Source organism: Anopheles gambiae, chromosome 2 (genome assembly GCF_943734735.2).
Source record: "Anopheles gambiae chromosome 2, idAnoGambNW_F1_1, whole genome shotgun sequence".
Lineage (NCBI taxonomy): Eukaryota > Metazoa > Arthropoda > Insecta > Diptera > Culicidae > Anopheles > Anopheles gambiae.
The window spans coordinates 98326313-98470491 of record NC_064601.1 but is presented as its reverse complement, the minus strand read 5'-3'; the positions used below and the strand labels follow the sequence as shown (position 1 = coordinate 98470491).

At 44.0% G+C, this 144179-nt stretch overlaps 3 protein-coding genes and 15 non-coding genes across 20 annotated transcripts; 17 read left to right on the top strand and 1 right to left on the bottom strand.

Annotated features, from left to right (window-relative positions):
* The first annotated feature begins 39 nt into the window (after positions 1-39).
* Positions 40-112, top strand: Trnav-cac (transfer RNA valine (anticodon CAC)). The gene has a single exon. It is a non-coding gene; the product is annotated as a tRNA-Val (tRNA).
* Positions 113-273: 161 nt separating this feature from the next.
* Trnav-cac (transfer RNA valine (anticodon CAC)) lies at positions 274-346 on the top strand. The gene has a single exon. It is a non-coding gene; the product is annotated as a tRNA-Val (tRNA).
* Positions 347-503: 157 nt separating this feature from the next.
* Trnav-uac (transfer RNA valine (anticodon UAC)) lies at positions 504-576 on the top strand. The gene has a single exon. It is a non-coding gene; the product is annotated as a tRNA-Val (tRNA).
* A 395-nt stretch (positions 577-971) lies between these two features.
* On the top strand, positions 972-1044 carry Trnav-cac (transfer RNA valine (anticodon CAC)). Its single transcript has one exon. It is a non-coding gene; the product is annotated as a tRNA-Val (tRNA).
* A 395-nt stretch (positions 1045-1439) lies between these two features.
* Trnav-aac (transfer RNA valine (anticodon AAC)) lies at positions 1440-1512 on the top strand. Its single transcript has one exon. It is a non-coding gene; the product is annotated as a tRNA-Val (tRNA).
* Positions 1513-1673: 161 nt separating this feature from the next.
* On the top strand, positions 1674-1746 carry Trnav-cac (transfer RNA valine (anticodon CAC)). The gene has a single exon. It is a non-coding gene; the product is annotated as a tRNA-Val (tRNA).
* Positions 1747-1907: 161 nt separating this feature from the next.
* Positions 1908-1980, top strand: Trnav-cac (transfer RNA valine (anticodon CAC)). The gene has a single exon. It is a non-coding gene; the product is annotated as a tRNA-Val (tRNA).
* Positions 1981-2137: 157 nt separating this feature from the next.
* Positions 2138-2210, top strand: Trnav-aac (transfer RNA valine (anticodon AAC)). Its single transcript has one exon. It is a non-coding gene; the product is annotated as a tRNA-Val (tRNA).
* Positions 2211-3073: 863 nt separating this feature from the next.
* Trnav-cac (transfer RNA valine (anticodon CAC)) lies at positions 3074-3146 on the top strand. The gene has a single exon. It is a non-coding gene; the product is annotated as a tRNA-Val (tRNA).
* Positions 3147-3307: 161 nt separating this feature from the next.
* On the top strand, positions 3308-3380 carry Trnav-cac (transfer RNA valine (anticodon CAC)). Its single transcript has one exon. It is a non-coding gene; the product is annotated as a tRNA-Val (tRNA).
* A 157-nt stretch (positions 3381-3537) lies between these two features.
* Trnav-aac (transfer RNA valine (anticodon AAC)) lies at positions 3538-3610 on the top strand. The gene has a single exon. It is a non-coding gene; the product is annotated as a tRNA-Val (tRNA).
* A 395-nt stretch (positions 3611-4005) lies between these two features.
* Positions 4006-4078, top strand: Trnav-cac (transfer RNA valine (anticodon CAC)). The gene has a single exon. It is a non-coding gene; the product is annotated as a tRNA-Val (tRNA).
* Positions 4079-4239: 161 nt separating this feature from the next.
* On the top strand, positions 4240-4312 carry Trnav-cac (transfer RNA valine (anticodon CAC)). Its single transcript has one exon. It is a non-coding gene; the product is annotated as a tRNA-Val (tRNA).
* A 391-nt stretch (positions 4313-4703) lies between these two features.
* Positions 4704-4776, top strand: Trnav-aac (transfer RNA valine (anticodon AAC)). The gene has a single exon. It is a non-coding gene; the product is annotated as a tRNA-Val (tRNA).
* Positions 4777-4937: 161 nt separating this feature from the next.
* Trnav-cac (transfer RNA valine (anticodon CAC)) lies at positions 4938-5010 on the top strand. Its single transcript has one exon. It is a non-coding gene; the product is annotated as a tRNA-Val (tRNA).
* Positions 5011-34237: 29227 nt separating this feature from the next.
* On the top strand, positions 34238-36256 carry LOC1276938 (cuticle protein 8). The gene is made up of 3 exons (XM_316348.5): positions 34238-34377; positions 34648-34788; positions 34899-36256. The coding sequence occupies exons 1-3, from the start codon at positions 34372-34374 to the stop codon at positions 35169-35171; spliced, it is 420 nt and encodes a 139-aa protein (XP_316348.4). The 5' UTR covers positions 34238-34371; the 3' UTR covers positions 35172-36256.
* Positions 36257-39137: 2881 nt separating this feature from the next.
* Positions 39138-43568, top strand: LOC11175635 (uncharacterized). Its single transcript, XM_003435683.2, has 3 exons — positions 39138-39394; positions 41873-42041; positions 42110-43568. Exons 1-3 carry the CDS (start codon positions 39374-39376, stop codon positions 43318-43320), a joined length of 1401 nt encoding a protein of 466 aa, XP_003435731.2. The 5' UTR covers positions 39138-39373; the 3' UTR covers positions 43321-43568.
* Positions 43569-44713: 1145 nt separating this feature from the next.
* On the bottom strand, positions 44714-116801 carry LOC1276936 (uncharacterized). 3 transcript variants are annotated; one of them, XM_061643557.1, is made up of 9 exons: positions 115824-116800; positions 104923-105353; positions 72827-73021; positions 71393-72462; positions 71156-71288; positions 67339-67566; positions 48599-48720; positions 46183-46355; positions 44714-46076 (listed from the first exon to the last, which is right to left on the bottom strand). In XM_061643557.1, the coding sequence occupies exons 2-9, from the start codon at positions 105158-105160 to the stop codon at positions 46073-46075; spliced, it is 2163 nt and encodes a 720-aa protein (XP_061499541.1). In that variant the 5' UTR covers positions 105161-105353; positions 115824-116800; the 3' UTR covers positions 44714-46072. The 3 variants fall into 3 exon arrangements, with proteins under 3 accessions (XP_061499541.1, XP_061499539.1, XP_061499540.1); XM_061643555.1 differs by having other exon boundaries at positions 115889-116800; XM_061643556.1 differs by lacking the exon at positions 44714-46076 and having other exon boundaries at positions 46118-46355; positions 115889-116801.
* Between the last annotated feature and the right edge of the window lie 27378 nt (positions 116802-144179).

Sequence of the window (144179 nt, the reverse complement as noted above, 5' to 3'; positions counted from 1 at the left end):
CATTGGCCCAGAGGTGAAGCTGACGAGGAAACAATAGAGGTTTCCGTGGTGTAGCGGTTATCACGTCTGCTTCACACGCAGAAGGCCCCCGGTTCGATCCCGGGCGGAAACAGCAATGACAGTCATGATCAGCATTCGACAAGAAAGTCGATGACTATTTTATCGCAGTCGATATAGAAGATCACAAGCGATTGTGATGGTTGTGTGACATTATTTTTGCGGTTGGTGTTGATCCATTGGCCCAGAGGTGAAGCTGACGAGGAAACAAAAGAGGTTTCCGTGGTGTAGCGGTTATCACGTCTGCTTCACACGCAGAAGGCCCCCGGTTCGATCCCGGGCGGAAACAGCAATGTCATGATCAGCATTAGACAAGAAAGTCGATGACTATTTTATCGCAGTTGCCATAGAAGATCACAAGCGGTTGTGATGGTTGTGAGATATTTTTGTTGCGGTTGGTGTTGATCCATTGGCCCAGAGGTGAAGCTGACGAGGAAACAATAGAGGTTTCCGTGGTGTAGCGGTTATCACATCTGCCTTACACGCAGAAGGCCCCCGGTTCGATCCCGGGCGGAAACAGCAATGTCATGATCAGCATTCGACAAGAAAGTCGATGACTATTTTATCGCAGTCGATATAGAAGATCACAAGCGGTTGTGATGGTTGTGAGATATTTTTGTTGCGGTTGGTGTTGATCCATTGGCCCAGAGGTGAAGCTGACGAGGAAACAATAGAGGTTTCCGTGGTGTAGCGGTTATCACATCTGCCTAACACGCAGAAGGCCCCCGGTTCGATCCCGGGCGGAAACAGCAATGACAGTCATGATCAGCATTCGACAAGAAAGTCGATGACTGTTTTATCGCAGTCGATATAGAAGATCACAAGCGATTGTGGTGGTTGTGTGATTGATATTATTGCTGTGGTTGGTGTTGATCCATTGGCCCAGAGGTGAAGCTGACGAGGAAACAATAGAGGTTTCCGTGGTGTAGCGGTTATCACGTCTGCTTCACACGCAGAAGGCCCCCGGTTCGATCCCGGGCGGAAACAGCAATGACAGTCATGATCAGCATTCGACAAGAAAGTCGATGACTATTTTATCGCAGTCGATATAGAAGATCACAAGCGATTGTGATGGTTGTGTGACATTATTTTTGCGGTTGGTGTTGATCCATTGGCCCAGAGGTGAAGCTGACGAGGAAACAATAGAGGTTTCCGTGGTGTAGCGGTTATCACATCTGCCTAACACGCAGAAGGCCCCCGGTTCGATCCCGGGCGGAAACAGCAAAGACAGCCATGATCGGCATTCGACAAGAAAGTCGATGACTATTTTATCGCAGCTGATATAGAAGATCACAAGTTATTGTGGAGGTTGTGTGACATTTTTGTTGCGGTTGGTGTTGATGCATTGGCCCAGAGGTAAAACTGACCAGGAAACAATAGAGGTTTCCGTGGTGTAGCGGTTATCACATCTGCCTAACACGCAGAAGGCCCCCGGTTCGATCCCGGGCGGAAACAGCAATTACAGTCATGATCAGCATTCGACAAGAAAGTCGATGACTATTTTATCGCAGTTGACATAGAAGATCACAAGCGATTGTGATGGTTGTGTGACATTATTGTTGCGGTTGGTGTTGATGCATTGGCCCAGAGGTGAAGCTGACGAGGAAACAATAGAGGTTTCCGTGGTGTAGCGGTTATCACGTCTGCTTCACACGCAGAAGGCCCCCGGTTCGATCCCGGGCGGAAACAGCAATGACAGTCATGATCAGCATTCGACAAGAAAGTCGATGACTATTTTATCGCAGTCGATATAGAAGATCACAAGCGATTGTGATGGTTGTGTGACATTATTTTTGCGGTTGGTGTTGATCCATTGGCCCAGAGGTGAAGCTGACTAGGAAACAATAGAGGTGTCCGTGGTGTAGCGGTTATCACGTCTGCTTCACACGCAGAAGGCCCCCGGTTCGATCCCGGGCGGAAACAGCAATGTCATGATCAGCATTAGACAAGAAAGTCGATGACTATTTTATCGCAGTTGCCATAGAAGATCACAAGCGGTTGTGATGGTTGTGAGATATTTTTGTTGCGGTTGGTGTTGATCCATTGGCCCAGAGGTGAAACTGACGAGGAAACAATAGAGGTTTCCGTGGTGTAGCGGTTATCACATCTGCCTAACACGCAGAAGGCCCCCGGTTCGATCCCGGGCGGAAACAGCAATGACAGTCATGATCAGCATTCGACAAGAAAGTCGATGACTATTTTATCGCAGTCGATATAGAAGATCACAAGCGGTTGTGATGGTTGTGAGATATTTTTGTTGCGGTTGGTGTTGATCCATTGGCCCAGAGGTGAAGCTGACGAGGAAACAATAGAGGTTTCCGTGGTGTAGCAGTTATCACATCTGCCTAACACGCAGAAGGCCCCCGGTTCGATCCCGGGCGGAAACAGCAATGACAGTCATGATCAGCATTCGACAAGAAAGTCGATGACTATTTTATCGCAGTTGCTATAGAAGATCACAAGCGGTTGTGATGGTTGTGAGATATTTTTGTTGCGGTTGGTGTTGATCCATTGGCCCAGAGGTGAAGTTGACGAGGAAACAATAGAGGTTTCCGTGGTGTAGCGGTTATCACGTCTGCTTCACACGCAGAAGGCCCCCGATTCGATCCCGGGCGGAAACAGCAATGACAGTCATGATCAGCATTCGACAAGAAAGTCGATGACTGTTTTATCGCAGTCGATATAGAAGATCACAAGCGATTGTGGAGATTGTGTGACGTTATTGTTGTGGTTGGTGTTGATCCATTGGCCCAGAGGTGAAGCTGACGAGGAAACAATAGAGGTTTCCGTGGTGTAGCAGTTATCACATCTGCCTAACACGCAGAAGGCCCCCGGTTCGATCCCGGGCGGAAACAGCAATGACAGTCATGATCAGCATTCGACAAGAAAGTCGATGACTATTTTATCGCAGTTGCCATAGAAGATCACAAGCGGTTGTGATGGTTGTGAGATATTTTTGTTGCGGTTGGTGTTGATCCATTGGCCCAGAGGTGAAGTTGACGAGGAAACAATAGAGGTTTCCGTGGTGTAGCGGTTATCACGTCTGCTTCACACGCAGAAGGCCCCCGATTCGATCCCGGGCGGAAACAGCAATGACAGTCATGATCAGCATTCGACAAGAAAGTCGATGACTGTTTTATCGCAGTCGATATAGAAGATCACAAGCGATTGTGGAGATTGTGTGACGTTATTGTTGTGGTTGGTGTTGATCCATTGGCCCAGAGGTGAAGCTGACGAGGAAACAATAGAGGTTTCCGTGGTGTAGCGGTTATCACGTCTGCTTCACACGCAGAAGGCCCCCGGTTCGATCCCGGGCGGAAACAGCAATGTCATGATCAGCATTAGACAAGAAAGTCGATGACTATTTTATCGCAGTTGCCATAGAAGATCACAAGCGGTTGTGATGGTTGTGAGATATTTTTGTTGCGGTTGGTGTTGATCCATTGGCCCAGAGGTGAAACTGACGAGGAAACAATAGAGGTTTCCGTGGTGTAGCGGTTATCACATCTGCCTAACACGCAGAAGGCCCCCGGTTCGATCCCGGGCGGAAACAGCAATGACAGTCATGATCAGCATTCGACAAGAAAGTCGATGACTATTTTATCGCAGTCGATATAGAAGATCACAAGCGGTTGTGATGGTTGTGAGATATTTTTGTTGCGGTTGGTGTTGATCCATTGGCCCAGAGGTGAAGCTGACGAGGAAACAATAGAGGTTTCCGTGGTGTAGCAGTTATCACATCTGCCTAACACGCAGAAGGCCCCCGGTTCGATCCCGGGCGGAAACAGCAATGACAGTCATGATCAGCATTCGACAAGAAAGTCGATGACTATTTTATCGCAGTTGCCATAGAAGATCACAAGCGGTTGTGATGGTTGTGAGATATTTTTGTTGCGGTTGGTGTTGATCCATTGGCCCAGAGGTGAAGTTGACGAGGAAACAATAGAGGTTTCCGTGGTGTAGCGGTTATCACGTCTGCTTCACACGCAGAAGGCCCCCGATTCGATCCCGGGCGGAAACAGCAATGACAGTCATGATCAGCATTCGACAAGAAAGTCGATGACTGTTTTATCGCAGTCGATATAGAAGATCACAAGCGATTGTGGAGATTGTGTGACGTTATTGTTGTGGTTGGTGTTGATCCATTGGCCCAGAGGTGAAGCTGACGAGGAAACAATAGAGGTTTCCGTGGTGTAGCGGTTATCACGTCTGCTTCACACGCAGAAGGCCCCCGATTCGATCCCGGGCGGAAACAGCAATGACAGTCATGATCAGCATTCGACAAGAAAGTCGATGACTGTTTTATCGCAGTCGATATAGAAGATCACAAGCGATTGTGGAGATTGTGTGACGTTATTGTTGTGGTTGGTGTTGATCCCTTGGCCCAGAGGTGAAGCTGACTAGGAAACAATAGAGGATTCCGTGGTGTAGCGTTTATCACATCTGCCTAACACGCAGAAGGCCCCTGGTTCGATCCCGGGCGGAAACAGCAATGTCATGATCAGCATTCGACAAGAAAGTCGATGACTATTTTATCGCAGTTGCCATAGAAGATCACAAGCGGTTGTGATGGTTGTGAGATATTTTTGTTGCGGTTGGTGTTGATCCATTGGCCCAGAGGTGAAGTTGACGTGGAAACAATAGAGGTTTCCGTGGTGTAGCGGTTATCACATCTGCCTAACACGCAGAAGGCCCCCGGTTCGATCCCGGGCGGAAACAGCAATGACAGTCATGATCAGCATTCGACAAGAAAGTCGATGACTGTTTTATCACAGTCGATATAGAAGATCACAAGCGATTGTGATGGTTGTGTGACATTATTTTTGCGGTTGGTGTTGATCCATTGGCCCAGAGGTGAAGCTGACGAGGAAACAATAGAGGTTTCCGTGGTGTAGCGGTTATCACGTCTGCTTCACACGCAGAAGGCCCCCGGTTCGATCCCGGGCGGAAACAGCAATGACAGTCATGATCAGCATTCGACAAGAAAGTCGATGACTGTTTTATTGCAGTCGATATAGAAGATCAGAAGCTGTTGTTGTTATTGTTACGTTCGGTATTGTTTATGATGTTTTGTGTGAACTTGTTTTGTTTATCGAATGCGACCTGAATCGTAGAGAAAAATGGGTTATCTTATAATTTGCTGATTTAAGTTATTAAGTGTGTTATTAATTTAATGCTATTACTGTTGCTCTCTTATTTAGTTGTTTCTATTAGGGTTAAAGCTTATGATTTTATTCACCATCACCTTGGAAAGCCTAAATTTATGCAATTCGATTTGAGCTTTGTGTTCGCCATGAAAATCGACTAGCTCACTATGAAAGTTCAATTACGACTAGTATCAAAAGCTTTGCCTCTGTCTTGCTAAACCCCCTTTCACAGATCACCTAGAAGTTTCACATCGTTTTTCTCGATCATTGCGCAGAGATTTGCATTCCATTTGGGGAGAGCTGTTGGGTAAAATTGCGTTCATTTAAGTCACGATGCAATGAGCACCAGTCAGCCGTTCTAGCCAAAAATGGTCCCAAGCGTCGGATACGATACCGTGCAGCACCTATCGGATGTCCATCTTTGATTAGCTAAATGCCGGTGACGGTACAGGCGCTAATTAACGGCTCCAAAGGCGGAAGATTTTGTGTTGAACTGAGCAAGCATTTTAATCGCTATTTCCATCGGTATCCTATCTTCATTGGGTCGTTAATTAATTTAAATGATCTGATTAACCGCACACAGCAACCCCGGGCAGGGTTTCGCCAAGCATTGGACCAAACGGGTAGTTTCGTTTTCGACGAAAAGAATTGCGTTAAATCAACGTATCAACAGTTGCGCTGGTCAGAAGCAAAAAGTGAATCACTTATCGCGCTTTTCCCTGTTACTGCAATCGTCCATGGTGGATCGCCGCGGGGGGACCGCTAGTAATGCGATGCGAGCGGAGATAGCTACCGGTTGATCAAGATACCGGCTGGATACGACCGTTTTTGTACATTACAATTTACCGTCCCGCAGCCGCAGGAGAATCGCAATTCGGCAGCATTCATTCTGGGTGGCAACGGTCGCCTTTACGGGAAGGAGCACCACCGCCGCCCAAGCAAATCAAGCTGATCGCGCCAGCAAACGATCGGGCGCACGAATAAGGCAGTAATTAGTGTTTGACTGGCTGGTTATTATTATTTCGCAAGCCGTCGCAGTACGTTCGGCGAGCAGGTCGCAATTTTGCACATCGCACCTTTGCGTGCATATGGGCGAACAAATAAATAAAGGGAAAAAGGTGCATACGCGAGAGCAGGCACAACAATAATTGGCACGTAGTGAATTGATTTATAATTTTAAAAGTACACGGTAGAGAGCTAGCCACTCGGTAGGCACGACACGTCTCTAACGCTTTGGGTTAGCGCGTAGAGTAAGATTATGTTTTACCTATGCGTTTAATGACACACAAATGTATTAGTGTAAGCAATATTAATACTGTTGTAAAGGTTATTTTATACTTAAAAGTATAATAAAACAAATCTATCAATGCATTGGAGAGATATCTTTTTGATCGATGCAGGTGGCTATAAATAGAAAAAAAAACGTTTGACTATTTTAGATTGACCTACATTTAGACAGTTGTTAATTTGTATGGAAGAACATATCGCTGATCATGCCCCACGGTCAGTAGTAATTGATAGGTTAGAAAATGTTTGAGATATGTACAGCAACATCGTCATTAGAAGGTAACTTAATACTGTAACACGTAAAGTGTTGGATTTTGCATATGTGTAGTTCACATTGATGAAAATCGTTTGGTTTGGTGAAGTCTAATGTCAACCACATTCCATAGAGCTTAGGTTGAAAACAAAACTAATATACATAAAATATTGCACTGATATAATGCGTTGGCACGCATCGGGCACTGATTTATTATGACTTAATTAGAGCAAGATCTCCTCCCTCCACCTCTGCCAGCATTAGTTGACTGGTCGAACCGGCAGCAGCAGCAGCAGCAACAGCATCAACAAAACCAGCAGCAGAGAAAGGATGTTGCACGCAATTGCGATTTTATTCGCATTAATATAATTAGTAAAAGCTGTCACTCTCAAGCTCGAGTCGCAATGCCAAAGACACTGACAGGGCAGGCGGAGAGGATAAACAGTGTTTTTTTTGTGTGTGAGTGCAGCACTGCAAACACCAGGAAAGCAGAACTCACTGTCGTGAGTATGGATAGAGGCTAGTGAAAAACTCTTCGAACGGGACCAAAACTTCCCTCCCTTAGGCCCAACATTGCCCACACACGTTTGGCACAAGGAGCACACTTAGAATTCGGGGTGAGGTCGCGGGGCGTACAGAGTTCGTTATGTAATGTGGTCGCGGGTGACCGGTTCCCGGTGGTCGACAGCAAACGAAGCAGCGACGGCCGACGATCGACCACGATCGACACCACGTGGAATGCTAGCTATGGGCGCCCTGGCACGCCTGGCGTGGATGGGGTGGATCGGAATTATTGATCGTGTGGACGTGGTGTGTGGAGAAGGAAAACATTCTCGAAACATTTTCGCGGCGCATAACAGTGTTTACTAATTGCATGTTGGTATATTTAGTTAAAGAGAATGGAAATTCATTTCTGTCGGTGCATTTGGGAGCAAATATTCTGTGAATATTCTGTTATTTTGGTCAACTGAGGTAAAGGTTTTGGAGAATTCAGGTATATGGCAATCGTTATCTTAAATCGATAATGTAAAACAGAACTTTTGAGAAATAGAATAAGAGTTTTGAGATCATTAGTTTAGAAAGCTGTAACATTGGACATTTTTATTTTGAAGTTTTGAAGGTAGTTCTCGAGCATAATATAGAATGTTTATTTTCTGAGAAGTTAACGTATTACATCCTTGTGTGAAGCTTGTGATAATTGAATAGATTCAACAGCAACGAACATCCTACACTTATCCCTGGATTCTAATAACTTCTAATAACATCTGGCGTAGACATTTAAATCGTTAGTCTAACCTTCAACGAAGTTCTAAACCTGATTTTTGACCATTTGAATAACAAGCGGCTCACCGCTCAGCTGCTCTTCCGTCAGTACATAATTAATATATTTGACGTTAATGTTTTCCTTCACCAAGAAAGATGAATTCTTTCGTAGCAAAAAAAAGAAAGAAACATCTCTTCCAACCTTACTGCATAGCACCATCACCAGCAGCTCTATGGGAACGGCATCAGTTGATTTATGATGCTCAATGCGCTACATGATTAACTCAGCAGCCTCATCGCAAGTATCAATCATCACTGCATCAAGCGGTCCGGTTAGGGTTCGCTCACTTAATGTTTGCAATTTTGTAGCACAAAAACTTGCCCCTACAGCATGTCTCTCACTCTGTGTGTGAGTTTGTATTTTTTATCGAATACTTTTTTTTTCTCTCTCGCAGACTACATTGCAGAAGAAGTGTTCAAATGCATTGGGAATAGAAAAACAAAGTTAAGCTGCTCAACCACATTGGGAAGAAAAATCCTCATTACAAAAATTCTGTCACTGGCACTGAATACTAAGAGCCGTGGCAGCGGTGGCCACAGTGTCGCGATCCAAATTGGAAGGCCAACCGGGTCGAACCCGCTCGTTTGTGACCAACCACGGGCAATGGAATCCGTGGGCGGTGCGTTTGTGATGATGCTGACGATGATGCTGCTGCCGCTGCTGCCGTTGATGACGATGATGATGAAGTTAACAACCGATCAGCCGATGTGATGTATAGGGTTTGAGCTTTTTTTGCTCTTCTCCGGTTTTGTGTATCAGTTTTTTTTCTAGCATTACCTGATGCAGTTTCGATATTGGTCATTAGCAGGACCCTTTTATGTGTATTTGCTTCGGAAGCAACTTTGCAGCCGGCAGTGCACTTTGGAGAGCAGCACACTGCATCGCGAAAAATTCCTTTTTTTGGGTACGCGTGTCCATTTTGCTGATCAGTGAATCTGCGAATGCCAGCGGATTCGCTGCCTTCGCTCCAGCTATTTCCATTTACCGATTCATTAGCCTGGTTTCTCGAAGCGGTACAATGTCATGGTAGCGAGTGTAGGGGGTTGAGGCATAGTTTTTGCACTTTCGTTCGCCAGCAAACTTCCCTTTGCTGTGCAAAGAGCAGCGCTTAAAACCGGTGCAATCGCGCTGCTTAAGGGCTTTACGCGCAGCAATATTCTATCCTAACTCTGCGATCGTTCGCCGATCGGTCGTTCGAGGAAACGTCTCACACATGCGGTAGGTCTAGCTCACTCTCTATTTCTTTGTCCCTTTCGCTCTTGGTGATGGTGGCCCACTGCCCGACTGCACGAGTAACCTGACCCATTTTTGTGCCACCCGTCCAGTACACCCCATGTGCAACCCCAAAAGTGTGGGCTGGTGGGCGCAAGAGCGAAGAAAACTTGAGCCCCCCATGCACGAGATCGAGCAGACACACGGATACGGCTTATGCAATGTCCGCCCGCGTGACACTGTCACCGCATGCGTTTGTCTGTGTATGTGTGTGTGTGTGTGAGTCGCCTGCAGGCCCTTTTGCAGTGTCGGTCCGCGCGCTCGAGCGGCAGACAGCAAGGGGTCAGTTCGATTCGTTCGTTGATGGATTTTTGAAGCGGAAAGCTCCCCGGCGCGGGCTCGTAGGTCTTCCCAATCGGTTTGAGTGTTCTTTTATTTAGTTGACTGTTTAAAGCTCCCCTCCGCCCGTTGCTACCGATCAGCTGTTTTACCGACAGAGACTCAAGACGTAAACTCGTGTGTGAGTGTGTGTGTGTGAGTGTTCGAATTGTCATAAAATCGAAAATTATAGATCATCTTACATGCGGAGGGGAAACCGCGCGTTCGTTTGATGGAGGGGCCCCACGGTTTGGGGTTTGGACAGTGACGCACGGCGCCCGGTCGTCCGTTTGGCATGGCGGAGCGTGATGATTGCAACACCCGTCAGTCTTGGGAGCGATGCTGCACCTAGGCCGCTGTCGTGCCGGCGATGTGTTTTGGGATAAGCGTCATTATTTTTCGATCATTTGCAATAATTAGGCTGGAAGATTGGAAGCAGTGAAGAAGTTGGCAAAGTACTGGTGAAGATGTGGTAGATGAAGAGCATAGTAAGTGGTGAGGAATATTCATAAGAAGTATTTGTAATAAACAGCATACTAAAGGAATATTATTATAAAAATAAAAAAGAGCTCAAATCTCTTAATTATTGCTTAGAGATTAACTGGAAATATATATTATTCGAAAAATAGAATAAAATTTAACCGAAATAATAGAAACATTATTCTACAATTTTGTAAGGTTGTTTTTATGGATAGCGGTTGTTGATGATTGAACCCATTGATTCAATGTAATTTTGCTATACCAACAAAAAATATCAATACGATATCAAATCAATGAAATAGAAGACTCCTTCGAACCTCTAAATTTTGTATAAAAAATCGTATAATATGAACTACTGTTAATTAATTTTATAATTGTACGAGTTGAATTCACGAAGCGCACACAAACCACAAAAATCACATAAAAAAAAACAAAAAAAAAAAAACTAAAAACGGCTTGCGTCAAGACAAACAGCGAGCCAAAATTGATGCCTTAGCAGCAAGAATTGAGACATGTTGCCAAAAATTGGAACCTTCAACCCAAAAATTAGGGACGAACTTTAACGGCAACGGCTGTATTATTATTGTCACGCAACCGGATGGTTAAACCTCTGTTATGCGGGCTTGGGATTTGATCTCGTCTGGTATTCTAATAATGATGATCCTGAACGGTATAAATCATGACATTTTAAATCCAATTTCTACTTCAAAAAGCCTAGCCAGTCAAAAAGTGGTTTGTTGTTTACACATTAAATGCAGCTCCGTAGAACTTGACCTTCATTTCAAATTATGAACTAATGGACTTCTCATGATTTAGTTCTTAAGGCACTTCTTAACATATAATTAAAATCTTCAGCTCATATGCTTCTTAGCTGTTCATACTCTCGTTTTGCAGAACTTCTGTAATTATTAATGCAATAAATTTTCCATAACACCTGCTTTTGGCCAACACAACACAATCAATATCACTTTTATACATTTGCTAATAGTAAGCACAGTAACCTTATGCCCTTAAACCAACGAAGACCCGTTCCACTTGTACAGCCAACTGATTGCCCCTAGGAGCGCGCATGATTGATATGATCCCTGTAATACAAGCGTACCTTTTTAATGAAGCACCTTTAAGGGAGGGGTTATTCTGCTTAACACCAATCCGAGCCGTATAACATACTGCTGACCGATTAGTGACAAGCGAACGCCGTCCTAGAGCATCATATTTCTACCAACATGCGGCTAACATGAGTCACGATTTTCATGTACCGCTCCTGCTCTCACCCACTCTCTCCTACTCCCCACGGTGTACCACGAGTTCGATCGTGCATAAAAAAACATTACTTGCAGCACTAGCAAACGGTTGGTGCCGTTTTGTTGCAGCCGGCCTGCAGTGGTGCAATGGACGGTTGCCGATAAAGTTTAACCGACAGCGAGCGAAGTAATTACCGGTGCTTTATACGGCCGATGGTGCAGTGTAAATGTGCATCCTGGGGACGGTTGTATCATGTGTCAGGTGGTTTATTTTTTTTTATGACTACGTGAAGAAGATTGCATTCGTTTCGGGTTAGGGTGTTGATGAAGTGATAAGTTGTAGTGATAGTTGTGGGGAGTTTTGTGGTGTGAAAAAGGAGAAAAAGCTGTGATGCAAACCAGAAATGAACAACACATTTTTTGCGCTGTACCATTTTTGCAACGTCTTTTATAAATGATAACTGCCAAATGGTACACAGGAAGAGCGGATTTTAAAGCCCTGCAATATGACAGCGAGCAGTGTTGCGCTACAATGCAGAAGGTCAAATAGAAACTAAACCTTCTGCAAGGCAGCAAAAACGCAACACATTACATCTAATCACGCACGTTCAAGTGCGCGCACCACCGACTGCTATGGGAGGCTGCTGGTCAAGGTTAGTCGCTCATGGGCAGGGGAGATCCCCATCAAGAGACCCCATCGAGAGGCCCACATTCTGTGGCGGGCTGCTAAACTGCTTCCCCTCCCTTCGCTCGCTCCAGATGATTACAGAATCGTCCGCGCCGGCGAGTGTCGTTGCGTTCGTGTTGTTTTTTTTTTCGTCTTCACCCTGCAGAGCTAGCAATTTTTCCCACCGCCAGCCGTGATGCTGGTCTAATATTTATTTGTCGTGCCGTTGCGCAAAGGGACCTTGTTAACGTCGCGCGATCGACCGTTTTATTGCGTAAACCGAGGCTTCCTTTTGGGCGCTTCGAAGGATGCGTGCGTTGCGGTGGGAAACGTGACCGATCGCCTGGCCGGACCCGCAAAGGCACGCAAAGGAGGAGTGAAAGAAAAACTTACTGCGAAAAGAAAAAAATATCGAAACCCTCGATCTCATAATAAACATCAATCAACCCGGACCGGGGTGACGTTCTAGCGACGATGGCCACGCAATGCAATGGCCGGTAAAGTGTCGATGTCGATGCCGCGAGGGAATTTCGATGCAAAGCGTTTGCATCGTAGTGGCATTTTTGCGAGCGAGTGGCAGGCGAGTGGGTCGTTAAGTACACCCGGAGGCTCGTTGCGATGAGGTTGGCTTTGTGTGTAGCTCTAGCATAAAGTAGAATGTATATAAAAAATCATACAGGAGGTTTAAGGAACATTTAACAAAAATATCATAAAACAAAACTTTGTCTTACACTTGATGAGAAAGAAAGTTGTTTTATATTATAAATAGCCATCCATTTTAGAGGTTTTTTTCGCTCTTCAATTTCTACAATTTTGTGCATAAAATTGGCAGTCAAAACCGGTGAAAAAAATCAAGCGTAATGTAGCTGCTAACAAACCACGCTCCCACCACCACGCTCGCGCTAATAAACTCTACTCTTTAATGCTAATTTATGTTTCGATTATTCTACCCCGTATTTCATTCCGGATCGCTCACTCAGGACTGTGCCAATCTCTGTGTACCACCACAGCTGGTAATGGATCGATTGTTTTCTGTTGCACCTGAGCGCAGGGCAGATCGGTTTGTCGTTAGTCGCGCGACGAGATGCAAATGATGCTGCAGCTGCACGGACGGACCAGCGGCCGTCGGGAGTTGTTTGCCCGAGGTTTTCGAGGTTCGCCGGTTCGTCGCCTGGTATGAATAAATCGATAAATTTTCTATGGTCCCGTACACCCGTCCCGTCCATCTCCTAAATGACTTCATTCTTGCTGCTTTGGCGCTGCACTGGAGTGGTTGTGCATAGTATTGGCAGTTGGGGGAATAGTGTCAGGTGAATGTGTGTGTGTGTGTGTGTGTATGCGGTGGCGTAGGGTACTGAAAACGATTTTGAAGGGTTCATTCCCAGCCAAACTAATAGGGCAGCAGCGCAAACTGGCTCAGCGTGTAACACGTCACGACTGTCAATGTTTGGACCGATCGGGCGGCCGAAGATTGATCGGGGTAGATTGATCGGCACATTGCTCAAGAAGCGCAGTAGTGAACCCGTTTTCTGTCGGCTGTATGGTGGAGGGTTTTTTTTTGTAACGATTAGTGTACGGGAGCTAGTTAGCTTATGAGATAGTAATGAAGTAGCTTTTGCTTTGGTAATGTTTGTGTTAAAAATGTATCGAATAAAAACATTTATGAATAATAGATGGTTTTAGGCAGAGGTGATATAGGTTCAAAGAATAATCAAGCCAAAATAAAATAAACTACGACACTTGACCATTGTCATCTTCGACCAGTAAATGAGTTCTTGTGATAGAAGATATTCGTGTATTTAAAAATTTGTTCTTATTTTTTCTTGTAGAACTACGAGGTCCATGCAGAGTGAGGCTAGGGTATCATTAAGTTGTTTCAAGGCTTCGGTTCTGCTGGGAGTGCGTACGTTCCATGAGCTCATTTTAATCTTAATCGTGGGGCATAGCCTAAGGTCGGTATCATCAAGTCCGTTTCGTATTCTTCTTAGGCTTTCCGTAGTCGGTTTGTACACGGAACAGGGTGACTAGCCCCGCATCCACGCTAGTTGTCTTTTTAAAGCCCAGAAGCTAGCCAAGACTACTGTTCTTGTTTAGTAATTTATTTATTTAATTCGTCGGATCTATGATCGACATGAAAACATAATTAATACTTAAAAACTAACGTGTTAGGTCAATCCATGCAAAATGAGACAAAACATCAAAGATATTCAATTACTGCGAACAAACGAAAAGTTAACAATGGTTTAAATAACAAATTTTCAAACAAATCGTCAGCATCCTAGAGACTACTGATGTCGAAGTCTTTTAAGATTTAGAATGGAATTAGATAAAGCTTCATATACTCTAGGTGTATCAATGAGATAAATGAGTGTAACATGATGGCTCGATAAATAAACCATAAAACTTTCGCAATTGCATTAAAAAAGGATAAGGCATGCATATTATTGGTAAAAATAATAATGAGAAATATGTCGTTGAACCCTGATTATGGGGCCCTTCACGATTCTAGTCAGTTTTTTGTATGGAGTTTGAAAGTTGGAGGCTGAAATCATGTAAACACTCCATACAAAACCACACAAAAAACTAGCCTGCAATTTTCAGTCTAGATTATTCTAGCCTCAAAGCTAGAAATAGATTCGAGTACCTGCTCGAAAACACGGTGTTGTTTACATTTACCCCAAGGTGCATTAACACTTTGACCGCCGGCCTGACGTCACAGTTTGCGAGTGAGCACGTAGCGCATGACAAGAGAGCGATGAGAGCGACAATTGTTCGTGCGACTATTATCACTCTTTTGTTTCATTTCGATAAGCGGCGTAGCACATGTCGTTCTCGTTCTCTCTTTCCCTCATTCGTTATCAAGAGAATTGGTGAGCGTCAGATACAGAGCTGAGCGGTGAACAAAGCCGTCGTGCGATTTCATATGACGCGGCGCTTAAAGTGTTAAAGAGATCTCGTGGTGGAATTTAGAGTCAAAGTGTATGTAGTCCAGGTGGTCTCATAGCATATTTTTTATAACCAAATTTGAACCAAATCACTTTTTGACAGGATGGGTGAAAACTTTTGTTCAAACAAGCTTTCTGGAGCTTTCTTGTACCTAAGAACGTAATTTCTGTAAACTAATGACACCAACAGTGTGCTAGATATGTTCGTTACAAATTATCAAATTTCCATTTCCACTCTTCCGCTACAAAATGATAAACACCCGTGCCCGATCCCTAGGCACCACGGTTTCCGAGGCGAAATAATTATACACTGTTTTGACACGTCGCACCGTACCACGGTGCCGTGCCGATTGATAAGTAACCTTGTCGAAAGTTGACGTGCCAGCGCGTGCGGCTACCATTGGGGAGGGATGCAATAAAATTGCATCGAATAATTCACGATCACCGCTCGTTAGTTCAAGGATGCTGACGCCCCCCCCCCCCTCCCAGACACTCGCGGGAACCCTTTGGCCACAGTTGGCTGTTGTCATTCGCACGCCGCAAGCACGAATTGCATCACATCCTCCGTTTCCGGGCGGTACACCAGCCGCCGGGAGGGTGGCTCCGAGGGCCGGGAGTTTTATCGCTTGACCCAACCGGACCCCACGCTTTGCGGGCTGGGTTAAGATCCCTTACTTCGAGGCATATCGGCAATCGATGGTTGCAGTGTGAAGAGGTGCAAAGTTGAACAACCCCCTGAGGGTGGGCTAGCTAGGGGCTTACTTTTTGTATTTGAAAATGCCACCGAGGGCTTCGTAGTGGTTTGGGCTTGTTTGCTCGCGTACCCTTCCCGAATTCACACGGGCCGTGGTGGTGCGCGGCGGCGGTGATTAATAATCAAAGCCGTAATGCAGTCACGATTATGATTATTTCGAGCGCTTTGCGCGTCTTGAGTGCTGCATGATGCTGTGAGCAGTTGGTGTGCAAGACCGGCCAGACCGCTCGAGACTAGAATCGCGCGTTCAGGGTTCTGGTTTGTGAAAAAGAGCACGGCAAATTACCGTTTGGATGCTAACCGTACCAGGAGCGAGGAGCGCCGCATAAGCAAAAGGGTAATTATGTCAACCTGAGCCTTGAAAGCATGCAGGGCGCTATTGATGCAGTGGTGGTCGTGGTGGTGGGTCAAAATAAATAACCAACATTTACCTTTAGTGCGCAGACCTACGTACATTATGGAGCGGTCGGGGATTCAACGTTCCGATAGAAGATCAATTATTTTCTTCTTCCCCTCTGGGGGAGCTCGTGGCAACAGGGGCTGCTGATGGGGGTTGGGTGGATGTGATTTACTACAAGCATGCTGGTGAATCATCGCTTTGTTATGGTGGGATGAATGACATTTGCAGGTGGGAGAAAATTGCGCTGACTCAAAACAAAGCTAATTTTCAATTGAGAGATGGCAAATCGATGAAGATTCTGTTTCTAGCAGAAGTTTGTTGATTGAGACGTGTTGAAAATGCATCGTTATTAATTTATGCAAATGTTTAAGTAATTCGATGACGTGGGATATGTTGTTGTAATTAAGAGGAGTGTATTGTTGGTATCTAATATGGAATCAGCGCATAACAGAAGCTTGACTGTATTTATTAATTTATTTGAGGAGTGGCGAATACTGAGTGTTATGTCTATTAGAATCTATGAGTCTTAGTATTTAATTCCTACAGATGTAGGTGTTAGAATTGATTGCTATTTATTAGAATTTATTTTTTTGCATAAAATTATCTATTTAATCATAATAATCTTATTCATTTAATTTTACACTGTTCACTTAATTGTAAGAAAGTATTTTTTTTTTGGTACTTAACAAAACTGGCCAGTGGGATCGATCGTTTCTGATTCGTAAAAATAAAAAAAAAATAAACAAAACCATTCTGAAAAGGAACTAGTGGCGATTTTCGGGTTCGTCGCTTATTTTGGTGCATAACCAAATGAAGTCTTTTGTACAGCATGTTTTGAATTTAAGCATTATATTCAATAAATTAATGATTTTTTGTCTTCCTTTAAGCTACAAAGCCTATTAAAAAATAGAAAAACAATATTTAATAAAAATATAGACAAACACACTGCAAATTTAGTTTTTTTTTTAATTTATGAATAAATTCGAACTGATCGTACTGATACACTCCAACAATTGAACGTTTTGCCTTAGCCACGTGTTTTGTTCAGCATCTTTAATTATTCAGCTTAAGTGTGAGCTTCATGCACTTTAACGCAGACGTGCTAGAAGCATGCTTGTTTGTGCATTTGCAAATGTGGTGGATGCAAATCGTCGGTCTCTAGGATGGGCAGCGTTTTGTAAACCATTTGGCGTCTAAACGCGTGGTAGGCATCTGTTTGCCATTCGTTTATTTATAAGTTCAGCTCGGTTCGGGACGCTTTTGGGGACGCCAACGAGCCCTAGTGATCGAGGACAAATTCAGTGCAGTGCATGAGCGCAAGAGCGAGTCACAGCCTAGGCTGCCCCGGCTGCCTATAAATGCAAATAGCTGCTGCTGCTGCTGCTGCGCCAGAGACTACTACTGCTGTCGGTGGACACTGGCATCGGGAGAGTGGAGAGTGTGAACGCGAATTTCGAAATGCCATAAATCTTGTGGCAGTGTGTCACGGAAAGGCTGCACATGCAACCGCGAAGCACAGCGAAGACTGCGGTGCCCTCCGGCGTAGGTTTCGCGGAAAAGCGATGGACCCCTTCGTAGCAGAGGACACGAGCAGCAAATGGAGGATGGAGAGAAAGAAAGGCACCATAAACTGCACAAGACGCTTGCAGTGCAGCTCATTTTCAGCAGTGCAAAGAGGGAAGTTTGGCTCGAGTCGGCGGTTCGAGCAATTCCGCACTGTTCGGGGACGCCTGTGGTCAGCTTTGAGTGGACAGCCGCAGTAGTGGCGATTTAAACTGGGCTTAAAGCTGGTGGAAGCATTACAAATAAACCGTTCGGATGTAATATGCTAAAGCCGCGTAATTACTGCCAGCGTGCTTTACCATCGGGGCAGTTGGTCGGTTGATTCATAAATTAAATCCATTCGCGCATTGCAAGGTTGAGTTATGGTGCTGGATAGCTTTTAAATGACGCCCAGCAAGTGACTTAATGAAACGCAATTATTGCGATGTTTATGTCGCATTCTTTCTTCTGACAAAACAAGGATAACATAAATCTGTGCCTCATTGTCTAGCTGTTATGGTATTTATAGAATTAAAAGAAACAAGCCATTTGCATGTAGTTTTAAAAAGCAATTATGTTTTTTTTTGCATCGTTTACCGTTAAAGAGGAAGGTGAAGCAAACTCAACACTCTATACCAACATGTCGTCTGATTACGCCGCCACCACTAAGGTACTACGGGTCGCCTCTGAGTGTTCGTACGGTCAATGTGAGACGAAGTTACACGTAAGTGTTTCGATCGCAGCAATTTGTATCAGACCGATCCGGGTAATGGCGTCCGCCATAGGTCACCCGGGGAGGGTCCCCCGATTTGTATTGCGCCCGGCCTGGCCCGCGCAGAAAGGATCAATCGGGTGTCGGGTGTAGGGTAATTTACTCCCGCTCAATGCTGCCCTCTATTTCGGGGGGTAGCTTACATGGGCCACTTACATGAGCTAACATGTTCCACAGCTGCTGTTGTTGCCGCTGATGCTGCTGCACCTGTGACAACCGTACAAAAACCGTTGTCGTCGTCGTCGTGCCGTGTTGGGCTTCTTCTCGTGGGATTGCAAAAAGGTTTGGCAAAAGCTAATTGTTGGTTCGCCTAAACAATGGGGTCACCGTGTGCAAAACGGTTCGACCGTGCAGAGCGAGACCGAGCGTTGCTTTGTTTCCGAGCAGCGAATGCGTGATCGCTTTATGGGCAAGGACACGGGCGAGTTGGGAAAGAGTTACGGTTTGAGGGACAGATTTGGGACGGATTGTTTCGTGGCAGCTATTTGCGAGCTGTATGCTCGTATGATGTGTTGATCAAGGGAGGGTGTTTCGAAAAAAAGGGTTCGTTTTTTGGCTTCGAAGGTTTCGTGGGATCGTAATTATTATATTTACGACCTCAAAGTCACCATTATAATTAAGTCTAATTTGATTATTTTAAGTTTAAGCAATTTTATACAACATAAGATGTCGTCGTTTAATTTATATAACCAATAAAAAAGATTATGCGCAAAAACAGATGCAAATCAATCGCGGTGTTGACAAGAGAGTAAAATAAACATTTGACGACAGTATCACCATTTAAATGAGGCTTGCGAAACTGTTCCTGTAAAATCCTATCCTCCGTATGAATATCAAACAGTGCTTTCTAATCATCCTATTCCCTCTCTTGCATCTTGCCATGCCACTTGCAGCTTGCATGTTGCCGGTGCAACATTGTAATTGCATCGAGACGACGGCATTTCACCGACCATAAGTTACGACAGCGATCACAACCACGCGTGGACAGGCTCGGACAGCGTCGTGCTCGTGATGTTCGCCCAGAAGTGATGCTCGTCAACGGCAAAATGTCAACCGTGTGTAGCGAGGAAAGCAAATCGTACACGGAAAGAAAAAAAAAGGGCTTCTTCACGATCGAGTGACAGAGTTAGTCGCGTTGTCGCGATCGGGAAGTTGCTCGTAAAGCTTACTCACTGCCTACACCCTGCTTGGATGTGCGACCGTAGCGGTGAAGTGATGAAGAGACACTTCCAAACGGTTTGTGATATCTATATTTTATGTACACACACAGACACTCACACCGTTGTCATCGGTGCGGATCCGGCACCGGCCGCAGTCTGCATTGAAGAGATGCATAAGAGCCGCATACGGTATGACGTGGCGTGATAAGGCGCTAGAGTTGAAGACAAATTGATTGGCTTTGACATCGGGGGAATGTGGGAGAATAATCGAACGAGCGGACACGTTTGATTGATTGATCGACGAACGGCATGCTGTTGATGTTGAAAGATCATCTCATAACTTCGTCATAGTTGTGTCGTAGTATCGAGCTGAGAATTTGAGAAGCAGTCAGTTGATGTTGAGGTGGAGATTAATAATTCTATTGTTATTTGGGAGTGTATTATCTGATGTTTTATTCGTTTTGCAATACAATTTTACTTCGTTCATTTGAAGCGTAATTGTTCTTAATTTTTTTGGCTATTCTGTGATTATTTATTTCTTATTGTTCTTTTTCTTATATGTCCTTTATTATTCCTTTTATTTTACATTGTGATAAAAAAGATAGTATTTGAAAAATTGTGTTCTTGTTTTTAAGTTTCCATTTTACTCTTTATTAAGTAATTTTTAATTAATTTATTAATTTAAAGACTTTTTATGAATGTGTAGTAATTTATTGCCCAATTAGACTCTGACACTAGGTAAAAGCCTTGGAAATTAAGTATGAAAAATAAATTAAAAATCTTATTAGCTTTTCACTTGAGTTTAACTGTACGAATTTTGGATTTTAATATTAATTTTAATCATGTTGTTTAAATCATTTTGAGCTATGATCCAAAGCAACCAATTAAAATTGATGCAATACAAATGTAAATGAAATGTTCCAACTGTGTTTGAAAAGGGTTTAATTTTTTCATCTACTTGAAGTGCACAACCAAAAAAAAAATGCACTGCTTAGTTCAAGTTGTGGCTCGAGATCTCATTAGAAATAGCTAAAATCGGGTTTGCTAATTGACAGGAGGGCGACGCGTTTATGATTACATAAAATTATGGCATTACCCATTTGATAATTGCGCACCCAGGCTCTCGGACCGCACCGGTACAGTTTAATAATCTTTGCACCCATACAACGGTCCGAGCCGTTTGCAAGCCTGCCCGTTCGGCAGTGTGTGAGTTTGCGACCGAGCCGCTAACAAGCGTTCTCCCCATTTTCGTTCCTAGCGCCCCGGTGTGGAACGTCCGTCAAATCGGCTAACAGGTTTGGTGCGCACCGCTTGCCAGATTAAGCGACGCGTCTAGGAAGAGAAAGAGCAGAAAGCCCCCCCCCCCCCCTCCCTCCCATGCGCATGTATGGCTTTATAGAGCAGAATGTTGCAACCATTCGGTCGATCGACGGTCGGCGTGCGTGAGCGAGTGCGGATCGTTTGTGGCTTTGCGGCTTGCGTCGGATTTGGTGACAATGTTTATGAGTTCCATTTCTCCAACACCGCCGCGTGCCTTTTGAATGCACCATGGAGTAGGATTGTATATTGGGAACGGTTTGAAAGAGATGAAGGAAAAAAGAAATAGACCCTCGCACAACACCGACATCGTGCGATCGATCGGTGAATTGATTGGACAAGATGCCATTTCAATCAGTGCAAACGAACGCCACAAACCTGATGACCCACTGACATGTGGGTAAAACTACCAGTACACCCAACAAACAGCGTGTCAGGGCCGAAAGGCGAACGGCGTACAGTTCGCATTCTGCAAACGGGGATTAGTTTTATTTTCTCGCTGCTCGTTGCAATCAGCTGGTTTTGGAGCATTGGGAAATGCAGGGTAGCGCGAAGGCTCTACTGTGATGTTTGTGGAATATCTGGGAACGTGTTTTATTTAAAGGAAAAATAACGAGAAGAGAATATAAGCTGAATCAATAAAAGATACGGTCAAATGTAAAGATTAAAATAGAAGATACAACAGAAGATTTGTGTGATACAAATATGACTCAGCTATTCTTGTTCCCAAAAAACTTGAAGTATCTAAGCAAGTCATATCGTATTGATTAAACCAATGGAAATGATCCTAAAGACACTAAGTTGGATCTCATGTGAACTGAAGTCGAGAGACGACGAACTTATTTTGTTCACTTATGACCAACTGCTCCTGAGGTAAATTTAAAAACGCACCAAGCATTGCTGAAATGGGAAGTTCTAGCCTACTCACTCTATAAAATATGTATTGTTACATCGGAATACTGTCTATCAAAATCTAAGGCTACTTGAAAGGGACGCGGAGCAATATCTGACTTATCAGCATTTCATCTAATACGATTTAGGGAAGAATAATCCTCTTATTTCCTGCTCAATATTGCATCTTAACTAAATTATTTGGTTGCCTAACGTTTAATGATTCATTCCTGGAGGAGTTAAGACATAACAGCCACGTTCTTCAATAATTCTGCAAAAATATACATTGTAAGTTGTAGAAATACAGATAAAATCTCATCAGCACCATATTAAACATTATTTACATGTACTGCTGCTGTTGTAAATAAACCGTACGATGCTATAGAATATCCATCGGAATCTCCTGCCAGCCTCACTATCGTGCCCTTTGTCCGCAGCGGCGGCGGGAAGGGTCAACCCTCGTGTCGATTCGGACACGATTAATGTCGACGCACGCGGTGTACGGCGATCGCGGCGCGGAAAGGTTGCAATGTTAATAGTGGCGATACATTACCTATCGTCGAAAGCGATCATTCATTTGTAGGCCGTGGCAGCATCGAACCGGCTAAGGTTAGAGGCTAAGGCACCATCGGCCGCATCCTGCCTCCATCAAGCCTCGCGTGCAGGGGTGTAGGTGCGATGAGCTGGGAACCCTGCAGATCAGCCCTAGTAGAAGCGGCACAGGAGAGGACCACAACCAACAACCGGCATCGTGGGGGCAGATCGGTATCGGGCAAACCGTTCACAGCGTCACGGCGTTAACCTTTTGCACGGATCGTACGAGCAGACGTTATTGATTTTGCACCGGCCCTATTCGGTACCTTCATTACGGAGCGAAGTTCAGTCAGCTGGTTCGCCAGGAGACGACACGGTTGAAGGATAGGTTCCAGCGTTGCTGTTCTCGCCCGCTGCCCTGTACCGTCTTTGTCTTTGCCCCTTTGCCCCATCGCGGCGAAGTTTTAAGACGTCCTGCTAGAAATTGCATAGAAATTGCATCGATCGGCAACGATCATAGCGACGACACAGTGCCGAACCGAGCGGACAGAGAAGGGTGAAGAGGAAAAGAAAACCAACACGTGTTGTGTGTAAGTGTAAGTGTGCACTGTTAGTTGCAGTTAAGAGAAAAGGTGCACCCAGCACCACGTATACACTCGGTGGGCCCTTTATGCAAACTGGGAAACCGATCCGAACAGGGTGGAACAGCCGGTTGGCCGAGGTGGGGGGGGGGGGGGGGTGCAGGACCCCGAGCATTATGTAATCCGTTTAATTGTGCACGTAGCTCAAATGGTGCAGGAATTTGCATACGCGATCGTTGGTCGAATCGCCATTGGATCGCCTAAGGATGCTTGGAGGGGAGCTTGATTTTGATTTTTTGCAAGCTCACACGAGCTTACCTTTTGACGAAATTTCAATAAGCACATCTTAGGCCCTTTTGCCAATGGTATGTACACTGATGCTGGTGATGCTTCACTGATGCTCTGATGTTGGTGTAGCTGTTTATATTGCTCGCTGCTGGTGTGATACTTTCGATAAGGGTGTAATTAAGTGACGTGTTGGAAGGTGTCCGCACGGTTGGCTTGCTAGCATGACTCGCGTTAGCGATGTGATGTTGCGCAAATTGTCAATCAGTTGAAGCGAAATTGATGTCATGAAGAAGGGATGATGTGGATGATTGAAACGTTACAAGTTGATTATAATGCTTGAGTTATGTAGTAGAATGCGAATATCTTTTACGTCGTATTATAATTTATGTCATCAAATTATGTTAAACAGGAGAGATACGACTGTATTTGGGACAGAAAAAAATGTCCTAATGGTCGTATTTCTGTAAGTGAAGTTGAGGAGTTCGCATCTTTGATATCGTGTTTTTTAATTTAAACAGGAAACAAATATCAATTGTATTACAGAAGTCGTTTACACGATATAAATTACCAACTTTGGTTTATGAGAATTTTTAAAAGTTCACAAGTTTGTGTAGTGGGAAGTTCATAAGTATGTAAGAAACGCTTATCAGCGAGAAATTAAAAAAAAATTAAAAAGCTTCCTCTAAATGACATCTTTGAACGGTCAAAATTAAAATGGTGGTATATGTGAATCATTGTAACTCAAGGGGTCGTATCTTGAGCGGTTTTCTGTAAAAAATTGCGATTAAGATAGCGTTTAATATTAAAACTATTAGGTGTCTATTTATTACATAGATAAATTATGACAAGTTTGTCTAGTAAAACAATGTCTATTCTCTTTAGTATGTGTCAAGTCGTTCGGTTAAAGTCAACCTTATGAAATGAATTCCTGAAGACGTCAAAATGACTCGATTTTAAGACTATAAAACACTTGAATTTTTTTTAAAAATTATGTATTTTTCAGACTAAACATGCACATTAATTCAAAGCACATCCATTTCCCACATGCTTTCACTGTTTTATTTGGATGTCAGAGGAAATGATTTACTCAATAGAATGAAGAAAAACTGTTTAAAATATTATTAAAACAATAATTGAAAACATCTGAGGAAAACAATATCTTTTAGTTTGGTATTAGATGCTTTATTTCTTGCTCTACAAAGGTAACGCATCGAAACAAGGTTTCTTACTGTTATATAATAAAACTATTTCAAACCAATAACGTCCTACCAAATACCAACAAGATAAAACAATAAACCAGATCGCCGAATCAAATCTAAAAATAACCAAAGATTACTACAAAGATTACCCTTCGGTAAACCGCAATATTACGGGTCAACCGGCAAATTGCTGCGTTCATTTTTGTTTTCCTCCTTTTGACCCGAGAGATTCCTTTCACCGGTGGGAACGGTGACAAACATGCAGACGCATTTTCATGGATTCCCCCGTAATCGCCACCCTGCGCGGTTCCAGCCGAAGAAGTCCAATGATTGGCCTGCCAGCCGAGGGTAGATTACCATCACGAGGCCTTGGGTACTTAAGCCGTCTGTCAATCGAGCAATGCGCCAATGCCAATGAATTGTGCACAGCGATTTGTGTGTTGGCTAGAGGTTTTTGCTTTTTTTTCCGTTGCCTTTTTATTTGTCGCATTGTTTTACCCTTCAGTGCTTTCATTGCACGCACCTCTTTACGAAGGAATTGGTGACCACCTCCGCATCGAAAATGTTTCTGTCACAAAAAACAGCCGCGCTTGCGAGAGTGGCATGGTACAGTGAGATGAAAAATATTATTTGTTATAAGCCTAATCACAAATCAGACAAGCGTGCTAGGGCGGGATAGGATCAGCCGATGACAGGCGACAGGTAGCGCAATCGTGATGACCCCATTCAAGTGTTCGGCTTACCGGCATCGGGAGGGAAAAGAATCGCACAGAAACCAAGCTGTGAAGCTGTGGACGAATTTGAATCTCAGTTGGTGGCAACAGTGTGTAAGCTAAAATGGTAGCTTTTGACGAGTGGTCTGGATTGATTGAAAATTATTGCTGCCAATGTTTAAAGCATGAATTTTGTATTCAACATTGAAGGAGCAATTTAAATGAAAAAAAAAACTTCTCTGTTGCACATTTTAATTGCCATTAAAGAGCGTTCAATTCACTCCAAAACGCAACATTTTTGCTGTTACTTATCGGTGTGCCAAAAAGTTCTGCCGGTCGAAGAAAAGACGAAACCTCGAAAGACAAAAGCCACGAGACAATGCGAAAATTTTACAGCAGCCTTAGCGTACCGAATTGAGCGCGCAAGCATAAGAACCGAGACCGGAAAGGTTGCGCGAAACAATTGCTCCACCTACTGCGCGGTAGCTAGTGAGCTCGAGCTTTGGCAGCATCGCTACATGCGTGTGTGTTTACAATAATTTGCAAAAAAAAGTATGTGCACATGAAAAGCATTTCAAATCCATGCCAAAACCCCTTGCCGCATTGTAGAGCGTGCCAGGCTGAAGGAGGTGTTTCTCGAGGCTATACTCGCATGGCCGTGGCGTGCGGAACGAGGTAGCAAGGAGGCGGAATGAATACAGCTGCTTTTTTCTGGCTATGCTTTGCTTGAGGTTTGCAAACTTAATTATAACCATAACGAATAATCTGACGGTGTATCTAATGAAGCGTTTAATAATCGACTAATGTTTTTTTTACGTTGTGATCACTATGAGAAACATTTTTTTTGCACTAGAACCGATTTTGCTTTAATATGCCATAAAATATATCTTTTTTTTAAAATAAATTCTATCTGTTTATGGTCCCATGCAAGAGTGCAGGAAGCAAACCAATGTATCATTTTTATGAGATACTAATATTGGATCCCATCTGTCTTCCTGCAAACTGCATTAGCTTTGACGGGCTGTGATGGATTAACGAAGGAAGAAACGCGGCAGTGAATCGTCCGTCAAGGATTTCTACTTTATTTTTACGATCAGTGGGATAGGCAGTGTGGCGTGGGGCTGTATTACACTGTGTGGTTATGGTTTTAATGGGTCGGTAAAATTTCGAATAGCTTATAAAACAAGAATGCAATAAAATTGGGAGTTATAAATGCAATGATTTATTTAGAGTAAACGTACATTATAAGCGTTTGAGTGACCTTCAAAAGATTAGGTCCTCCTTGTGGTCGGTTTTCGCTCTACTTTGTTCCTGATTTTAAAAAGTAGTTTAAATAGATAGTGTGTCTGTTTCTGTTTGGTTACATTTTTCTTATTAGCATGGAAAATATGTAATTTCTCTCTAAAGTTGGGCAGCAATGCTTTCTACGGTGATGGAAGCAAACTGATGCATTACCATCACCTTTACCTTCATAATAATTCATCCTTCTTCTCCCATTTCCGGCATGGCAGATCAATAAGATATCTCTAATCAAATAAGGGTTAATATGAGTTATTAATATAGATCACTTCTGATATAGACCAATGCGACCATTTGATTTAGCTATTAATAAATTTCATTTTATTAACCAAATTCAAACATAACGTGAGTTATCTTGGCGATCTTATGATAATTCGGACAGTTGCAGCATATTGCAGCAGGCAACACTTGTTGCGATTCTATCCTTATAAATAATTATAAATCGATAAACCTCTATTCGTATTTTTCTTAGACCGACCGAACTGATACAAAACACGTCTAATTACTTTAATATCCACCGAAATGATTAGAACTTGGCGTGCTGATCATCGAAAAAAAAACTCGTTCCTGCTTAACAGGTACTATTTGCTTTTCACACCTTCTTGCCCTGCAAAAAGCATCGCTGCAGCATGCGGAGTAGCCTAAATGAGGCCATCGCGACCCCTCACCGGTAACCTTCGCCAAACACGGACCATCGGTAGAAATTACTGCGAAGTAGGTTTATGTCCCGCACCTGCGCCCTGCACCGATTGACAGGCCCGTGCTAATGTAAGGCAATATCTCAACACATTAAGATATCAAACGGTAACGCAATTGGTGTCGACCATGGTGTCTACTTATGAATTTTGTGGTGCGTTTTGTCGCTCCGCTCAACAGCCGTGCCGGGACAGCAGCTCTTTTTTCTTTTGCGTGACGCTGCGAGACGAGCGAGTAAAAATAAAATGAAAGCAAATAAGTGCATCGAAAAGTTGAACGACATCGGATTTGGTTGACGAAAATGGCGCTAAATGGATGGTCAAAGTGCGTTCGGGATAGTAACATTTGGGTCGATGGATCTTAAAAATTCGAGCAACGCTACCGATCTCGCTGACCCGGTCGCGACCCGGTCTTACCCGGTCTTGCGTTACGGTTTGGTGGCTGTTTTTTTTTGCATACAGTGCTGCGTTCGCTTTATGATCATGCATGTTAAGTACGATGGTTATTGGACGCCATCGCGGGCTGAATCGCGCAATCATTGCCCGAAAATCATTGCCAATCGTGTGTGGAAAAAGCGCACAGCGCCAGGGAGTTCGATTGGATGGAGGAACTAAGACAAAAAAGAACAAATTGTACACACACACACACACACTTGGGCAGAGATGGAATGAGAATCTAGGAGAATGGATTGATTACGAAATTGGCTTTTATTTTTCTTTTCTTCTCTCGCTCTCGTCCGCTTCATCTTTCATTTCAATAACGGTGCAAGGTAAGACGGTGCAAGACGGGGCACCCGGTTGACGTCGCGCGAATGGCTGGCGGGGCTGTGGTTTGTCCAGACCGGCTGGTAGACGAAGCGATCGTGCCAGCAGTACCTGCAATATTATATGGTGTGGCGCAGTAACGTAGTTTCACATGGATTGGGAAATTTCGCTACAAACGCTGCCAGTTCGCTCCGTTCGCAGTGCTTCTGGCAGCCGCCGTTCGGTGGTCGGTCGCTCGATGGTCGCCAGGTCGCCGGTTCCAGGCCCGCGGGAGGATCGCCTCTGGGGACAAAAATAAATCTCCAACGTACGTATGTATGTATACATGTATCTGCTCGAGCCGTGTGACGGTTTGATTGTTTCGTGCACCAGACACGGCCCGGGGAACCACAACGCTTCCAATGCAATGCATCCGTTCGCTCCACTCCAAGCAGGGCAAAAGGGCTCGAGGTGCGTTTTGATTGAGCTTCCTCGTTGTAACGCTGCTAATGTGTCGTGTTTCGCGCGCGTGTGTGTGTTGGTGTTGGCGAGGCTTTTATTTTGATTGTTCACTCCTCCCACAGCCCTTGACCCAAATCGAGCCGATCGAGAGAAAAGAGTAAAAACGCACCACAAAAGGGTTCGTCGCCTGTCGTCGTGCAGTCGCTCTAACGCACAAGTCTTTCGTTCGTTTGTTCTGCCCTGAATCGATGGCAGTGCCACAATGAAGGTGTTGTTGCTGCTTCGGCACACCGTATTTGGTGATGAAACGGTAATCGATGGGTTTGGGTGCATGCTGGTGCTTGCCTTCCTGTGCTGTACACTTAACCGTTGATCAATCAAAAAGTAACAAAGCTGGCACTATGGAGGCGAAACAAGCAAGGGAGAGAAATGGAAACATAAGCCGACGAGCCCCATTTCACGATACGATCGGCGAGTCTGTTATCGTGCTGGCGGAGCGATTAATTATTTTTTGGAAAATAAAAACCTACCCACAAAGCATTTTACGTGCTACTGGTAATAAGCGTTACCCTTCCCATTGGAACCCAATGCGAGCTGTTTGAACTGATGATTTATCTTCGTTCGGGAGGTAGCTGTTGTGGGACCGTTTATGGTGTGAATTTGATGATTGGTTGATTAAAAATTCATCAAGATGATGAATATTAGGCTATTTAGCTAATGCTTTGCGATGTATTAAGTGTTAAGTAATTCGTATATTCTAGCAAAAATATTTAAGCATTAAATGAACTTAGTAGTGTGGAGACCAATTGACAAGTTTGCAGAGTTTTAAAACGGTTGATTTAAAATTTAAGTTTATTTTATAGTAGAAAATTTGTAAGTAGTTTATTATAGAGAAAATGTTTCTATGTCATTAAGGTCAATAAATAAACTGTATTTTTGTACTGGAAAAACATATTCAAAAAATCTTACAAACCTTACTGTATTATTTTAAGAGTAGTTTGTTTTCCAATTGGTAAAGATAAAAAAACTCTTATAACAATGTGTTATGCTGAAAAAAAAAGTTTGGAACAAAAATTAATTGTATAGGATAGGAGGACATTATTCTGAATTGTAAAAGAATAAAATAATTAAAAAGGCTCTCGAAAACAAGCATGATAAACTTGTTCCCCTAGTCTTTTTATTATTTTTTTTTTTAAATCGAACAAGACAAAGCTCCATCGAAGCGAAAAGATTACGCTACCCGATTGTGATTCGCTGCACAAAATTTGCCCCAAGGCGCTTTCAAAAACTACGCAGCCCGGCCTGGAGATGCGCCATAAAAACGCGATCAATGGATCGTGACTGAAATTATGGTCCAATCTTGGGCTGCATTTGATGCCCTTCCCCATTTACATGCCTAGCGGTGGTGCGGGCGCTAGAGCACGCGCGCTCTAGCGCCCTTGCCTGCCGTTCAAAAGCGAATGCCATTTCCTCGGGCACCATTCGGGCTCATCAAGATCAAGATCAATCGCACGCCAACCAAATTGATGCCAAAGGTAGGCTAGGGAAAGGTGGAAAAGTGGAAGAGTGGAGTTCAATCTCCGCCACATCCTTCTTTGGGAGACGGCCGCACTGCCTTGCTGTGTGTGTGTGTTGTGTGTGTTAATCTCAGCTCGCTGTCTAAGATTGATTTGGTCTTCTTTCAATTCCGCTCACATCTCCTCCGGCGCTGAATCGTTTCGGGCGTTCTTTTGTGTGCGTTTGTGTTTCGGAAACGCATCGTGTTTCTAATCAATTTTCAGACTGACACTCATTTAGTGGCGGTGTCCTCCAATGTCACTGCGTATGCGATGCGTCCCTGGTATCGCTTCCCGTTCCTCAGTAATTACCGGCTGCGATCCGGCACGGACCCGAGCAGATACGGTCGTGTATTGGTCGTTTGCATCATTGGCCACCGTTTATGAGAATCGGTGCCCTTCCCTCTAGCGTGCCCCAGCACTGATCGATCGGAAGAAACAAGCGCAACATAAACAGTTGGCCGACACCAGGTTCGTTGCTGCACGATTGCACGCAGCTGCAGACCGAAACCGACGGAACCGCGGTCAGCGCGAATGAAGTTCTCACACATATGGCCTTTGGCCGTGATGTGAAGCTGCGATCACGGCATAGGTTGTTTCTTTATTTTCTCGCTTCCACTGCGCTTCAGGGGGGAGAACCATTCAGCGTAGCCGGAGGGGCACCAACTGAGGCTTGAGCAATCATGCTGCGCCGGCATGTTTGGCGGCATGGTTTCGTGGTTTTTGGGCACAATTATGATCGTTCTGGTGGCGATGGTTCACGCGTTGGTAATTGAAACCTTGTAAAGTGTGGCTGTGTGTGGCTGTGTGTTCGGGGGTAAATGTATCGAAACGATGCTGCCCCTGGCCAGAATGGGGTGGAAAGAGGGCAAGGAAGGAGGGTTCATATGTTTTCCGCCGATTTTTTGCTCTCCCTCGGTCGCTACCGACGCCGGGTAAGGTAAGTGGGTAAATCTAACGCGTGCAAAAAGTTAACGAACCGCATGAAATCGTCAAAACCGATTTCCGTTTTTGCTGGTTCATTTAGCGGCGATCAATTATGCCTTCGTTAGGTGATGAAGAGATCACGGATCGGTTGCGGCGTCTATGAAAAGGGAAGATTAATGTAAAGGTTACCTATATGTCAATACCAAATACCCTGGACGATAAATAACACATTTTATTAAACAGGGAGTAAAATGAAGATATATGATGTATATTGATTTGTTAAATAAGCGGCAATTAGAAAGGACAGACTACCTAGTTTTAATTGTTTCGTGATTATGTTTTACCCCGTTTGACATAGCAATGAGCATATCAATTGCTTATGATTTGGTTGTTATGAAAGGATGAAATACTTAATATTGATAGTTGTAAAATGCACCTCGAAATATTATTCTTACTCAGAATCAAAACGAAGAATTCAATTTTCACTACTATCACAAATGTTGCTTTGAAACTTTGATGCAAAAATGACTACATAAACAAATTCTATAGCATAACTTGCGAATTAGGCAATTGAAGGATACTAATAGTCTCAGTCTAAGTTGTTTCAAGGGAGTAAAACAAATAATAATAATTATTGACGCTGCTACATGATACGCATGCTTCTACTTGGGAATATTCAATTGTAGCTCCACTCAAATTTTTTTTTGTTTTTTTTTTTTAATATATTTATTTGCGTGTACAGATTAATTTCTATTTACTAGTGTGGATATTTACAACAAAAAAAAACTTTACATTTACAAAAGTAGTGCACACTTAAGGACGACTAAATCTATCTCAACATCGTTGTTTTCAACGATGTGGAAAATGTAGTTAGCAAACAACCTAAGAATAAATATACGTATTCCCAGACTAACTCCTGCTAGTTCTGGAAATCGCAGACTATTGAACAAATCGAGTCAATTGCTTGAACACGAACTACACTCTTGATCACGCGAGGCGCAAGTCCCCCGTGACCACCAAATAATCTTGCATGATTTGGTATGCTCTAGACAAATTTCGGCTTCTAATGCGAACCTCAAGAATCTAAAATGGGACCAGCGATGATTTTCAATTAGTATCTTATTATCAAAGCGATATTTTATTGGTAATTAGCTAAAGATAATGTCAAAATAGTCCTCAGCCTCGTTATTTGCGAAGCAATGAGGCCTGCGAACTGAAAAGATTCGAGATCCCTGCTTCAGATATACCGTTGATTTACACTGTTTTCGAATTCTTGAAGTTGAAGTTCTCTGGAGTACTTGATGTTGAATTTGTCAGTCTTTAAAATATTGTTTAAAAATAATGATTGTAATTTCCTTCAAGTTCTATCTCAATTTTAGAACTAAAGTTATTTCATGTGATACTTTTTTAAGGCTCTCTCTTCTCCAGTCGGCGATCCGCATCATAAACCAGCGGCATATAACGGCTGCTGGTAGAGTTCTATGTAAAATACAAATCCATGAGGACTGACTCAGAATGTGCAAATTTTCAACAAAACCGGAAAAGGTCGCCCTTTGGGTAGCAAAGAGGATGTATGCGGATCACGAGCTGTATTTGGTGCCCAAACAAATCCAAAGTCTAGTTCAGCACTGATGAAAAGTTTGTACAGTTAAATGTAAATGGTTCAGTTGCAAATGCTTTTGAGAGATGATTAAGAGGATCTGTTCAAATCTGTTTAAATCTGTTCAATACTGCAGTACTAGATTTTATTGAATAGTGTTTAATGTCATAGTCAAACAATAAGTCCAACGGTTGTGTTTATTGACATTTTCGGTTTAAATGATAACAAATAACTCATAACTCATAACAAATGATTGTTTCGTTTACCAAATTTTGTTTATTAATTATATCATATTCACATGAGCTTCTCACTAAGTTTACACTGTTTTGTTCGTATTACAAATAAAAAAATAAAAAAAAATTGATGGTCGAATAAGATTTTATAGGTTTTTTTTTACCAAAGACCTAATGAAATACCAACTATAATATTTTAAAACAATTCAAAAATGTAGAGCATGATTGATATACTCAACTTGCAATAAAAGAGATTCATAAAATGAACGAACTACTTCTCCCGACTTGCATTAATAAAGTATTGTAGAGATACATGTTACAAAAACCTAGCAAATTACACATTCCACAACTAGTATTATAAATGTATTTCCATAAGATACACTATGCACTCCAATTATCGCAATCTTAGCTTCATTAACAAACTTTCAATGGTTCCAAACATTCTCAACGAAACAAGAATAAGCACTTCACATAGATTGGTTCAAAACACTTAAAAAACACACCATTTACACAACTCCGCCACCGATCGATCGATCCTTCCGTGCAGCCAAACGGTTCAGAATGAAGTATGCGCTCGCGGTGGTACGTAAACATTCATGCTTCACGCTCAAACCCCGAAAGACCCTGGGTGAGCAAAACCGAGCACAATCAAGCGGGCCAGGAAAACGGGTGAGATGCGATAGAGAAGAAATCTTCCACCTCGTGCACGATCTTGTGCGCGATCAGCAGGCGTTCCACAAGCCAAGTAGTGGTGGGGCACCGAACGACCGAAGCAACTGTTCTATCCGCTGCCACCCGAGCTCCCAGCAAAGCTCGACACCACGCTCCCTCCCCAAGCAGGATCGCTCGATCCAAAGTGTCCTACACTCATTACTCTCACTTTTAATCGCGTACCGCGCGCTGTGTCTCTACGTCTTTGGGTCAAACGTTTGAATGGGGGAGCTTCTCGTACTCTTTCGCTCACTCTCTCTCTCTCTCACACACACGCACACAGCGGATTTCATCCCTTACACTACCGCTTAACACTCCCTTCCACTGCACGCCACACTTTCGCTTTCGATCTCACTCTCGCTTTCTTGCGTAGAACGGTGCGCCACTGCGCAGCTCGGCCGGGCTCCTTCGGGGCGGCTTTTGGAACTTTTCAATGAAAACTTGTAGCGGGTAGAGTTCCTTTTTCGCGCACCCGTGGCTCCCTTCCCCGGCGCGTACAGCCCGGACAAACACAGCTCCTCGAGCTGCGTCCGCGAGCTCGTGGGAGTGTGTTTGGAATTAGTGTTTGCCCAATGGAACCTCTCCCTCTCTCGCTCGATCGCTCCCTCCTGCATGGTAGATCCCCTTCCCGTATGCAATTTCTAGCAGCAGCGGTAGGTTATGTTTTCCACAGCAGTGGGGTAGGAGAGCAGCAGCCTCCCGCTGGCTGTCTGACATGCGACACGTTTCGGTTCGAAAGAAGAAAAAAAAAACAACACCCGAGCGAGGTTCGTCGTCTGCGCCTCCACGCGCCGTGTCCTTACTGGCAGCGGCACGAACCATTCTAGGCGCTGCATGGGCTGAATTTCGGTATAAAAGACGTTTTGGCCATAGCAGTCAGCATCAGTTCAGTTTTGGTTCTCACTGAAGTGTCACAACAAGTACAAGCGGTACAGACACATCGTTCCCATTTCATCTTCAGCACAGTACAGTTGCAGTAAACAACAAACTCATCTCACCATGAAGGTACGGGAATCGTGCACAGCATTAATAGAAGTGTGGAATAAAGTGAACATTTCGCATTCAAAATAACTCAAAAAAGCCAAAAGTGATTCGGTGTCCCTAAATTGGCATTCTAGTCCATAGTATTGTGATTCTTGATCGATGAGAACATGCAGTAGTAGTGTTTGGAATGTTTTTGACTAAGAACAGCTCGTGCAAAAAAAAAAAAACAAAATGTGTTCCGTGCAGTTGATGAGATGCTAAAACGCTTCCTCCTTTGTTTTCCCATTGTAGTGCTTCGTTGCCATTGCTCTGCTCGCCGTCGCCGTCAGTGCGTCGCCGGTTGAATACGGCCACTATGCTCCCCACGCCCTGGTCCACGCCCCGGTGGCCGTCCATGCTCCGGTGCTGAAGCACGTCGTTGCCGAGCCTGTTGTAAGTATTCGATCGCACCTCAAAGTTGCTTGCACAAAAAAGCAAACGCCCCCGGGATGATACAGCTTACTGATGTGTCCCTTGTGTGTTCCTTGTGTGTGCACCCGTAGGCCTACCCGAAATACTCGTTCAACTATGGCATCAAGGACCCGCATACCGGTGACATCAAGTCGCAGGCCGAGGAGCGCGACGGAGATGTCGTCAAGGGCCAGTACTCGCTGGTTGAGCCCGACGGTTCGGTCCGCACCGTCGACTACACCGCCGACGACCACAACGGATTCAACGCCGTCGTCCACAAGTCTGCCCCGGCCGTCCAGAAGGTCATCGCCGCCCCGGTTGCCCACTACGCTCCGGCCCCCGTCCTGAGCCACTACGTGCACTAAAGTGATACCGCGTCAACACCTCCTCAACGCCAATTTATCCACTTCTGCTAGTAATCGTAGTCATATAAACATAAACACTATCTCTCTGTCTCACGCTCTATCATACACATACTGTTTCCGCGTAGAACGAAGACCAAACGAAGCAATGTTTTGCGAACGGAAGGATGTAGCGTAGCGACTCACCCAGCTGTCCTAGCGCCTACTAAAGGACGAAAAGCCCAAGCCCAATCCAAGCAAAGACGTACAATCGAGCATTTCGTTCGATGCTTGCGAACACCTGTGTGGAACCATCAGTGGATTTAAATGAGCGCTTTCGGATTTGCTTTTGTTTGCGCAATGCGCAACAGGCGGCTGCGACGCCACTGGTTGTCGCCGTGGTGACTTTGCGTCACTCGCGCCTAAATCGCTGCAATCGGTTTCGCACGCCGCTGTAGTGAAGCTTTTTTTGTAAGCTTGCTGCCACTGTCGGAGCCGAAGCGAATGGGTCAGCCCATCCCCTCTTCATCAATATTCCTTCCCTTCGGGAGCTTCTTTACAGCTCGTTTTTGGTCTTGCCGGTTGTAGCACCACTCATGGTGGTAGCCGACATTTCTAATGATCTTCTAGCCTCATCCTCCCTCACCTGGGTACGGGGATCTTACAATGTAACCAGCCCCTTCCCAAGGATGTGTTGATATTGTGTGTACACTAACGCACACACACACACACTCTATCTCTCTGTGATCTGTTACCGCTACTGTTACTTACTTTACTTACTTTACTACTACCATCGTTACTACTTGCTATTTGCTGCACAATGCACTGGCAGGGCACCGATCCTGCTGGTAGTCAGGCGCTTTCCTCCAAGCAGCGTTGGCAGCGAAATGCACGAAAATCGTGCTACCTCCTTCCGCTCCGATCCGAGCCCCTGAGCGCCAATGAGGACGGGGGTGCCGATGGACGGAGAAAAGGGTGTGCAGAGCCAAAAAAATGCAAAACACAACAACGAAACGAAGCAATCATTGACATCCATGTGAAACCAGTTGCAAGTATCAACACTGTAAATAATGAATAAAAACCATCAATGTTTTTTTATATAAAAAAAATCTTTTTTGATATTCATCATCATCCCAACTGAAAGTTATGAAAGAACTAAAGCCTAATAAATGATAATAAATGAAATAAAGTTGCTTAATTAAGTAGCTATATATGACATAACATGTTCCATGTTCTAAAAGATCAGTAGAATCAGTTACTGGTTCGTAGTAGGTTTCTGGAGCATGGCAGGTTCGAGATTCATTCTAAGCCTGCTAAAAATACAGATATAGTGTTTTCACCAAAAGTAATAGTAGTAGGACTGGCATGGGTAGCATTTCCATAAAACGTATTGGTTTGTAGTTAGCTTCCGAAACGGTATGGATTCTGGATTACTTCAAAGCCTGGTATAAGTTGAGGATAATTTCGAGGCAGTGGCAGATTAACAGGAGTGGAGGCCCTAAGCGGTCGCAAGAATGTGGGCCTTTCTGGAGAGGCGAGTGAGAAGTTGTTTGAGGAATTTTACACTAGAGAAGATTTGAGAAGCAAAATTTCTTGTAACCGGGGGCTAGGTCCCTTTTTTCAGAGACTCCTCGAATCTTCTGGATCTCACGTGGCCGCTTAGTTTGCGTAGTGCTTAATCCGGCCCTGTTTCATCGACTGGTACCGATTCTTGATCAGTACCATGGTCAGTACGGGTTCAGTATTAGTTCTAAAAACGCAATGGATTACGGATCGGTTCTAGAATCCATAAAGAGTTACAGAAGCGGTATTGGCAGGAAATTTTTGCCAGAAACCATACTTTCTGCACAAATTTCAGGGATGATTTCGAATGATGATCTTTTTCAGGGTCGGTGAAAATTCTGAACCAATTTCAAGCATCTGATTGGGTTCGAGATCTATCCTATAAACAATATGGACTGAATCGGAATCAATTAGAGAATCAGTAGAAGAACTGGATCAGCACTAGGTCCTGTGTGGATTCAGGATCAATTCTAGTGTCATTATTAGTTCTGGATTTCTTACAAATCGAGTATGGTTTCATTTCATTATTGCCAAGATCAGTATGAGATCGGAAGAAGTTTGAGAACCAATAAAAAATAAGATCAAGAGCTGATTTAGATTCAGGATCTGTTATGGATGGATGGATGCATTAGCATTTCACATGGATGTACTGACTGTTCACCCCCCGATACGCAGTGAGTCCTAGTCCTAGTGAGAACCTGACTGACCTCGAAACTGACCTGAAACTGACCTCGACAGACTACCGTTGTAGTGTCAAATAATAATCGATATCGACAAATAATCCTTAAGACATAGATATTTACCTAGGAACAAAACAGATGAGATAAATACTACGAAGATGAAAGACGCTTTTTTTCTGGTAAGATCATAAAAGACACAACTTTAAGAACCACGTTATCATTAATCATACCATTTTTTTGCAACCTTGAAAACGTTTTTGGAGAAAGTTAAACCCTACCTTTGCGGTCGGTCCCTCCGTTAAACCAAAAATAGCGAAAGTGCCACCAAACAAGGCGAGATATTGCCCTATTTCGGTTCATTTGTTCCTTCAACATCAGGTTCCGCGAGCAAACCGCAGAAGCCACTACTGCACCTTTTGACCGGCCTTTTGTACCGACAGCCGAGAATTAGCTATGAATCATTTCCCTAGATGAAAGTTATCTCGCCCAGGGCGCAGATACCGTAAGATCATAACATTTGTCCCAGATTTTGACTGTGGCTAAAAATTTAAGTAGCGAATCCAGGAAGCGGGAGAGTTTAATTGCACTGAAAACAATAATGCCAGCATTGTATGGGTTTCGCTACATCCCAACAGGACCATAAATAAATGCTGTGCTCATTTTTACACCCGATGACTCACCGGTTCGAAGCTTCATAAAGTAAAGTAAGCTCTACTCCACGAGGTGAAACGTTGTCACAAATTTCCTCCTATTAATTTCGCACTAAATCTTTTAACCGCTTAGCGGACTCATCACTTAGCATTGTTCTACCCCGTGGTGCCTGAGGACGGGCGAAGAAAAGGCACACGCATCGTTTACATTTGTCATACTGTCGCTTAAAGCGGTACCGGCTGTGAAGACGGACCCGGACTGGCCGGCATCTTTTCAGCTTCCGAAATTGGAGGGAACACTGCACTGCAGTTGCAGCGCCGGCCGTGTGTACGGGGCACACGTGATGACCGAACGCCAACCACCCACTTGGTATTGGTTTCATTACTGCGGTGAGAAATGAAGCCAGAAACGCGGGAGAAGTATGGATAAAATGATTCCAGCCTAGCGCCACTCCCGTGGGAACGAAGTGCTTCATTCTTACTTATTATTAAAATTTCCTTAAAATGACATAACCCGTGCTAGATGGCTGATTTGAATGGGTTTATCATGCTGCAGAATTTTTCGGGTAAAGTAATAAAACCATTTTACGATTAACTTGATCCCCTCGGTCACATAACTATAAAACGCTCTGGCCGGTAAGCAAAGATTACAAACCTTTAGCCTTCTGGCACGTCGTTATCGAGCCGCATTTAACGGAATGTTCTCACAACTGTCCGTCAAGTCAGCCATTATTTTGCGCACTTTTTTTGTGGCACTCTTGGCAGAAAGTTTTGCAATTTGTTAGGTGCGATTTGTTGTTTCAACTGACCACCGGGATGGTGGATCTGTAGAGAATGCTTTCCTTTGATCACACCTTTCTGAAGTAAAAAGGGGGGACTTTAAAGTGGGAAGAAAGCACACAACAAGGGTTGTACGCGCGGGAAAAAAGCTCGCTTTCGCTCGTATGAATTGACGCTTGCTGCTAAACCGACGCACAATAGCAGACTGGGCACGGTGACATGTGTGTCTGTGTGTCTGGCCTGGGGAGTTGTTTGAAGCGGTTGACGAGTTGCCCAAATTTTTTTTTATAAATACACACACCAACCGTTTGGCACAGATCAGTGTAGCCGAGGGCGATCATCCGACAGGAACTAGCTGCTTCCGCTAGCACGGAAGTGGGTTGTGGCCGTAGTGTTGTTTCGCACGTGAAACTGGATTGGGTGGTGGAAACAATTGGTTTACATTTTGAAGTGTTGTGGTACAAACTGTGTTGCTGAGTGCTGCGCGTAAAGTGGACATCGTTTAACTCGGGTTGTTTCTGATAGCTGGAGGGAAAAGAACAAATTCGATAGCATGATGCGGTGGAAATGTCAGGTGAGTCGTGGTGATGTTTTGATAATTGGTGTGTAGTTTTTGTTGAGATACAATTGTTAAAAATAACCAGATAATGATGCAAACTTCGTGTACAGTAATTGTGAGTGATGGGCAAAAAAAGTGTGATGTTTTAACTTTAGTTTCGATTTGACAAAAAAAAACTCTTCTGAACTCATGGTTTTCCAATACGGTTAAATGTGTTCTTTTTAAGATACACGGTGCCAAGTTGATAGTATGATTCATTCACATAAAACGAAATATCTTGTTGTAACAGCTATCCACATATTTTCTTTTTTAGAAGTATGAGAGCTAAAACAACCCGTTAAAAATGAAAATAACCCTGATTTTTTTTCTGCATACATATGTTATGCAAAACGGCTACCTGTTACATGTTTTTGTACGAGTCAGCAGTAGTTGGAACTGAAATAAACCTTTAACTTTCATCGTAAATCAAAAAATGATAAATATTAAGTTGTGTATGATCCTTTCAGCTACCAACTCATAAAGTTGATGATCATTGGTAGCAGAATGTGATACATGGGCATTAGATAGATAGCGCTTTGACCATTCAAAAAGAATAAATTAGAGATAACAATAATCTAACGTGGTGAACATTGAATCCTATTGGCTTTGCGATAAGCGAACATAAAACAGATTCCTATAGAAAGCGACGAGTTGAGAAAAAAATCACATTTCCTAGGCTTTCCGGATTGTTTGAAATCTGGAATGATGTGAGCTGCTCTAAGTCGAATATAATAGCGGATTAGAGCATCTTAATGAGCGTGGCAAATTGCAATATGATCGGCTTTACTCGAACCCGGCGAAAGATGATGATGTTCCTCTCTTTCCCTTTCTTGTCAAGAAGTTTGGTTCTAGACGAAGCGAGAAGCCGGACAAACATTAGCTCCCATAGACGGCACTTCAAGTGGATGGAACCATTTTTGGACACTGGCCTATATTTAGCTTCCTAGAACAGGTTTGCTTTACTACAGAGCCAACAGCGATCAGCGCTGGGCCGTAATGAACCACCAAATGTCACAAACGCCCAGCTTGATCACGCTCACTTCCTTCCACTTTGGCAGTTCGTTGACCTTACCACCACGGATCTGTCAGTTGGCCGACGAAACGATTACGGTACGAAATTTAATTAAGAAGTTGAACAATCAACGTCTTGCGAAGGTGGTGGAGCATACAATGAACTGTTGGGACGCACACGGGCCATTCATTGCCGGGTGCAGTTGCAGAACCCTGCTGTGAAAGTGTTCCCGGGAATGGGTGTGTGATTCTAACAGTTGCATGTGAACGTCCTGGGATTCGGATGTTTTTTTGTGTCTGTTGTTGTTGTTGATGTTGTTTTGTCTTCATTCCTGTCCAACGATCCCTAAAAGCAGATGCCGCTCAAGCCGCGGGAGTGCCTTGGGGGGTGTGAGAAAAGAGACATACTGAACGACACTGCCCTGTCGGGTCACTGAGTGCGTGTGTGTGTGTGCATACTGTGGGTGGATTGAGTAGAACGGGAATTGGATTCGGTGGTACCGGCAGCATCCTACACGCGACCGCGATCACTTGAGAGGCAGATGAGATGTTTGCAAATTGACTTCCAAGTGGTTTTTGATGCCTTTTCTTGCTTGCTTTTTTTGTTGTTGCTGTGCCGTTGTGTGTTACTTCCTCGACTGGGCCGACGAGTGCACTCTGCATCAGATCATCAGATCAGAGTGGCAGATCAAGCGATACTTTAATTGGAATATGATGCCGGTGTCATCAATTGCGGGAAATTTACGATCTCGTAAAGCGCCTGGGACAGTTGCTCAATTAATCAGCCGCGGGGAAGAAAAAGTTTCGTGAAAGGACCAACTCTCTATCGACATCAAAAAATGCGCTCAAATTTAGTTCAATCTCCTTTTCATGCACAAGTATCATGAAAGAAATATAAAAAAAACGTGTAAGAAAACGGCGGGATTAATGGGATATTTCAAACACAAAATTTTATAATGAATGGATCTGCGTGTTGGAAATGAACTTGTTCATGATTTGTTGATATTGTCATCAATCGTGTATCGATATGGGGTTATAGAATGTATTAATACTTTTAACAGCATGACATCATCTAAACGACAGCAATAATAATAACACTTAATTTTTATTTAGTTCTTTCATGATCATTCATAATCCAAACGGAAAATACAGTGCATGTGGTGTGATTTGTTTAATGGCAAGAATGAAATATGGGGCAGGTTCTTACGGAGAAAAAGCACTGTTTAAGCGATGTTCAATATAGTTTTTGTTTTTATTTAACAAGAGGAGTACGTCCCAATAAATAAATTTTGAAAATATTCATGGCAAATATCATTTTTAAGTTTCAGATGGTGATGCTAAACATATCAATCGAATTATTTAAGCAAAAATAACCCTATAAAAACTTCCGATGTAATCTAGAAACTTATCATTTCATTTCTGTCTTTATTGCCTACCTTCCAGGCGCTGCTGCTGTTCTCGCTATGCGCCTACGCTTATGCAATCGACGATGCTCCGCTCAAAGAACGTCAACGGACGGCGAAGCTTATACGCAACTACCCTGATTACGGACCCATCACACAGCGCGTTCAGACGTTAGACAGTCCCATGTACAACTTTATCGATCCTTATGGTAAGTTTAGAGTTTATATCACACATTTATAATGAGAAAAGTGACCCAATCCTTCCGTTCCGCCATAGGTCCCGGCACGTACGCATTCGGGTACGAGATCGAGGATCCACAGACCGGTAACGTACAGTTCCGCGACGAAGAGAAGCTGAAAAACGGCACCGTGCGTGGTTCGTACGGCTACATGCAACCGGACGGCTCGGTAATAATCACTAGCTTCGTGGCGGACGAAGGTGGCTACCGGGCGAAGACGGAGATCAGGCGAGCGAACGGGCAAACGGTTGCCTCCTTCCCAGCGCCAGCACCTTCGTCGGCCCCCGGCTCCCAGGATCGCTACTTTCCCGCGTACGAGCAGCAGGCGAGCACGATCAATCCGGCCATTGCAGCGGCGCTGCAGCAACAGCAGCACATCAACCTGAACCCAACGTACAATCCGATCCTCGATCCGGGCGTTATCGATCCTCAGTATGCGGCCGCCATTGTGGGACACATACGCGACCAGCAGTACAGCCCCGGCCAAGGTTTAGTACAGTACCCGTACGGTATTCCTACTGCACCGTTTCCCAACCATCCGCAGCACCATCCACAGCACTTGCAGCAGGCAGCACCACCCCTGTACGATGCACCACCGAACGTGTTCTCGAACTTTATCGGCCAGCTGCCGGCCAACTTCAATCCGTACAATCTGTACCAAAACTTGCAGTCCTCCTTTCCGCAGGTACTATCCCAGCAGAACCCGCTGGATCAGCTAGCCAATAGCATTCAGGGTGGCTTCCAGCAGCAGCCACAGCAAGGACTGGGCAATGGTTTCGGGAACTTCTTTGCCGGTGCCCAGAATTCCTTCCAACAGTTTGTTCCACAAGGTGGGTTCGGCAGCTGGATTGGACAGAACCGGGTACCGCTTGCCACAGGTCCAGGTCAGCAACAGTTCCCGGTGGGAGGATATGGATACCACCAGCAGCAGCAGCAGCAGCAACAGATCGCTCACCAGCAGATCCTTTCCTCGAACCGTCCAACGAACGTGCTGGGCGATATGCCAGTGACCGGTCCCGGTACGATGGGCTCGATGCTGATGAACGGTCAGTACGTGCCGACTACGAGACGCCGCAAGCTGACCGGTACGACGAAGAAGCGCAACAAGCTCAAGACGCGCGACGGTATGGATTGGTTCGACGATTTCCTGGAGAACCGCAAGCGGCAGGTTATGTACAGTGCGGGCACGGCAACAACTCCGGAAACGGTGACCGAGATGACGTTGAGTGAAGCTTCTGAAAGCCGTTAATACGGGTCGGGATGCGAAAGTTTGCTTTTAGTTAAGTATTTATTGACTAACTATTTATTGCAGTAAGAAGCCAAATCGAAGACCACTTGTACTGTACAAGATTGTGAACGAAGGAGAATGTAATTTATTTAATTGAACTCTAATCGATAACTTACCACAGGACAGCATCAGAAATGAAAGGAAAATTCCAAACCTTCAAAAAAGTTTTTGTACTTTTGTCAACATGAATAAACATTTATTTTACTAGATTGGTTGTTTTTTTCTTTTTTTTTTTGGGTACGATTTCTACCATTCTGGAACGTTTGACATACCTGTGTGGGTGTGTGTCTTCTATGTGTTCGCATTTTTGCTTCTACTGGGAGTTGAGCTTTTAAAATTGACCGTTTTTTTCATCTCCAATTTGCATGTCATAGGTTTGTGTATATATCAGTGCAGCTTTTGCTTGTATGGGAAGGAAAGTTATTTAACTTTTTTTTGTTTGTTTTAGCAATTCATTCGTTCGTTTACTTCAACGCTGATTTCCTTCGTTTTTGGCTTCAATGCTGTAGAATAGTACTAAATTTTTGGGATGCATTAATTTAGCTTACTAAAAAACCATATACACCGAACCACTGCTAACTGAATTCCGTGCTTCACTGTAATGCGTGCCCCTCCATGGAGGTGAGCACACATGCGGGTGTACTTTTTGTATTTATTTTTTTTTGTTTAAACATTTTCTTTTTAAAGAACTTTTTACTACTAATTTACCAACAACATTTGCACTACACGAGTCCGTGGATGGGTGGATTTGCCTAATGGTCTTGCGGAAGTAGTTTGCAGATTACAATTGCAATAAAGGTAAAGTTTTAGTTTATTTATCTTTGTGTTGTAACTTTGTCTCTCTCTCTCTCTCTCTCGCTTTCGCTTTCAAAAATCAGTCAATTATTTTTTCATCTAATACCGCTGCAATGCGTTACACGTGCGAACATTTCCTTCCCCTTTCTTCACACTGCACTACTGGACCATCTTCTCGTCTACTGGTGTCCCATTTTCTTTGCACACGCTTGTTCAATGCTTCCTTTTTTTTTGTTGTAATCTAAAAACCACTACGCCACTTGCGACAATGCGACAAATTGTTCTAGGATAAGGGTTTGGTTGCTTACTTTAAGTTTAAAATTTGTCATACTGTTTGTAGCTCAGCCTAACGGTTTGTTTTTGTTATTTGTTTGTTGCTTGTATCATACGCCCCCCCCCCCCCCCCCCCCTCACCGGAAAGGCCTCTGTCCTCTGTGCTCTGGTTTGGGGGTTTTTGGGTTATTTTTTCGCTTAAATTGTCCTAAAACTTTCCAATGAACCAGACTAACTGGGGAGAAACCGACTAAATTCACACCTAAAACTCTGCATGATTTGCTTATGTTTGTTTTGATGTCCCAGCGCCACGCGACGACGCCGAACACAGTTGATTGTAATAGATTGGTGGCACGTGGATAAACGGCTACGGTGCATTGATTTGTCTGCTATCTGTATACAACGGAACAGCTCGCAATGTGTGGGTTGTGTTTTTATTTTGCGGAGCACCAATTGATTTACTTGTTTGATGATGCTTCAGCTTGTTGATTTTATTCGCAACACTCTTACACTCCTGGTTGCTGGCACTCGAAACATTCACTGCCACCAAGCACACTGTCTTTTTCCTTGTTTTGTGGTTTAGCATTGTTGTTTTTTTTTTGCCAATTCGTTTTTTAAATCTTTTCAAGAATTATTATATATTATCGCCCTAGAGTGGCGAGATTAAAGTACATCGTTTAGGGTTGATAAATTTCCTTCCTTCCTTCTACTGTCTTCTGCTGTGACCGTTCTCTTTCGTGTTCTTTTGGTTTCGATTGCTAGGGAAATCCTATCGACAAACGTTTCGCGTAAATTTCACTACTATACATGCTCGCTTCCCCTCCGCTTCCACCGATTTGCTCCATGGCCGTGCTCGGATACAGCATTCGACCAGGGGGTAAGGTACAATAAATAGTGCTTGAAGTTTTAGAAAGCAAAAAATAAAATAAAAATACATAAAACAGCTTACTTACAACTACTCATAAAACCGTAACCGCGCTCCTAGGTGGGTGTACTGTGCTGTTCTGACAGATAGTAGTAAAGGGGACGCAGTGACACGGGTCGGCTCGGGTTAAATATTTCTACACCTACAGCGAACGGTCTAGCGTCTTGTGACATATTGTTGTCGACAGACGTACACTACAGTTTAAATTATGATTTGTTTTGTATTATGTACAACCATTTCTACACCACACTGCTTCTATGTTTCGATTTGCTTATAGTGCAATATGCATGCTACTTTCCTACACGGTTTTGGTAAATAAATAACTTAACGAAGTGACGGATTGTTGGTTCATAAATAAAAAATAATTAAAAAAAAAAAAAAACAAAAAAAATGCTCGGTAATGTGTGTGCTCCTCTTCTGGTGGTTGCGTTTCTAAATTTACAGTTAAATATGTACCATTGATAAGTATTTCTTTACATCTTTTCTGTCCCAACACACTCCTCTCGACAAATGTACTTCCCGTTTTTTTGTTCAATTATCTTACTGTTTCTTCTCTCGCTCTCTCTCTCTCTCTCTCTCTCTCTCTTGCATTAACGTTTATTATACTTCCGGTGCTGGTATCTTGCGCTTGCAGATACGACACAGTCACATTCATTTTACTGTGTGACGTTTATTCGACAGATCGGATCGATCGAACCCGAATCGATCCTTTTGGTGGGTTTATCTGTAAAAGAAACAAAAAGAAAAGAAAAAAAACAAAATGTATCATTTAAGTTGATGTTACATTTATTATTTTCTTCTCAAAACTAAACGCTGCCCAAGCAAATTACCTTCCAAAGGCGCACGAGCCGCCATGCTGGACGTCGATGTAGAATCCCGTCGTACAGGAGTCCTTCTGCATGTGGCACCAGGAGTGATATGTTCGATTGTTGGTGCCGCACAGCTTCACGTTGTGATCGTAGAAGGGAACATTTTTGGCATCACGGTACAGTTTTCCGTAGCCCTGTAGGTTGAAAGGATGGTGCATAACACTCATTAGAAATGGAACATATTGTTCTTTTTTTTTAAACTTCAATAATGAAAGAAACAATGAAATGAAAACAGGATAGATTGAGAAACAGAAGGGTTACAGGGTTTTCCACGAGTTCTCATAGCCGTGGGACACTTAATGAACTCTTTCTAAGGCGAAATGAACTTAATGTAATGGGAATTGGACTCTATAGCACCCTTGTTGGACAAATCCAATAGGAATTTCCAAGTGTGCCGTAGAGTCCAATTTCCAACATATGAAGTTCACTTCCAGTAGGAAAGAGTCAAGGAAGTGTCTCACAACTATGAAAACCCCTGGAAAACCTTGTAATACTACATGAAATTAAATTTATTCCCCAGGTTTCATCAGCTTTAACAAATATTTAAGAGGTTTTTTATTTTTCAAGTAATTTTTAAATTCATTTATTTATGATTCAAAAGGCACGGTCAATTATGTTAACATAATTATGTTAAACATGCAGTTGGCGAGTCCCTTTACAGTATTAAACCATTAAATTTAAGTTTATGTGTAGAAACAAACAAATCTAGCTATTAGCTTCTGTGACTATCTATAAAGCAATGAGAACTCCTATGGAAACATTTATTTATTTAAAAAAATATATCTTGTATTTGAAACCAAACCATCAACAGCAACAAATATACCTACTGATATAAAATTATTGTTCCTCGGCAAAGAAAGACAGCCACATTATAAATCTTCTCCCCACTCCCCACCTTCAACAAACTATTTCTCATGCGAGGTGGGAAGTTAGTCGCCGGCCGAAAATATTAAAAAAAAAACCAAAAGAAAACCGAGACCTCCACCGAATAAAAGCATAAATCTCCGCGCAAACCGCGCAAAACCGAAACGTGGCAGGAACTTGGACACAGCAAAGAAGCCGAGCACTTTCCAATATTTCCATCAATGTCGCCGTCTATCAGCATGCAAGCCCCGGCAGGCCGGGACGGATCGTGATGCATCTGCGAATGCAATCAATCGTACCAAACCGGCGCAGCAGGTGTCTGCGCTGGGATTGCGCATTTTTGGGTCTTCCATATATATAAAAAAATAAACACACACACACTGCAAAGTGTATCTGTGGACAGGTATGTGCGCGGTTTTCTTTTATTGCACTGCTGTCCACGCACCGGGATCGTTCGATTGGCAGAAGGTAAAATAAATGACATGCTACAGACACCCGACCAGCAAAAAAACGAGCAAAAACTTCACACAAACTCTGTAGACATTTTACGCAATGTTTGAGGGTTTGACTGTTTTCTGCTGTGAAGATGCAGTCCTTCCATGCAGGAAGTACGCCTTTTTTCGATTGTGTGATGGAAGCAAGAAAAAACAAAACTAAACAACCACCGCACACATCCCTTCCAAAGGTTTTACACAAGTGCGCGTTTGATAGGATTGTTTGTGTGCGACTGGCCCCGCAGGGACATGAATTATGATCACGCCCGATTGCATTGACAAGGATCTTAGCCTAACGCTTTGAAGCGCCTCGCCAAACTATGCGCGTCGAGGGTTTTATTTGATTTTTTTGGTTTGCGCAAAAGGAATGAAAAAACACGACGCAAACCACGAAACGCCAAATTCGATTGAAAGCATAATGGACGCTCATTGAAAAGCAATCGACAAATCGATTTCAAGCTGGACGCGCGCGCCCGCGCTTGTCTGTGTGTGTGTGTGGGAATAATGGGTTCCGCTTTCGATCGAACGAGCCGATGCAAACGGTTGCCGGAGCATTGCAATGCATTAGGGAATCGAGCCACGATTCCCGTTCTGGCTGCTACGCGGAAAGGCGTTCTGGCCATTTGGGTTTCGGGGCTGGGCTGGGCTGGGAGGAATGATAAAATTTGCATTTTTGTTTACAATCGACTGAGGAGGACCCGACTGGGCCGGGAGCTTGGGCGGAGGGTGAAAGACACCAGCAGCTCAAAGGTCTGTGTTTTGCTTTAATCCACCCTCCCCCTCCCCCCCCCCCCTCTCACCAAAACCCTCGGCGCTACCGAGCATCGTTCCAGACACGGTCACTTTGCCGGCTCGATCGATCCCAGGCCCGTTTCGATGGCTCAGACAGAATGCATCAATCACGGTTGCATTGGCAGAACATTGGCAGAACAGATCGAGGGGGGGAAAATAATAAAGAGAAAAAAGGAAGAGAAACGAAGAGAGAGAAAGAGACAGAGAGCACGGGAAACGACACTTACCTGCTGGCGTTTCGAGCGGGGACATTTGTAGCTGCAGCTGACACAGCGCGGTTTATGCGTTTTCAGATCCGTTAGACAGTGCTGCCGATCCTTGCACTTGATCGTCTCGCAAGTGGCGGCTTCTGTTGGTTGGTTGCAGTGATCGGAACGAAAGAGAAGAAGAGAGAGAGTGAAGAAAGAGACACTTTAGTAATATGTTTTTTTTTTAGGTTTGTTTTGCTCTTCCCGGCTCCCCGATTGTGGTTTCTGTCTGCCGTTGGTTGTGTTGTGAAGCGTCTGGAACGGAACAGCCGCAAAGGGCGGGAGGACACCGAGGGGTGGAAATAGCATCAAACATACACACCAAAATGGTCAATGGGGTGGTGGTGGTGGTGGTGATGTTTGCGGTACGAAAAGGAAGAGAGATCCCAATTAAAAGGCAATTTGGTTGGTGGTTGAAAGTTTATGGCGCATCCTGCGATTGGAGGATACCCCGCGGTACACCAAACCTTCATCCCCCCCCCCCCCCATTCAGCGGTGCATTCCGGTCCGCAGTTTGTGCATTGCAGCCGACGGGCGATTTTTACGGCACGATCATTTAATTTATGCTCGGGCTCGGGTAGATTGTAGACATAATTTCCCCCCTTTGGTGTGCCAGTGCGCCCTTTTTGGGGAGCGGGGTTCGCGGAGGCGCGGCGAATGGTATGCAACTGCAACCGATGTGGCCAAATTCGATGGATTCGTATTCTGTTTGCTGCGCGTGTGTGTGTGTGTGTGTGAGTGTGCTTGCTGCATATCCGCCGTCTAAGATCGACCGACCGATCGGAGACACGGCGTCGGTTTCGGGAACACCGGAACGGCAAGCCTACTTGCTATTTTGCGATTGCGGCCCACAGCGTGCTGTCAATATTTTTACGACCGAATTTTATTTTTACCTTAGACGTAGAGTGTGGTCATTAAAATGGTTTTAATGGCCAGTGTTTTTTTATTATTGTTTTGGCTTTTTTTTCTTCCTCTCTCTCTCTCTCTCTCTCTCTCGAATCTTGTGCATGATGGTAGATGGTAGATGTTCCCTTTGCTGGTTTTGAACGGTGTGCTACAGCTCATAATTTTTGACCACTTTGCGCATCGTTGCCAGGGAGGTTTTCATATTTAGGTTTTTTTTTGGCAAAAATTATATTTTATATCACATTTTATCGCCTACCCCATTACGCCGCGTAAGCTGTATTTTATACATTGAGATTAACATTCTACAGCTGGTGGGGGGATGATCTAACAACTGCGGAAAGCAGTTTTGCCCTGAAGAAGGTTAACCACAAAGTGCTGATCGTGTTGTAATGGCTCATCGATATAGAATTTAAGCAAAAAATGTTTAAAAAACAGTTTTATATGATTAATATCATCATTTTAGGATGAACTTGAAATAAATTAGCTATTAGCTATGGCGACGTCTTCGGAATTAGAATCATTATTACATGGTTTGGCGCTCCAAAATTGGCTCCAAATTGCGCATTTTGTTTACAAATTTCTTACATTTTCAACCAATTTATTATTTTTGTTTGATAAGGACTTTGTCATTCGTCATTATAAGGACGAAAAAATAACAAAATATCCACCACAAATGTACAGTATTGCGCTGACAAATTCTTCCTTGCGCAGCATCTTGAGCGCTCCTTATTAATGGGATTTACTTTGCCATTAGTCGTCTCTACCTTTCAGGACCAAATCTTTGCGATACCCACTGCAGACAAGCTTTGCATTGTAAATATGTTCCGTGTGAAGAGATTTAGCATTTGCGCCGTCCACCTGCTATCGACTGATTTTATTACACCAATAGTGATCAACAAAAAGGTCATAAAAATGTAGAATGGATTACATTCTTATGCTAGTCGGAGATGGCCATACAAACTGGAGTTGGTTTTCTCGCGTTCGTACATCTTCAAGATATACGATTTACTTTTACGATTTTCCATACTAACTTTGCAAATACCCATTGCATCACACAGCTTTCGTAACACATAGAGCAGTTTTGAATGAAAGTGAATGTTAGAATCTCAAAACGAAAAGCACAGAGCACATAAAGTAATCTAGAAGGTATGCAACGTTGAAGCGATTGCATTGTTCAATTTGTTTTATTAATTTATGCCATTAGTTATTGCACACTAAAATCCGAATTGACCGAAACTGAAAATAGATTCTTAAGTAAGTGATATGGCCATGCCGTCGTAACGACAAATGCACCGAACGAAAGGAAGCCCCTCGAAACATGCACTCACATTGGTCAACATTCATTAAACGTCACACACACACACAGCAAACGGTGAAACATTCTTGGCACTTGGCACTTCTTGTAGCGTCGGACTGCACCGAGGCTGGCAAAAAAACGTTTGCGTACCGTTTTTGTCACTGCTGCCGTTTGTCATTGCCAAAAGTTAAATCGAAACATATTTACAACCGGCCGGCCGGCTGCTTCCCGAACAGGGCAAACCGCGGGCCATGCATTCTAGCTGCAACAATGTTGCCGGAGCGTTGCATTTTGACAGGCGAATTATATGCATGATTTCGCAATCCGCCCGCTGACGCTGGCGTAGCGTCAAATTGAGCTCATAAATATTGGACGAGCGCGTGCAGCGGCAGCGCTGGCCGTCGCCGGACCAAACGGACATGGCCCCGCGGGACAGACGTCCGTCCGAAAGGATAATAAGTTGTGCGCAATGAGCTTACGGGTTTTTTTTTTCCTGAGCCTGCCAGGCCAACGGTTGATCCGGCACGCAAGCGAAGCCACAATGTTGCGGGCGCAAAAGTTGTTAAAATGTTTCGTACTTTCGCTGCCGTTAATAAATATGCCATTGCTTATCCTTATCTTGAGTGTTTATTTATCGGCTTTGGCTCTGGAACAGGGTGGTGCGGTGCCAGCAGTGCTGGCTTGTCCGCCTGAAAGCATTTATTGCGTCTTTTAACTGTAAGGAATCGGCCAGTCCCAACGGGATGGTCGTCAGCTCAGAAGAAGAAAAAAACCTCCCGGGTAATCATGTGTCCATGTCAGAACGCAACCGTATCCTCCTGGGGGATGAGGGAGATTGTTTCATGGCGGATTGTGTTTTGGTTTGTTTGCTGTTCAATTGGATGTTACCGATTACGCTGTGTCCGTCCCGACGGTCACTTGACGCGTGGAATGCGAACGATCGTATTTTTTTTACTGCTGAAGATGGAGACAACATAAAACAGTAGAAAAAAAAGCACACCGCGCGTCTTATTCCCGTTGGGTTCAGGCTTATGGTTTTATGCTATTTTTATACTTCCTGTTAGTAGCTCAGCTGCATTAAGAATGTAAACTTTTTTCTTATAGATGGTGTAAAGAAATAAAAAAGTGGGATCGCTCTGCAACTCAGTTATCGAGCAGCTAGGGAAAAACTGTCATTTGTGGGATAGTTTTCTTTTTTAACTGTAATGACTAGTCGTTTTTTTTACAGACCTAGTTCTACGACCGGAAAGCAACATTCCGGATGGAAACGAAACAATTTTATAATTCACTCAGATCGCTTTCAACGGTTATTACTGAACGGCTGATGGCATCTGAACTATAAGAAGAACCGTTTTTACGCTGCCTAAGTGTGATTTCTTTCTCTTTCCCTGTTTTTTTTTTGTCTATAACACCCTTATATGTTATATACCTTCTTGGTATTATGATTAACAAGCTTATATTTGCGACATTGATACACTCTTTGGGAAGTTTTATGACTACAACGATACGCATTCTGTATTCGATACGGATTATCTTCATAAAGCAATCGTGTAAATTTAAGTAAATTTACGATTCAAAGACACCCACGTGAAGCTCTTTAAAGGTCTCCATCAAAAGAAAAAAACTGGCCACGAAATACGAATTATCAATGCCAATTGCATTGCAATAATGTTTTTAAAATAACCATTTTGTTTTACATTTCTTGCACTTTTCGTATACATTTTACAACGCCCCAACAGCCGTCCCTACCCACTGACACTGACGGACGGTTGTGACAGACGTGTAAATGTGCATCGCGCGAATCTGTTATCATGCCAGCGGCACCAAGAGCCAAACCAAACCGCGCCGTACGCGCGGCTCGGGGCGAAAAACCGTTGACACCGACGATCTCAACAGCGACAGGCGACGAACCCCGCGCTGGACGCACGCACGGGTCGACACGACCGTCAATAAAGCTGTCCGGTGTCAGGTGTGACTGACGGTGTGCCCCTTGAAACGCCACTCGTCGCCCGGATCGTATTCTGCGACAGTTCAATCAAGCTGCACGCGCTGGAAGCTACAATGCCCGAGAGGAGAATATTCACCACATGTATTCTGGTTTTTTTTTTAATTATTGCTTTTTGCAAGGCAGGTTGATTCTTTGTTTTTATAATTGATTCAATGTATTTCATTTTGTACATGTGTTATGTTTTAGTATTAATTAAAAAAACTAGTACATAAAAATCAAGCACAGCTTTTCTTGCCAATGTAATTGATTTCATCGAAGCGACTAATTACAGAGCCCGATGATTAGTTGTTATCGTATATCATCAAAGAAGAAGGAAAAAACCCCCCATTCCAACCGGACATTTGATACACTAAACACTGGCGGTGTATGTTTTACACTGCCGCAGCAGCGTAGCGGTGTGTTCCGCAAAAGTGTAAACTTAATTAGCATAATTATGTTAACGATCATTCGCACCCAGATCGGGCGGGTACCTTAATACGCTAGTATGGTTTTTTTTTCGTTGTTGTTACGTTGAGCCAATCAAATAGAGGGCGGGCACAGGCTGCCCCGTACCGTGTGCGATGTGTGAACAACACACGGGGAGCAAAAAATTAAAAATAAAATGCAAGCAAAAACTACTCTCCACATAAACATATACACACACACACACACACGCATTCGCTGGGACTAATTATCACTCCTTTTATTTGCCACACCATCGACACCGTTCCGTCGATTGCGTCCAGCAGCACTTGAGCAATGCGGAGCGCCAAATGATAATCAGTGTCAGTGGCTGCTGCTGCCGCTGCAGCTGCTGCTAGCCTGTTGCGAGCTGGCCGGCCCCGCGGCCGTTGCCGACGGGATGGCCGTACACCGCGCCAAATGGTCTAAGTTATGCTAAGCTATTCCGCAAGCTGTCACTGTCGATGATCGTCAGCCGCTCGGTGGCACCGGGCAGTTATCAGCACTGAAAGTGACACTAATTTTCCGCACACACACACCGCAAGGGCCCCGGCGGGGAAAGCAAAAAGAATGAAGGCAAGTGGAAGGAAAGGTGAAAAAAAAAATTGTCACGCTAAAGCTACCGTTCGTTTCGGTGCTGCAGCGTTGTGGCGTTATGACGGTCTGGCGACTGGAGCAGGAAGGTGTGTAAGGTTGCTTGTTAGATTGAGTTATGTTTTCTTTTTTTTCTCCTTCCTTCACCACAGCGATCTTTCCTGCCGAGTTTAATGATGATCGTTGATGATTTCTTATTACAAGTTCATTAACACAAATTGTTATCATTTCATCATTATTATTTTTTTAATGTGCGTCTTGCATTTGCTGAGTACAAGTAAGACGACTGATAGTGGCAGTGATGGGCGTTGTATGTGTCAAGAGCTAAGCATGAATAAATTTAATGCATGTTCAATTAAACATGCTTGGAACAATATTAACCAAGTGCACTCTTCTCCATCTTTCAACTGGATTTATGCTGGAGAAATGAACTACAATGTAGGAAGTTTTAACTGAGAACATGCATTCAGAATTATACTCAAGATCGCAAAAAAACATCGATTGAATTACGAACTCCATAACAACATTTAATTTGGTGAACATAACTACCATACAGGGTTTCCCACGATTTTTCGGTTGGTTTCCATCAATTTTTGGTGGGTTCCCATATTTGTTCGGTGCGTTCCCACAATTTTTTGGCCGTTTCCCAGAATTTTTTGGTCCAATTGTATTGATATCCAATCGGAAAATACCAATAAATTATATGAACCAAAAATCTATAAAAAAAATCGCGGGCACGCACCAAAAAAATCATGGGAACTGACCAATAAATCGGGGGAAACCCTGTAACATAACATAGCACTTTGGTGGACACAACTAACACAATACTCCTCCTCTTGATATAGATAATTCAATTTTCTATTTATTTCGCAAATGTGAACTTTTACCTTGAAACATTTAAAGAATTTATTTTGTTTATTTGTAGACCCTTATTACTGCTTCTTCACATTTGGAGCGCAAGCAAACGATACATTATTCAATAAAAGAAAACATGTACAGATTTCTGAATTCAGTTTTAAAATTGGAAAATAGAAAATCAAGTTTTAAAATTGGAAAAAGAATATCAAAAACTCATACCTTTCATTCTCCATGAACCCCTTGGAGAATACATGCTTTACCTCATACACAAAACACACACGGCCACGCTTACAGGAGATGTCAATAAGCACGGCCGGATGCTCCCAACAGCTCTATCGCCCAGTCGGTACAACTCAAAATCTGGCTTGTCGTGTACGGGAAGAACTAATTTTCCCCGCGCCAACTGGAACCGTCGTATCCGGTTCGCAAACTGACCCGGTTTACTCCAGCAAATGCTCCACAACAAGAGCGGCTGCGAGCTTGCCGACGTTTCGTACGTTTGTTTGTGGGCCCAACACCTTGCACCGTGCAGCAGGATGCAAGCGTGAATAATTACCCAGCTGTAAATCAATTTGGAAAATGGGTGTCCAGCGGTGGCAGCAGCAGCAGCAGCAGCAAAGGGAAGCTGCTCAAGAGCACATGCAACCCGGCGGCGCTTCAGGTGAGTGAACCGAGAGTGAAATCAATTATGCAAATCTGCTACCGTGCGAACGGATGCTGGGCTGAATATCGTTCGCAAACCGATGCGTTTCTTCGAAATCGATCTTGCCAGTTGCGAACGATTGTCCAATCAATGCTTTCTTCTGCGTTCGTTTGTGTTTGCTTTCCACGCAATAAAAGGTAGTAACTACAAGCAGTAATACGAGTAATAGGCTGTATTTAAATCGCTGCTGACTACAGATACAAACCACCGTCATAAAGTGTTTCAATTACGTTCCTTAGGTACGCAAATCCAACCACTCGCTTTGCTCGTTTGTAGCAGCAGCGTAAAACATAAACACGGGCCCTGCGAAACCTTCAACCGCACGGAGGGCCGCCGCATTCAAAAACCAAGCCACTGCAACGGATCTCAACTTGACCTATCCCGGACCGGATGGCAGTAACTTTACGGTTTCACGTCCCCGGAACGCCCGGAAAGTCCGCGTTCTCCGCTCTGAATCCGCAGCGGGCTGCAGGAATTCTTGATTGTCTCTACACTCATGCCCGAAGTCTGGCCTCCCAACGTGAAATGTATTGACTGTGGCCATGGTTTTGGTCTCAGGGCACGGGGTTTGGAAAAGCAATGCTGCTACCCACACGCCCGCTGGCTGCTTGGCCGACGATGCGGATGCTGCCTGGGGCCAACGGGAGATGATGCATTATTCAGGAGGTTTCGGTCTTGAATTCGAATTGCAAAACCCGAACCGCCCCGGGTTGGGGCAGGCCTGCAGGATGATTTAATGGCTGGGTAACTAAACTCGGAACTCTTGCGCACCCATTGGCAAAGGTTGCGGGGTACCACAATCGTCGTCGTCCTCGTGAAATGGCTAGATGGATGCTGGCTGTGTTGTTGTTTCGTGTGAGGAAGTTTGAAAGTAAGGCCATAGAGAGGAGAGGAGAGAGTGCAGCAGAGAAAATGGACAGGATCAAATGCAACAACACTGGCAACAATGGCTGCAAACAATTGTATTTGATTTATTGTCTGAACATTCCATCGAGGGAGTTGAGGTTACGAAATTGATGGAAATCGTTTACATTGCACAGTTTTCAGATCGAGTTGGAAGGATCCTTTGGCTGGAAATGCAAATAGTATGTGCTTTCTACCCCTTTGGCTAGTTTGGCGCTGTTTGAGTACGTTGATTGTTTCAAAATGGCAGAAAAAGGCCCTCAAAACTTATGAGGTATTTAGACATTTAAATAAGCTCTACACTGATAACGATCAACAAGCGATAAGGAGTATTTATGATTTTAAAGCGATACCAAAAGTGCTAATGTTCCCAACTCCAAGCTCTGTTAACTATAGCGCGATCACTGTGGGAACGAATCAAAGACGTTGAGGTTGAACGCCGCACACAGTTTCGATCGTATCGCGATCCAGGGAAATTGCCTACACTTTTGTATTGTGTTTTTGCTAATTTGCATAAAACCGCAATCGATCAGTGGCAGGCAGCGAGCGACCGTAAAGCCTAGCCTCTGACGTCTTGAGTCACAAAAAAAAACTGAATCAACAATCGGATCGCATCAACCAGCCGACGCATCTGATAGCGTTACGGACAGCAGGGAACGAAGGAGAAGAATTTACAACAACTAGATAGTATGAGAGTGAGAAAGAAAGACACACACACACAGACACTGGGAGCTGTATCAATCGAACCGACAGCTTGATGCGCATCTTTATGATAATGAGTCGATTTGCAATAAAAATAATGATAATAATGATAAGTTGGTTCAGCCTCCGCGTGTACTGTGACGGGCGAAGAGACTCTGCTGCTGCCTGCTACAGGCACAGCGCATCTTGTTTATTGAACAGGCGGGTATGATGAGCAAATATGAGCGAGGTTGTTCTCGCAGCAGTAGCAGCAGCAGCAGTAGAATGTCTCGGCAAGTTTTGTCTCGAGGGTTGATGAGGTGTAAATTATAGCTCGGGTGTCTAATAGCGCGCCTAACCTGACTCGCATGCTTGCATGCATGCAGCGCGCCGCAACACATTGACCAACCGGGCCAACCTTTAAAGGGCAGGAGACGATTCTGCGATTCTTGCCAATCCGGGAGAAGCCAATCGCTCGCCGTTTGTATCAGAGGCATGCGTATTAATACATGCTAGAATACCTTCAACGCCGTGTTACCAGTGCGGGAGCGTGAAGAAAAACATTAGCAACATGATTGATCGCAAGATGATCCCCCAAGGGACTTTGCAATGCAATCCTTTGCCATTGCCCGCACGGTGGCCGTTTTTTTGCCGCTCCTTCGACACTCGCACGCATTCCAACCAGCGTCCCCGTAATCCAATCCACACACATCCGAGGCCGATTTCTACGCCCGACTAATTGTGGATTTATGAGAACCGGCCGACCATCATTAGGCCGAGTGCGGCCTCGGGGCCAACACGGGCCCCGGCTCGCAGGTAATTTGTTTCCTAATAAGTGCAATTAATTCACACACATTAACTATGCGCACTATGTGGATAAAAAGAAGGAAAGAAAACCTCCGCGCGTTCGACGCAGATCGACGGGATCATCCCCGTCCTGCAGCGCTTGGACAGCGAGGAGGATCGTCGTCGGCGATCACGAGCGTTCCAGCGTGCAGCAAGGGCAAAGGTGTTGAAATAGAGCCCGGTGTACCGAGAGCGTGGCAAGATGATTGCAGATGCAAACAGATGGAAGGGATAGGAAGGAGAAAAGGAAGGAGAGCGAACAAAAAACCTACACGCCGCAATTTGTAAGCGGTATATGCTCATTTTCCTGCGCATAAGATGCGTGCCAATAGTGCAATATAGTTGCGGGACCGCTGGGAACAGCAGCGCTAGAAGATGCTGACCGGTGAAGAAAACGCTCTCGATACGAGGATACAATTGCAATTACTGTTATTATCTGCCCCGGGTGGTGATGATGGTGGTTGCATTTCGCTGATGACGGTGACCCGCAGGGTTTGGAATAGATCCGGGCTGTCCGGACACCCTTGCGAGACTGAGACACTGGCCGAGGAAAGTGCGCGAACGGAACTTTGGAGATGCTGTTTTTATAGCATACTTTGTACACACATACACACACACACACCCACAGAACAAGTCTCGTTTAAATCTGTGCACGTGCAGGATGCAGTTTGCAATCATCGGGTTGTGCCGATAACCTTTCCATGATGACGTGGTGGCAACCATCTAAGGTAATGTCTCTCCACAGGTTTTGAAGCATTAAGATCGTCAAGCTTGACTAATCTCTTGTTAGTCTACCAGGATAGCACCGTTTTACAATGTTTCGACCACCGAATTGATGAAGGGGTTGTCATTGAAATGTAAAATTAAGTATTTCAACAAGCGAATAATTACCGCGAGGTGGCATGACTGTCTAAATCAAATGCAAAGCGATGGGTTGCCGAGATCGATAATTATGCTGCCATTAATGTAATGTGCAATAATTTCTAGTGTTGAGGGTAGAAGAAACATTGTATTTGGACCATGATGTCGTGCCATGGCAGTTACTGGTTGCGCCGTACAGAGAACACGCTCAATTTAAGCTAGATTATTGTTAGTTACTAGTTTTGCCAAACGACTGAAACTGTTGCTAATGCGCACGAGAAGGTACTGTTTTACGCCAGTCAAACGGTATGTGATTAAATCCACCAATGCCAAACAGCTGATTTCTTTAGCCATAAAGACCAAAAGTCGATAGAAGTACTGCAATCCTAGTACTTCAAGGCCACTGAGGAGGCTTTAGTCCTCACTCCGCCACTATAGACTAGTACGACGTAGTTGTCTCAGTGGTTTGGATTGATTGTTAGCAGAATTTGAACTAAATCATTCAAAGTTCTTATCAGATGATGTTATACATTCCATAACCTAAAACAACCCCAGAAACGACCGATTTGGTAGCGTTTGACAGTTTTGAATTATTCGACACTTTCTTTTTAAGTTTTCAAATATACAATGTTGTGTGATTAAACGTGGTTTACGTTTAAACTTTTGAAAAGCATAACATACAATGAATATTGTACGTAAACAAGTAATTTACGTAATTAAAATGCTTTATTTGGTATCATTTTGTACTGCAATACGTGTAAACAGGATATTTATTTAATTACAACTCATGAAATTCGGTTGATCACAAGAAAGTTTTTAATAACACTACAATTTTCTTGTTATTTAATTTCACATACGCTCTTTAATTTGTACACAAGCGCAAAACAGTTGACACCTGCGTAAGAATATAACCCTTAAACAGGTTTCAAGATCAGAAAATATGGAATTCATTACGGAATCTCATGCAAATGTGGTATACAATTACTGACTTTTTTTTCAACACTAAGCTGTTATTATCACCAGTATCTTTGAACAAAGTTAACATCCGAAAGGAAATTAACTTTAATAATGGAGTACCGTATAATTCTGTCTAGCTAAACGTTTATTGAATCCTACGTTACACTAGAATAAAGCACAAATAACGCTCTTATCGGAATACGGCGAACATTCAAAGCAACAGTGGTTTACGTTAATTGCTTCGTCATCTGGTTACGGCGAAACAATGTTACATTGCCCGTAGGATATGCCTCACTCTCTTCGGCCACAATGTCGCTGAGATTGATTGTCGCCAACGTTGAACGGTCTCGGTCGTCCATTGTTGGTATCGTTGTTTGCCAGCGAAACCAACCCAATTACGCTCCATCCTATACAAAGCCCGCTCGTCGATGCGAACGAACGCTTGGGTGTCTTAAAGTTTTCCAGTGCATTCGCTGTTGCTGAGCTTTACAAGCCAAGAAGGGACACGTTGGGCATCGACTTTCGTTGTAACCTCAAAAGTGCAGACGCTTTCAGCCCGTCGGCAGGGGCGAAACACAACAATATCGTCCCGCCGCTATCTTAATCGTGTGCCTCATCTTGACCAGCCACACACCGGTGGCCACCACACCACACAGTTGGCTGACAGGCAAATCGGGAGACAGCACGGGCCACACGGGCAAGCGGACACGTCGAAAATTATGCCTCGTTTCGCGCAGAGTGCGAGAGTGCAACAATTTCGTTGCAAATTTGTAGTACATTTTATTGCCGCCTGCTTGCCACCGCCGCCGGCGAGTGGGTGTAGTTGACCTCGGTCTCGGACGGGAGGAAAGCAAGGAAGGCCCGCGTGCAGCGAGGGGCAAAGGGGCAAACTATAATCGCTCACGTTTTGTCTGGTGGGTCTCTGGGTCTTTGTTTTGTTTTATTTGGAAAGATAATTGAATTCGGATGCAGCCCCGAGCACACGAACGTAGCGCAAGGGAACTCAGGGAGAGTCCCAGCTGCATCTTACCCAGTTTCGCGCACACACACACACACTCGTGTGGCAGCAGCGTGCTTTACATCTCACTTTTTCTTCCACACAAAAAAAAAAATGAAATGCAGCCAGAAAAGGATAATTTCGTAGCAAAGCTCTTCGGTACCAAGCCGCTCATTGCAACGGGTTACTGTAGTTGGTTGCATTTGAACGTCTTTCCCCCGTTCATCCGCTTTCCCCTACACACCATCCTACCAGTTACCATCCGGAAACGGTGAATCTGACCATCTTTACGGTACTATACGGGAGGCAGAAGGCAAACCGAATGCAAAAGGGAAAAGGGAAAATGAAACAAAAAGGAGAAAAAGCTACAGCTAAAAGAGCAAGGCTGTCGGGGTTATGGCAGCCACACAACGCGAAGGTCACCCGAAGATGCACTTTGCTGTACCGGGGCTGTTGTGGGAACGCGTACGGCTGGGCGGGAACGGCGGGACAGGGATCCCGGTTTGCAATTAAAACCCCACAGCAGAACGATCCATCATTGTAGTGCTCCTTCCCTCCCTGGAGACCTTTCTGAAAGCCGGACTGTGGGTCGGGTTTTAGGAAAGCCTTTTTGCGCCTTTCCGCACTGCATACCCAAGCACACCCAACGTCCGCCCGTCCGAATGCACTTTTACACCGTAACGAAGCAAAACGAGAAAGAAACGAGCAGCAGCAGCAGCAGCGGCTACGGGAGGCTAAGCAACGAAAGGCAGTGGGCAGTGAGAGAAAAAGCCGAACCGAAACTGAAAAGGGGGAGAGCAAAAAAAAAACCAACAACATGCAAACCGTCTAGACTTCTTAATGATTTCGTTGTTGTTATATAATTTTTGTTATTACACAAAACTCCCGGCTATCGAAAACAATTTGTTTCCGAGGCCCCAAAGCTGCATCGCATGACTGCACCGGGCGGAGGGGGGGGGGGGGAAGAGGAACTTGCACTTTGCAGTTTACCTTTGGCTACCGAACTTCGCTTCGCCGGAGCTTTTCCATTGCGCCTTCCGGGCTCGTGTGCAGCACGTGTGGGAAGCGAGTGCAGAATTCGCATTCGATCCGACGCACCGCAAAGGGCATGGAGTGGAATCTTGCAGTTTGAAAACCCCCTCCAGTGCTCCTTCTCCCCTCTACATCGGTTGTAATCGTTGGGTCCGGTGCACCGCAAGCGGAAGAATCTTGCACGTTCACGGATGAGCGATGCAGCGACACGGAGATGCACTTCAGCTGTGGCTGGAACAGTTCGGGCAGGAACAGGGGAGCAATCGAAGACAGGGCTTCGAAGGGCGACATAGCTTTTGATGTAACAATTAAATGTGTAGCTTTTATCATTCGGCGCCGTCTGCGTGCTTGCCATAAGCGATTAGGAAGGGGCTAGGGATTGGAGGTAGGACATTGAGGGCCAGGGGCCGGATTGAACTACGGCTACGGCTCGGCGGCGCGCTTAAGCAGAGTGCCGTGCCGGAGGGGCTGTAATTGGAAGCAGCTTGCGCGCCAGATCATGAATAAATTCACATCATGTTCCGTGTACTAATGAAAATGGACGGACACACATCTGCCGACTGACCGTCGAGATAAGGGATTTAGCCGTGCTGCAGGTTGGATTGCATCATGATGCGCACGGGGGAGGGGGGGGGGGGCATGTGTAGAAATCATTCCGATCCGGGGTGTAATTATGGTTTTATTCGTACGTACGTAGCGCCGTAGCGTATCTTCTTAGCCGTTACGCGCTTAGTAGCGTTGTTAAATTGCTGTGCAATGAATCAAAATGAAGCCTAAGCACTTTTGTATAAAGATACTGTTTCTATATAGACTATGAATCAATCAACTGTGTATATTTAATGTTTTTTTTAGTATTCTATTTCAATGGTGATTGGGTTTAATAGTTTGATTTTCACCATGACGCATGACCGATTTACATGCCCTTGTTTCCATGATGCTATATTTAAAAAAACTCTGGTAATTTTGTCTACTTTTTGTCAAGTTCTCATTATATCATTCGAGAACTTCAAATGATTGCAATATTGCATTGGCTTTTAATTTATTATTTAAGAAACCTCAAAGAAGATTTTAAATAAAGCTCAACAAACGAGGCATTTGACGACTCATAGCATCAGAGATTCATGGACATAATTTAAGCTATAATCGTTCAAAATACAGGGGAAGTTGAAAAGAATACTTGAAACGAAATATCGCAATATTGAGGTTTCTTTCCTATCTAGAGAGAGAAATTCATATAGTAATATCACACAAGTTGTGGGACTATTAACATCTAGGTTACTTAATACCAAATGGAATGTTCTTTAAGAACGAAATTAAATTTGAAAAGTATTTGATACGTTAACTGCAAAATCATTTGAAATGGAAAATATCACCCAAAACAAACAGGCCCTCAACGTCCAAAATGGAATGAGAAAGATGCATTACCAGTTCCCCTTTTCGGGCGCTAATTCTATCCCTTGGCAGTGCAGTTGCCAATGAACCAATATTAGAATCCCCTCATCAGTTACGGATCGATGAAAGTGCAGGGGGGGGGGGGGGGGGGGTGCTCGCGGGCTAGCCTCCGCATGCACGTGGTTATCCGTGGTCTGCCGGTGCCGACAGCGGCACCGATCGACCCAATTCTGTCCGTCTAAGTTTACGTCAATTGCGGCAGTGCATGGGAAAAAAAACAACGGGAGGAGGAAAATAAACGGGCAGTATCACGAACGCCGCCGCGCTCGATGCAGCTCGATACCAGCGATCAAAGTTTGATTGCATTTTGAAACGCAATCGGGCCTAATTGATAGCTCGGAAGCCCGCCAGTGGGAGGGTAGGAGCGAGATTGGTTTACTTGCTGCAGGGTGGTGCATTCTTTTTTTTTGTTGTTGTTGTTGCATCCGCTCGTTGCAATGCCGTAAACACCTCAGCAGCAGCAAACGAGGAAGACGGGGATGCGAGCGTTTGGTGAGAAAAAATGGCAAGATCAAATTTCAGACAGCGTTCGGTTGAAGTTGGCTAGAACCAACAGCATCTATAACGTACCGGCTGGCACTAGAAGTGAGTGCGTTTCCCTTGATTCTGCCATACGAATGCCCCATATGGCTGTGACCATTCATGTGTGCAGTTGGCCGGCAAGATATGTTAGGTTATTTTGTTGCCCAGGCGAAATGCGCCAGGCTAACTGCCTGCCTCGGTGTTGCACGATTTCACATAAATAAGTCGACGTTTGCCGTGAAGAAAGTAAAAAGCAAAGGAAGGTCCCAAAATACACATATCTGAGCTTGCACAAAATACACCTTCCGGTTTCTGGCTGTAAAGGTCGAACAATATAGGGAGAAAAACTATCCTGCAAACAAAAACACAAAACAAAACTACAAGCACACTTCCAAGCTACTGGAAAGAAAGCGTGTCGGAAAGCGTGCGAACGTAATTAACTCCCCTTTTCCACTGGGGCAAAGCGCAGCAGGCGATCAACGCGCGATCGGCGATGCATTCACCGACCTGAATTGGGGTTGCAGTTTTGTGTTTTGTTTGTGGCGATTTAATCTGGTAGTTGCTTTCCTGCTGCTTTATCTTTCCTATTGGTGGAGCACTAAAGATTGGTGGGTTTGCACAGAGCCCTGGTGGTTTCAAATTTATTGAGGAAATGGCCTCATTTTATGCTTTTTTTTTGGAGGAAGCGTAGTTTAATGCTTTTCCAACGGTCAAAAGATGTTTTAGTAACCAAGAACAAATAAGTTACATTTTTAAGTAGAGCGGAAATGTGTAGCTCTCTTTCACTCGCTGTTGTTCCAATTTTTAGTGCACATGGGAACAACCATTGCGTAAGGTAGGTCATGTATTTGAGTGTGAATTCGGTTTGTACTGTAGAAAATGCATTTACGAATTAGATTTATCGCAAAATAGCGCCGTTTTTTTATTTAATGTCTCAATTTCAATGCTGATACCTTACAACCCTACATCGTACGTACGCACAGCTCACATGCTACCGCTTGCAACGCTCTCAAAGACAAATAAAACGGTTTCACCAGTAGCAGTAAACAACCCAATTACACAACTCTTAACATACACAACAAAAAAAAGGAAAAGAAAACCACGCATTACATTAATAGTCCTTGCGCTTTGGTACGGCCTCTCGACGCCTCTTTCTGCTCACGACCAAAGAAGCGGTCGACGGGTTGACAGGCGTTCCGTTTTTTTTATTTTTTTTATTTTATTTCCATTTTTTGTTGCTGCTGCTGCTGTTCCCGCTGCACCGCTGCAGTGCGGCAGGGCAGGGCAGGCGAACTTATTAATGCGTTGCACTTGACGGTGCGTACGGCAACCGTACGCCAATATCCGAGGGTGCATCCGAAGGCGTATGTAAGTGAGTCACCGATAAAAGTGAGCAGCACCCCATGGATACACACACACACGCGCGCGCACGCGTGCACACACATTCACCGACAGAATCGGAATTGGACAAGCGGGTCAACTCGCTAGCGGTGGCGGGTTGCGTGCGTTTTTCATCTTCGTCCTTACCAGTCGGTGCAGCACACCTTCCTTCGCTTCACCGTACAAAAGCAGCCACACAAAAAAAAACCCCGCGCCGGTACGCCGGCAGCGATGCACGCGATGCACTCCGCGTCCTCCTTTCCCCCTCATTCCACCCCGCGATTTCCTCTCAGGGTGTGGGTTGGGGTCGTTGGAGTAATTTAAAATCTTGTTTTGACACTTTGCGCTTTGCGTGCGCTGCCCATTAAGAAAGAAGTGTTTGCCTTTAAGCCGGTTGGCTTTCGGGCGCCTCTCGGGAACGGGGCGACAGTTATGTGTGGTTGATGCGTATGTATGTGTGTGTGTGTTTTCTTATTGCACTTCCTCACTCTCCGTGCTTCGTGCTGCTCGTTTTCTTCAACACTTTTTTGTTGTTGTAGTAATAGTAAGTGTACGGCAGACAGCCAGGACGTGCGCGGGACGCGTGGACACTTTAAATGGGTCGCATCCGTGGCTCGCCGCGCACCTCGGTAGGTGGGACGCGACCGATCGGTCAATCGCGAAACGGTCCCCATCCGGAACGGAGCGTAAACACCGGACCGCGGGTTTATTTATTGGTGACGCCTATTTGGGCGACGCCTATTTGGGGATGGCCGGGGCCGTTGGAGATGAAATTGATGAGCGACATTGGCGCAATGCGTACGTCGTTGTGTGGTTTATTAAGTGGACAGTCTACAGGTGAGCTATACGCGTGTGGGATCATTCTTGTTGGGCGAAAAAATCGAACGCTGAACAGGTGTCAGCGGCTGATTAGTGAAATAGCTTTATCAATAGTGACACTGGTTTGGAAAAGGGCATGTCTGTCTGGTCTAACGAGAGACCTGTGTCGAAATCATTTGACAGGAATTTAGACGTAAAGTTTATTTATAGACTAATTGGATACACCAGTTTGGTTTACTGCAGGAATCCATTTAAGATCAAATGTGACTTCAATTGAGGTATTTGGTTCATTTTGAAGCACAGTTTTTTTTTTCAAATAAATCTAAGACGTTGGACAACTTTTCATCTTGATTTATACCTTACTGAGTTAATTTAAATCACTCTTAACTGGTTAATCTATATATAAGATATAAAGGCAACGAATTTTCCAACTCTGATACAATTTGGTTGCTTCTAGGTGTCGTAGGAAACAGAAGAATCCTTCATTTATTTATAAGAATCGAAGTTATGAATGTAAATGCTCCGACATTAAGAGTCTGGGATAGTAAGGATCCATTAATGCAGTGCAATATTTACTGACTTTTGGTAATCGTTTATTACAGTGTAATGAGGTTCCTATGTGTAATTTAGTGCTTTCACTGGATATATTTGGGTTTGTAGATTTGTCCAGTTTTAATACTTGAGCTAGACAATTAACCAAAAAAGATAACCCAAGACTAGTGGTGTGTTCTCTGGCGCGCAACCTCCAATCCAATCCGACCCCAGCTATTGTTAGTCCGATTCCGAGCGGCTCTGGCCAACTTCGGAAGACGTTGGAGGCTCCTACTTCGGAAGATGTTGGAGACTCCTGCTTTGGATGTCTTAGCACGACTCCGGATGGCTCCTACTCTGGATGATATCGCGCTATTTCGGATTCCTATTCCAAACAGCTCCTGATAATGGTAGACGGACATACCTTCCGGAGTCTGTTCCGAAATTTTTGGAGTCGCATCGGAGTCAACTCCGAGTTTTTGTCAACTTTATCCATCAATTCCCAAGACCATAATAAAGACCCTATATTTGTCGTTAGGATACAAACTTGTCCTTTTTTCAGCTAGGTACAGGTAACTAAGTAAATATTCAGTGCAGAAATATGACACGATCATTTAAAGATTCTCCCACGGGTGTTTGAAGAACGAGAATATTTCAGAACATTTTCAACAAGCTCAAGGTCGTAAACAACATCCGAGTTCTGTTCCAGTTAGACTCGTAACTTGTCTTTAGTTACCCGATTATCGAGTCAGGGTGAGGCTAATAAGAAGTCATTAAATGAGTTAATCTCTGTGTCGCAATCAAGTTCGTTCGTGTTCGTACTTTGTAAAGTTGTTTTACTTGACTGGTCCTGTCTTACGTCTTTTTAATGTGTTCAAGCATTAAAATTTTATATATTCCGTCAAACGGAGCATTTGTGAAGATTACTTACCAACACATCTTCCCCGGTAAGCGACCGGAATGGCCCGACCGTTTAGACAGGCCTGCCGTTTCAGCTCGCAGATACTTGGGTAGGTGATCCCGTCCGTACCGCAGACGACGGATTTAGGTGATCGATCAGCACGACACTCCGCTACGCCGCAGGACACACAGTGCGGGGTGGCGTTCTGGTCTTCGATGCAGCGCTTCCCATCCGGACACTGTACAAACTTACAGGATGCTAAAGAAGGATAGATGGGGAAAAGGGAAGAAAAAACGAACAAAAATCATCTTAGTACACTTATGCAAGCAATTTGCAACGAGAACAGTTTAAACACAGCACGACCTGCACACGACCTGTCTCTTCGCTATGGCACGAGGTGATGCCAACTGTGACGATAAACGCACACACTCACACAGAAACACAGATTCAGATTCAGGTCCCGGGCTGAGTGTGCCAACCCTTTTTGCACACGCACTTTAATACGGCGGCCGGGGCTGGCTGCCCTTCCTACGTCCCTCCCTTGCAACAAATAACACGATGCCACGCGAGTGAAAGATAGCGGTTAAGTATGTGTGTATGGTTCCCACCCCGTATGCCAGCCCCCAGTACCAGCCCATTCACACGCGCGGTTGGAGCCCCTGGTTACCTGTTTCGCTCCTTTTTATTTCGTGTTGATTTAATTTTCTCGCCACCGTTAATCACCTGGCCCGAGGCCACTCTACTACTGGCGGGCGTGTGCCAAAAGTCGTCACGCCACGGCAAACCGTTGATGAGTTGCGACTGCCCGGGCAGCCTCAGGCCTCGGCAAAGGGGCAGTGACAAAAAAGGGTTAAATTGCACACACACACACACACGCGCGCTCGAGCGCTCGTACACAACCAGTGCATTTTGCTGCACCTCATCTCAGTGCCGTGCCGTATGTCATCGGAAATGGTGTGGATGGCAATGACTGCTCATGGGGCGAAAAGTCCTGTTAGTTTTGGTTTGGTGCGTTTTCTTTTTATTTCTCTCTTTCGGTTTCGCTACACCTTGGCACCTTCAATCTTTGGACGATGCTTGTGAAAGGTGGTTCGGTGGTTCAGATGTTTAAGTATGATTATTAACCGTTTATTGGTTTCGGGGGATTTTGGGTAGCTTTTGACTGATTTTCGGTGCAGGTAAGCTGATCTTTTAGCTCGTAATTGACTGAAAACGGTGCGCGACTGATCTTGAGGTGGCACGGCGTTTTTAGCTATTTTTTTTGGGGAAGGGTGAATGTTTCTGGATTTGTAGGAATCGATTAAGATAAGAACCTGCTACGCAGCGTCGGTTTGAAAGAGCTGGGGCACACAGCGAAAGTTGATGTTATATGTCACAAATCATTTAAAACGAATGTAAATGCCAACCAGCTGGTAAAAAGACTTTGCAAAATATGTTAAGCAACATAGATTCTCGGGCATATTATATCTTAACATTTAGAACATAAACGGATACATGTGGGCTTATTCCAAGGTGTATGTATTTATAAAGCTGATTTTTATCGCTGTTGTTTCTGAATGAAGATTTTAAGAGTGTTTTGTGTATTCGTCTAGCCTCCAGAAAGCTTGTTTGAGCAAAAGTTTTCACCCGTCCTGTCAAAAAATGACGTTCAAATTTGGTTATAAAAACATGCTATGGGACCACCTAGACTACATACACTTTGATTCTAGATTCTATCACCTGATCTCTTTAATACACCTTGGGATAAATGTAAACACCACCTTGTATTGCCATCTTTTGGAGCAGGTCCTCGAATCTAATTCTAGTTTTGAGGCTAGTATAATATAGGTTAAAAATCGTAGGCTAGTTTTATGTGTGGTTTTGTATGAAGTGTTGACATAGTTTCAACCATCCAACTGTCAAACTGCTTATAAAAAGCTGACTTTAATTGTGAAGGGCTCCATTATTAAAAAATTATCTGACAAATTGCATTGTTGTTAGGCTAATTTTCATAGTCTGAGCAAAATCAAAAACTTTCTACTACCAGTAGTAGTAACACCATATTAAACATTTTTTCTGTTCAGGGGGGAACAGAAATAATGTTTGATATGGTGTTACTACCTCTGCTAGTAGAAAGCAGAGTGATTAAGGGGAATCAGTATGATTTATTTACCTACTTCAGTTACACTACCAAGAGACCAACAAGATTCCGGTACTGCACTTTACAAATAAACTGCAGCGGTAGAAGCCGTGGTAAACAATTCATCCTAGCAAAATCCAGCAGTGCAGGCTGAACGATCGTTTGCGATCGTTAAACCTACACACGGTGTGCAATTACCACTCATCACCGTGGTGCTGCACTGAAAGCCGCTGATCAGCAGCGCCATGCATCGTAAATATTTCAACTTCTGATACAGCCCAGACCGATGATTACCGTCGCTCCGGTAAGAACAATAATCTTTACCGGGATTCCGCAGCTGATGATCACCATTTCCATCAGCATTTAAGCACTAACTATGAACACACAGCACACAGTGGATTGGTCAATTTCCTTGGCGTGGACAAGCAAACGGATTCGAGCACCGCAAGCACCGCCATATCCTGAGCGATGAGCGCGGTATGCGTATCTTCAAAGCAACGTGGATGTAGCGCACGCCGAGCCGGGGCTACGTTAATCGCGCGTCCTCCGCTGCCAGTGGTAATCGCCAGCCACTCGCCAGGCAGATGAGGGTGAAAATAAATCAGGGTAAAATTTACGACCGCCAGGCTCGTGGCCCCTGGTTCTTCCGCACTGCACGTTCCGCACACACGTTTTGGACAGTGATGGAGCAGAACGGTTTGATCTGGTGGGTTTTCGCGGGTGTTGCGCGAAGTGCTGAAGCGTTCTGTCATCAAAGTGAACGTTCGGCTTTTGATAGGATGCAGATGGGTGGGCGTGAGATGTGTGCAAGGGAGGGAGGATGACCTGTTTGATGTTTCTGCCCTGGGTGCTGCTTCTACTGGCCGGGGCGCAATGATGCGCCAGGCCAGGCGTGCGCACGAGTTTGGCAATGGTAGCGTTGCAGGAAGTCACGTTCATCTTGTCGCTCGCGATCATGCGAGGGAGTTGCTCTAATTAGCTTCGGGGGTATCGCTTTCAACAGTTTATAGCTAACCCGACCATATGTTGTCTCTTGCGTATGCCACACGTCAGTGTTCAGGCCCGCGAAAAAGGTTAGTGATACGTGATCAGCTGCGTGGTTGGTGTAATAATGATCAGAGCAGCTAGTTCAATATGTTAAAAATGGACAAATGATTCAACGGTTTGTCATAAAAAGAACCATCAAATGTAAGCTATATTCAGCTGTTGCTCATTATAGAATGAAGAAATGATGTGACAACGGTAAATAGCATTAGTACAACAACAGTTTTTTTGCAAAAAGGCTACGAGGTAATAGACCCAACAAATGAAAATTGAAGCCAAGAGCTGCATCAAAGACTGTGCTTTGAAGAGACATTTTATTCAATAGTAGACTTCTCCAAACAAAAATTGGATTTTTTGTGGATTAAAGACTACTTAACTACGACCGTAGAACAATTCAGAAATTAGGGAGTTCTATTGATAATTATTTGACGTATAAACATAAACGTTTTAGATTGTTTATAGATGAAGACTACAACTCACAATTTGCTTAGTTACTTTCACGCGGAAACTCCAAACTCTACCTAACTCTTACTTTAAGGTATAGAAGTACTCGACGAGGACTGAAATCTTAAGGTTTTGATCATTTATCTTCTAGAAGTGTACCTAGACTACATCACACATATTTCCAGAAAGTTTTTATCTTTTTGTGGCTTGATTGGATTAATACATGAAGTCGTTACTTACTTTGACAATGTCCTTTGTAGGCTACCATCAGGGATGTGATCTCTTGCCGGCAAGCACGCTTCTTTAGCTGACACTCCGTTTTGTACGTTCGACCGTCTGTGCCACAAACTGGGTTGTAGAAACTAGCCTGATGCTGAGATTGCAAGCAGAACACAGAAATCAGTATCAATGATTAATTTCATTTCACAACAATGATACACAATGTCTGCCAGAGCGGCAAAGCTAAGCAAAACTCACCATAATTTCGTTGCCCCACACATCCTCGATCGGTAGGCCCGGGTGCTTGCGATTGCGTCGCTGCTTGCTGTGATAGTTCTCGATGAAGAAAACGTCATCCAAATAGTTTGGCTCGCGGCGCGGCACCCGCACCGCGGTCGCGTTCTGCTTGCGGCCGACCCGCGGCACCCGCAGCAGCTTTGGCTTCCCGAACGCGACAAACGGTGCCACGGTCGTGGCCTTTCGGTGGGTTTGTTCGCTCGTCGTCTGGTTGCCACCGCGCACCGGCACCGCTGGACTCTTCCGATGGTGGCGTCGCGTTGTGTTGGGTGGGACCGATGTCGCAGCAGCAGCACCGTGTCCTTTTGCTGCCGCACCCTTACTGCCGGTGGGATAATTTAAAGCTAGCCCGTTCTGCTGTAGAACGATCCGTTCGCCACCGGTCCAGCCGCGTCCCGGCGCGGTGCAGCCGGCCGGTGCTGGACCGATGCCCGCCACGGTGCAGTTGCCGGTGGACGGGGTGCCTTTGGACGTGCCGCTACTGCTTCTACTATGCTTACCGCTACTACTGCTGCTGCCTGCACGATTACTACTAGCACTACTACTATGGCTGCTACTACTACTCACTAATGTCACAGATTCCAATAAATTATGCTTCCTAGCTTTAGCATTATCCTTCGCGCCGTGCTTGGCGCTCGCTCTTTGGCTGCCACCGTCGGCTGGCGGCGGTGGTGGTCGGTTCTCACTTAGGCTAGTCTTTTTTACACTCCTGCCGCCCTTCTCCGGGCTTCCCGTGTACCGGAGCTGGCGCGGTCTCGGTTGCCGCCCGGCGTCGGCGAAATACTGTCGGTGGCCGCGCTGGCTTTCGCTCAGGTTGATCACCTTAATGTTTTGCTGGTGAAAGCGCGGCTGCTCCTCCTGCTGCTGGTGCTGCTGCTGGTGCAGCTGATGCAGCCGGTTGTTGCGTCGGGGTGTTTGGGGGCGCCGTTTGTTGCTGCCCCCGCTGCAGCTCGGTGCACAGATGCACTTCGGGCGGTTGCGACGCATCACGCACCGTTTGTTCGGGCCGCATTTTGTCCGATCGCAGGTATCTGAAGGAAATTACACAAAGGAAAAAAAATCTATAATTATTGTCTTTATTCAGCGCTCCTGTCTAACTATATTTGTCTTCTTAAAATGGAAAAATAATACCAAATTGTAGCCGAACTGTTCGTTAAAGTGTTAACAAATCTAAACTTACAGTTGGTAGATTCATTTCCAATCGTAAATGCTGCTTCAATTTATATGTTTAGTTACTGTTAGTTCTTCTGTAATTATAACGACTTTTCCTAATATCGTTAGCTAAACCTCTATCGCTCAATTGCACCATTTACTAAAATTAGCTCCCTTCACCTTCAGCCAACAAAGAGACACTTAACGTCGGCTCGCATTAGTATGCACACCTACTGCACCTACCTAGGCATGATGTGCACTCCATCCCGTCGTTGAACGCGTTGAGGAAGAACAGGCCGACGTCGGGAATGTCCCGTTCGCTGTAGCCCTTCCCACCGCTGGCACCGGCCCCGCAGCAGCTCTCCCGCGTCACGTTGCGTGCGAACAGCTGGCTGCACTTTCCCGACGAGTCGAACCGCCGCAACCAACAGGTGCCCGCTGGGGAAAGAAGAGAAAGGGTAAGAAAAGGCCGCAGTTAGTTTGGTTTGTAGGAAGCAGGGCAAACAGGCGGAGGGCAAACCCTGAAATGCAATCATCAATAACGCGCCACCGCCACCGCGTGTGGTTCAAAGATCGCACCAATGCACAGGTCCGCAACAGGTCCGGCCGACGAGTTTCCCAGCCCGCCGCACACGGTTCACACGGTAACGGCCGGCTGGGTGCTTGATATTGCAAATAGTGAAATCATAAATTCAATATAATAGATGCCGCGATCAATTAGCCGAACATAGCGACGGAAATCGAATGGAATCGATGCACCGCGCACCACCATACACGGTACAGCACGGTGACTGCCAAATGGATCGTGGCACCGGCAGCAGCTTGGCGACGGAGACCACCACCGGTCAACTCTGTGTGAACCGCAGTTCGTGTGGCCGCGGTCAGATGGATGGGAAAAGGGTTGCGGCGCATCGGCGCACGTGTTGCATCTGGCGAGCGGTTTGTCGCGTTACAGGTACGGGGTACGGCGGCTGCCGCTGCTGCGGTCTCTTTGATTGAAACCGAAGGAGCATCCCACCACCCTCCCGTGTCGGCCCGGTTGCACAACCGTGTGCGGCACCCGATACGGGGGTACGGCGAGCTGTTGGTTTGAATTTTGATCAGCAGTTGACAAGCATCCGTATTGATGGGTGGTTTTGCCCGTATTGTGGCTCGAATGCTGCGGGCAATCGGTTTGGGTTTGATAATTTAAGCCATTCGTCATGAGTGTTTGAGATGTTAGCTACACGTGTTTGTACAACTTCAATCTGTGTTCAGTAGATAATATCCATTAATATTGAAAATAACATTATTTCCAATCAGATGTTTTGCCATTGATTTCAAATGTATCTTTTTCTCTTTGAAAAATCAATAAAACTCCTAATTTGAAAGCGAGTTTTGAGCAATCGTGCGTGATTTTTGACAAAAAAACACCTTTTGTAACATTCTTGTAAGAATTTGGGCTCTTTAGCTCTGTTCATTATTGGCAATTAATTACAACAGCTTCGGTAATTATTAGCAGTAAAAATTCACGAAAGAAAAGGAAAACTTTGTCCGAAAACTAATCGCGACGAAACATTGGTGCCGTGACCAGGATAACGACGAATCTGGTTTCTTTAATTTCGAGGTCACATTGATCTTGGTAGATTGCGTAGCGACTAAAGCAATTAAAGTTACGTGCACGCGATTGTCTGTAAAATTAAGAAACCAAATCCTTCGGTATCCTGGTCACGGCACCAATTTTCGATCTTACGATTTCGGATAAGTTGTGCTTGCGCGTTTCACCGGCGGTTGTGGCTTGTTGAGTTGCAAAATTAGAAGAAGGAGATTTATGCTAGAACTACACTTACACCTATAAACTATTTGACAGAGCGGAAAGCTAAAAGCTCAACGAAACGATCTTCGTGTTTCGTAAAACACGATCAGATGACAGAGCGTTCGTGTCTGTATCTCAACAATATAATTTGAATCACTGATTCATTTTCTGTTTCTATTGAAACTATTGAAACTATTGAATCTAAACTAAAGGTTACTGCCGAGATATGATTGTATTTGGGACCGAAAAAATGTCCCAAAGCTAGGCGTAAGTCGTAATAGTCGTATGTCGAATATCTGTGAATATAAAGTTTATAACCGAAGTTTAATAGTCGAAATCTATGATATCGTGTATTTATTTAAAACAATGTTCGGTGATGTATTAATTTTACTCCAACAGCCGTTTACACGTTATAGATATTCAAGATTGGGTAGTTGTGGAATCTTTGGACATGTGTGTGTTACGGTTATCAGCACAAAAAAAAAATACATAATATTTTTTCACAATGACAACTTTTAACTGTCAATATAAAAATCGTCGTATCTGCGAATCGTCATAACTCGAATGGGTCGTATCTCGAGGGACGCCTGTATTGAATATAAATGCTGTAATTTTATATGAAAGCGTGATATGTTGTATCAAAAATGATGAATCATGATTTTGTCTAGAAGTCACGTCTTGCTGTTGGTGAAATTCCTATTTTTAAACAGCATTAATTCATTAATCTATTAATGAATTACACCATAAAAGGCCTTAAAAAGGCAGAAATGAGCTACAAGGGAGAAAAAGAAAAAGTCCAATCCGTTGAAATCATTCCTAAGAGGTAATGTTTTCCCATTCACTGTTCGATATTCATCGCACATCGAAGGACAATGGGGTCCATTGGGGGCCATCGTTAACTTTCGATTCGATAAAAAAGGCGAGCGTGCAGGAAACTGGCTAACCTTTCCACTAATATCTATTGCGACAGTCGGCAACAGTCGGGTAATGGCGGCACAAAACATACTTTTTTCCCCCGTCCCGTATGCACCTGCATATGCCGTGCACGTGACTCCCATTTCCACCGGTTTTGCAATCCGTACGGTTTTCTTTGAGCCCTGTGCTGTGATAGAGCGGCGCCATTCGTGTTGGGAATGGGAAATGAGATGGAAGCAAGGAGCAAAAAAAAAAGAAGCATAACCCATACCCCTCGATTGCATACATCCCGGACAACCATCGTTATTAGCGCGATCGTGTACGGTGTGCTGTGTGGCGAAGGAGAAGCAACCGATTCTGATCGCGGCCGTAACCAATTATCGTGGGTATAGATTTGAAATGTCTTGTTTGATTAGGCATCCGTCACGGTGCTTTTTGCTGCACTTCTGCCTATATTACCGAGCAAACGGCACAATAGCTCATTAATCTTGCACCATGCACCTTTCCATCAGGCCGGGAAAAAGAGAGTGTATGTGTGTGTTCGCGTATCGTAGATAAAGGAATCGCCGGTGGTATTTTAATGATCTGTCTTTTTTCCCCCCTGCCGTTGTATTCCTATTTCATTACTGGCTCGTTTCTCGATTTATGTGACGGCGTATTGAATGGACATCGTTTGTTAGAGAAAAGCGGGCTTAGACTAGGCGAGTCTTAGTGTGCTGGATCGATTGTTTCCTTTGCTATCGTTTCAGCTGCAGCTGCCTGTTGCTTATTAACCTCCGGGGGTAGGTTTTTTATGCTTTATTGCTTTGCGCGGATAAATCTAATTCATCGAGCGAGTGTATGTTATGGACACACATTTCCATTCGAGCGTGTGAATAAAAAGTTGAACTATTTCCACAACTACAGCGCAGTACAAACAGCAATCGGTCTTTCAGCAAGCATATTGCTGTTGGTTTTCTATTGCCGTTCGAACGATCAGCTTGTTCGACCACCCATCGTCCTTAATGGCCGTCGAAAACCTGATCGTTTTGCGTTTCGCAGGAGCAGCACCATTTCACATTCAATTAATGTGCAATCAACCAGCAAATACAAACATACACATACACACACACACACATGTACACACACATAAACACGTACATAAACATAGAGCACCGTTCCTGATCGGGTGGTTGAAAATTTTGTGAATCATCGGCCACCGACCGAACTCGCGCTGCTCGTGTGACCACCGATGGAGGCGCACGGTCCGCCAAGGTTAATTGTTTGAAAAATGCATTTTTATCCCCGGAACGGTGTCAATTAACGGTAAACTAATGATGACCTTAGTGCCCGGTGGCGGCCGGCACAGGTTGGCAGACCCTTGCCTGCCTTTGATGTCTTTGACAGCTAACCGCGGACCGGTGCACATACGATGCGACGGAGATGACGGGCTCCCGTACATTCAATTAACAAAACGGCCGCGCGATCGGCAGGGAAGCGAAATAGATTCAGTTGCGCAAAAAGAGCGGTGATTCGGTGGCGGCCACGACACGGCGGGGCCACGGCGATCAGATGTGATCTGTGATTCTCCACACACACACACACACACACACAGACACACAGAAGAGGTAGAAAATGGTGGTGCAAAATGGTGGCGAACGCAAAGAGTGGCGCGAGTAAAACGAGTGAGCTAGAGCGCAAAACCCCTGCGAAGTAAAACATAAACTAGATCGCGTTTCAACTTTGTATGCCGTGCAGGGGAATGCGGGGTGGCCACCCGTCCAAATGGACCTGTTTTACAATTTTACGACTGTTTGGAATGCACAACATCGCCGCGCAATGTTCGGCATTTGGTCGGCGGCGATTGCGATACCGTATTAATTATTTCATTAAAAGCTGTCTCCATTAGTAGAGCGATCAATTTTTCTTTCCTTTTTTCTTACTGAACAGAGCCCGCTGCTCATTATTGTTTCATGTACCGCGCAGCAGTGTGCTTCGGGGTTGATCGGTACATCGAAACTGATTGAATCGCTATCGCCTCGCTCGCTTTCGCTCTCGGTCGCGGTCGCACTAGAAGCACTTTGCTTGATTTGCTCCGCTAACGCCGGTACGTGATTAGAGTGCTTATGGTTCGCGTTTGCTTTGTCGGTAAAATTTGAAACATGTTGCACGTATCTCATTAATCGGGGCGCATTTTCACTTTTTCTCACACAGAGTGCGGTGCATTTTCAATTGAGTATCATTCATTGCAGATATTTTCATGCAACATGCGAGAAAAAAAAGGGTTAAGTATTACAACTCACAAGAGTATAGAAAATGAACGATTTATTTTGTATTTAATTGTTATTTTCAGATAACTTTAGCTACCAAGTTTTTGCTCAATATTTCATTTTCAACATTGTTTTGTATTTTCAGCATTGGTGCGTACATTTTCGCGCGATCTTCGCTAGTGGATATTTTCATAGCTAATGCATGCTAATGCGTGAGCCTAGCACGTGACGGCAGTAATGTATATTTAAGCATCTTTAGCATTCGGATTTGGTTTACTGTACTAGTGCGTCATCAGTCACCATGCGTCGAGTCTCAGTACATGATGACGTGTTTTTAGGAGGCAAAATAAAGCATCCGCATGTGACGGCAATGTTGTGCAAGAATAGGCCGTTATAACCTATTTTATTTTTCTTTCAAACTTATCCATCAATGCTGACACTTTTAGCAGACAAAACTAGACTTTTTTAATTGTCTTACATTTTTAAGTTAAGCAGGCATTTAATTATAGTTCAGGTAACATAAACGCTTAATTGTTTGTATTCATAAACTTTAAAAGGATTGAATATTGAATCAGAATGGTTTGTAATGCGAATTAAAAACCAAAATCAGAAAGTGTGTGGGAATACAACACCATTGCACACTGCAAATAGCTGAATGCTTGAAAAAAGGAAATCTTTTATAAAGATGAATTGAAAAAAGTTACCAAACTTAAAGATTGGCGAGGTGAAGCCATTCAAACTCCTCTTAGAACCGTTTACCATTTATTACGTATTTAAAGAAAATTTTGTTTGAGATTTTTTTGTAAGTGACAGGGTTTTGTCCAAAAACTTCGTCTAAAACCGTTGCTTTCTTGTATCTGGAATATAGCTTACATGATTACTTGAGCAATGGCGTGCGGCTATGGATTTGTGGTGCAAAGTTTTCCAGCCCCAAGCCAGCCTGGTATTAGTCTGTACTTCCTTCATTTTCTTCTTTTGTTTCAGCTCTTACCACTGTCTAACACAGCGTGCGTTTAGAGAATGCGAGCGTGCCGGTGAAGCACGATGCAACGCACCATTTCAATTAGAAGCCGCCGGTTGTATGCAAAAACTTTGCAGACGTTCAGGGAATCTAAGCAGCGCGCGGCCAGCCTTTCCGAGCAGGCTTTACGGCTTCCTTTTTGGCTGACCGAGTTTTATTGCGTTGTCGGCGCGAGCTCTAGTAGACAGTGAAGTGGGCAACGAAATATTTACACAATTTTCGCCCAATGGAGACGCCTAGCAATGGTACATATGATTCACGATATTTTTTGTTTCAAACCTGTTCATAAAAGAATTATATGAGAAATATATGCGTAATTTTGTCATATAATTCTTTTATTTTATTTTTTTATTTTAAAACAATGTAAAAACAATTCAAAAACTTGGATTCTGAGTTTGAAAAAAGGTAAAACCAACTTACATTGATAAATTTAAATTGTTGCATGCTTCCGTTTAGCAGCCCATTTTTTTGGTTTAAATCAGCGAAGAAAAATGCATTATAATTTCTCTAAAACTCATATGATTTAAATATTCCAATATGAATATAACAAAACAACATAAATCACAACTGGAATCGAATGGCGTTCTCGAACCGTTTGTCTTAAAGTGAAAAAAAAGTTAACGCCAGCTTACGCCGCAACTAAAAGGAAATAATTATTCATCTTCAAAGGTGCGTGTAAACTCCTCCCTCAGGTGAAAGAAACCAAAAAAAAAAAGAAGAAATAAAAATCGCACAATCCAGCCGCAAAGACGCAAACCATTCCCATTTCTTTCCTTTTTGACGCTTTGACAACTGCGTTATAATGATTCATTCGAGCCGATCACCGGCCCGACGCTTATGAACGTAGAGCGACGTAGAGCGAAGAAGCAAAACAAAAAAAGAGCATCAATCACTGCCAATTCCAGTCACGCTTTCATACGCAAATGAGTGCGAAAACGCATTGAGCATTTTCGGGCTTTCATTGACCGGTTGCTTTTTGCGCCGTCCGTCGTTCATATTTCATACGCTTCGCACTACAGCACAGGTGGTGGGCTGGACCTGTTGAAAGGTAAGAGCCGGAGACCACAGATCGGCCGGAATAACACACACTGCTGCACGCTGCGCCTTCGACAAATGGCGATAAAATCAGGCAGAAGAAGCCACCATTGAGTCGTTTGGCAGTTTGCACTGCCTGTGCAGCTTATTATGATGCATTTGCGCAGGGCTGCGGCAATTCGGCCATTTCGAGTGCACTTTATGCATGTGCCGTATGCATTTCATTGGTGATTTGGAGATTTTTTTTGTGTGTGAAAACGATTGCATCGTTGTTTCCTTTGCCTTTGCATCACAAATTCATTGAAATAAAATTTAAATTCATCATCACACCAACATTCACCCTGCCTCAATGCTGCTGCGTCATAAATTAATTGAAAGTAGTCCTACCGTCCTGCGAGGCAGTTTTTTTTCTTCATTCGGGAGGGATTGGCTTTACGATGCAGCTAAGCCGTAAAGTGTGATGTTTATGCTACCTAATCGTTTTAAACAATCCAACGACTTGTCGCAACCCGCCCCGGAACGGCACAGGGAGAGACGATAAAACAGAACCTAAATAAATTAAATGCGTACGGCTGGGTCGCTAGCTTTTCGGTGGCCCGGTGTGAAGCAGAATGGGTCCCGTCCCGTCGCGATGCGCGATGATGCGCTCCCCTTTGCACCACCGACCAGCGGAAAATGGCGTTGCGGTCAATTGGCCAATCAGAAAAACGGCAACCGTGCACAAACGCCGTGAACGTGACCGCGACTTGCGACTGACAAATTGCACTTACCGCGCAGTGCCGTACTACGGGGTTGCCAGCCTACACGATCATTCAGCAGGCCACACCGCTCACCCGCGGTTAATTGAAAGGGAGAACCAATTTGTCCACGCGAACAATCGCAACCGATCGCGGCGATCGCGATCAGTTCCCGGTACAGCCCGGTACAACCTTTTGCTTTGATGTCGGAGGACGGGGCGCGAGAGCCTTACGTTTGCACAAATTGTACACACAAGATTTATGGTCTAATCGATAAGCAGGCAAGTCAGCAAAGCAAGGCTAGGCGTCGCAGGCGCATGTTAACCGCAACCGATCCGAAATTAGGCATCGAAATGGTCATTGAAAATTAAGAATAAAAATTGCATGCTACGGGCAGAACGGCACACAACTGCGCGCTCAGGTTTATTGATATGCCACGCGGGGTGTGGGCTGACGACATTGCGTGGGAGCATAAAAATGAAGGTTTATTGATCATAAAAACCGAGCACTCGATCGCTCCGATCGCGTCTGGTACGTGAGGAACGGGTGATCTTTGTTTGGAGCCAAAAAACAACAAAACCAGCGCATCGATTTCGGTGCATTACCTGCTGTCTGGTGCGTGTTGTGCACCGTGGGACACACGAATCACGCAACACAATTACCAGGAAATATCAGTATAAAATGCAGTCTTGTTTTTACAACTTTCGAATGATTTTTAAAAACACATTACGTTGACTTTTATAGTATTTGCCGAGTTTTGAAGGCAAAATGTGCTATACAAATTTTTAAACTAAAAAAAAATGTTAAAAAGGATTGATTTAATCCATAAATTTTGAACAAAGAAACAGTGATAATTAAATAAATGAAGGGACTATAAAAGTAAATAATCATACTTATTGTCACATCAATATCGTTTAATTTCTTTTCCAATTTTTAGTACCATTGTATCATAAACATTGATATAAATGACCTTAAATATGGCAATAACATCAAGCGTTTGAAATTTTCACACAACACAAAAGATGTAGAGCTAACAAAGAGCTTAATAACCTTAAAGGAGTAGCCCTTTACCCTGTTGGGTTGGAAAGAAAAATTGCAGAAATAGAAATTGTTTCATTGTAGCAAGCGTAAGCGTCAATTCACCTCAAACACAACCCCAAAGCCCTCTGCCGCAACCACCGCATCACGAAACCGACGGAAGGGAATGCTAGGAAAATAAATCTTAAATTGCACCAACTCCACTCGACCCTTGATGACCGGCGCGGCTAGATCGTCAGGTTCGTTTCGCCGCCTAGGTGCCAACGGCGACCATGTGCCGCGACCCGCAAGCAAAGGGTATCGCTTTCCCTTGGCAGCATGACCGGCAAGGAATTGGTTTTAATTAAGTTCCACCAATTGCTCGACAATGATGTAAACTGATACTTGGGTGAGGAAGGGGGGGGGGGGGGTGGGGGGGGAGGTTGGGTACCCTTTTGCGCATCCCTTTGGCTTTGGAGAGAGCACTGGCTGGAAAAGGAAGTTCCGACATCCAATCAGTGTAATCAACATCAACAACATAATCATTATCATCAGCGCATCGGCAGCTACGGTGATCATCATCTCGTGGGGCGCACCATTGTCATCCGAGAGCACCAGGGGCTACCGGCAGCGACCGAGAGTGCGCCATCCCTTTTGTTGGTTATTATAGACATCATAATTGAAAAAGTACAACTCAATAATAATCGACCGATCGTTGAACAACGAATTCCGACGGCGACGGCGGACTGCTGGAGATACCACAGCAGTCAACCACACACTCATCCCAGCACAGTGGCGGCGTAACCCAGTAGAGAGAGAGAGAGCGGACTGCATTCAAGTGTGCACACTCTAAATTGTCTCCCGCAGTGGTTCGCGATCGCAACCGTTGCGCAGCACAATGCGTCGAGATGTGTTGCGATGCAATCGAGCTGCAACGGAGCGTGCAGATTGAATTGTGCATCTCGGTGCTGCTTGAGTCCGGCCGGTGACTGTTGACGAAACCTACATACCGCACCCGGAGCTTGTAGCGGTAAAATAGTGATACAATTCCGACCGGTATGTGCCCCTTTGGTATAAAAAAAAAATACTCCCCTTTAAATGCTCGGGGCTTTTGTTCGCTTCCTGATTAGGTGTGACACTTTGCACTGAGGGGCACACGGGTGTAATAAAGCGTAGCACCTTTTTTCTATCGCTCTTTATGCTTTTTTAAACAAGTTTGTAGGTATGAGCCGTTTAAGAAATGATACTTTGTTCCTTGTTCATATTGTTCTGTCAACTCTATGTATTTAAAAGATAATATATAATAAATTGAATTCATTTAACCAATTCTTGGAATGATCAGTTATGAGAAATACACAGTAAAGCCTTTAAACTAAGTACGAGAAACAGTTGGGAATAATTATAGTACCGATGACTAAGAAGAATAATTATTTGGGAAGTAAGGAGAGTTCCTAGACCTTAATTTAAGACAGTAAGATTCGACGAATAAGTTGTACTACTTTTTATCACAATATCTGAACACATTTTGATGAAAAAGACTTCTTTTTCTTCTTCTTTGGCACAACAACCGTTGGTCAGTCAAGGCCTGCCTACACCACTAGTGTTTTTCAGTGGCTTATTGATTGTCCATAGCAGGATAGGCATTCTGAAATTTTTGGTCCTTCGAACCGGATTATTTCCAATATGAACACCAATTCAATTTTTTAATGGAATCTAGAACACTTCATGTAACAAGTCCAACAGACAATGTGAAGTTCAAATAGAGTTATGATTTGTTTGACATTTGTATTGCTTTACTTTTTATTGCAATAAGCGACAACTTATTGGCCATCACCAGAGCAACAATGAAACCAAACCTCAGTTTAATCCATTTAAAATGTATTGTGGGTTTATCTCAGTTTCTGGTTTAAATTTTAAGCGCTCCAAGCACTCCAGTAACCTCAAGCTAATGCACTCAAGCACTACGGATCTATTACGATTGTGCATTTGCAAGTTGTGCATGATCCTGTTTCTACACCCACCATGATGGCAGCAATGCAATCGAGAACGGATTTTACCACCACTGTCAAATTCAATCGCTCCCGTAGCCACAAAACGTACTTAGCTCTGCCGGTGCCACCCGAACCCTCCTCCGGGTGCACTTTCGTGCAGTAGTAACAGTACGAGCCAAAAATTTAGAGTGAAAGCTTACACAATATTGCATTACAGGTTCGATCAATCTTGCCTCCCGCATTCGACTGCACCCGGGGGAGTTTGCGATTTTGCGCTGCACTAAATTGACTAATGGTTTATTCTGTCCCCGATTTCGGTTTCAATCACGGAGCGGTACTGGCACCCCGATTGCAATCGGTACGGAACGCTACCATGGTCGTTGCTCCACCATGTCAGCTGTTTGGCGTGGCCGGGGATGGGAGGTTGGGGTGAGGCGCCTAAAAGCAATAGTGTGCCAAACCGCACCGAAGCGTTACCGCAGCCGGTGTGCATTTACGAATTGAATCTTTAAAGCGATGTGACAGGGAAGAAGAATGCTATTTCATGTTTCATTCAGCAGTGGTTTGAAATACAGAATAGGAATAGAATATATTTAAATTATTGTAAGGTGTGTATAGTTTATTTGCAGAAGCATTCCCCGTTATTTCAACGTTGCTCAATTTTGCTAATTAAAAATATTTCATTTTATCTCTAGCAAATCAATCGAACCCGCCTTAAGCCCGTAGTGCTCTTAGCGCACACATTATTCCAAGCAGATGGTGTTGCGGTCCCGACGCTACTTACACCATACCGACACGACCTGTCCGATCCGATCGGGATGCAAATGCGACCGAAACCGATGCATTTACTGCTAAACCTCGCCTGGCTGATGCAAACGAACTCTCCCGCCGTAATGCAATCACGGGATAGGTAGAAGATGCAGCCCAACTCTGCAGCAGCAGCAGCAGGCTGCAGGTGAGCTACATTCGTGCAAACCTCGGCAAAGGGGTAAGGAGCGGCACGCGGTGGCGCGACGCTCGTAAAAGTTGAACGAACGCGTCGGGACGAACGTAAATTGAGTTTTGCAGCACACCAGCGCTACCCAGCGGTAACTTTCACTCGTCCAGGTCCACGTGTCGGTGCGCTCCCGGGCAGAGTGGAAAAATCGATACATCATCATCGTACGGCAACCGTACGGCACACTGCCACCGTTCGGAGGGATGGCAAACCGTTAAGCGAGCGAGGTAGAAGTAAATCAATGGTTCTATCTGCACCGCGTGCGTGCGCCCAATGCCCCTCCCGCTGTGTCCCGCGAAACCCGGCTATCGTTTGGCACAGATCAGCCCATCCGGTCGGTATCCTTGAGCGCGGCGGTTCGGGTAGCTACGGTGCGGTTCGGTTCGTTAGTCTATTGACTGGGCAAAGATTGATTTACAAACATGCACACACACGGTGCCGCCGGCGGGGTTTGGCCCGACCGTACGATTCGTAGTAAACTTACTTCGTCAAATTACTACGATAGCAACAGGTGGCCTGGAAACCGTACGCGCTGCTTCAATGTTTGTCGCTGTCTTTTCTGTTTTATTTCTTTTTATCGTTTTATGACAATTGTAACACACGTTTAATGAACCGTTTTGCTCTTCTTAAGCACAACTCAGGTGTGAATTGCACGCGGAATTTATCTCTTGAAAGGGGGTTATTTTATATGAGTAATTGGTTCGATTATTTGTGTGTAGTTATGTTCGTTTTCCACATGATTTGAATAAAAGAGCAGCAATATTTATTCGGGCGATAACATTGGTACCTAATTATTATATTAATCATCTGTCACAGTTTGTTGCCGATCCATATCGTCCACTTTACTTCATATTATATGGCAAAGAGTAGAGTAATTCTCCAAGTATTTCCAGTTATTGTATCCAGTTTTGAAGCATTGGTTATATTTACTTTTTACTACACCAGACGATTGATTTGCTTATTTAAATTACCATTAACAGATTCAACATTGAAGCGTTCAAAAAACGTTTTTTCGTGAAATTTATGAAAATGCCAAAGCCAACGTCAGTCTGGAATGCAGTAACGCATGAATCTCTGTATTATAAGAAACAATTGAAATGAGACATGAGTTTCGATTCTGCGAATTGAGAAACTCGCAGCAACATTTTCATTAACTTTTCAAATCTTGAACCGAAACCTGACCGGATCCTTATCCCCAGAAGTCTCCAGTATGTATTTCAAGTTAGAAAAAAGTTCTCAATGTATCAAATCGAGCTCTAAATATACTCTGTTTTATGACATGAGTATAGCTGTATCATGAAAATGCTATTTCTTCTCGGTCAAATCTAAATCCAAAACACACTGGACAAAACCACAACCTGTGATTTAAGCAAGATAATGAACAAACAACTTGACGTATTCATTTTTTGTTATAATGAAGTCTTCATAAAACACTGAGACGACACTTTTAGACGAATTTTGAAGATATAATATTAAACATAAAACGAAACAAAAAACCGAACCAACAAAAATCATTGCGAACGGGCGCCACCTCATACGGTGCAATAACGACATTCCTGCGCATAGCGGTCATCCACAAGCCCGCTGCTTTGCGCAAAACCAGTAGCAACGATCATGTCAAAACGATTTGTTGTACGCAGCCAGCTTAATGTTTGATGGCGCCTTTTCGGACGCCGCTAGTTTGGACCCGTCGCGACTAGTTGACGACGTTATTTGACGCTTTTTTTTGGTGCGTATGTTTTCATACATTCATTTGTTGTTTTCTTAAAGGTTGTCACTCCGTGGCGTCCGTGGCGTCCAAACGGTAGCATCATGCTTAAGCGAAGATCTCGTCGGTAGCAGCAGGACGCATCATGATGATGACATATTCCCAAAATAAAAACCCTCTCTCTGAGTGTTGTGAGCTTCCGATTCTCATTGCTTTCTGAAGATGGTGGCATTAATTTGGCCCGTTGCGTTTTTTTTTCGTGGCCAAAAGACACTTAAGCACCAGTCTCACTCGGCAAACACACACACGGGTAAAAAGGTACGCTCTGGACGCAACCACACGATATAAAGATGTTTATCGGATGTGATTAACGACTTCCTTGCAGGGACTTAGGTGACCTGCAGCCACACTGTCCTTGGCACAGGGTACGCCGAGATAATGATGGGGAGGTTTTTAGGCCCTCGAACAGGTTCGCAAAACCCCAAAGCTGAATCAGTTGTGCTGATCAGTGCTGACGAGTGTGGTGGAGGTGAATCCCGAAACGCACAACACATCGGCGAATCGAACCGTCGCTTTATTTTGCACTTTAATTAGCCAATAAAACTATCAGCCAACAGTGGCCAACGTGTCAAGCAAAATATTAGCAGCATGTGTTTGGTTGTTCATTTAATGGGGTTGATTAAACGTTTTTCAATCGACGCTAACCATCTGTTAGCGGCGATACGATCTCATTTACATCTCCACAGTCTCCTTTGGCCCCAAGTGCCCCGTGCAGGTGATCTAATCACAGCGTTAATAGTCGCTACCAATAATCAACGCACAACGTGGGCCAAATCGTTAGAATTATTGTGTAGCCCAAGTGCCAACAGGCGAACCGGTATGGACGTTACGAGAAGTGCTGCATTTTTACCCTTTTTTTATTTTTTACTTTCCTTCCTCCCGTAAACCATCTAGTCCAGGGCACCAGCAAACACACACACACACGCACATTCCGGCCGGTAATTGATAGGGTAGCATTCTGCAGTAATTACATAACACATGTACTTCGGTATCCGACTTATCGCGTATCGCGTTTACCATACCCGGTGCCCCATTGCGAACGGCGGCGCTGCGAGCGTACCGCTGCAGCACCACTGCAGCTAAGTGACAAACTGGTTGACAAACGCGCGTCAGCAAATGCCTGCGTGGAGCTGGGAAAGGTTTTGTGCCTCTAACCAGGCAAATTAGTCTCGTACGAGAGGGAGATTAATTGAGCGTAATTACTCAACTAGGCATGAGTAAATACGAATAAATCGCTGCCCCTATTATCTGCGTGCCTGCGTGCGGTTCGGGCCGACCCGATTGGTTTCCGTTGCGGGTTGGGCTTCTTTTTTTTTTTTGCTATGCTGCTGTTCGAAAAATTACTTTTAAATTTAATTAAGACATTATTTATGCATTAAAGTTTGCGCTTCGGCGTGGGTCATTACGGCCGTCTCCTGATTGGGGTAGTGTTTGGGTTACTGATTAGGGTGAATATCGCATCGGTAGGAGGTGAGTGGGGGGAGGGGGGGGAGGGGGGAAAGAGTATATAAACAATACATTTCCATGCAACGTGCCACATTACTCCAATCAAACGTGATGCAATCGTATGTAATGCATGCAGCAAAAAAAAACTGCCATGCCTGTCTTCGCTCACGAGCAGCAACACAAAAAAAAACAGCACCAAAATGTCTTCAGTAAATATCGATCTCACGTTTGGCAAAATGCAACGACCAAGAAAAAAGAAAAACCAATTCACCCGACACAAAAAAAAACCTCCCGCCAGACAAATATCCTTTCGCGACCGTCAAACTTCCGCCGATGCAAATTCAATCATCAAATAAATAAAACCACCTCCCGCCTAATCGCAACCTCCCCATTCCCGTTTCTCTTTTCCATTCCGACACTCATGCATTCACACCGTCCTATAAGCACATATAGCAATAAGATAACAAAAAAAAAAAACGAAACCCGGCTCGCTCAATATGACCGCGTGCAGAGTAAACCATGTCACGTCACTCTGTCTGTAACGATTCCCACTTTCTGCCGACCCCCCAAACCCCTAAACCCCTAAATCGGGGTGGTAGCAAATATTTCAAGGTCACATTTGAAGCGGTGGCTATATGGTTACGGCAAAGTACCAAAGAACCGATTGTGGCTGCGGTGTAAGTGGGGGTGGCATATTCTTTCACCATGTGATAAATGTGCATGCGCCTCGCGGGGTGTGTGTGCTCGCTTTCGCAGCAACAAATTGGTGGCGAAGAAAATATTGAACACCTCCGGCAAATCGTCTATATTTACAACGAGCCCGACTGGGGGACATCTCTATCGGGGTTTATTTGTGGGAATTCCATTTTGCGATGGTCACTGTGTGTGTGTGTGTGTGTGTGTGTTTTTTTGCTTTTGCCCTTTTCCCCTGGAGCGAACAAAACCTGAGGTGCTGTTTTCTAAGTTTCGGGCACCAAAAGCCGTCGCGCCAAAAGTTAAGCAGACAGACAGCGGTCGGCTGTCAATATCGCACGTTGGTGTTGACGAAGGTGAAGTAACAGAAATCAATTCACCGGTTTTTTTTTTTGGCAATATCTAAGCGGGGAAAACGGTGTGCAAAGAAACCCAAAATCGGCGCCGTGATTTATGGCTAATGCATGCTGCCAAATATTTTAACAGCGGTTTGTTAATTATTGTGAAGAAAAAAAAGGTTGAGGGCGTTTTTTTCAACATTCATGTTTGATGATTAATGTGTTAAAAATTGAAGGGAATTTCTTGGAAAAGGTAAAATCAGTAGCACATTGTTTCTGTTTGTGAATGATTCATTGTAGCCAACGAAACAACAATTTGGTTTATGTGTATAAATGTAATATCATCTACTTTCACACATAAGGCTTTCAGGCTTTTGACATGAAGTTATCAACTATTCATAGCAATATTTTATCGTAATTTGTCATTTAATTTATTTATCATATCTGGTGAAGCAGAAAAATATTTAAAAAACAATTTTTTGCATTTTTCCTTAATTTATTTTTGAGTTTAAATTTTAATAATTTTAATATCAATCATACAACCGTTGCCACCTAATTTTGGCTCTAATGTATCAATTTTTGACAGTACGTATCAATTTTTGGCTCTAACGCATCAATTTTTGTCTGTAAGTCATCAATTTTTGACTGTTTTAGGAATTTTGATAATTTTTAAAGATATTTGAACAGAGTTTTAACAATTGCTATTTTAAATCACATAAACAAAAACCGTGTAATTTGATTGTTTTTTGAGAAAAATTAATACATTTTTATAACTTAATTTAAGTAATTTCAGAAAACACTGCTTCAGCAAATTATGTTTTTTTTTTTTAAATTAAGCAATTGACTCATAGTCAAAAATTGAGGACTTAGAGACAAAAATTGATGCGCACTGTCGAAAATCAATGCCTTAGAGGCAAAAGTAGCTGTCAAAAATTTGTACCTTGTGAGACAAAAATAGGAGAATTAGAGTTAAAAATTCAGCGACAATGACTGTAATTGGTCCATCTCCAACTCCTGAACCACTTTCATCTGCAATTGGACGCTGCATTCACGAAAAGCGAAACATTTAAATGGTACAAAACGTATGGAAGGAATGCATCCATTAGGACACAATTAACTGAATAATTTCCAAACAATAAAACAATAAAACAAACCCCATGTTAAATGAAAGATAATACTGCACAAAAGCAGTGCCAATGCACCAACGCAACGGACAATGGTGGTCATAATAATAAAAAAAAACTCTCTGGCGACTAACGCTTCACTTAAATTGTGCCCCTTCACTCATCGCACGAATCACATCATCATCTCGCACCAGGGCTGCTCTCGTATGCCGCGAGATAAACCATGGCGACCTTGAAAACTGCAACCATCAAACACGTTCACTCCCGCCATTCCAGACACTCCCTTTTCCCACCCTCTTTGGCTCTCTCTCTCTCTCTCTCTCTCTCTCTCTCTCTCTCTCTCTTTCTCTTTTCCCTTCTTTGCTTCCCGGCTGATGCATTTACACACGATGCAATCGACCCGTTGCAGAATAAAAAAAAGAAAAAACAAACAAACACCACAAAAATACACACATACACGGCGGACGGTAACAAGGCCAGGGGATGGTGTGTGTGTGTGTGGGCGCGTGGAGAAACATCGTAATCCGATTGGGCAATAAGCAAAACACAGACCTTCGTAACAAAACAGCACCGCGTCAACGTGGAAGTCAAATGTGGAGACGATCAACAGCAGAGGTGGCGGTTGTAGGTTGGTCCAGGCAACTAGGAGGAATACAACCTCCCCCCCCCCCTCCACACCCTCACACAACCCCCTTCCAAAAATAATGATGCACACAACGCTGGGGAAGGAAAAAAAAGAGTGCCACACTCATAACAATAACCGTATAACAAGCGCAAAAAAGAGCGCACACACATGGTTTAGAGTCTGTTCACCCGCGAGGGTGTAGGCGTGAAAGATGCAAACGAAACATAAAAAACAAAAAAAAACACACACACAGTTCGTGATACAAAGAGCAAACAGAGGAAGTGGAAAAGAAGAGCAGACAGAAGTAACAAAATCAACAGCAAAGGAAGAACGAATAAAAAAAAGGTTATACTACTACGCGAGGCAAAAGGTGCGAAAACCAAGCCAAAAAAAAAAATCGATTCACGACCTGGTTACTTTCAGTAGTGTCGTGTGGTTTTTATTTCTTGTCGTTCCACCGTTTGTACTGCACTGACAGGGAAGCATCACGGCTTCACGACACTCGCGGCCTAACGTGCCAAATTCCCGCGTTGCGTTGGTGGTTGATCCGTGCATTCTTTTCGAACGGCTCGAACAGAGAAGCGTGGCCAAGGAAGAACAACAGCAAAGAATATCAATCGACCCATTCGATGGGTCTGATGGAGCGGGGGCTGCTGCATTTTGCGTGCAGAGCAACCTAAACCGGGCGCGCAGTCATAACACGCGGGCGCGATGATGATGCAAACGGCCACGAGGGCGGAAGCGAACATGGGAACATACATACAAACACACACAAACGAGTCGAAAACTGGACAGAATTAGTAAACCTTCCATTCCCCCGCTCAATATCAACGAGGTTTTTGGGGGGTTCGTACGCGCTGTTCGTGCGACGTCTGGCTGCTGGTCCATCACGAGTGCCAAGGTTGGCCCCCGTGCGAGAAAAATGCAAGTTGTGAGATGTCGAGAAAGGTTTTTTTTTTCTTCTTTTTTTGGGGGTTCAAATTCTCTTTCCCAAATCGATGCTGGACGCAGAGCGCGTGTGTGTGTGTGTTTTTTCTCTTGTTGCTTCTGTTTAGTAATTATTTTTGCTTGCTTTTTTCACTCGATACTCGAGTGTATTTTGAGCAGCCCTGCCAGACAGTGCGGTCTGTTTGGGTTAAGCTTCGCCCCACCCCGCTTGGTCGGGGCTACATCATCCCCTTTTTCTGCATTACACAATCGGATTTGTGTGTGTGTTTTTTTTTCGTCATGCTCGTCTGCAAGCGTGCCGCTAATGCCGTGTCTGGCGCTTATGTTTATGGCAACGCGAATGATCAGCGAGTGATCGATCCAGCTGAAGTGACAATTGATTGGCAAAAAACTGGAGTTTGCCGCACAGTAATCATGATAGGGTGTGAATGTTTTTAGGAATTCCAGCTAGAGATGGATATTAATGAGTTGCGTCATGGTTTGTTTGAATAAAGGAACGAAAGAAAGTTGTCTGTTGCCAGCTAGATGAGTTACTAATGTTAGGAAACGAAGTGATATCTGTTTAATGATCTCAGAATGAATGACAATCGAAAAACTAGACATGAATAATCAATTGTACACTAAACAGACTTGTTTAGGCACTGAACTGATATTAGTAATACATCCAACTGTGCCATTCAATACAAAAAAAAGATAATTTAAAATGTAAGACATTTACAAATTTCATTCAAAATAATATGTTACGATAAAAAAAAACAGATACAGATGAGTTTAATTCCAAATAATTATTGGTTTTATCCTCATAATAGTGCTTTAATTCAATGCACAATCCAAACAATATGATTATTCAGGCACAGCCCTGACAAGTGATCGTGTTAAACGAAACACGAGAATAGTTTCGTTAAGTTAAGAGCGTTCGGTTCGGGCGAAGGGTTTATACATATAAGTGGATTACGTGAAATAAAGTTTCTTCCAATTCTTCATAAATCTACTATTCTTAATTTCAAAGTTCCTCTCTAAAATACTAGAAGTAATGTCTTTGAAATATGAACAATATTTTGGTTACTTTTTCGGAAAAATATATTCTTCTATATAATAAATAAAATAAACAACACACAAGAGGAAAGCGTTAGGTATATACTAAGTAAAAATATGGCTAATTCAACCCTTTCCAAATGCAACAAAATGATAAATCCGTCTTTTCAAGCTTCACGGGGATTAACGTCTCAAATCTTTACCCATTGCATGAGTGAAAAACAAACGATACGATCGCACAGCTAGCATGAGCTGAAAAAAAAGCAATAAGAAATAATACCACCCCGGTGTCTCTTCCAGTACAAATCCCAAATGCATGGATGCAATATCGTGTTGAGTAGTGACAGGGAAGTGCAAAAAAACCAAGAGCTACACCTACTCTAAGAAGTCGTCATTCCACCGTGAGGATGTAAGAATGTGCACGAGCACAAACCATGGCGGCAAGTAGAGCACGATTAAGCAGAATTCATCCGAATTCAGAAGTTACACGAAAAGGGAGCAACTCCCAAAGCAAATAGACATCGATGCAAACCGGCAAGACGTCGTCGTACCCGTTGGGGCACCCCCTCCCCATGCTAAACGGTATCGGTGCTGGCTGTGAAATCTGTCTCGAAATGAAAACGACGTTCAGTGCTGGTGCTTCCGGTTGTTTGCCTTTTTCTTACCGGCGAGGTTTTCGCCCCTAACTGCTAACAGCCGAGTAGAACCAGCACAAGATGTCGAAACGCCCCGAAGGAAGTTAACGACATCTCGTTCCCCGTTTCTGGGATGGTTGGGACTGTGCGCGCGGTGTAGATGGGTTTTCATTTCCGGTGCCATCTTGTGTTTTTCACCCACCGTGGCCCAATTGCACTAGCAGTGTGTTTGTCCGAGTGTGTGTGTGTGTGTGTGTGTGTGTGTGTGTGTGTGTGTGTGTGTGTGTGTGAGAGAGATTTTCAATTTGCATTTAAGCTGCAACACGTGCATGCAGTTTTCGCCGCCTTAGTCGCGCTGAAAGAACGCGCCTCAGCGCTGCACCAGGAACGCTTATCGTTTTTCCCCACTGAACTAGTTTTCCCAACTGTGCTAGCCAGCGTATCACAGCTCGACTTCTCTCTCCTCCCCCCTGTACGGGAGTTGTTGTTGCTTTCTTGTTCATCGCCCTTTCCTTTTCATCGTACGCCTGCAAGGACCGAACTACTACTAATGATGCTGGCAATATGTGAGAATGTAGAAATTAGGGCAATATTTCACAGTGCTCGCAGTGCTGGGCGAGGGAAACTGCTGAGAGGGGACAAGCGTGGGGCAGTTCGACCGGTCACAGGGCGGGGTCGATTTTATTCTTGGGGTAGGTTCTGGGTTGCGTGTCTAAGTGTTGAAATCATGCCGCGCTCCAGCCGCGCTCGGTGCTGCGGTCGAACGTTAGGTTGCGAGCGGCTGCGATCGCCAGTCAAGTAGAAGTTGGAAGGTTGATGGCACTCTTGAAGCTGTGACGGGTGTGCTTGTGTGTGTGCGTGTGTGTGTGTTTGATGTAAAGGCAACCTTGCTGGTCTAGTGAAAGCATTACCCCTTAGTGACACAAGAAGAAGGGATAAAAATAGACCCCTTTTGAACGGAATAACTTGCCAAACGGTTGCAAATGATAAGGGGATACTAAGAATGTATGTAAGATCTTCGCCCGCAAGGACATATTTGTTGCGATAAGGAAGTTATTTTACGCAAGCAAAGCCTTTTTTCCGTTAACAAATATTCTATGGTCACACATCTTTAGAATTATAACAATAAGTTGCAGTTGCAAAATTCTAAATTGTATGTATTATTTAAAGGAAAATTTTAAGTCTTCAGCGATATCCAAGACATCTACCAAAAATTAACTGGAATTCTAGCGATTGACAAATATTCAATAATAATTTCTCCAGCTATGTAGAACTTTGAAGATACAGATTCTAGAATGAAGCATTCGTTAAAAACCAAGACAACAGTATGGCAAAACACACTTTTATCTTAAACTATCCGTGTAATAAATAAAACAGGCGGAAACAATGTCAAAATGACTGCGTTTTGTGCTAATCCACCAAAAACACATTAACACCGCTCGAAATCAATTCACACACACATACACACTTTAATAGCATTACACCATCCGTTGCAAACAAGCCGAAACTGAAACAAAGCCTCAAATGACACGTAGTAAAGTGTGATAAAAAATTGCCCGCTCGCGGCAGCCTCTCGCCTCACTCTCTGCAGTCATGCACCGCGTACGGCAATCACTTTTACGACGGTCTGCGGGCTTTCGCACCTACCCTTTTTTTTTTTGGTGCGCGGCCATTGCAAACCGAATAGTGCTGCATTCCGCCGGCACATTGACACTAAATAATGCCATGCAAAACATCTTGTACGTACAACGGCAAATAATCATCATAAAACAAAACAACAACAGCAAAAAACCCACCAAACTATCCTCCCCGTCCGAATGGACCACCGCCGCCAAGCCGCAACAGTACACGCTGTTCCTGTACCCTCCCCCAATGACACAGCCACCCAACGAGCGCAGGCAAGAGTGGCCACTAACGATGCGCTTGCATCACACATCTGCGTCCCTGCACGGCTGAAGCGAGGCGGGAGCGAGCAGGCATCACTGTACGATAGGCGCGTGCCGCATTGTATCATGGTCGGACACTTGCGGGCGCCTCGCAGCGTCCAAGTCGATGCACTTTTGTGTGTGCAACAGCGTGTCCGCTTGTTGCAGTGTGTGTGTGTGTGTGTGTATATGTTTGTTCTCTTTGCGCGTTGCGTTTCTTCCCAGTCGCCGTGGGATGGCGCGATGCGCCAACGCGCGGCGGCGCCGAAAGTGTGCGACCGCAAGAGGACAACAGAAATAATTAATATCATAATCGGTTGGGCACATGGGGGGACGAGCAGCAAGGAAATACGGTTGGTACGGAGCGGGTGTAGTAATGAATGGTGCAACGATGCAGCAGACCAGCTTCGACGGCGAGAGCGATCTCGCCCCGGTCACGGTTTGCTGGCGCACTGGTGTGTACACTTTTCGGTGTAAGCGAACATTATTCATTCTTGTTGAATCGTTTTTCGTCGTTGTAAGAATGTCACAGGTGTATTGCTGTAAGATTAATCGATTTGTTTGCGGTGTGGCAAGTATGAGCTGAAGCTCTTATAAAATCAGTTTTAAGACAACTGTCTTAGTATTTCTTACAATACAATACATTATAGTACAAATGTTCTAATGCATCGTAGCATAGATCATAGCCTAGTTGAACGTTATGTTAAGCAGGGCATTTAAAAGGACATTTAACAGCATTTAACTGGTTTCTGTACTGTAAAATCATTGAAAAACGTAGGTCATTTTTTACAATATCGTTATTCAAGTACAAGCGTTGAACAAAATATGAGCTATTTGACTGTAGGCGTTCGAAAAAATCTCTTCCAAAAGAGAATGGCAGGCTTCCCTAAAACTGCTTTGCGTATTACATTTCATCTAAAAGATAGAGAGAAACCAAAAAAAACTGTAAATGCTTTTAACATAGAATTCTTTCCAAGAAATTTTTATTCAACTTTTAGTTCAGACCACGCAAATGTTGGATGTTAAGTTGCATGGACCACAACCACAGCACTCTGTTTATAGTAAATATAAAACAGAGAGCAATACTTTGGTCCAATAAACGTATGCAGTGCACATACAAAGCCGACGACTACAATGCGTCGGTGTGCCCTAGAGGTGATGTATTCTGAAAATGCATTTACAAGCATGTTTTGGCATCAAAAATGCTACCGTTAAAAGGTCAAAATCCCCTAGGAATTCAATTAAAAAAGTATTCATTTTTCAGTAGGAACACATTATTTTCAATTCGAAAAACCGCTCGAATATAAAGAAAAGAGAAAGTTACCTCCCTGCTTCAAATCAAACCAACAGACCATGCACAGCCATGCCAGTGAAGAGCAGAATTTATGTAACGTCGCTGCACTCGAATTTCGCAACCGTAGTACCTCCAACTAGTACGTTCAGATTCGCTCGTTGGCAAAGGAAACTAATCATAAATATGTAAGCAATCCCTGCACGGCAAGGTGTTCTAACATCAACGCCTGCTCTGCCCGTGTCTCTGAATGCAGTTGCAGTTCAGTCCTGACCCGTTCCTTTTCTTACCACAACCACCTTCCAAGTGTGCAAAAAAAAGCAATCCAAACAAACGTAACAGAAGACGGCAAAAAAAAAAAAGTGACAAGAAAACTACACCAACCATCGCCAATCGGAGATTGAACGAATATTAAATATTCATCAATAACACGATATTTATAATACGCTTCGGGGCCGGTACCGAAAAGCACGCCCGACATACCAGACGGTGGAGTAAATATTTAAATTACGTCTTTCGGGATTTTTGCGCTCACACCGTGGCCTCAGCACCCCACAACCACCCACCGGTCAGACAGACCTGGAGACCCGGTGGTGGTGTTAAAACAGCCGGAGCGTACCCGTAATATCCGATAACGGCCGGAATGTGCACGGGACGCTGCAAACGGGCAAGGGCCGGACATGGAGTTGCTGAGATTGCTCAGACATGTGCTCGGTGGGGGAAGGGGATGGTTAACGCCAACCCAAAGCCACGAACTGAGGGAGAGACGACGAGAGAGAGAGAGAGAGAAAGAGAGAAAATAAATCCGGAATGCCGAAAATGCGCCGCCGCCTTTGCGATACGGCGAAAAAAAAGGGAAAAAATAGGTGCCCGAAAAACCGGAGGAGCAAACAAAACAAATACGTAACGCGAACCGCCGCGTAAAAGTGTATTAAAGTCGCTGTCTGGAGGAGCAACAACAACAAAAAAAACCCCAGTCTAGAAAGAGACGGACGGGAAGAAGAGACACAAGGGGTGTGATGCGTACTGTAACCTTCACCCAGACGAGTGACCGTGAAATCATCCTCATCATCGTCGTCATCAACCATCGTCGTCCTTGTTTTCCTGATTTTCCCGCCCTTCCGACCGCATTCAGGCTCGGATTTTCCTACCGAAATAGCTACATGTTTCTTCTACATTGTTTTCTTTAATTCCGTTGCCAGTCAGCAGCGTGTTCCAGCGTGCTGGCCCGCTGCGCGCATGTAATTCTATTAACCGATGTACCTACCAGCCAAATACGACCGAGCCGAGGGATTGACGGGCGACTGTCATCATCAGCGCCGGTTGCCACCGCACTTCCTGACGCGTGGTTTCGTGCCCTGTCCCTTCCCGCATGGTCCGCGCCGGAAAGGAAGCACCAAAATATGGTCAGGAATTTTATGGCCAGGAATGGCTGTGGGGATGGGGAAAATATTTCGGGCCGGCGCGGGCTTTTGTTTTACGTTTTGGGGAAAATCCTTCAAGGGGAACCCACCGTTTGGGATTCCCAGTGTAAAGCAGTCGGGCAGCCCATTTTTTTTCCACCCACAGCCCATAGCCGAGCGCCGAGATTTTACAACCGACCGGCGAGACCGGCGGCGGCGGCGGTCTTATCCTTGCGGCAAAGGTGCACAAACGGAAAAGAAAAGCATGGAAAAGCCAGTGTAAAACCCAAACAACAACAAAAAAAGCGCTCCGTCTGTTCGTCAGTCTGGGCCGTTTGTCTTTTTGAGGGGTGGTTTTGTTGTTTCTCCTCCTTCTCCTCCTTCCTTCTCAGCACTCCTTGTCAATGGTTCCGTATACGACATTACGACATCGCTTTTTGGGGGCCAATTTTGAACGCTACGTTTAATTCACTTAGCACGCGTTTTCGACAGCCCTAATCTCCCGCCCAGACGGTGACGGACGTCAGAAACTGCATTTTAATAATGTCGCACGGGTCCAGCTTTCCCCCCTCTCCCCCCAATGTCCAGGCCAAATTGTGGGGAAAATGACAAGGCGTAATTGATTGTTGATGTGTTTGCGTAGTTGTTGCGCTGCAAAGAAGCAGTTAATTGTGTTACACATTAATCAGAGCTTTAAGCATTAATCCGCTCGACACGCCATATTAACAGGAGCGTGGTAGGTAAGGGAGGGGGTGGTTAAAAGAAGCTCAACGCGTCTGTGTCTGTCAAAATATGGCCTCATCAGGCCTACACTCGTCACATCAAAATCCGTACCATCCATCCGTCCCGGCTGGTCCTTTGCATAAAGCATGACGAAATTGGGAAAGAAGACGAAAAAAAGACGGCAACCAATGCCGAATTGGTTTTGTGGCTGCAGTTAAGCGTCCGGACGACCTTGCCCGCTGCGCGCCATATACTCGCACAGACCAGACGCTTTATTTACATGATAGTGAACCGTGTAGCGACGATGAGCGAGCGCGCGAGCGAAAAAAGGCACAACAAACGAGAGCGTACGCTTCATGGCTATGCCAGCCAGTCGAACCGGGGTGGAGGTTAGAAATTTAGAACCAAGACCTCCCGCCCAGGAGCAGACTCATCAGACTGGGAGCCTCTTTAAATATTTAGCCTTTAGGTGGCGGGTGACATTTTACCTGGCACGGGCCAAGATCGGAACGGATCAATTTCATGGCTAGCGGGGTGAGTTACTGAGGAAAAAAAAACGGTTGTACGGTGATTGAATGGATTGAAAATTAAGTTTTTCAAACTTGATAGGCAGAACATAATGTTTAACGAATGATTAATTGGAATAAGTGATGGGTGGCAGTGGTGATTATTTACTTTTTTCATTTTTTTGTGGTCTTGTTTCACCTTCAAAAGCTTGCTTATGTTGTCGTGACGTGGTGTTGCAAAAATGTCACAACAAAGACACACCAAAATACAAAAGTTTGGTGAAGAGAAAATCTTGAAGATGTAAGTAAGCTAATCCTGTAACAAGGCTTTTGTTTGATGAGTTTTAGGAAACTAATTGCTTAAAATATGTTTAACCAGCAATATTACACCTTTCGATTAAACGATGAAACAAGTTTGTTGATTGCAAATTGACCTAAACTACGAGTTCCAATGTGCTGGAATTCCAATGTGCGAATTCCAATGTCACATCTTGTACTATCCTCCAAAAATGTTGTCAGGAGGCCTGATTTTATAGTTGGTTAACTTTATGTAATCATAATTCAAATCGAAGATGGGTTTAAGCGTCAAAAGGCAAATTATTGCAGATACGGTCTAAAGAGGTTTACATTCTTCCTAAATATTATGTAAAATGTTTGTCTCTTTGCTTTCTTCATGCCTTAAACACTTATCTCACATCTCAACGCCATCGCGTTTGAACCTAAAAGCACTTGCAAATTGTACAACACCGTGCTCAAAACTGTTGAAGGAGATCTTTTGAACCTTACCTCCACCATCGCCAATAAGTCCCCAAAAATGCCTGGAAAAAGAAAGCACTGAAGAAACTGACCCGTCAGAGCAACTGGATGATATGCCACCGGTACCCATTTTGCCAGTAACTCTCCTTTCCCAGACATTGAAGTACTTAACAATCTCTCCCCATCACCTAGAGACATCGCATCCAACCAACCAACGGGAAGAAAGTGGGGATGGTGTTTTAGGCTGCAAGCCAGTTGAAATGCCACCTTTTGACATGTTGACAATCTGCTGGTTGATCTGCATTTAACCCAGTTACAAGGGCCCAATGCTCGCGTACGGAGGCTAGCAGGCTAGCTCATCCTCTTTCACCAATGCTGCACAGAAAAAGGCGACCGTACGCGTACCGCATGATGATGGATGATGCCATTAAACTTCCGACTCCCGAGCACAGGCGTTGGCCTATATACGGTACACCACAACGACCGCATCCCCGACCCGTTGGGCCCTGACGGTACCGGTTGAGACACAGAGAGAGAGAGAGAGAGAGAGAGCAGAAATTTCGGCACATCGGCTTATTTGCAAGCTTCGCTCGCTTGCGGTGCTCTGGTGGTAATGCTAAAATGGTTTGGTTCGACATATTTAGCATGCTTATTATAGCGGCGCAGGCAATGAGGCGTGCGAAGTGGCAATAAATTCAAATCCAACCAGAGCGTTTGACAAGAGTGCAAAAGCCTGGGAGCTAGTTAAATTGAAGAATTAGGAGCAATAGTAAGGTAAAGCATAGTGTAAAGTGTGAAGCTATTGAACAAAAAAAAGTGTGATTGGTTCAGGAATTGAGAAACAATAAACGACTTCAGTATTTTTCAAAATAATTTTTAAAATAACTTCCATTCGGTCCACAAGATCTTAAATTAACTCTACACAATCTCTCCCTCTCCATGTCACTTCTTCTCCTGCAACCAACCACATCATCCGTCGCAGGCGATACACGATCGCGTTGCATTGCATAATGCTCCAGGGGGTTTTTACGACCCTCAGAGGCCGCTAATCTTGCGCAAATCGCTCAAAAACATTTACGCCCGCTCCTCGGGAAAGGGTAGAGGAGGTTGCCTGTTGGCCCAGCCGATTTGCTTTCTTTCTGTGTGTTTCGAGCGAGCAAATCACCGCACCACGCGCTGGTGGTGCGCGCGTGCTGCCTGTCCGTCTCGCGCTTTGCGTGTGCGCGCGTCCGGCGCGCCAGGTTTGATGGTTGTAAACATTATCTCCCGGCCTCTACATCTTGATATTGTGCCGCCGTCGCGGCAGTAATTTACAGCGCCGCGGCTGCCTTGACTGCCCTTTCTTCATTTCGTCCCCTGCGCTTTTGGGCATAGCGCCTGCCGGAGCAAAACACTTGGAGGAAGCAATGCCCAAGGATGAAAGTAAAGTTCTTGCGCGCAAGTGATAGCTTATGGAAGGGAGTGAAAAAACAGCCTGGATACCAGTGATCAGATTGTTGGGTTGATGTGCAGTTTTTCTTCTTGCCACTTGCTCAATGGTTATGTTACTTACACAAGAAGTTCGATGCTCTTTTGCTGCTGTGTTGGAGTGTCAGGCAGCAAAAACAAAGGGCGAAAATGGCTAAATTGCTGCATATGCATGGAAAAGCGGATGCATAAAATATTGCAACTTTTTTTTGTGTAAGTGGTTGTTCACCAGATATTGATTGTATCGGCGAACGGATGATGAAGAACTAGAACAGGAAGCGAAAGAACAACAAAACAGGAAAGTGTAATGATGCTAGAGTAATGATTCAAGGACAAAAAAGGTTTAAAATAGCTGACCCTTCGCTTTGATCTATCCTCTGATGCATCACGAGAAGTAGTCTTCATTCGAATGTGAAGATATCTGCTTAAAAACATAATTTTACACGCACCATATAAGTGATCTGAAGCTGAAATTTGAGTCTCATGAGAAGAACAAACTATCGCATTCTTGACATTGACTCGAATTCACGATGATATTCGATGAAATTCAATATCATCGTTAGAGTCTGTTTTAATACACAAACTTCTGAAATGGCAGTGTATCTTCAAGTCCAATGGAACCTTAATGTGTGTTACACTGTTAAACCCCTTCCAACCCGATCTCTTTCACGATGAATGCCATTCACGGAAGATTGTATTACACGCGCGTGCATCATCCTGTTGCCAAAAGCGTCAGCGTCTCCCCCAACAAAACGGAAGCGCACTGACAGATGAGAGCCGTTGCCCTTGCAAGATTTTGCAACTGACGTTGGCGAGGCGGCGTTTGCGGCCATTCAGTTCAAGGTGACAAGTCGAGCGGATTGAACCCCATCCTCTTCTCGGGGTATGACGCTCCACTTCCGAACACCCCAACCGAGGACGCAGGTAACACATTTAGGGAAGTTTACAACCCACACCACTCCCGCGCATCCAGCAGCTACTGCCAAAACCGTAATCCCGCCGGACCTCTCCGGACCAGTGGGGATGGAGGTGCGCGTGTGTGGGCCACCAACATTTGTCAGCAATTTGTCGCTGCCATGTCGCAGCTAGATGGACACGCGCGCAATTGCAGTCGCACTTTAAAACAAACAGCAGTAGCAACAGCAACAACAAAACGCTGTCCCAAACGAAAACGCAACCCCAACCGGCTGGACACGGAGCTGACGGGGAGCCGCCCTAGGCCCTAAACCCTGGTAGGCGGATGGAGCCGAATGCGTAACAAGCCGAACACAAGGCGTAACGTTTGGCACAGTGTCAAGGTCGGCGGCGATTACACTCCGATTCGCTGGTCTCGCATGTGGCCCCCGGGGGCTCACGGTACACGACCAGTCTTGGCATGTAAACATCCAGACCGGAGGGAGCGTAACAGAGGGCCCAAAACAACACTGGTCCATGTGGGCAGGCGGACACAGGACGCGGCGCCTACAGGGCAGGATACACACCGGCAAGCGCACAGCTGTCCGGATTTCTATGGAGCGGTTTGCTTAGACAGCCAAAACATCGCTCAAACAAAAAAAAAGAGGGACTTGGGCTTAGGATTTCATGCAGGCGCTAAAAATAAGCATTATTGCTTGGCCGGTGTGCAAGTACGGCATGCAGCGGATGCAGCTGTTCTGATGCGGGGGCACCCGAACGAGAAAGCATGGGCAGGTATTTTTGTGTGTTACGCTCTCTCTCTCTCTCTCTCTCTCTCTCTCTTTCTGTCGGTTAGATGGTGAACATGGAAAGCAAACATTGTGGTGGCCTTGAAAATAAATTGCACCGTACACCGATGACTGGATGTCACGAGGAGCTTAGGCTATTTGAATGGTGATGTTTTTGAAACAGTTGAAGTGATTTGAAATCGACTAAAAAGTAGCAAGTAGCCATCAAAATAAGCAAAAAAAACGATTATCAATTTAAAAATCATTGATAATGGAACTAATAACACATTAAAACAGACTTTGCTAAAATTTAGGATACTGGGTTTAAAAAAATAATGATAAAATTCACCATAAATATAAAACAACAATGAGAAATTTAAGGTTCGTCGCGTTCAATCGTTGACGGTAACAGTTTTTTTTCTTAATTGTAACCTTTTTTATAACAGTAAAATGTCACGCAAGACAACAAACCAAACGATAATATGGAGAACAACGCACAAAAGTTAAATCAAGCAATTTTGCAATACCAACAATTAAATCTTGCAAAAATATTTAAAAAAAACAAGAATGAGTAAATAACAGCATGGCTTATTAGTGTGTGATGTAAAATATACGAATAATCCAAAAGTAAAATGAAGTTCATGATGTAGTAAATAAAACTAGGTGTTAATAACTATTAACGATCGATCTGCTAGCTCTGGTTGATTTCGCATGAATCCTGATAGAAGAATCTATTGTAGTGATCTCGTGTGGAATAGTCATCAATCCCGATCACGCCAATGCTTCTCGATTGCACGAAAGTTCCCGACCGTGGCAAAGGTTGCGACCTGCAGCCACTCTTTTTCTTATCCCCGGAACAAGTGTTTGATTTTTTAGATTCACCAAATTAAACCAAGCTGCTTGTAAGAACGCTTGTGTTTTAATTAATCAGCATATTCGTTGCACATGAAAGAGTCCTGGTGCAGTACTAGGGATTTAAAGCTAAAACTTTTAAAGCCTAGAACTAACTAGAAGTAACTAGCAAGTAAAATTATAAGTTCTAAATTCTAAAACTAGCACATGTTCCGAAGGATACATGGAAAAAATACTGAAAATTATTTTTAAAAACTATTTCAAAACATAGAAAAAAAATCCTAAAAAATGGATACTTTCAAAATATTTTCAGAAATAAGTCATACACCAAAGGATAATAAAATTGTGCTACACCACATAGAATACAGCTAGAAATGTCAAGTTTTATGTGTTTGTCACAATAAATAGCAACAAATATGAATAGTATCGTTATTCTAATAGCAACGGGCAAAAACGAGACATTTTAATGGCTTTTAGTGTTTAACGCTAACTTTGGAGTCTTTTTTTCGTTTTTTTCCATCTACATCAATAGAGAATCAGCGTTTAGAATTAAAAGCGATTGAATTCAGAATATGTAAATCAGCAAAACAAACACATTCTGCGTCTTGAAATCAAATCGAATAGAAGGAGTTGTGTAGCAACACTACGTTTGCAACTGCTTGTTACCACGTTCTTTTCCGATGTAACTGTGGACGCGTTTGAACGCTTTTGCCGGCGCCATTGTGTCGTGTGCAAAAAAAAAACAAACATGACACAAAATGATGAACGGCTAAGCCATGGTCCCCACACACGTACGCGTGATCGAAGCTCTCCTCAATCGAATCGAATTTTGCATTCTCCGTTCGATCGTATGACGATTGCGGCAAAAATTAATTAATCTTCGATCAGCAGCGCCAAGAGCCTAGCAGCAGCAGTAAAAAATGCACATACTGAATACTAGCAACAACGGAGACTAACAGCTCCACACCACTGTGTTTGATACTTTGCACCCAGGTGGAATCGTGCTCACTTCACGCCCCTGGACCCGTAGCGCGGCTGGCTGGCTTGGAATGCAACTGCAACGTGCAGTTGCCGTTTCGGGCAAAGTGCAAAACCCGTCGCACCCGTCGCCCAAATCGCCAACGCCGTCGAAACCCATAAATCAATGCTGCACCACCACCATTAGGGGTCACGCGGCTCCGTTGGGCTCGCCTTTCCCTCCTGCAGGGTGGATGTACCGGTGCAATTCTTCACTGCGGCAGCAGCAAAGAATGATCAAGTTGAAGAATAGGAAAGGTTCCTTCATCCAGACGAAAAAAACAAAACCCCATGATGAACCCGTTTTATTATGGGGTGGGAAAATACTTTCGCGCGCAGATAAATTACCTTCACCGTGGTCAATAACGGCAATTAGCAGCATAAGCAGCAGCGTCAGCTTCGCCGGCACGTCGCTGGTCGGAACCATTTTGCCGCTGGCCGCTGCCACGCCACGACCCGCCGGCCGGTCACTGCGCCGGGGCGGCTGGGCGGTACGGGGCGCTAGTGCGAGCGCGCAGATCGGTGCATGGTCGCTGCCGGAACCGCTGCCGGATGGTCGATGCACTTCGGCCGATTGGATGCTCATTTTCGGTTGGTTCGAAGCGAGGGAAGCGCATCTTTCGTCGCGAGTCACTGCCGGCCGCGCAACGAACACTGCAGCAGCAGCATTGGCGGTGGGTGCTTTGGTGGGCGCGGCGGTAACACGTTGCTTTTCTATTGCGGTTCACAACACTGCCATGAGCTGCTTGCAGATGAATAGTACCACGCACTGTCGTTGTCTGGAAATGGAAGAAACATTAAACGGTTGTTAGTAGGATCGTGAGATAAAATTAGAGTAAATAGTGCAACACTCAGAATCAAGTTGAGTTGACTCAGCGACGACAACGACAGGCTGTTGACAATCCTGTCATATTTGGCAAATTAGCGAGCCAATGAAGCCAAGCTTTTTATCTTTGTGTGTGCGAATAACACTGCCAAAACATGTGCTAAACTGCCAACTCGATGAGTGACAGTCGGAATCCAATAGTTGAAAATATTCTAACTAGCTTTCCAACACTCACGCAGGCTTAATCACCGTCACTGGAATGGCGTAATATCTATGATAGTTAGAAGAGCTCAGAAATAAAAGAATAAAATATTAAAAAGTAAAAATTTAAATGAGATTATGGACGATCGCGAGAGGCAATTTGAAGCATACAAAACATTTAAAACATTTAAAATCTAAGCATTTTATTTAAGCTAAAAGTGCCATTACGAGTTGCATCAACTACGTTTTATGAGCTGTTGAAACGTTTAGCCAATAGTTCACTAAAAAGGGAGGTCTGTGTGGTCCAGTTTACTGTAAAAAAAAGCTTAAACCTCAAGAACAATCAAGCGGCGATTCATTTTTTATAGCATTTGCAAATTTTTATTTATTTATTTATTTATTTCATATATAAACCGACGGACCATCGTGTCTAATCGGCAACCTTATAATTAAATTAAGGAGCATATAAATAAACATCTAGTTATAAGCAAACATTACATGTGACGTAGACGCAATTTCTCCTTGAACGTGGAAGTAGACATACTAAAATCGAACAAATCTAACACTTCATTGAACTCGAGGGACATACGTATAATAGGGTGTCCCTGGCTATGGTTGTTGCGGGTACGCGGTACACGGAGATGGAAATTGGATCTAAGAATCCGACAGGGAGCGAACAAATTGATGCTGGCTAGTAATGCCGGGGAATCGATCTCTCCGTTAAGGAGCCGAAATATGAAAAGGCATTGGGCGTTTTTACGTCGAGAGCAGAGTGGTTCAAGTCCGAGAAGCAGACACCGCTGATGGTAGGTGGGCCGAGCGTGGTGGGATTGCCATGGAAGGAGTCGAACCGCGTACCTGGTGAGTCTCCGTTGAATGGCTTCGAGGCGATTGATGTCACCAACGCCAAGCGGGCACCAGATCGGACAGCAGTACTCCAGGCACGACCTTACGATGGCACAGAAGATCGACTTGACGCACATGGGATCGGTAAACTCGCTACAGGTCCGCGTAATTAAACCAAGTAGCTGATTTCCCTTCGCAACAACGCTATCAATGTGAGGGCGAAATGACATCTTCTGATCGAGTAGCACCCCCAGATCACGGATACATGTCGTGCGAGCCAAAGCCGTGTTGAGCATAGTGTATGTAAACGTGATGGGGTGACGGGCTCTGCTGAATGATATACACTGGCATTTATCAGCACACACTTGGAGAGCGTTTCTGCTGCACCAGCTATCCAGATTCTCAAGGATCGTTTGAAGGCGTACACAGTCACTGTCGTTTCTAACTGGAGCGAATATTTTTACATCGTCGGCGTACATTAGGTGTTGGCCTGGCGGTAAAACGAAAGATAGATCATTTATATAGATGAGGAAGAGTAGCGGTCCCAAATTACTCCCTTGAGGCACACCGGAGGAGCTGGTGAAAGAGTGAGAACGATGAGATCCTATACTTATGTAGTACGAACGACCAGTTAAATATGAACGCAGCCAGGTGATGTGCCAGTCGAGGAAACCGAGTTTTTTTAGCTTCGAAAGTAGAATATCATGAGAAATACTATCGAACGCAGCCCTGAAGTCGATATATACTGCATCAACTTGAGTACCACGATCCATGTTGTCGAAGCAGTAGCCAACAAATTCAGCAAGATTTGTGGTGGAAGATCTCCTTGGGAGAAATCCATGCTGACTAGGGCTCATATAGTTTTGAACTGCTGTGAGTAGCGGATTGTATAGAATGAGCTCAAACACCTTTGCACAAGCGCATAGGGATACAATGCCACGATAATTACTAGCATGAAGTCGACTGCCTTTTTTATGGATAGGAATCATTCGCGCGTGTTTCCAGGACTCAGGATACGTGCCACGCATAAGGGAATCATTAAATATTTTGGCAAGAATGGGTGCGAGTGATTGACGGCAGTGCTTCAATATGTATGCGGGAATATTGTCAGGTCCAGATGATGTAGATGGTTTTATATCGTTGAGTGTGCGCGCAATTAATGCTTCGTCAATTGTGGGTATAATAAAATCGATAGCATCCGATGGAGTATTGCGGGTGGCCTCTGCTAGTGTGTTAGGATTGTGAACAGGAAGGGTGAATGCATCAGCGAAACGATTGGCGAGAGTGTTGCAAATATCGGATGTATCGATACTAGTTTGGCCATTGTAGCTCATTGACGGAGGGATACTTCTTATATTGCGCCGTTTGTTCCAGAAGCTCCAGAACCGTGTCGGCTTAGAAAATAGCTGCCTTTCAGTACGGCGAATGAAGGAGCGGTAGAGCACACGATTATGTCGACGATAATTGTTCAGTGCATCGAAAAAAATTCTCCTATGCAGCGATGATCTCGTTCTACTGTAATCCGCGTAGGCTTTTGATTTTATTTTTTTCAACCGTCTTAAAGATGCATTAGACCAATCGGGGCCAGGCTTTCGTTGAGCAACAGGAACGCAGGAATTAATCGCTGAGCGCATAAAAACGCTAAAGCAATCGGTGGCTTCGTCGATAGTGGAAAAGTTGGAGCAGTCAAAATTACGGTCAAACGACACAATAAGGGCATTCATACGTTCCACATTCGTTTTGAAGAAATTTCTATTGACTATACTGCGAGTGTGACTGTTGGTGGTGTGGGATAGTTGTACGGGATAATAAATCATCATATCCAATGAAGGATGATGAAAGTCCTCACTGAGAAGTGGAATACTACAGTGTGTTACGTATGGGAGGAAGTTCTCTAGAGCCGAAGTACCATTCACAGAGTGCAGAGGTGTGATTGAGTCGCACAAAATATTGGTTGCGGCAAGGTTTGCGAAGACCAGATCCAATTGACGCCCAGATTGATTTGCAATACCACTCAACTGAAATAATCCGGTACTATGCAACCCATCAACGAAATCGGTATTAGCCACGGAATTGCATAAAGGTGCATAATGCATGACAGAATAACATGGAGAGCAATCGGTGGCTTCTGATGTATTAGTCAGCTCCCATCTGATATCAGGTTTATTGAAATCTCCGAAGACGTATAATAAATCGCTCTCTTTAATGCGGCTTGAAATTTCACGTACACTATCATGTAAAGCGTTCATCACTGCGGGGTCATTCGCATGACTAGGCGGAATGTAAACAACGCCGATGTAAACAGAGACACCTGGCAGCAATGTTTTGATCCAAAGTTGTTCCAGTATGGTATTAGGCGATGCGATTTCACATGTCGGTATTGAAGAGGAACTTGCAATTAAAACACCCCCACCGCGTGAGAGGGCACTGTTGGAAAGATTCCTATCGCACCTGTAGATATGATAATGATCGTCAGTGAGGAGCGAAGAAGGTATGGACTGAGTAAGCCAAGTCTCGGTAAGAATGATAAAATCATATTCTGATTCTGATAGCGCCAGGCGAAGATTTGTAGTTTTCGTTCGTAGACCACGTACATTTTGGTAGTAGATAGAGAGACTGGGATGAGCTGAACGAGGTGCATCGCCGGATGCGGTGCAAGATTGCTATTCATCCGACGGGCCAGCGTCAGCAGATTCATCAGTCCGTTTAGCGTTTCGCTTCGGTCGTTTTTTAGGAGCGGCTAAGCATTCGGGAGGTGACCTAGTAGGTGTGGTGGTAACAAGCATTCGCTCATTAAGGTCAAGATGTGGTTCGTTTGTAAACAAAGCTGCAAGCATAAATAGTGGCCATGCAATCGAACTTCCACTAGCGACTTCAGGATAAAGAAGCAAAACAATCGACCATCACAACAGCTTGGTTTGAATGGGATACATTTTTGCAAAACAATCACAGCCAGTAGTCAACTAAAAACATGGTTATGCTAATGTTGTAGCACTTTTCTTTTTAAAGTAGAGGATGTGTTTCGCAAAATAGCTGATACTGAAACTGAATGCATACTGGAAGCTGTTGATGTGGGAGACTTTACTGCTTTTTTACAGTGTATCAAGGAATTTCATGTGCTGTTGTGTATTGTTCTACTGAAGAATGGCATCGTTTTCACTTTCGTTTGACGTTTTTATTTACTTTTTTAGTTGTTTTTAGACAATCAAAAACATAATTGCTATTGTTCCGTTTTTTTTCATAAAAAAAAACAAAAAGATCTTCAAATGATATATCAACCTCGATCATACCTCAATTGTATGGGAATACAATCCCATTTGATTTTTTACTCCTTTAGTGAACGTAGCTGGTTTTTCCCTCTTTTCTCTCTCGCTCTTTCGCAAGATCTCTTACGTCTTTTCCAACTGGGTCAAACGTTTTGCGCTATTTTTGCGCACTCCTATTATGCTACCACACTGTCAGCTCCACCCGCATATAAACACCCTCGCCGCTCGCCGCTAGCATTGCTGTGGCATGTATTATTCATCTTTAATTCCGTCCTCCCTTTTGTGCATGCTTCAGATCCGATCGGTTTCGGTCTTCGTTGGCGGGTGGAGCAATTCCTGCACGGGTGTCATATTTTGTCCACCCCGCCGTGCGTGCAGAATTATTGAACGTGCTCTTTCTGCGCTGTTCACTGCGCTCGGCTAAAAATAAAAGTCCCCCGGAATGCCCGAAACAATCCCTAGCGCAACTAGCGGTTGACAAGTGTGTTAATAAGCGACAATACAGCCGCCCCCCCCGCGTGCGGACGTTTCAGCGCTACGATAAATCATCGCAACTGCCGCGCACAACAGCCACAACAGGTTGCGTTCCCAAAGTGAGTCCTCTGGGCGCGTGAGAATTGTGTGACACCAGGCTCGAGAGCGTGTAGCGCAAAACACCGTTCGCGTGCTCATCGAACACGCGGGGATACGGAGTGCGTAGGTTTGTAACGGATCGCAGCCCGTTCTTTAGTGCATCTTAAGTGCAGTTTTACGATCACGGGTGTGAATATTTGCAACGTGTTACATTCCCGCCGTGCATGTAGCCGTTGAACCCCGCTGTTACGCTGGGCGAACAGTACCCGAACAGCGGTGACTTACTATTGCAGTGAGCCCGGGTAAGCAAACGGTGGTACAGCACCAGCAATCGTTTGTAGAAATGTATTATTGCTTCCTTGTGTGACTGTTTGGTTTTTGTTTGTTTGTTTTTTGTTTTTGGTTAAATTGTTTTGAAGTAGTACATTTTAAAAGCAAAACACAGTTTTTGCAAGAGTACAATGAACTTAACCGACTATAAGAACATTCTCCATCATACACATTTAATTTAACAACATTCCTTTTCAAGGAGAGGTAGCTATAAAATGCAAATTAACAATAAAACAAGAACAGATGGAACCGAAAAGCGATGAAGCAAGCAATGCGAATGATTTGTGATGGTAATAAAAACTGACATTGTAAGGTCTGTAAATTGCTACAATGGAAAGGCAGTAGAGTCGATTGAATTATACAACCTTCTTAGCGCGGTAATGTATATTAAACCCAGCCTTAATATTGCTATTTCGATAGAGAATGTAGGCATCATAAAGGTCATAAAAGAATGGAAAGAATGTTGAACCATACCATGGCCCACCATTCTACCACATCACTCAATTGATGTAATCCGATACTCCTCCATCCCACTGCAATGGAATGGATCCCTGTGGTTACTGCAAAGCCCTCAATACCAATTTTGATCGATTTTTTATTAATATATATTTTGCATCCCAGCTCTCTTCGTTAGGCGATTAGTTTAGGAATACTACTGCCTTGCTCACCGTACGATCATCGCCCATTCATCGTAAGCTTCCGGCCGTCGAAGAGGCAACCGCGCGTGAGCCGCCTCAAGCTACGATCGCTTGCTTACAACCCCACAAAACCCGGCTTTCGGCTTAGCGTTGTAATCTAATACGCATGATGCCATGTGTTCGGTGACGATGAGGAGCGTTAGCGGTATGCAACAAAATACGACCCTTAGCTCCCCTAGATACCCCCCTCTGGCCGCTCCCGAATTTGTGAATACCATTCGCAGCAGCGTCGTTGCAATTGCAGTGCGAGGCAAAGCGGGACCGGCTGTAAATCCGTTCTTGACGAGCCTTCGGCGTCCCGCGGAATGTGCAGTGCGCTGGGAGGGGGGCGGGGAAGGCCCTATGTTTCGGTGGTGGAACGTTACGTGTGCGTACATGCACTCGTGGTGTGTAAAGCAAACGGCATGCTGCCAGAATGGAAGCGAACGCCGCAGAATGGGGACAAAAACAAACCAGCGCGGAACGGTCTGGTAATCCAGAAACCTACATTTTTGTTGCCGTGTATGTTTTGCTGTTGCCGTGTACTGCTGTACTGGCTACCACCATCCATTTCTGGCATTTTTGTTCTTGCCTCATTCTAAACCGAGCGCTGTACTGCACACCATGGAAGACCAGATTTGTTGGCCTGCTTGATCAATGGGGTGGGAAATGGGTTTGGTTTTTATGCCGAAGGAAGTTTGTTTTGTTTTGATTTTTTTTTCAATGCATTTTTATTTTATTTTTGTATGATAAACATTGGACGAATGTGAAGGTTTGGACAGGTCAGTTAAGAAATGTAACAATAATAATTCAATAAAGCAAGTAAGCAGTTGTGGATGGCTTGTTGCAGAAAAAACCCGAATGGTCGTTAATGTTCATTCATTGGGTCTTTTACTAATGGAAGAAAACAAAACAAATCAAAACGTCTTCCAGTGACAAAAACAAACCAAATACAGCAACCTAGTCGTGACCAAAAAAAAAAGGGGCGACCAACCACATCACAAGTTTATTGAAACTCTGGAGCACCAAACCCCTAAAAAATGCAAAATCAAAAAAAAAAAAAAAAAACAGGTCCACCCCAAAGTAAGGCAAAGTTTGTCGACCGAAAGGCGACAGTTTCAAAGTCCCCGAAAAGCACGTTCTGGCGCTGGGTGGAGGGCCAAAACCGCACACCTGCAACGCACCCCCATCCACCCGGACCCAAACCGCGGTGTAACCGCGGAGAGTTGCAGCGACGAAAGACGACGAGCGAGCGAGCGAACCACGTCGTTTGATGGCGGCACCCGGCGAGAGCTGCAACTGCAACTTGCAATTCAATTAAAAAACTTCAATCAAACTGAATGCATTTTTGACAAGATCGGGTCAGCGCTTGTCGGGACACCGCGGCCGTCCTTGCCGCACCGACGTCCCCGACGGCTCGTTCCCCGCTCGTTACATGCGCAGATATGCAAAAGGCAGACGGCGGTACCCGCTGGCGATGACCGTGTCCCAGCAAAATATTGTATTTTTATGGAATGTATGAGAGGGAGAGGGAGAGGGAGTATGGGTGTGTGTGTGTTTTACGCTGCTAAATAAGTTGTTTTATCTAAGCAGATAAAGGCGTGGATACTGGTGCGAGCGATAGCTTTTTAAGCGATTATAATTTATTGATACACTTAGCCACTTCGGTCACACTGGTGCTGGCACCGGTCGCTACTTTGGTTTGGATTGAATTTTTTGTGTGAAACACCAGCGTTGCTTTAGATGCGTTTTTCTTCTTCTTCTTCTTATCTATCTTCTCATATATCTCCCCGTTTATGTTGCACACCACCCCGAGGGGTAGTTTTTAGTGCATTTGAAAGGAGTTTTTTTTTCTGAGTGTCTCTATGTGCGTGTTTATTTTTAGTGCTAGAAATCAAATGCAGCATAAATTATTTTTTTACACCACTCGCAAGGGTAATATTTCACGCCTCCGGGAGGCGCTGGCTGGGCTGTCCAACGGCCGCACACACACACACACAACGCACCAAAAGCAGTGCAGTGAATTATCTGGTACCGTTTTGCTTACATTCCTTGCCACGTGCGTTTGGGAGGGTTTGTTTTTCTTCATATTTTAGCATGCTCTTCCTATCACTTTTCTTTTCATTTTCCCTATGTTGAGCAGCAAAAATGAAAAAAAAACACATATACACACAAACGGACGCTTCCAAGCGTCCATGGGAAAGACGCGTATCTGAAAATCTCGCATCAGATTGTGTTTTGACGATTGTCTCTCCTTGGAATGCGTCGCAGCATTCGTCGCGAACCAGCAAAAACACACACACAGACACACCGGCGGTTGCAGGAGTACACAGAGAAGCAGCACGAGAGCACAAAACTGCAGCCGAGACGAGATTTGTGCCGGAATGCAAAACAAAAGCACAAACGTTTGAAGGTGGAAGTGAATAGAATGCAAGGAAACTAAACAAAAAAGAAAAAAAAACACGCCTAGAAAAAGGCAAGCAAACGGTACAACCAAAACAACATTAGAGGGGGGTAGGAGAGAGAAAAAAACGCCACCAATCCTGTCACACACACACACACACACACACATGGGAAATGGATTTCGCATATTTATATATTTATAAATAACAGCTCCACGGCTTAGCCTTAGCGGGCAGGGTGGTGATGGTGATGGTGGTCGACCGATTGCTGGAATGTGTCACCAGATGTCTCCCGGGGGGGGGGGGGGGGGGGGGGGTGGCGTGCCCATAACCTACGCAATGTTGCGCATTGTTGCGGGGGTGCTAGGGGGGGAGAGCGATTCCAAAATACCCCAAAAAAGTTTAAATTGTAGCCGTTCCGTTCCACGCACAGCCACACATTTGTTTCTAATTATGTTGCCCTCCGGGCCTTAGACGGTCCTACGCACGGTTCGCAGTAGTATCGCTAGTTTGTATGATTTCAGCAGGTACCCTTCACACACGCACTGCCTGGGACTGGGTTGAATGAACGCACTGATGCCTGCCTGCCTGCCTGGCTGCCATCGCACACTTCCTGCTCCACCGCCGGAAGATGCTTCATGATGAACACAATAGCGTTCAAAAATGTTTGATGAAGACAAAAAAAAGGGCATTAAGGGCCCACCTTCCCTTCCAGGCCAGTTTCTTAGCTCTAATTTTGTGCTCGGTTTGCTTAAGCCTGGGCTTGCTTGCCTTTACGCGACCACATGTGCGACGGCTAGCTTTGCTAGGCCGCTCACACACTTGTTAATAGTTTGTCTTGTTCCGCGTTCGTTACGCGTAGAGAAGCACCGCATTTGTTGCTGTTGGTTTGGTTTGGTTTGTTTTTTTTTCTGATCCTTTTTTGTGTCAATTCCATTCCGTTCAGGGGGGCCACTCGGGGGCCAGCCAATGCAGCAGGGCAGCGCAAACAAACGCAAAATTCTTCAAGACTTCCCCATCACCCCGAAACACTAACCCGTTGGTGTCGTTGGTTGGTGACGCCGAAGTGACGACGACGCGCACCAGACGACCAGAGCGCGCAGGGAGAAGGAGTAGAACAAAAAACCGTCACAACCGCTCACACACAAGTCACAATTGTTGCCGAGAAGAAGAAGAGCCAAAAAGCAGGCAAGCAGACTTGCCAAAAAATGTCCAACTCAACTCAAAAAAAAAAAAAAAAAACCCGAAAAAAACAACCAACAACGTAAAACCGACGCTTAGGCAAACAAATGTAACCGCATGTTGGCGGTCGAGCGCGATGCGTTCATGTCACGACACAATCGCGACTGTTGCTGCTGCTGCTGCTGCTGAGTGGCAATTTCTTCCCGCGTTTGCATAAAACTCCAACCTGCAGGTCCTGTGCGCTGAGGGAGAGAAGATACATGCGAGAGACAACAAAAAAAAAGCACCAAACCGCTGAAACTGCACAACCAAACCGTGAGTGGACAAAACGTGCACATACCCACACACACACTCTGCACTGGGTCGTTCGTTTTCTGCTCAAATAACACTCGCAACATCCACCCACCTTTTGTCATTGAGGGCTAAATTGCAGTAAGTAAAGGGAAGCGGAGAACAAAAAACAAAACAAACAAACAAAAAAAAATGCAACTCAACCCATAACACATGTAAATTGCTTTAAACTGACACAGATATCAAACATACACGCACACATGTTCCGAAAAAGAGCAACAAATAGAGTGAAAAAGTAAGTATAACCAAATCATCAAACAACTTTTAAAAAAACCATTCCAATAAGCCCATGAAAACCCGAAAACAGGCTGTCAACACGCAACGACCAATTGGATTCGCTATGGAATCGAACCTATTGGAATGTTATTTTTTGTTCACTTCGAGGGCGATGTTCTACTTTTTTTTACATATTTTTTGTCTACACATGTAAGCTTACCAGCAAAAACCAAAAATAAAAATTTTGTTTAGCTACGCTAAATGGCTTAAGTTGTTCGAAAAAGTAGCATTGCTCATCAGTGCTGCCACACAATTGGACTCTAATTGGCAAACTCGACCAAAAAATCATAGCAAAGGGGCAGACAAAAATGGGGCTAACCTTATTGGAGGATTAATTTGATTTTTAAAATCCAATGCAGAGGATTCTCCCGCTTGGCCACTAACCTGTTGGTTTTGAGTGTTTTTTGGCACCCTTTTCTTGACGCCTCGCTTGCACTGTACAAAGACAAAAATTTGGTAGAACACACTTTTGCTTACACTTCAGCACCGATTCACCGTAGCATCAAACTTTCGTACAATCTTTAAACACAACGACACTTCCTCGGAACGCACTTTACGCTCGCTAGGAGCAACAAATTACCGGAAAAAAACACAGCAACACTCAATTCAAACGTTTAGCTTGGATGTACTTTCAGATAAAGCTTCTCTTCACAATTTCCAACATTTTCCCTATTTTTTCCCTATATTCACTTTGTCGATTGATTGGTGCACTTGCGTTCGCTACGTCTTCACCGTAAGCACGTGGCTGCTGTTGTTGTTTATTTTCCCCTACAGAGCACCACTGCGAAAGCTTTGGCGTGTTTCGCGATCGCAGAGCAACTGACTGACATGCCGTTCACGATCCACGGGAACCCTTGCCCGAAACCCTTTTCCTTTGGCAACCCGTTCGTGGGGGGGGAAGAGGAGGTTGTGTGCGGCACAGTTGTGGCGGCGCTGGACAGTGTCAGGGCGCCTTGTTGCTTCGTCACTCGGGACGGCGCCTGGTCGATCGGCGATTGCAATGGAACGAAATTTCAGCGATCGAATGTTGGATGGAACGAATTACAAAACTTTACGAAACATTTATTTTTACACAAAAATATTTAATTTTGTTTTTAACTAAAAAAAAAAAACAAGAACCACTTAATGCAAACACGCGTCACTGTTTTGCGTCGCACGAGTTTTTCCCGTGGGTAAACGAAGCGCCAGAGACAGCGTGGAGCAGCAGCAGCAGCAGCAGAATTCGCTCTCGGAGGGGGCCGCACACGCGAGATTAACACACGGACGGTCGAGGAAAAACTGTGCGATTACTGCCAGGGTAGCGCGCTAAAAGAATCAACAGTGCCGACTGCCGCTTCTGCCAACCGCTGCCCCGCGGGGCGCCCCTACTCCCTGCTGCTGCTGCTGCTGCTCTCGTGTCCCCGGCTCGTCAACCTGCGCTCTTTGCCCCTTCGCGCGGCCTCCCGGCACTAATATCAACCCATCATCTGCCCGCCGTGCCCGTTTTCCGTGCCGTGTGGCTCTCTTTCTCCCGTTTGCGGCCGGTCTCCCGGTTTTGTGCGCTCACACAACGTTTCGTGCGCTCCGAGTCTGGCTGTGAGATCTTTCTTCCCGATCGTGCCGAGCGAACTCAACGCAGCAGCAGCACCAGCACCCCATTTACTTCCCATTTCTGTATCTATGTGTGTGTAATGCCCACCCCCTCCGACGATGCTACGTACATGGTGTCCCTTCTCCATCGCGCTCAGCACACCCTGCAACACACGCAGGATGCAGGTGTGGAATGCACTCTCGGTTGTGTGTGGGGGGTATTAAAAGGGGATGATGGTGTGTTTTTTTCTCGCTTCTGTGCCTTTTTTTATCCATGCGTCTGACTGAGTGACGGCCGAAGCTACAGCATGAAGCCGAAGTAGCTGCAGTAGCGCTTGAGGAGAAGATTCCGCCGGTACAGTGGATGCCGTTTGAGTGAAACTGCCTCGAAAAGGAGGGTGCCCGAAAGGATTTGTTGATTGAAAAGTATTATAGCCCGTGTTCATTTCGCTCACTTTTTTTTAGACGAGAAATTTAAAAGTAGTGCTTATAGTATTATCAACGGTTAATTGTTTACCACTTAAAAATTCGGTTTAGCACTAAAAGTATTTTAATGTAAATCAAAATTGGGAAAGTCATGAAAACAATAAAGATTTTCAATAGAACCACTAACTTTTTCACGAAAACCGAAGGATAGAGAGCACAGAATTGCACGTGTTTTACGGTTGATGACTAAACGTGAACTGCCTTTTTATTTTTGACAGCTCTTCCAGGTCACCAAAATGTGCAATCTTCAAGGTGTGGACACATTTTAATTGACAGTCAACGTTCACCGTTGACATTTAGGTCCCAAATATGTCTACAATTTGCAAATTTTTCTGTTTTTTATTTTATTTATTTTTTTTGTCGAAGATTAGACACATTAGTTTTCCTTGGTTACTTGGTATAGCTTGTATACAAAGTCGCCGCATTTTTGCTACAGAATTTCATAATAATAAAAGAAGTTTAATAATTTCTTATTTATTTAGTATTTTATCAGTACACTTATCAGTAACATCGTTAATTAAAAGTCAAACAAACCATCCCTAACTGCCTTTCTTTCTATTTCTTTTTCTTTACTTTTTGCATCACAATAGTGAATTTTCTAACGACCTAATCGGTCATGCCAGCTATTAAAACTTATTTAACTTATAATTTATACAACGTTGGTACCGTAGGACACTTAGGCGGCTATCTAATGGAGTACCGGGCCACTCCATCGTTTCATATGACATCGTTTGAAGCAATGTGTAACCATAGACAAGTTAAACCCGTTTTTTGACAAAACGCACTAAATAGAATAATGTTGCTGAAATTGAAATGAAAGTAGTTTATCATCCATATCAAATACAAATATTTTATCGACATAATTTTATCAAATTTTTTTAACTTAAATTATTATTTTTTAAATTCTGTTAAGAATACTTTTTTCTCCAAACAGTCCAAAAATCTACCCCTAATTAAACGGTCCCCACTGCAGGGCACTCACGCACAGCTGACCGCACGCTGTACGTCGTGTTTTTGAGCGACGCCCCGAAGTGGGCAAGCCACAGGTCACTCAGTGGCCCGAACGCTCGTACGCCCGCTCTCACCATTGTCGGCAGGACCGCCTGGATGCTGCATCGCGGGAGAGCGCCAAAATGGCTAAATGGTACAGCTTCCGCTTGATGCAAGGTGCGCTCGATCGATCACCATATCGTCCGAATACGTGAAGATTACAGATTACTGACTGGCAGCGTCAGCACTGGACGGAAGTAAAACAATTCAAGTAGAGGACGAGAATTGTTGTTAAAATTTTGAACAAATTTCAACTCAGTGCAAACAATCATTAACACATCACACAAAAAAGCTATTCTTAAAAATGCTAATTCGTCAATTCATGCTAACTAGCAATCTTCAACGTAATGGGCATACGACGTCCAAAACTGTACCAAAAAAAGCCTTGTGTTTGCATCAACATTTGGCACTGATCTGACACTCACTCGAAGCATCGTTCGAAATTATCACTTTAGACCATCTTCTAATACCATTCCGCGAACGCTTCCTCTTCCTAAGGTTCTATGCTAGAGCTGGACTTTGTCTCATATACTGTGTCGCCCTATTAAAGCTTGTCGCGGGAGACTACCCAGCGGCAGTGTAGTTAAACCGCGCAGCATTAGCTCATAGGCAAACAGGTTACGAACAAGGTTAAGCACCTCCAAGAGGTTTGCAGAGGGGTGGTGGGAAATGGTAGGGTTGCGGTAGGATTTGGAGGAAGCTGCCCATACGATAACGCATGGTACGGTGTGTTAACGATCGTTAGCAAGCCTTTTGCCGGCCAAACCTGTTTCCAGTCACGGCTGGCAGCAGCACAGCGCACCCGAATTCGCGCCCCGCCAACATACGTGTGTGGCATCTTCACCGTGGACTATGCGATTCGATGACCATGCTCACACGAACAGACTGACCCATTGTGCGGCCCAATGGCGTCTCTTCCGTGGAGGAAGAGAGTGGGCTGGAGCAGGCCCGAGTGGGGCTGCGTTGAAATGGTGTAGCTAGAAAGGCAAAAAGCGTTAGCGCTTGCCAAGGTGTGAGACGTTTAGGGAACAGGATGGAAAAGAAAGAATGATAAGAAATACACAACAAAATCTGGTTTACTCGCTGTGGGGGAAAAACCACCAGCCCTGAACTGTGTGGAATTTTGTAAGCCAAAAATATTTCGACCAGCTTCAGGCCACGCTGCTAAAGGGAAAGTGTTGTAATAGACCGTAAAATGGTGCAAAACGGTTGAAAAAGGAAACGTAAACACACGTAACAATAGTGGAATGGAACGTGATTTGATAAATGGATTGAGAAAAAAACAGAAATAGCGAAAGCGAAAATATTTCAAGGTTCTGACACAACATCAGTGGAAGTTTCTAGTTTTTACGTTTCTTTTTTTTTACGTTTTCTTTGAGCTGCGGAATAAGCGTAGCATATATTAAAATGAAGCTATGAGATATTTCAATATTATGTTCATGAATTCACAAATAATTCTCGGATTAAAAGCTGTTTTACGTTTAACGAAAAAACTATGCGTCCAACTGTTTTAACAGCTCACAGAAACTAATTTGGACTTTTGTATTGATAATTTTAGATAATACTATTACTATTTCGGTGAGTGATTTGTTCGATTTAGTGATCCAGTGAGTGATTTGCTTCATTTTGTTGAAGTAACCAGTGTGTAGACCCTCCGGTACAAATGTGAGTGCCGGCCAAGTTCGTACATTTGCCGAGTCGTGAGTCGTGAGCTTTACACTTCGGCTCGAATGCAACAAACTGCACTCTTGTAACTGCACTTCTCTTGATGTGGGGGAAACGAATGCATTCGCGCAATACGGTATACATCTTATGCGACAGAGCAAAGAAGGAGTTTTCCATCAGCCCGTCAGCATGTCGCGTGACGTTTTCCTCTCACACGTTTTGACCGATCATGATCTAACTGATGCTGGAGCAGCTGTGATTGGCATTAGGAGCTCGGTGATAGGTATTATTGAGACTGATTGTAAAATGTAGCTTCTCAATTCATGTGCATGTTAAAACATCAAAGATCCATTACGACTTTTAATATGCATGAATTGGAAATTAGATTACAGTGACAAGGCACTTCCGTTCCGGTTGTTTACGAAGTTTCTAATCATTAAAAGTTGAGTGCTTTAGGAGCTGTTTCTTATAGCAACACACCCAACGAGCTTATTAAAAAAAAAACAGATTTCTTGTTTTGTTATTATTCCTACCTTCATACAGGCCTTAAGTCCATCCATCATTACGAACGTACAGCCAATGATTGTATGCAGGCAAAGATGCACTCTCCCCCACGTACTCTGCTGACACTATCCGTGGTCAGCTTCACGTGTTTGTGTTTTCTCTAGCCTCTCGTTCCGCTGATGTGTTTGGAGAATTCGCCAGCGAAGGAATGTGCCAGCCCATCGAAACTGTTTATGCGACCTCACGGTGCAACGGTACTTCTTCGCAAGTACTTTACTGGTTCGACGGTGGTGGGTTGCAGAATAAATGAGTTTATCTTTATGTTGTTGATGAGAGTTAAGGAAAATAAATGAAGCAGCTTTGTTGTTTTTATTTAAACTGAGTTTGAATTTTTACTTGATTCCTGACTGTTTAGATGTCTTACAGACAATCCTAGACATATAGTTTTTGTTGCATAGGGCCATGTCAATTAATGGGTCTGAAATGTGCTATATAACTTTAGGACTCTTTGGCGTGTTCCTAGCAGGAAATGCATGTTTTAATACGAAAAATAACTCTAACAAACCACAAGCTAAACCACAAGGTAATCCTAGTAATGCAGTTAACCACTTATTTACCATAATAAGCCGTACCCCAAGGTGTGAAGCATCCACTATCAAAATAAACATCACGACGGATGTTGAAATAACACTCATCCGTGGCCATAAGGCGAATGACATCCCAGTCTACTAACACATTGTGCCGGCAATATAAGATGAATGAAAAAAAAAAAACACAAAGTGAGATAAATAAAACCACACCCTCGAACAGTAAAATTGTTTGCCCTGCTGCGTTGCAATATGTGTTGCTCAAAGCCCAAGGCCCAACGATCAAACAAACCATGCCAAACTGTCTGGCAAAACTACCACCGTCTGGGGGCACGGCACCACCAAACGCAAAGTTTCTTCTTCCGGTGGCCACACTGATACGGATGACGAGCTTCCCTATCGTAGAGGGGTTCATCAACGGGGGTGAACGATATGGGATGTTTCAGTTCAAAGGTACTATTGTACACGCTTGCGCTTCCAGACTAAACAAGCAGACGAACTAGTCATCGGATATCCGTTGCTGGCGTGAAGGTGGAACTGCGATCGTGAACTTGAAAGTGCTTGAACTACCAGTCTAGCGGGGTGAGAAGGTACAGGGCAGATGGACACCGTCACGATGAGCTAGACCTTTTTTTTGAAGAAGGCTTGTCTCGCCCTACTCTACGCCTCTAGACCGTGATCGTACGCAACGCGAGCATTGCCGACATGACGCATGCGATATTTTGCATCCGACAAACCGGACACCCGGGGAAGGTAGTCTAGGGTTTTAGCTCGAAGCTGTTATAAACCAAACCAAACCGAAAGAATAAAAAAAAAAAAGATGCTGAAGCTTTCGTTTCCCTCACCACACACCGGAGCATACGTTCTGCTATGTTAGCAGCAATTCGGTCGTTTGCTGATGCTCAAGACCGCACGACTTGCGTACGGCCGTGCGGGTACGGCGGTGCCCACGGCGAACGATGCCTATCTGTTATTTAGTCTGCTAGAATCAACAAATCCCGCACCGCACACACGGCGTGGAATGTTGTGTAAGGGCATGGTTTTGCCGACGAGTCACCGCGAGTTTGCCGGCACCGGAGGCTGGCTGAGTGTGCAGCGCAGCACAAGATGGTTGATAAACTGATCGCGAGCAGCATGCGACTTGGAGAAGAATGGAGCAGAAGCGACATGGCGAGTGAGGCCGCGTCGGCCACATTATGCACCGGTGCTATCTCGACCGCGGGAGGGCTGGACACGCGCGAAGCAGACCCAGATTCGCTTCAGTTCAATGTGCTGACGTTCGTTGCCACCGAATGTGCATCGTACGGCACGTTTGTGGTCGATTTGGTGAAGATCACGGGGTATTGTGATTGCTGGATTGAGAAAGAAGAAAGAACTTAAAAAGCAGATCAATTGATCTTAGGTGGTACGCATCTGGAGTTAGGCAATCAAAGTATAACTCCTTTCTAATGTTCTCTGAAGAGGGCACATATTTTTGAGCCTTTCCAACATGCCTACGAAACTTGGGGAACATTAAACAGCTTTTTTGCATTTTGAATAACTTCTACAAGGGCTTTCGACAGGAAGATGCTCAGAAATATTCTAGGCCTCGAATGTGTGAAAGAAAAAAATATGCGTTCACCTAACTCAAGTGGATACGTCATAAATTAGGAAGACTAGCCCGTAAAGCACTTACGTGATATAAATCCCGCAGATGTCTAAGATCAGGCGCTAATGAGTCTGCCAAAAAAGTAAGAGGAAAATTCCTAAGACACGACAGCAATAAATTGTAAGCATTTTAGAATTATGATAATCTTAGAATAATGATGATAATGGTCGTGGCAGATTAGTTCTTAGTTTTGATAAATTCCTATCTTGAAAATTACAGCTTAAAGAACAATCGAAACACTGTAAAATGTACCCAATTTTCATAACGCTTGCGGAACGCATAACGCTCCTCCAGACACTATTAATTATTGTCTATATGGCCTAGAAAAGGACAATAAATTTTAAACACAACAAAAAACCCTAAAACCTAGAGGTCAAACGAAATAAACCAAGAGACTGTGCATTACTTTTGGCTCTTATGCGGCTCTCGGTTGCATTCAGTCCAGCGGCGGAAAGTGCAAACATTTTTCATCGAAATGCTAACATTCTGCCGCCGCTAACTGCTTAACAACTGCAACGTACATGGGCACACAAAGTACAGCAACATGGACACAAATCTCGCGAAGCACAACAAACGGCCGCGTTTCACGGTAACATGTTCTTTATCGAGCCGAGCCAACGCACCTAATTGCAGGCGATAAATTGTCGAAGAACAATCCTACTGGAAGGTATGGCTTCTGCTTTTCGGAGCCCCATCTCAAGGATCGGCCCGATGAGTGCTCCGTGACTGCTTCCATGCCGAGGAAGTTATACGAATTGCAAAGTTTAGGCTAACCTCCATTGTACATCGCTGCATTCGGCGCTTCCTTTCTTAGATTTATATTCGCTTTGTCTAAAAGGCATAACCATTTTTTTGCTGCTTTTTTACCACGTTTTTAGTGTTTCCTTTCCGGATGTGCACCAGCACAAGCCCGAATTAAAACCGGCCCCATACAACTTGGAGCTAACGCTAACACAACGGCGTTGCGCGTGGTAAGCGAAAGTGATGAACATTATTGTAGGTCTGACCGAAGAAAGAAATGTTGTTAATTTGTTTTAATTTAAAACTGCACTCTCATCGAAAAAACATTTGCGCTTAGAGTTCCGCGTTGCTGGAAAGGAAGAAAAAAAAAAAGAAGCAAGAACGCCCCTGGAGGAATGATCAATGTGAGCGAGTCGGTCGTAGCCAGGCAGCCGGTTACGGCGTTTCGTTTCGGCCCCGACTCGGCCACGGGTGGATTAAACAAAAATGGTCCAATTAAGACGATACCGGCGATGAGATGTCATTAATTTTAATCAAACCGCTCAATAGCAACTAAACGCCGAACGTATGTGGGAGGGTTGTTGCTGCTGCTTGCGGGAACGGTTGAATGGAGATCAGGTGAAGAAACTTAACAAGCACTTAGCGGGTGAAGACAGTGTGGCATTGATTATTCTTAAGTAATGGTCCATTTGGTACGTGGAGAGGACACATTGGAGGGATGGGTTCGACGCAAAGGGTATAGTTTGCAGTATGGACACAAGTAACGGACAAAAAGGTATAGCATAGCATAATAGGTACAAAATAGTCATACGCGTTTATGTAATTATTGAGAACAATTGTATCAATTTGTACTGTTTTGTTTGAGAGCTTATATCCACCCCAGTGTGATGCTGCAAACGCTTTTTTCTCCACTGGGTAGCGTAATGTAGACGGTAAAACGCTTCATAAATCATCCAAGAGCCGTTTGTAATATGATATATAATTTAAGTACTAAGGTGGTAATTAGCTGTTCTACAATCACTTTTGGTAATACCACTGCTATTATACTGGTGACGTAGATTCAGCGAATTGGAGGTAAATGAATTTACTTTTCAATGATGATAGATATGGTAAGCAATGTGACAAAAATGTTAAAATGGACAACCAGAACGAAATTAAACGTAATTGAGGATCATTAGCAAGCAGTGCGGTAATTGAAACAAGCAAACCAAAATAAATAATTCATTCTAATTAACAAATTAAGTTTGCCCGAAACGTTACTAGCGACATCAAGTTTCATTGCACCACACTAACCGCCACGACTCACGGTACAACTATGACAATGTCGCCGTACAAGTATAGATGATTTACACACGCATAAACACACACACACACTGCTCCTTGCAGGTGATACAAACTCTAGCATCACTAGCGAACTTAACTGTGACGCTACATTCGTCTTTGCTGCTAATTAAAGCTCCTCAGAAAGCAGGTATGCATCGGAACAGCTCCACCGGGAGGAAAACATTATGGTGCGCCCACAGCCATCGTGTGCGCGCGCCCGCTCCTTTTATTCACACACACACACGCGAAGATACTCTCTAGGGCCAACTGCTATAAATGGAAAACCTCTGGCCAAGTACGTGACAGTAATTATCGGGTACGCGCGATCGGTCTGGTGAAGTAATTAATTAAAAGCCGATATGATAATGCAGGGTTTTCACCTTCCCTTTTCGGGAGCTGATGATAAGCGGCAGGGCAAAAAAGGGGAAGGTGGAGTGGTTCATTGGGGGGGGGGGGGTGCTGATTGGTACGGGCTGGAATGCACCATCAGCCGCACCAGCAACACCACCCTACGGTGTACACGTGGTGCAGAATCATTGCGCCGGAGAAGATGAAACACAAACCAAACGCTGGATCAATCACTACACCAAAGGTACAACGGTAGTGTGTTTGCTGATCGACAAGACGCGAAGAGAGAGTGAGATGGTAGAAGCACTTACAAACTAAAACGGCTTAGTGTAACCGATCCAACGAGCAAAAGTGGATTAAAGTAATCGAGCGCTCTGGACACGATCGTGCGTGGAATGCATAACTGGCAAGTAGTGGGGCTTTGATAGTGCGGCGGTGCCTTCTACAGCATCGTCACACCATTTTCCGCCGGCGCAAATGATTTGCGAGCTGGAAAACTTTATCTAGCCGGTGCCTTTCGGATGCGTTTGCTGTAGATTAGGTTTTATCTACAGCTCTTTTAACTGCACCACGCTAAACCACACTCTCCCGCTATCGGCGGTTTGATATGTCGGTGCCGCGCGATGTGCAATGTTAATCGAAGCGACGGGTCGGCAATTTTTAAGACATGATACTCGATTAATGATTATTATACATCGTTGCTTACCAGGCGGTGGCTTATACGATTAAGGATAAGCCTCGCTTTTATTTCTCTGCGTGCGGCTGACGGATGATAAGTGGAGTGGGTTTTTGCCCTGTTAAGCCTAGGCAAACTAGTTTCGCGATCGCAAATTGCACCCCTTTTTAATTGCCGACGGTATCGATATCGTTTCTTCACCAGGATGGTATGTGTGGACTACCTGTGCACGGCAAACGCGGGCCATCGATTATGGCGCTCGGAAACATTAATTGCTCAAATTAAATCAGTTTTAGTAAATAGCATTATTTGTGGTGCAGATCGTGCCGCAGGAAGGATATTAATGAGGATTACAAAACGGAGCTGTTGCTGGTGCAATTTTGTGGATTAAAATGTATCAACATGCACAAATGATGTTCAAGCTTTGCTTTGAAATCTCCAAAAGTTTGACATGTAATGAATCAAATAACTGCAACTATATGGGTTGACGAGGGGTACCTTATCCTGAAGATACATTGAATAGCGTTGAGACACTACTTTAAACTAAACTTAGAGTAAGATGTTCAGAATAACATTTGTGTCTTCTAGGCACCCAAACGATCGAGGACTGTGACCAGTGAAGTTTTAACTTGTTTGTGTATAGCAATTTCTAAGTACTTATATGATTTCGGTAAGTAGTTGTGACACCGTTTTTGGCAAAATTATGATGGCAGATGTACCTGATGCATTCTAAGAAGTATTGACACGTTATGTCCTGAAGCGACTCGCTTGGCTAAACTATGTAATCCAATATCTGATTCATCAGATTGCTGCATGTTCCTGCAAATGTTCCTGCAAAACCACACAAGGAAAATTTCTTGCAAATATCCATCGAGGCCTCGAACAATCTGACGAAACGAGACCTATAATAAAACGGGATACCCTTATTGGATGCGGTCCCATTGTACAGTCGTCAACTCGAACGACTCAATAACATGCCCGTCATGGGTTCAAGCCTAGATTGGACCGTCCCCTCGTAGTAAGGATTGACTATCCGGCTGCGTGGTAATGAATTAAGTCTTGAAAGCCTGCAAAGGCCGGCATGTCCGCGTAGGACATTACGGCAAATAGAAGAAGAAGACATCTATTCGATGCTTGGACGTGGTAGATGTAAAATGATGTTAAGTCTAATTGAGCATATACGGCTAACAACGAGTAGTACCTGACGTTTTCGACGGGATCGAGAAGGTTTTTGGCTAATCTTCAACACGTTTTCTTAAACAGCTGTAAGATCCTGATATCATTATACAATTAACTCAGGGCTGAAACAATGATTATGTATAAAATTTTGTAGAATATTTGAAATTTCAATTTCATTTCATCTGACATTGATCTGATTCATCGGACATTGGAGGTCGAAGGTCACTAATTGGGTCCTACATTGAGGAATCGCCAATCATTATTATGGCAACACAGCGTACTTTACTGGCAACAAGCCATATAAGCATGTATTACTCATAAGTATTTAGCAAATTTAGACTTCCCAAGCTCGTTTGACGCTAAATATTGCAAACGAACAGGAACCAGTTCATAAATCGTACTGTTCATATCCTTCTTTCACGTCTCAGTAATGTAATCTTCTTGTCCGTTGACATTAAACATTACAACCAACTATATATGTATGATCCTCACCTAGAAAACGTATGCATGAAACTGATGCGCGTGAAGCAACAAACAAGCGCCGAGCTCCAAGACAGCTTGTGGGAACCGATAAAGCCACACACGCCAAACACACAAGCAAACAAAGCTCCAAAACAGGAAACCATCAATTGCGCCCCGCACGATGATGAGTAATTGTGCTGAAGTTCTGCGCTCTGGAGGCCAGCCCTGGTGCCCCGCACAATTCCTAGAACGCTTCCCTTTCACTCGGTTTAATCCCACCGGTGGCCATATTTGGCAACACGTGGCCAGTATGAGCCATTTCCGTTTCAGCGAGAAAGAACGGCATTCACCTGCTTTCCCTTTTTGGTCTGATTGGCAAGCTCCAATGTAGCGTCCGGGTTTTTTTTTTTGTTTGTTTGTTTCATTGCTTTTCTTCCTCAACATATAAGTGTACACACACATATATATAGAGCAATAAGGGTTGCAAGAATCAGGAAAGTAGAATTCGGGACGGAACAGGAGGCTCGACCGGTTTTTCGTAATTTCTGCAACACTCCGCACTTGTTTCCCACTTCACATCACTACTTCACGTTGGATGGTGGGATTGAGAATTTCATTGATTAAAATTGTCTCCTGCATTTGCGGGACCGCAGGGGACGTGAAGAAGCGGCATCGGTCTACCGAGGGGGGCCCACCGCAGAGGACATTGCGAGTGACAAAAAGGCGTCTGTCTGGTTCGGCTGCGTGCCGAGCCGGTTCCACACCGGTTCTTCACGCTTCAATCGTCCTTACCTCGTCTGATATAGAACGGTGTATCCATACGCGCGTGTGTGTGTGTGTATGTCGCCTGCTCTGGGAGCTCTCCATGCAATTTTGGGCGACGGGCTAGCGGGTGTGCGTGCGGATGGCCGCAAAGTGCGCGGCGGTGACATGAAGCACCTCAGAGGGAAGTCAAAAAGGGGAGAAAAATTTCATGATCAAGATCACGGACATGCCATGTCGTTTTATCGTTGTCCTGAGCACATGTTTGCTCGCCGTTTCCGAGGACGCCGCTGCGCAAGAGCGGTTTTCCGGTTCTGTTTTTGTTTTATTACTCCGTGCAGCGTGTGCGTGTGCAGTTTTTTTTTACTGCTATTGCAGTCATACAGGGTGCATGAGGTTTTCATTTCGGAGTTTTTTGAATTTTGCTAAAAGTACGTTTTTGTTTTTGATTTATGTATAATGATTGTTAATATAATCACGTATTTGCCTTATGGAAATGGCTCACTTGATCATAATTTTTCATTTAATGTCATCGCATCTTCCCATGTTTTCCCATGTTACATTATGACTTTGGGGTATTGCGTGTTGGGAAACCTTGAATAAGAGCGCCAATATTCTGGTGCAAAATATCCTTACGATGTTTTCAAATAATCAACCATTGAAAACACGTTATCTGTTACGCAATACTTTGGTTGTTAATGCTTGAGTAATTAATTAGCATCTTTTTGACAATTAAAGGATAATTGTCGAAATAATGTAAAAATGGAGGTGCATAAAGCTTGAACAATCACTGTATGTTTTGTTTGAAATTGATAAAAGTTTATAAAACACGTAGTTTCGATTCATACATCAGTAGCACAAATGTACCTAGGGAGTGTTAGAGATCTTTAGAGATAGATTTAGAGAGCGGGTGATAGAGTACTATGATTGATGATAAATTTTGTAAAAACCCCTTTAATGTCCATATATTGTCCAGATGTCTCCAGATATCAAGTATCATCGAAAACAAAGACCACAAAAATGAAGAAAATAGATAATCTCTTGAGCATCACAATTAAGTCTTGTTCAATATTCTCCAATCCAATTATGCCTTCTGATTGGAAACATATCAAGTGGACTTTGGTCCATACAATTCCATAGAACAATTCCTCACTTCAAAAGAGATCTCATTAATTTAGCCATTTTTAAAGAATCATGTACACATGTAACCAAGATAATAAAGAATTAAAGATGAGAATAGATTAGCATGGAGTTCTATATGATTTATTAATATGATTATCCATTCCATATCGTGTCTACAAGATGAATTTCATTATTTACATGTAGCCTGAGAAGGCCAGGGATCTTCGGTGCTCCAGAAAACTAAGCTAGGATCTCACAGGTGGGACATTTGTCGATTTCATCATAGATGTGGTGCTCGCTAAAAAGTTGCTCTCGCGTTACAGTCTTTGAGTGTGCGATCGAAAAAACATTGCCACTATGGGATGATACAGGATCGTCATGGGTTTACCCACAGCAAGATACTCAGACATTGCGTATCCTGCTGTCGGTGAACCAAACAGTCCGGTTCAGTAGCTGTCTTAATAGGTCTGTATAAATGGCTAAGACTGACAATCGAAGGAATATCCTAACTCAAGCCTAAAAACAAACCAGAGCCTTCAGCCACTTTCCCAAACTCGATGGAATTCGGGAAAGATCATAGCGATTTTCAAAATGACATAAAATTGTGGTTTCCTTGGCTGTTTTTTGAACATTTTGCCATATTGTCCACATAACTTTGCAGGATACTCATGAAACAAATTAAAGCAACCGTTGTATCAAAGCAACTGCAACAATCGTTCCTCTTCGATCGAGTTTGGGAAGGTGGCTGCTTGATAATATTGTACAAATGACATTTCGTACAGGAAAAACTGTAGTTGTGTTGCGCCTTCTGAACCACCCTGTGGGGTGCCCCTATTTTCGCTCCATTGCATACTCCGCATCCTTGCATTATTTTCAAGTGCAAGTGCTGCAGCTTGCAACCGAAAACACTGCACTGGACCGTTTTTTTTGTCTTCTTCCTTCAGCCCGTTCCGTTCCTCCTCCCCCCCCCCCCTGCCAACCATCTCGAACATCGGTGTCCAAATGTTTTGAAAATGGTCGAAAAAATGCCAGCACCGAGAGCGTGCAAGCACCCTCCCCTCCCCGTACCAGCCCGGGCCTAATTACACGTTCCCGAAAGGAAAGTGTTTCGGTGCGGCCGGTGTGTGCCCGGTTGACGTTTTCGCACAAAAATAAGAACCTTTCAGTACCTTTGGCTACCTTCAGAGTGTCTGCATGTGTGTGTGCGTTTGTTTTTTTTTTTGTAGTGGCAAGATGTTTCCTCCCATCCTCAACCTTTCCCCTCGCTCCCCTTAGCCAATGTCATGCATGACAGACCCATCCCAAGAAGCTTCTGCCGAAATGGATAATTACGCAAATGCGTGTGTACACGTGCATTGCGCACTTGGGATCTTGAGGAACAAGGGGAGAAGGGGGGTGGGGGGGGAGTACTAGCGAGTGCGGAAAAGGGTTTGCTGATGGGTGAAAGAGGTTGAAACTTTTCTTCCGGGGTAACTTGTTTCTCTCTCGCTCAATTCCCTTCCGTTTCGTTCACCGTCGCTGTTGCTGTGTTTCGAAGTGCAGGGTCAAAATGTATGTGCCCTCTATCCTGTCTGCCCCCTTGCCCTGCATCCCCTGCACACCCACCTTCCTCAGCTCAGTGCACCGGGCACGCAATCTGTTGGGTAAAAGTGGATCGGGGGCTGTTGTTGTTTTTGTGCGCTGCCCGTTCGCCTGCACCTATCCATTACTGGCCAAGATGCCCGCCGTCGTGAGCACGCGGATAAGAGAGGATGCCAAAAATTGCATTCGGCAGGGGCAAACGCAACAAACGTTGCCTAACGCGATCCACCGAGACGGGATGCAATACCCCCTCTCCTCATCCTCCTCCTCCTCCTCCTCATCCTCCTCCTCCTCATCCTCCTGCTTCCTTGCCGACCTGCTTTTTCGCCACACAGTTTGCGATGCAATTGCGCAAAAAGGTAATTTGAATTTTTAATACAATTACCCTGTCCACCACAGCCCTCCCGATTGCATCCTGTTGCTGCTACGACAGTGCCCACAGCCGCTTTCCCCACGCTCCCCACCCGTGAACGGAAAAAAAAGTTACGCTAAAGCCGGAGCGCCGGACGGCCACGTCAGCTACGGTCCAGTGCCTGCCAGCCAGCTCAACAAACTTAACCCGTGTTCGCGTTGAGCTGCCCCCGGTTCTCGTTCCTTCTAGTGAACCAGCGTTAACCGACGAAAAAAAAAAACAGGACAACGATCGACGGCGACGGCGGCGGCGACGAGATAATATCCGAAAAATTTGCCTGCAGCTGACAGTTTGCTGTGGTCGCACCGTGGCCATGGACCGAGGTCGTTTCCGCTGCCGCACGCTTTTGCAGGCGACGATCGCCATCCGCCGTGCCCGGGATGCGCTGGCAAGGGCGGACGTGTGTGTGTGTGTGTGTGTGTGTGTGTGTGTGTGTGTGTGTGTGTGTGAGTGAACATTGCTGCAGGGGCTTCTGCAAGTACGGCAACGGCACTGACTGTCTGCGAACTGTAAACTGTAGCAGACACACGGGGTTCGGGGAGAAGGCATGTAAGATGCCGACGCGCCGGGACATGGGGCGACATGGGCCATACACGGGTATCTTATGTCCGATGGAACGGTGCAGATAAAGTCTTGCCATGGTGGTGGACCGTGCCGTTCCCCGCATACCGCTGCGTCCCCTGCAAAGGCTCAACAGATGGTTGCACATTTTTGTGATAATAATTTTACGATGCACTTGGACTTTCAAGGTCTTCGCCAGGCGGGGTTCGCCGTTTGGTGCGTTGTTTTACGATTTAGCTTGGTAATAAGTTTGGCTTTAATGGGGGGAACAACAAAAACTATCTTTTGCTGCTTTATAACACACTTTCAAACATTCGACCTTTTAGGTTGAAATAGATTTTTTTTGCGCACAAACAATATAATACTTAATTATTGCATAATTTTGCAGTTGCGTCTTAATGCATTAATAATGTCACTCGCGTGAGCCAGTCTTATTGGTGGCGCACTAAGCGGTTAATCGAATGTATCACACGGGGTAACTAACAGCGTATCTGGTTCGATTATCTCCGAGTCGGATTAGCGGATTAATATGTAGCGGCAGAACAGGTTTTCCTACGTCTGCGTGGATTAAATTGCACGAGTCTTGTTGAAACACATAGGACCCAACGATGAGGTCCTAAAAAAGGCTCGTATTTGTAGCACCACTTATAGATTGTGGATTCCGCAAGATTTAGGAGTTTGCAAATAAAAATTACAAATTAGATAAATGAGCTAACTCCATCTGAATCTTGATTGGATTCAATCTCTAATGATTCATGAATCTCAAAAGATTCATTTATTTCGAAAGATTCACTAATCTCAAGATGTATAGAGCACCAAAGATACATAGAGCTTGAGCTACTTATGTTGTCTTCTTATTGGCATAAAAACCTACGTGGTCATGGCAGCCTATACAGGCTTTCGAGACTTCTTCGCAAGTACCACGCAGGCGGATAGTTTATTTTCCTACGGGGAGACAACCCATGTGAGGCTTGAACTCATGAGTCGTGCGAGTTATCCACTGTACCATGGGATCGCGCAAATTCAATATTTTGAAAATCTTACATTTCAAAAGATGTATGAATCCTTGGAGATTTACGATTCTTAATGGATTCATATATCTTTGAACATTCATGAGTCCTTGAAAATGTATGTTTCTCTAGAGATTCATAAATATTTGGAGATTCGATTTGAGATTTTAATCACTCATCGCAGAAGATTCATATGTATGAATCTCACCAAAAAGTTCATAAAACCCAACACTAGTTTTGATTCTAGGATGCTTTTTTTAGGATATTGTCATCATTTTCTATCATTCTGTAACTTAACTACATGCAATGACTAGTTTTGATTGCTTGTTTTTATAACTGAATTTTGCTGCAATCTTTAGATTATTAGAACCATCTCTCCATAGCAAGAACATAACTATCCGGCTACGTCGTACCAATGAGATCAAGAGATATACCTAGGCTCACTAGATCACGCCAAAGAAGAAGAAGAAAAAGAAGAAGATTGGCGTTGTGCTGGGCAAACTCTTAACATAAGAATCAAATGAATTCTTCCGGATCAAAATTCCGGTGTTTTTGTAATTGACAATTTTGGCGAATTAGCAGCTGAAATTAATTTCAGCGAATATTATATCGCATTGTCACTAAGTGCAGTCGTTAGAAGCGCACTGCTACCGCACTGAACAATGTCTACTTTTGCTTGTCATTTATCATTTACTTCTTTTTAAATATTACATTGCAAAACTGGTTGCACACCGGAAGCCTGCCTGACTTTATCCGAAATGCAGTTTGTGTCCAACACAAATGGTAAACGACGTTTGCTTTTCCAGTCGACAACAACGCTAGCCGATGTGTCTGGTCAGTCAGTGTATGTTTGTATTCTTTTCAGCCCCTTCCCGTGTTACCTTCAGCTTCCGTTGTGCTTAATTTTGTGACCACCGCAGCGATGCAAGTTAAGCTGAGATGTCATCGTGATTCCGGTGCCATTTGTAAGTCTCCGCAGTGTGTGCGACTTTGCCCGAAACCGTCATGAGTCAACCTGCAAACCGATGAGTGTGGGGACCTGGTGCTTATTCGCTCGCAGTTTCATTGCTTGGGTGGTTTTATGACTGTTTTTTTCTTTCTTGTTTGTTATTTTGTTCCTTTTTTTGTTTGTTATTTTGTGTGACTTGACTTTTCTTTCGTTTGCATCGCCACCGGTGACCATGCCCTTTGCGTTCCATTTTTTTTAATGTAGCTCACTTTCGAATGGTGTGGTTTTTAAAAAGTTTCACTCATTTCTGTGAGTGTGTTTTTTTGTTGTTGTTGTTGCTTTCTTTACCATTCATACATTAACGTCAACGCCGTCGGCTGTTCTTTTCTCGGTTTCATAAATGATCTTTTGCTTCACTTTCCAGTCGTCTTAATTTTTGTCCGCTGCAGTAGCAGCACACATTACAAGCAATTGCATACACACACACAGTCGTCTCCGACGTCAGTTACGGACAGTTGGGCTCGTCTGTTATAATGTTTATTATTTTTCGGTGATATTTGATGGTCACCGTTTGGATCGCCACGGGCAATAACTTGCGGTGCAATTGTGCACACAGGGCTGGCAAGGGTGGTGCAGTGCACACACCTTTGCAGCGCTTGTTCTTTTTTTGTATATGCTTTTCTTAACCCTCCCTTTCATTTGCCAAATTCTACCTTTTCGGTGGTGCAGACATCATGCAAGTACTTGCAAACTTGCTTCGGGGGTTGAGTCCGTGTTGTGCGTGCGGTTTTTTTTTTGTTTTGCGTATAGTTTTTGGTTTGCCCGTGCTTTTGCTTGGTGCCTATTTTTATGAATATTGCATGACTGGCCTCATTCCAATGCACCAACCGATTTGGAGGGGGGACGCAAACGGTTAAGTGCAGTGCGGTGAACCGTGTCGCGATAGTGATCGCGAAGTGAAGGAAAAAAAGGCTTTCCCCAAAACTTTTTGGGAAGTATATTTGTGTCTGCCCCGTGAATGGGTTTTGCGTGAAATGATTGCAGCAGACGGAGGCAATTTGGCGTATTGAAAATAACCTTCAAAAGTGTATCCTTGAGACACTTTCGTTTTCGAAGCGTCCTTTGAGGGAAGGTTTATGTAATTTGCTTCGCTATTAGAGATGGAAACAGTTTGCATTTGATTCATGAAGGAGAAAAAGGCGTAACTGTGGAAGGAACAACATAAGTCTGAGTTTAGATGAAGTAAATTATTAGTTTTGATTACCAGATCTAATTTATTCAGATATCCTTACTAATATAACCTTGTTTATGATGAATATTGTTTGCTACAGTTTGAATCATCAGTTAGAGTGAAACTTTCATTTTTTGTGACACGTTTTCAGCTATTTTAACGACCTGTTTTTGCATTTTTGCCTGCATATATAATAATAAAAGGCAAATTCATTGTTGTATAGTGCTGGCGTCAACAGTTAAAACTTTACAACATGCCCGTCACGGGTTCAAGCCCCGAAAGGGGCCATCCCTGTGCATAGGACTGACTATCCTGCTATGGGGGGAATCAATAAGACCCCTGAAAACTAAGCCAAGGTGTACAAACAAGCTTTGACCGACCTCGGTTGGGTTGTGCCACAAAATAAAAGAAGAAGAAGAAGAAAAATGTGTTGATATGAAATATAATTTAAAATTCATGAATTCAAGTCTATTTTTATTACCTTGTTGGGATGATCTCGACTTGTAGCATTTGATATCATATATTTGTCAACTTCTGAGATGCAATCTGAGACCTGAGAGTATTGGCTCTTTATCGATATAGTTAAAAGTTCAAGAGCAAAACCAAAAAAAGTAAACAGGCAATCCCCGAGATACACGGTACCTCTTATACGCGGATTCGAAGATACGAGGTTTTCTAAATTTGACAGTTCTTTGAGCAAATTGTACTGATTTGACACAGCCATTGTAAAATGCGAAATAATTTTCCTATTAATCCAATGTTAAAAATCATTTGAAAAGGTTTGAAACTGTTAAATTCAGTCAAAATTATATCAAATAATTAATTTGGTGGCTAAAACCGCCCCCTGCTTGCAAAATTACACGAATATTAGTTATTTTTTGGCTGGAAATCACGAGATTCGACTTACGCGGAAATTCAAGATACGCGGTATTTTGCTGCCGTTTTCAATCCCAATTAACCGTGTATCTCAGGCACCGGCTGTACAACAGATCAAAGTTTTTCAGATCCGTCGGCCCAATGTAACAGAAGCATACAATGACAAAAGGCTATGATCGCTACAAAATCAACTTTTTACATGAACATGTCATAGCATTGTTCGGAAGATATCAAATGAGGAAGAGACAGTCTTTTTGATATTAAGTCCCCAGTCCTGTCCTTAATCTAAAGTAAATGTAAAATTCTTTTAAATACGGCAAATAATGTTTCTAAATAACCTTTCTGCTGCTTTCTATAAATTGCCTACAAAGCTCACAACTTCGCTTCCAACATTGCTAAACCGAGTGATCGACACGTGAAACATTTCCTTTTGCTCTCATTGGACTGCATTTGCTATTTGCGCCTCTCGGGGAGGGGTAAAAGGCCATCGCCACGGTGTGTTAACCACCTCGCGTTCACTAGCCAAAGGGGATCCTCCTAAGCGCTCCGGCGCTCTGGTACAACGCCACACTACTACGCTCATAAATCTAGTTCTTCCAGCGGGCTCAAGGGATTTAAACGGTTCCACCTAAAACCTAACCCATCGGCCGTAACGATCAACCCAACACCGGAGCCATCATTACCGTAATCGTAACCGCTGCAGTTTGTGCAGCATGAAGAAGTGTACGAAACTACCACCATCACCATCATCATCAGCAGGTGGTTTCGTAGAACCAGCATCGGGGCCACTTTCGCGAGCTTTTGCGCCGCGCTAACTGTCTCGGTCTTATCTGCAGCGAACCATCCGCCGGCCGGGGGTTCGGGTCAGCGCAAACTGGCCCCCACACAGATTATGTGCCTGCCGTAACACTTCAACGTTGCAGCTGACTAAGCGTCAGCAGCGGGAGGGATGTGTAACAGTATAAAACACCCAACACCTAGTTTACACCTAGTCACGGCCAGTGTGTGCTGGACAGTGGAAGAAGGTGCAGGCTTAGGTGCAACTGAAGATGAGTTTTTATGATGCCAGAAAGAGTGTACAAAAGAAACAACCACCACAGACCGACCGGTGTGCAGACTTAACCGGTGCTTGCGCTAATTTTAGTGCCGCGCAATGAATCTGCATTTGCATTTTCTTATCGGATAAGACCCAAACCAACCCGACTGTGTGTGTGTGTCTGTGCGCTCCGGTTCTGCTATCCGGTTTGCCCAGGGTTTTGTGTGCACGATGCCCTTGGCCATGAGACGCCACATTGCTTCGCCAAACTCGGCGCTGGTTCGTGCTGCTTGGACGAGAAAATGCCTTTCGCGGTATCAGCATGCGGCAACATGGCATGGAGGCAGCCGCAGCAGAATATATTCACGAAACTCCTAATTGATGGGTCATGTATCGTACGCCACGACTTGTGCCTGTTGCGATTTGTACCCGTTAAACAATGAGCACCACGACAACAAACAACCCACACCGACCCCGACCCGTCCCGGTAACTCGGCTGGTTTGCTTACTCCCTCTCCAAAGCACCGAAGGGCTTTACCGTTCTGGAGCTGTATCCGCCAAACAGATGGGGCGCGTATATTTAGTAGCATCACTGGTTCAATGAACCCACGCCGTCTAGAACTTCTCCAAGATGACATTCGTGGAGGCGATGTGTTTTTTGTTTTGTTTTTGTCGTCGGTCGGCTCTCGGCGTAAGCTGCTACCTTCTTGAAGTCAAGAAGGGCGAAAGCTCCCGGTGCAAGGTGGGGCACGTGCCGGTTTGGGCTACCTTTTTACTTGTTGCGCTTGATTTGTTCTGGCCCTCGGGCCCGCGCGACAGGACAACTTTGAAGAAATGTAATTTATTTTACTAGCACACACATGCACACACCGCATGAAAAGTTGCTTACTGAGCTATTTTTGGTACCATGCAGATCATATCATCATGTCACAAACGTTTTTTTTTGCGCCGTGGAGCGTTTAGATGGACAGATGGGGCAAAGATGTTATAAATATCGTTTCAAAACTGTCAGTGCGATGCAAGGCAAATTAGAAAAGTATTTTGTTAATAAGACAAGCGATAAAAAGAAAAACGAAATAAATAAGCGAAAAAATGTCACTAGTTAAAAAAGGATGAGATGAGAGTAAAAAGAAAAACAAAAACAATGGAAAAGAACGTAACTAGATAATAAAAGGGAATTAATTCTTTTCTCATTTTGTTTTTGCTTTTTTTTGGTACTCCTATGATTTTGATGGTTTAGAAACCGTATCGCAAGATTTTGTGCGATATTGTTTGTTTGTTTGTTTGTTTGTTTGTTTGTTTGTTTGTTTGTTTGTTTGTTTGTTTGTTTGTTTGTTTGTTTGTTTGTTTGTTTGTTTGTTTGTTTGTTTGTTTGTTTGTTTGTTTGTTTGTTTGTTTGTTTGTTTGTTTGTTTGTTTGTTTGTTTGTTTGTTTGTTTGTTTGTTTGTTTGTTTGTTTGTTTGTTTGTTTGTTTGTTTGTTTGTTTGTTTGTTTGTTTGTTTGTTTGTTTGTTTGTTTGTTTGTTTGTTTGTTTGTTTGTTTGTTTGTTTGTTTGTTTGTTTGTTTGTTTGTTTGTTTGTTTGTTTGTTTGTTTGTTTGTTTGTTTGTTTGTTTGTTTGTTTGTTTGTTTGTTTGTTTGTTTGTTTGTTTGTTTGTTTGTTTGTTTGTTTGTTTGTTTGTTTGTTTGTTTGTTTGTTTGTTTGTTTGTTTGTTTGTTTGTTTGTTTGTTTGTTTGTTTGTTTGTTTGTTTGTTTGTTTGTTTGTTTGTTTGTTTGTTTGTTTGTTTGTTTGTTTGTTTGTTTGTTTGTTTGTTTGTTTGTTTGTTTGTTTGTTTGTTTGTTTGTTTGTTTGTTTGTTTGTTTGTTTGTTTGTTTGTTTGTTTGTTTGTTTGTTTGTTTGTTTGTTTGTTTGTTTGTTTGTTTGTTTGTTTGTTTGTTTGTTTGTTTGTTTGTTTGTTTGTTTGTTTGTTTGTTTGTTTGTTTGTTTGTTTGTTTGTTTGTTTGTTTGTTTGTTTGTTTGTTTGTTTGTTTGTTTGTTTGTTTGTTTGTTTGTTTGTTTGTTTGTTTGTTTGTTTGTTTGTTTGTTTGTTTGTTTGTTTGTTTGTTTGTTTGTTTGTTTGTTTGTTTGTTTGTTTGTTTGTTTGTTTGTTTGTTTGTTTGTTTGTTTGTTTGTTTGTTTGTTTGTTTGTTTGTTTGTTTGTTTGTTTGTTTGTTTGTTTGTTTGTTTGTTTGTTTGTTTGTTTGTTTGTTTGTTTGTTTGTTTGTTTGTTTGTTTGTTTGTTTGTTTGTTTGTTTGTTTGTTTGTTTGTTTGTTTGTTTGTTTGTTTGTTTGTTTGTTTGTTTGTTTGTTTGTTTGTTTGTTTGTTTGTTTGTTTGTTTGTTTGTTTGTTTGTTTGTTTGTTTGTTTGTTTGTTTGTTTGTTTGTTTGTTTGTTTGTTTGTTTGTTTGTTTGTTTGTTTGTTTGTTTGTTTGTTTGTTTGTTTGTTTGTTTGTTTGTTTGTTTGTTTGTTTGTTTGTTTGTTTGTTTGTTTGTTTGTTTGTTTGTTTGTTTGTTTGTTTGTTTGTTTGTTTGTTTGTTTGTTTGTTTGTTTGTTTGTTTGTTTGTTTGTTTGTTTGTTTGTTTGTTTGTTTGTTTGTTTGTTTGTTTGTTTGTTTGTTTGTTTGTTTGTTTGTTTGTTTGTTTGTTTGTTTGTTTGTTTGTTTGTTTGTTTGTTTGTTTGTTTGTTTGTTTGTTTGTTTGTTTGTTTGTTTGTTTGTTTGTTTGTTTGTTTGTTTGTTTGTTTGTTTGTTTGTTTGTTTGTTTGTTTGTTTGTTTGTTTGTTTGTTTGTTTGTTTGTTTGTTTGTTTGTTTGTTTGATTGTTTTGTTGTTTCCTTACTTATCTCTCTTGTGACAATTTTTCATGTTATTTAATTGTTTCCGTTTTGCTATTATATTTTTCTATTTTATAATCAAATTTTTCTATTTTTCTTCTTTTTACATTTTTTCAGTTACAAAAGATAAAAAGATATTACATAGATTTTGCTTTTTTTTGTGTAATAGTTTCAATTTGTTTTCCAGTGCAGTTAATATTTAATTTATTTATCAGTACTTATTTCAATAAAGCAAAAATAAAAGTTAAACAAGCTCAAGTTTTGCACCTATGCATACAAATATTACGTTATCTTTGTCATCGTGCTTAGCTCTGGTCACACATTTGATGAAAAAACAAAAAAAAAAACATCTCTCCTATTCCACCGTCTGGCTGATTTATGTTGAACAAGTGCCGTAATTGCGCCCAGTATTGAGACGACCACTTGTAGCGTGTGCCGTCTTGTAAGAAGGGAGGTTGAAGAAAGTTTCCGCGGAAAACCGTGGAGGAAGCACGAAACCGAGGGCAGCAGTTTTGGTTTTTGCATAGCACAACGGTGACCCTCGCCATTCGACGAGTGGTTTACCTTTACAGCAGGTATTTTAACAGATATTATATATCCCTCCAATGTCCCTGCCGTTCCCCTGGCGCGCCCCTTTTAAGTGCCGTCAGCAATGAGGGGAAGGGGGGGGGGGGGGGGTTTTAATGTCAGCATCCTCTCCAAATTTACCACAGACAGTGTCTCGGTGTGTGTATGTGTGTGAGTACCTACGTACGATTTTGGCAAGATAAGTCCGGGAGGATACGGGTGAGAACGGCGAAGAATCATCACTGCACTTTCAGCAATATCACGATCTTGAGATGTGTTTTTTTCGTTCTTTCCTTAGGTTGAAATCATTCTCTCAGTCTTTTTCTCTTTATCTCTCTCTCTATTTTTCGCTCTCTCTCTCTCTCTCTCTCTCTCTCTTTCTCTCTATCCTTTCCCACACGATTTGGGTGCACGTGCTTCAACCATCTGGTTCACCCTTGTCATCTTCAATGATGGCCACACGGTATGTTCATGATTAATTTGACGTAAAGCACGACCGCAGACTAGTTAACATGTCGAAGGGAAAAGGGAAAACGGTTAGGGAAAAAATATACGATATTATAATTTGTTATCTATATAAATTTGGAATGGAATTTCAAAATAGAAGCGGGAAAGCTGATATTCTTTTCCAAACTAAAGGAACTAAAGGAACTTACAAGGTTTCATTTCAAACAAAACAAAAAATACAATAGATATGCACATTAACCTTTCAATGCTTTCTAACCCCACTTTTCCCTATTTTCTAAACGACCCAATCCTAATGGAAACTTACTAATGCCAAGAACTGTAAGTTAACCTGCAGTGGAACCCTAGGTGCACCTCCCACAACCACACATACAGTTGTTTGATCGTGCAATATTGCAGATGATGGATTATCCCGTTCCACTACGCGCTGCCTTTCACGATGATGATGATGATGACGACGACGACAACGCGCTCATGACGCTGATGACGAGTCGGTCGTGACCCCTTGGAATTGAGCACGCTCAGACGGACAAACTCGACGGCAGCAACGCTGCACCCGGTTCCCGGCCCCGCCTAAACCATGAGGTTGGCAGTACACGTCGTATAGCCTAAGGATTCAACAAGTCCCATCATTTAGGATGGCCGATTTGCTCGAGCAGGGATTTGCTCCCTCACTCAACGGCAGACAACACTTCATTACGTGTGGTAGCGCACAAAACAAAGCGACGCTGCTGTTTTGACTCCAGCCACCCCTGCTGCGCCAGATTGCACCCTGCCTTGCGAACGACATGCCTCCAGGCCATCCTTTTCCACAGGGAGCTGGGTGTAAACGGCAACCTGAAACATCTATCTCTTTCCTATTCAATTTCTTTCCCTCAGCAGCGCGATTTTCCCCACTGCAATGTGTGTAACATAGTTTAAAGTGGTGTAAAAAATGTACTAAACCGCACTTGCTAGAGCACGAACAAATAAATCTTCCCGCTTCCCGAAGCGTAAACTAATCGCAACCGCAACGGCCGTGGCCGGATGCGAAACGGCCGATAAATCTTCCCATTCTTACCGACCCTTTGATCCTAATAAATATTTACATACGATGGGAGGTTTGCGCGCGACCGCCAGATTGCAGGGTCGCGGGATCGTTACTTCCCGGCTTGTGCTATCGAGAACCGATCGCAAACGAGCCGTTGTAGTGGCTTGAGCTTGAGCGAAGGCATTTGAGAGGGTAGGAAAAGGGAAACGTTGAACGAGCAGATTGGGTACTATTACTATGATTACTATCACCCTTTGCTTATCGGTGACTTGCGCTATCTTGAGGTGAGTCTGATGAAGGTTTGAAGTGATAGGACGAGGTGAAATCCAATGTAACTGGTTCGTGGACGTCCAAGTGTTGATATAAATTAAAAAAGTTTTTTTTTGTTTTAATGAAAACTTTGTTTGAAGGGCTTCGAAGCGAATTAAATTAAAAAAAGAAAAGAAAAAAGAAGACAAATTTAAAAAATTAAGTAGATTTGGGCTAAAACATGAAACATTGGGTGGACAAAACAAAATCGCATGTTAAATTAAATTACATCATCTGTGAGTTTAAGTTATTTGTTTGTTCTTTTGGAGCAAAGTTTTAATACTTTTCTAGAAATTCCTTTTTTATGTATTATCTTGAGACATTTCACTTTTTTTCTTGTTTTTTTTTATACAATTGTCTTTTTTCCGATTTATTTTGCAGTAGTTTTTCTTGATTTTTGGACTTGATTTAATTTTCTCTTTGTTATGATTTTTACCGTGCTTCAGCTTATTTGATTTTCCCATGTAATTTCTATTTGTTATGTTTGTTTTTATTTTTTGTGTTACGTATTTATGGATTATTTTCCTATTTTCATTGCATCTTATCTGTTTCGGTTGTACTGCTTCATTTTTTTTTTGTTTTTGAATTGTGTACACTCAATTTACGTAAAATATTATTTTGTGTCGTCTCATTCCAAAACAAGCTGAAACAGTAACATGCCTATCATTTTGTCTTTTTTGCCTATTACACCCATTCCTCCCTTTAGATCTTTTCAAACGAACCCACAATCTTAAGAATCGAGCTACCAACAAACGGTGGCAGCGCGCTGGCGACTGATAAAGATTTATCTTCGGCAAGTGTGCCATTAGCTTTTATGCTTTCGATTAAAGGCGATCGAGTTGTGGCCCGACCCCATTGCCCGCCTAGATGCGCTTGTTACGCTGCTGCTGCACCAGAGAGCCATTCTACACACGATCCTCCATCCTTCCTCCTTTGAATAACGTCGCAATCGATAGCGAAGCAAGAAAAGGGTTTGAATAAATTCTCGAAATTTATTGATTCAACAAGCACCCGGACACAGCACCCGGTCGGCTACGGACGAGCAGACCGGGCAAGGAACCGAGGGCAAGTGAACGGTTTGCAGCAGTTGCATTCGAAATAGCAGGAGAATGCAGCGCAAAAAGCTGTACCACGGTAGTTCCGCGTCCCTCGGGCGCACGTCGAGATGAAAAAGGGCCGGGAATTGCTGAAAGGAAAACATTTTTAACCATAAATATTTATCGATAAGATTGTTCGGGGCCATTCCACCGGACGACGGTTCCCATTCATTTTGCCCTAGACAAAGCACGGCCCTGGCGGGGCACGGGGCCGGCAGCCCTGGGCTTTCCGGTAGCCGGGCCGGTGTTGTAGGGTGGTTTCATCCCGTACCCGTAGCCGAGTTCCTGGTTCCTCCCGGATGCCCGGAGCGAAGGTGTAGTGGGGTTGTAAAGTTTAATTTTATTATTTACTGTAAGCCCATTACAACATACCATCGGATGGCACTGGAATTGTTCCGTGCCAGTGGACGGTATGTTGGAAAAAATGTGGTCATGTTTGCAGTGCTGGCCAAGTCTGTAAGGTTAATGTGTTTGCCATAGTGGAACTTTTTGCATTTCGAACCGAATGCAACGACAAAGGGACCAAGCGGTGGTAGTAGTATGCGGTAGTTATGTTGT

Coding starts and splice junctions, on each gene's coding strand:
- LOC11175635 (XM_003435683.2), top strand. CDS start 39,374: ATGATGCGGTGGAAATGTCAG. Junction 39,395..41,872: donor TGATGCGGTGGAAATGTCAG/GTGAGTCGTGGT, acceptor CCTACCTTCCAG/GCGCTGCTGCTGTTCTCGCT. Junction 42,042..42,109: donor CAACTTTATCGATCCTTATG/GTAAGTTTAGAG, acceptor GTTCCGCCATAG/GTCCCGGCACGTACGCATTC.
- LOC1276938 (XM_316348.5), top strand. Junction 34,789..34,898: donor ACGTCGTTGCCGAGCCTGTT/GTAAGTATTCGA, acceptor GTGCACCCGTAG/GCCTACCCGAAATACTCGTT.
- LOC1276936 (XM_061643556.1), bottom strand. CDS start 105,160: ATGAGCATCCAATCGGCCGAAGTGCATCGACCATCCGGCAGCGGTTCC. Junction 72,463..72,826: donor GGAGTGCACATCATGCCTAG/GTAGGTGCAGTA, acceptor AATTTCCTTCAG/ATACCTGCGATCGGACAAAA. Junction 67,567..71,155: donor CTACAAAGGACATTGTCAAA/GTAAGTAACGAC, acceptor ATCCTTCTTTAG/CATCCTGTAAGTTTGTACAG.